At 41.0% G+C, this 144,179-nt stretch overlaps 3 protein-coding genes and 1 long non-coding RNA gene across 6 annotated transcripts; 1 reads left to right on the top strand and 3 right to left on the bottom strand.

Moving 5' to 3' along the window:
- Nucleotides 1-20,221: 20,221 nt before the first annotated feature.
- Nucleotides 20,222-32,320, bottom strand: LOC106611619 (fibroblast growth factor 18). The gene is made up of 5 exons (XM_014212015.2): nt 31,593-32,320; nt 31,384-31,420; nt 26,920-27,097; nt 24,872-24,978; nt 20,222-22,070 (listed from the first exon to the last, which is right to left on the bottom strand). Exons 1-5 carry the CDS (start codon nt 31,622-31,624, stop codon nt 21,792-21,794), a joined length of 633 nt encoding a protein of 210 aa, XP_014067490.1. The 5' UTR covers nt 31,625-32,320; the 3' UTR covers nt 20,222-21,791.
- A 17,547-nt stretch (nt 32,321-49,867) lies between these two features.
- On the bottom strand, nt 49,868-76,089 carry LOC106611620 (nucleophosmin). Its single transcript, XM_014212017.1, has 11 exons — nt 75,973-76,089; nt 75,579-75,658; nt 74,420-74,539; nt 73,266-73,359; nt 73,038-73,129; nt 71,449-71,516; nt 71,252-71,330; nt 69,507-69,605; nt 55,137-55,247; nt 51,919-51,993; nt 49,868-50,654 (listed from the first exon to the last, which is right to left on the bottom strand). The coding sequence occupies exons 1-11, from the start codon at nt 76,067-76,069 to the stop codon at nt 50,601-50,603; spliced, it is 969 nt and encodes a 322-aa protein (XP_014067492.1). The 5' UTR covers nt 76,070-76,089; the 3' UTR covers nt 49,868-50,600.
- Nucleotides 76,090-79,036: 2,947 nt separating this feature from the next.
- On the bottom strand, nt 79,037-95,329 carry LOC106611621 (T-cell leukemia homeobox protein 1). Of its 3 annotated transcripts, none has more exons than XM_014212018.2 (5): nt 94,199-95,322; nt 87,929-88,147; nt 87,221-87,458; nt 79,955-80,135; nt 79,037-79,596 (listed from the first exon to the last, which is right to left on the bottom strand). In XM_014212018.2, the coding sequence occupies exons 1-5, from the start codon at nt 94,689-94,691 to the stop codon at nt 79,528-79,530; spliced, it is 1,200 nt and encodes a 399-aa protein (XP_014067493.1). In that variant the 5' UTR covers nt 94,692-95,322; the 3' UTR covers nt 79,037-79,527. The 3 variants fall into 3 exon arrangements, with proteins under 3 accessions (XP_014067493.1, XP_014067494.1, XP_014067495.1); XM_014212019.2 differs by having other exon boundaries at nt 79,037-79,451; nt 94,199-95,320; XM_014212020.2 differs by lacking the exon at nt 87,929-88,147 and having other exon boundaries at nt 94,199-95,329.
- Nucleotides 95,330-98,352: 3,023 nt separating this feature from the next.
- Nucleotides 98,353-107,632, top strand: LOC123744638 (uncharacterized). The gene is made up of 3 exons (XR_006771040.1): nt 98,353-98,841; nt 101,420-101,465; nt 107,603-107,632. It is a non-coding gene; the product is annotated as an uncharacterized lncRNA (long non-coding RNA).
- The last annotated feature ends 36,547 nt before the right edge of the window (nt 107,633-144,179 follow it).

The raw sequence follows: 144,179 nt of genomic DNA on the forward strand, positions 1-144,179 counted from the left end.
CCCTGGAAAAATTCCTTATGATGTCAACAAAATTACGTAAAAAAATGTTTATGACGTTAATTCAGGTGTTGGGCTACCTTTACATGTATTAGGTTTTTCAAGTTTTGAGTGGGAAATGTAGCTCTATACCAGAGATAGGCAACTGGCGGCCCCGCAGATCCATTTCCATAACAAAAGAATAAGTGGGGGCGGTCGGGGTCTCAACTTACTGTTGAGAGTTAGAATAGTAGAATACACATTTTGAAATTTGGCTGTGCATTAGCAGTTCTTCACTTATGTCAGTCACTGACAATCACTCAATTATCCCATGTCAGCTAAAATGTTTTAGATTGGTAAGGCCATCTATCTAAACTTGTAGTAACCATGGTCGAAATATCGACCGGGGGGCCCCCATTGATTTTGTTAGTCACTCTCACTCAGATATCATATTAAAAACGGCAAATATTGCTCTCCACCCTATGGCAAAATGAGTAGAATTGCATGAAATATGTTATAAAGTTGCAAATTCTTCTGTCCGTCAAAATGTGTAGAATTGCAGGAAATTAGCTCTTAAACTTCTTCTTCTTTTTCTTTTTTTGCTGTCACGAGGGGAACCGTAAAAATGGTGCTTAGCCCCAAAAGGCTAGGGTAAAAAAAGAATAGTGGCCCCCACGCACAAAGTTGCCCATCCCTGCTCTAAATCATTTTGACCCTCTGTGTATCTACATTTGAGTAGCATAACCATCAGTCACACCCTAAATTCCTACCATTCCAGTCAGAATCTTTTTGCTAATGTATCATCAAGTTAGCTTTTAACTCTTTGGGTGAATTTAATAGCATGAATTTACGTCATGTGAAGCTGATTAAATGCACAAGAGATACTGTGGTACCCAGGGCAACTGGGTCGTTACACCATTTCGGTGCTTTTTGAGATGTTTTCCCATAACAAGAGGTTAAATAAAAAAAATACTATAGTATGTGCCTATTAAGTGCCAAATAAAGTAACAGGGTTGACCGTAACAGGGTTGCCCCAAGTGACAGGTGGAATGGAAGCTTGTTGTGTGCAACAGGGGGTGGCAATTGACCTTTCGCTAAGCCCCGCCGTATAATTTTGGGCAACCGATCGCAGCACTCCGTTGGATAGCAAGAATCTCGAACCAAGCTCATGTTGGACGTCATAGGACAAGCGCTTGTTTCAAAAGCATGGAAGCCAATGGCAAAAACTATGTTTTTTAATGTATTTGTATGGCTAAATAATTTAACAGTGTGATTCCTGAAATGCAGGCTGTCATATTTTTTTTAATCCGAAATTATACTTTTGTTTTATTGCTTGCTAGCTGGTTAGCTAGTTTTGTGTCATTGGCCAACTTTGAAAACACTGCTAACGCTAGCTAGCTAGCCGGTTAATATAACTTATTTTCTCCAAATGTATTTTAGCTAGCTAAGTGAGTTATGTAATGAATATAACTCTCACCTGCTGTCAACATCAGAATATTATTTGAGAGCACCAATTAGGTCCGAAAATGGTTTGTAGTTTTGACTGAAAGCTGACAGTGCATAACCAGAGCCATCCTAGCCTATTCATAGAGGCTAACTATCTTTAGTGCAGGTAAGACTATGGCGGACTGAAGATGGCAGTGCAAAATGTCTCATGAAAAAGCTTAGAAATAAATGTCCGTAAAACTGATCAAATAATAGTACTTTTATGCTGATATGTTCACTCTTGGGCAACAACATCCAAACGCACATAATAACTCAAAACAACTTGTAAGGCTAAAGAATATTATAGAAAAATAATACCAAAGCAGTCAACACCAAAACATGGCAGAGAGTAAACATGGAAAGAATAGAGAACCGAACACTTAAAGAAAATGAAGAGACTCTTCGCCTAACACAGATTAGCTTTTTTCATCACCTTTTACAGTAAGCGTGGAAACCAAACTGCTAAAATCTATAAATGATGAATTAGGAGTGCTTGAGTTAGTCCTTAAAGATGTACAAGAGGTGAAGGCAAGCCTTGTAATGAGTGATGAGAAAGCCACGACACTGAAAAAACAAACTAAAAAGCTGAAGGGTACAGTCAATGTTATCGAAGATGACATTAATGAACTTTAAAAAAGACACAAGACGTTAAGAGAATCCCTACTTGATATACAGACTAGTTCAATGGAAATCTGGTGTTTACGGAATTAAAGAGGATGAAGGTGAAGATCCAGAGTTTGGTGAAAGAATTCATGGTTAAAGCGCTGCAGATCCCAGGCGATACTATCGACCAAATTAAACTCGAACACATGCATCGTTTCGGACTGAGAGGACAGCAATACCAGCAGCCAATCATTGCCAAATTTGCACCCTTTAAAGATAAAATAAGGGTAAAAAGCCTGGGCAAAAGACTCGCCGGCTATGAAATAGGCATGAGCGATCAGGAAATTGCAAAACGATGTAAAGTACTGTATCCACTCTTCAAAGACCATATACTAAAAGGGAGACGTGTAGCTCTTGTAGTCGACAAGTTATACATTGATAATTATCTGTTCTGAGACACCGACACCCCTCCATGGCTATTCTAAATAAAATGGAACATCCAACACTATTAATGATAGGGATAGTAATAATAAATAATAAAAAACTGAAATAATAAAATACAACAATTAATAAAGAAACTATAAATACACTATACTATTCAAGTTACGGAATGTTGTAAAATTATTTGTATACAATTTTTTATGTATAGTATTGATAAATAAATAAAGAAAGGACAATTTATGAAATAATAAATCACAAAATACAAGGAACCGAATGCAAAAGTAAGAACCCAAAGCCCGAAATTAGGCAGGAATCAACAAGGTAGAAATAAAAACATGACAAATAGATGACATAAAAGGTGCAGTGTGTGGGTATATACGGGTGTATACAGTATGTGAGGGGAGTATGGGTATGTTGGACGATGGTGTGCCTGTGTGTTTTGTGTGTTTGGAAAAATGTGATGAGTTAAAAGTCAGTGAGTAAGGAAAATGGTTGCAAATGCCGAGTCCATGTGTGTCTGCAAGCAGGAGTTGTGACAGAGTGAGAGTCTTCACTTTTGCGCAGATATGGGATGTACATTTTAAAATTAAAATATATAGTTTGTTTATTTTTGTCCTATCATGGTGGAACTGTGCCAACCCTATATCCTAGACACCCACCTGAGTGACCCACCCACTAAGAGGAAGTCTTTAACCATTTTATAGGTCTACAGCAAGTAGCCATACTAGAAAGGTGAACGGGGTCAGAGACACTCTAAAGCAGCACTGCCTCTCAAGAGTCTGAGTTTGCCTGCCAGGGTAAGTCCAAAAGCAAAAGCCACTGGATTTTCTCAAAGCTGCTAATGAGAACCTTGATGACCTCGTACCTAGCCGGTGGGAATTACGGTGTAATACTCCCACCCAGGTAGTGGCAGTGCTGGCAACACTGGCTGCAGTAACCCATGGGGAAAGGAGTCACACTCGGACAATCAGAGAGGGGGCATATTATTGTGGCCCTGGCGGTACAGAATAATCAAATGGTCTGACTGCACAGAGGTGCTAGGAAAGATGGGTCTCAGTGGGGGACCAGCGTGTGTGGGTGTTGAGGGTAAGGGGGGTATCCGAGCTACATCAGCTGGAACTAGATACTGATCAATCAAATTTTCCCATTCCTGCTCAATTTGGCAATCTGGCATGCCTTTTTCAACAGCCAAACAGCATACATATTCACATATCAAGTTTTTTCTTGAGTTGGGGATGGAACAACTGTTGAACATTTGAGCTTGCGGTTGTGTGTGTGTGTGTGTGTGGGGGGGGGGGGGTCAATCTATGGGTGGAAGGGAAAAGAGGGGCATAAATGTTTGTTTAGGATGGGTGGAGTGAGTGAGTGCATGCATCCCACATCTGTTGACAAAAATGAAGAATTCCTACTGCCCGCCCTTGTTATAGGTAACAATCCTTCGTAGAAGTGCTTATATTATTACACATATTATTTGTCAATTGTTTGAATAAATTTAGATATGCAAGTTTTTTTCGATATACACTACTGGTCAAAAGTTTTAGAACACCTACTCATTCAAGGGTTTTTCTTTAATTGTACTATTTTCTACATTGTAGAATAATAGGGAAGATAACAAAACTATGAATTAACACATATGGAATCATGTAGTAATCAAAGCAAGCAAATCAAAATATATTTAATATTTCAGATTCTTCAAATAGCCACCTTTTGCCTTGATGACAGCTTTGCACACTCTTGGCATTCATCCCAAACCATCTCAATTTGGTTAGGGTCACATATCAAGTTTTTAGGGTCGGGGGATTGCGGAGACCAGTTAATCAGCACTCCATCACTCTCCTTCTTGGTAAAAAATATTTATACACTACCGTCAAAAGTTTTATACTCATTCAAGGGTTTTTCTTTATTTTACTATTTTCTACATTGTAGATCTCTCTGTTCTTTGTGTCGTTCATCTTTCCCTTGATCCTGACTAGTCTCCCAGTCCCTGTCACTGAAAAACATCCCCACAGCTTGATGATGCTACCACCATGCTGCACCATAAGGATGGTGCCAGGTTTCCTCCAGATGTGATGCTTGGCATTCAGGCAAAGAGTTCAGTCTTTGTTTCATCAGACCAGATAATCTTGTTTCTCATGGTCTGAGAGTCTTTAGGTGCCTTTTGGCAAACTACAAGCAGGCTGTCATGTGCCTTTACTGAGGAGTGGCTTCCGTCTGGCCACTCTACCATAAAGGCCTGATTGATCGAGTGCTGCAGAGATTGTTGTCCTTCTGGAAGTTTCTCCCATCTCCACAGAGGAACTCTTGAGCTCTGTCAGACTGACCATCGGGTTCTTGGTCACCTCCCTGACCAAGGCCCTTCTCCTCGATTGCTCAGTTTGGCTGGGGGGCCAGCTCTAGGAACAGTCTTGGTGGTTCCAAACTTCTTCCATTTAAGAATGATGGAGGCCACTGTGTTCTTGGGGACCTTCAATGCTGCAGACATTTTTTGTTACCCTTCCCCAGATCTGTGCCTCAGCGCAATCTTGTCTCGGAGCTCTACGTACAATTCCTTCGACCTCATGGCTTGGTTTTTGCTCTGACATGCACTGTCAACTGAGGGACCTTATATAGATAGGTGAGTGCCTTTCCAAATCATGTCCAATCAATTGAATTTACCACAGGTGGATTCCAATCAAGTTGGAGAGACATGTCAAGGATGATCAATGGAAACAGGATGCACCTGAGCTCAATTTCGAGTCTCATAGTAAAGGTTCTGAATACTTTTGTAAATAAGGTTTTTCAGTTTTTTCTTAAAACCTTATTTTCGCTTTGTCATTATGTGGTTTTGTGTGTAGCTTGATGAGGGAAAAAATATTGAATCCATTTTAGAATAAGGCTGTAATGTAACAAAATGGGGAAAAAGTCAACGGGTCTGAATACTTTCTGAATGCACTGTATCTATTTGGCCTTCTTTCGGTCAATTTGCAGTCAACAAATTATTTGTAATTATCTTCTGTCCCCCTGACCATCCATCTAGTACATGATCCCTGGTGTACAGTAAGTGTGTGTTTTGCATTTGTGAAATTATTTTGATGTGATATGAAAGTAGAGGTCTTCATGTTTCTAGAACCGTACCGCAATTGAGAATCAATTTACGTTTAGATGGAATATTTGGCTGTTTTGGCTGTCGGAGTCAATTTACTTTTAAACAACACTTAAGGTCCTTGGACCATAAGGAGGCTCCTTTAGTCCATTTATTGGGCTAGACCCATCCATGCTAACAACATTACAAACTTGATCTTACCAGGTTCCCTTGAAGCAAATGTAATGGCAGCCCACCACAACATACCCGAGAGTAAAAACACAGTTTGAGATCATTGTGAGGGGTTTTCTCCAGTGTTCTGAATGAGGAATTGGGCTTCACAGGAAAATGTTGTCCAAGAGGGCATTTGAGGGTCAATTGAATGCAAGCTTTACAAAAATGTCAATTGTTAAAACATTCTAGCCTGTCTATCTATGGGTAAGAGTTATGCTCAACCCACTCAGTTTTCCACCACAAAACACCAGAAAATGACCAAAAAGAGTATGATAAGAGATGCTGTTTTGACTAGAAGTTCAATGTTTGAACAAAAAAATATTAAAAAATGAATAGTTTCACCTTATTAAAATCGCAGTTAAGTTTACATATCAAAGTTGACCTTAAAATGAGGGACTGATGTAAATTAATTACTAATCACATGAAATATAAAATAATCTTCGGAAATGACTTTGTCAGAGCAATAAAATAACTAATAAAATTACAATGATGGTGAAAACTTGGAGAAATGTTTGGGTTAAGTGGGTTAAAATCTTCCTAGAAGTCACAGAGGGTGCACAGAGGAATTTAATTCTCCATGTGTTCTATATTAAAGGAACCTTCATTGAAAATAACAGCCTTTTCATTTCAAATATTTCATATTTAAATTCGATATTGGTGCACAATTTCTACTTAAAATATCAAAGGGAACATCAAAGGCACTCACTTCGTGGAACGACCCAACTACCAAACTTGGCCCCCAACCCAGAGATCTGAAGAGGCTTGTTTTATTGCTTACTACTGATTGTTGATGCAGAGTTCATCTACTGTATAATCAACACAGTGAACAATACATGAAGTCAAATTTCCCCTTAGATCTTTAAAGCGGAAGTCTAGAAAGGCTACCTGCTGGGGCGGCAGGTAGCCTAGTGGTTAGAGCGTTGGACTAGTAACTGAAAGGTTGCAAGATCAAATCCCTGAGCTGACAATGTAAGACTCTGATGTTCTGCCTCTGAACAAGGCAGTTAACCCACTGTTGCTAGGCTGTCATTGAAAATAAGAATTTGCTCTTAACTGACTTGCCTAGTTAAATTTAAAAATGTTTAGGGTGTGACTGATCATATACTCCACCTTCACTGGCTGGTAAGATTAAAAGATGGGTCTCATCATGCCTGGTATTGTTATCGAAATTGACCTGATGGGTAAGATAAAACCCTTAGCTCTGCCTAAGTGCCTATACAGATCTCTGTCTACACAGGAAAAAGATAAGTGTGGCTCTGCCCAGCTCCAACCGAAGCTTCTAATTTGGTGGCTGGATCACAAAGGACACCCTGGTGGGGTGCGTGGGAAGTCTGGAGATGGATAAAGACTGAGCTCATCCAAATGATGCCTTACTGCCTTCCTGTACACTTCTGAAACAGGATACCATTCTCTGTTCTATTGGTCAAAGGGTAAACAAACCTCCTATTCTCAACACACAGATGGATGTGTGAGATCCTACATAGGGCCAACTCACATCACTTACTAATGTGTAGCACCCACCGGGGTGACACCATGGTGGCCATTTTGTGCTGTAAATCTCCCCTGTTCGCCACCCATCAGGTATTATGATGGAAGTCTTGTAAGACAACATTGTTCCTGTACTGTGAGAAAGCCTGTGAATTTCTTGTTGATCCACTCCGTAATCCTTGTTTGGCAACTAATTGTTCTGCCGCATATGGTATCATGGCTCTCCCGATCAGCCCAGTGAAAGCTCTTCTCTGTCCTGGCACCACAATGGTGGGATGAGCACTCCCTGCCCATCTTCCGAAAAATGTCTGAAACCCTACCTCCTCATGTAGTATCTTGACTAATCCCACAGCGACCCCCCTCCCCCACATAAAAATGTAAAATAAACGAGCACCCTTCCGTGAACTAATACTTACTAGCACTGACTTTGCTAGTGCTTGACTGAGATACAGGTAACTGCCAAAATAAAGTCAACACCAACATAGTGTCTTATTAGGGCATTGAGCCACCATAAACCAGAACAGCTTCAATGCACCTTGGGTTGGCTGTGCTACCCGGACCTGCTGTTTTCGACTCTCTCTCTCTACCACACCTGCTGTCTCTAACTCTGAATGCTCGGCTATGAAAAGCACACTGACATTTACTCCTGAGGTGCTGACCTGTTGCACCCTCTACAACCATTGTGATTATTATTATTTGACCCTGCTGGTCATCTATGAACGTTTGAACATCTTGGCCATGTACTGCTATAATCTCCACCCGGCACAGCCAGAAGAGGACTGGCCACCCCTCAGAGCCTGGTTCCCCTCTAGGTTTCTTACTAGGTTCATGCCATTCTAGCGAGTTTTTCCTAGCCACCATGCTTCTACATCTGCATTGCTTGCTGTTTGGGGTTTTAGGCTGGGTTTCTGTATAGCACTTTGTGACATCGGCTGATGTAAAAAGGGCTTTATAAATACATTTGATTGAATTTGATTGATAGATTCTGCAAGTGTCTGGCACTCTATTGGAGGGATAGAACTCCATTTTTCCAGGGGAAATTCCATAATTTTGTATTTTGTTGATGGTGGTGGTAAACGCTGTCTCAGGTGCCGCTCCAGAATCTCTCACAAGTGTTCATTTGGGTTGAGAGCTGGTGACTGAGATGGCCATGGCATAAGATTTACATAGTTTTGATGCTCTTTAAATCATTCAGTGACCACTCGTGCCTTGTGGATGGGGGCATTATCATCCTATGGGGGCATAGCCATAGTAGCCAAGCATTTTCATACATGACCCTAAGCATGATGGGATGTTAATTGCTTAATTAACTCAGTAACCACACCTGTGTGGAAGCACCTGCTTTCAATATACATTGTATCCCTCATTTACTCAAGTGTTTCCATTATTTTGTCAGTTACATGTACAGTATGTGGTTGTCTCACCTAGCTATCTAAGATGTATGCACAAACTGTGCATACAGTGGATAAGAGCGCCTGCTAAATTACTAAAACGTAAACATAAAAATGTAAATGGGCCTATAAGGAAGCTATAAGGGTAAGTATAGGGAAATGGCTTATGTAATTACCTTGCAGCAGGAATGTTAGTACAGGCAGTTACATAGCACTTACCATTGTTCATTCTGTTTTCCAAGAAGATCACAAGCGAGTGTGAAAGTACCCATAGCTGCATGTATTTACTAGTCCGCTACTATGGTAATTACGTAGATTGTTCTGCTTGTACTTGCTGTAGTATACGACCTGCATAATGTTAGCGTGACTCACTTCTTTATTGAGTAAATAAATCAAAACATATATTCTTAAAACACAATAGATGTGACAATCCTTTCATTTCATCCTTATACATATGTATTGCTACTCATCTTCAGGAATGCATGTCTCAGGTAGACAGTCGGTGGTGAATCAAGTAACCGGTGAGGTAAAAGAAAATGGACATTAACATGAGTGGGTTCTCTAGCTGGGGGACTCAGTACTCCATTTTACTGAAAATAAAAAGAAAGACACTTGATAAAAATACCATTCAAATCGAGACTTGAAGGCAGTCAAGCTCTGTTTCCAGCACACATCATCCAGAAGACATCTGCCAGAGCTGTACATGATGGAGCAGTGTGGATGCAGCAGGGTACTCTATATTCAGTACGCTTTAGTCATTCATTAGATAGAGGGAATTCCCCCTGACTCTGATAGTTGACACTGATGCCAACAAGAATTATTGCCAATAGGTTATACACTACTGTATGTAAGGTATCATTGTCTTAAAGATAAATCAGAAGGCTTTAGTAAATCTTGCCGTAGCCTTTTCCTGCAATCAATGACAAAAAAGTGCCCTCTTTGGCCTCATGGGTGGAATGTTATTAATATTTATAATTTCATAATTAATAAAGGTATATTCTTTTACAATGAAAATCCGGTGTTTCTATGCGAAACAGTTTTGTTATAGTTCAGTCTTCTGTGATGTATATAAAATGTAATATTGGAATACAAACTCAAAATTGAATACATTTTAACAAAAAGATGTTTACGCCTGTAACCATGTGTTTGAGGTGTATACTTTTGTTTAAAAGTAAATGGGTTTAAGACTACCAAGAATCACTCCATGTGATCCTGATTTAGCCCACTGCAGTAAAAGGTTATTAAGTGAGTGGGGGGGGGTAAGATTTATTGATGCCCAACTGTGGTCACAACAATACAATAGGCATAAAAGTCTGATCAACAACATTGGTTGACGTTAATTTCCTAATTCTGTTTGCAAGTGATCAGCCATCAACATTTCTCCAAACATTTTGTCAACTTGCATGATCATAGTTTGAAGAGACATGGAGGTCTATGAGAGTGACCAATTTGCTGTCTTTCTTTTCCAAAGGTGCCACGGCGTCGACAAAAGGCAGTTGCATAATCTGTCAGGTTCTCAGGTGACGTCCCTCGGTCATGGCTGCGTGCCCACAATCGGCTGTTTTGTTGTGATTGGGCTATGCTGATCCGTTTCATTAAGAGGTAACCCAAGACCTCGTATCTCAGTTTCACCGCCTTGAGGGAGTCCCCTGGGTGTGCAAACAAATCCAGTGGGGTCCTACGTGAGGTACACCTTAGGAGTGGGGTTGAAAAGAGAAGGCTGGTTCAGTTTACTGTAAACACAGACAGGCAGGGGTACTGAGGAGGTCACATGCATGTGTGGGCCCTTTTTATGTTCCCTACAGGACATGTTGGGTTAAAAGAGATTGTTCTTCACAATGGAACATCTCAGCCATGTTCAACAGCCAACATAGAGTTGTCGTGTTTTTACTGACCTGTATTTCTCGGTCTTTCTATCTCATACAGTACAATAAACACAGGTTCCGCATTGATTGAAAGAACAAGCTCACATGGAAAAAATCTCGACTGTTTCTTCTTTTCTAAAACATTTATCTTATGGAAAAACAGACTTCAGCTAATATAGCAAAGTATTTGTAGTGGCAATTCCATGACCTATCCAAACATGTAACTCATCTACCAAAGGTTTTTTCAGCATGACACTTCAAGAAATCTTTAAATTAGCCTGTGCAGGCGTCCATGGGTCATTAGTCGGCGTTCACCTGAGAAAAGATTGATTTGGTGTGTCGTTTCTCACCTTGACCCCGGACACTGTCCAAACACTTGCAGTGACGTGCGTGTCTGTGTGTGTGTGCGGGTGCGCATGAGTGCACGCGTGTGTGTTTGCGTGGGGTCAACTATGTGTTGAGAGAAGGGTTCCTATGTGTGTGAGTGCTTTGGTTTGCACATGAGTAAGTAAGCAAATATGCTTTCAAAGTCCAGTAGTCTGTGATCCACGGAGACCACCACACAGCCACTAATCCCGTTCACAGCCAAGGCAAACACATTAGGCACACAACATCAACACCCAGGCGAAGAGCCCCATTGACAAATCCTTCAGTCTTTCACAATGGACCCAGGAGGATAAGCCAGTGTTATGCCTTAAACAGGTTGGAAAATCTATTTGATAGAGGATCCTCGTTGCGTTCTAAATAAATGGTCACGCGTTTTTTTTTAGATAAATTGTATTCTTGTCTTTTGTTGTTAGAGTGGTTTGGGTCCCTAAGTGATCATGCTTAGGAAACTATACACTACTCTGATGAATCAAGCACTTAACGATGTTGATGACGTCATGGATACAGGTCAATGATAGGACCTAAACCGTTCTCTTCTTCCCTTGACACTTCCCTTTTTTTTCCTGTCATTGGCTCATTTTCACGACATAAGTATATCACCTGAATAACAAGGAAGCAGGCATAATGAAAGAGTTTCATTTCAAACCGCTATGTGTTGATTTTCTGAAATGTTGGTAAATTAGCTTTTGTTGTTTAAGGAAATGATGAAAGAGTCATGGTATGGGGTTGTTCAATTCCAGAAATGTATTTGTTTAAAAACTATCACTTGATGGTTTCATTTCAGAGAGACAAATAATCATGTTGGTTTTTTTTGTTGCTAAATGCTACATATTCACCTCCCTCTCAATGAGGTAGTACTGGTGGGATTTACAGTCAAATGTAACAAATAACTACAGGTTTTATAAAGAACTGTACAAATGATACATTTGTGACATCAATATTTAAAACATTGAAATAATTCAAAACAGTAATATGAGATCTGTATGTAAAACATTTACATTTGACATTTAAGTCATTTAGCAGATGCTCTTATCCAGAGTGATTTACAGTAAGTGCATTCATCTTAAGAGAGCTAGGTGAGACAACCACGTATCACAGTCAAATATACAGGATACAAACATTCCATTCCAATGGATATATAGAGTTTTGCAACAAACAAAAAACATTTTCATAAACATCTATTTTACATACGCATGAAGGTACCGATAAGCAATCATTTCTGATTTTTAAAAAAACAAATGTGAAGAAAAAAATGTTTTGGAAATAAACTCTTAAATTGTTTATAATGTGTATTTGTGTTTGTTCTAGAAGCAATACAGTTTATAAGATTTCAATTTAAACACAATACCATCTCTAAACAAACACTCCCTGTATGGATTGACACAACAGGATAACAAACCTCAGTGCTCCCTACAACAACTGTTGGCCTATAGAACTTGAAAGGCTATCCCATGCACAATGGGACTAGACAAGAAGCCTCGGGCCCCATGGCCGCTTGCTCCGAGCAAAAGCCTGTGGGCTCCCTGCTGTTCTATGCAACATGCTGAACAGTAGGGGGTCGCTCTCTGTTTGTTTAAAACTCACAGGAGTCCCATTAAATCCCTGATTCCCCTCATTTAGGACTTCCACGGGGACACAAAGGACAACCCTGGGAAGCGGCACGTTGCAAGGGATACCAATTATCAGGGCGAAGACACAGGCCAGCTTGTTCGTGCTCAGGGACATGTCAAGTCGTTGGACGACCCCCTTCGTCAAACCCATTGACCACAGCGCACGGAGAGGCATCTTAATTGGTGTTGGGTAAACAGATTTTGTCACAAAGTAGCAAAGGAAGCTAAGTAGCTGAATGTTCACATTGTCCAACCCCTGACCTGGGCTTCGGGGCCATTCCCAGACATCATTATGCTCCGTTACTTTGATTAATCGTCTCTGACTCCCCTTTACGGTAGCGGGAAATCCAGGACAGCAATTAAAAGCAATATTCTGGCAATAACCACCAGAGTAAATAAAAAGTGAGCCCTTTTCTCTGTGTACAATGATATGATAGTGGCGAGAGGCTTGGCAGACAAAATCATCAAGTTAGTTTGTGTTTGGCTTTTTGTCTCAATGTTTGTGCATCTTCTTTGCCCCCCCAACCTGTCCCCCTCCCTGGTCACCCCACTACCCTAACCGGCCTCCCCCTCTTGGGTCTTTCATTCCTTTTAAAAAGGGGATTTTGTTAGGGAATCACTTGACATCATTAGTTTTGGAGAGCGGCCACAATGACAGAGTGCTTGTCTTGTATTACGAAAACATATGTCAGATCAGCAGTCGAGGACCAGAGTTTCGACCTCAGGTGAAAGGTCTGGGAATATTTTTTTTCTTGCCAGTTGCTTCTGTTCCCTATATCTCTGGGCCTTTCCTCTGTCTTGGTTTGGGAGGTGTCCATCTTCTCCAGGCAGAACCCAGTCCCATGATTCATTATTACAGGGACTGACCAGTCACAATAGGCCAGTGTTGTCCCACGGGGCCTGAAGTGCAGAGTGTGAAGTTCAGTGACCGATGATGGGCTTTTATGCCAGGTGACAGTGCGGAAATTAGCAAGAGGATATTGACTTGATCTCATCTGCTTCACACACTTTATTATTGTGATAATGCGAGTGAGCCAGATGGGTACTGGAACTCACAATGTAGAGGGTCCCAGGTCCACGTCCTACTGTATGTTGGGAAGGCAGGGATGGACCCTACTTTGTTACATTTAAAAACAAATACCGCCACTATCATTGTCTTTAGAAAGACAAAACCTATACTCTGTCAGATATTTATGAGTATCAAATGTAAATGTTCTATAACTCATAAAAAAACACAGCACATATTTTCTAGGATGTGTAAAATTGAAATGATCTTGCTATAACTGCTCAATAAAGACAGCTACACATTTTTATGCCACTACCTGAAAACAAGAGTTGTTTATCTGATATACTGTATAACATTATGTAGATCAGGCTAACAGGACAAGCTTGTCTCTAAGTAGATTAACAAACAACCATGTGGCCCCCTCTCATTCACCCCCAACATTTGAGGGGCCACAAATATACTGTAAGTAACCTCAAATTAGTAGTGCTGAGTAATTAACCACGTTTTCGGTTTTTAAACAACTAATTTACTGACATCGGTTCAATTATTTGAATTCCATTTTGTTCTTTTTTTCTGTGAGGTCAATTCACACATTGCACAGTTTTTCTAGAGATAAATCAAATCAAGCCCAAACTGTGAGATGTAGTAGAGTGTTGTAGTTTCCAACAGGTCAATACTCTACATACTTTTGCGCAGAAAACGTGGCAGTTAACTACAATGACCATAATCCATTGCACGTCTACTTGTCCGGTCTGTTTATTTTAAGCCTGCTATGTAAAAGAGACAAGAATGTGTGAACAAGAGAGATAGAGAGCAGTTCTCTCACAAGGTATCTCTAGCTGAAAATACATCTAAGTGATTGATAGTTGGTATTCAGCAGTCACAGATGTATGCCTTATTTACTTTGATGAACTACTAAAATACTGATTTTGTCAGACAGCATAGGCATCAGCTCTATAATATAAAATATAATATTCACAACAACTGAAATATTTTATTAAACTAAAGTAATATGAATAAATGATAGTTAATAAGTGGTCATCAGTAATGGGCAATCAATACCATCATGTGACTTTTATTCATTGTTTTAATTTTGTATTGTTACAGCATTCAATATATATATATATTATTTTTTATCATATTTTTGTATTTGTTGTTTGTGTACTGTATGTTTGTTAGTTTGTTTCTCTGGCCATGTTTGGAGTTATGCCTGCATCCTAATGATTAATATCTTTTTTTTAGCACTAAAACAAAACACGTGGAGATAAAATAAAATCTGACACTATATTTAGTGAGATAAAATGAGTTATCAAATAAGAGGACCAGTAGCGGTACTTTATCGGACATTTTGTTTCAAGTTGTAAATATATCCAGTTAGACTTACTCTTGTGAACCTCGCTCAAAATCTCGGTTCACTTGCTCTAGTGGTGTTTAGATGATCTGATGGCCAAAAAGCATCGCTCCTTTGAAGAGGCTTAGATTTGGCCTTGAAAGAGTCAAGGGGCTTTTACCCATTGGTGGGAAAATACTGATTAATTGTGTCGTAGCCCTGTGAGAAAGTACGCCCAGCGCAAAGCACTAATTATGGGCCCTCCACTGCCCGCGGAAAAAAGGGCAAAAACTCCCAACAAAGGCTCATCTCATATCTCAAGACAATGAAGGCCGAAGAGAATAGGAGAAAGGGGAAGTTAATGAGGTGTGTCACCTGGCAGCTGCTGATAGTGGGAGGGGAGGAGGGGGGAGTATTGGGGGGACAAGGGGTATTCAGGACTATGGACTATGGAAGTCCTTCTGGAGGTCCCTTTTTTCATCAGGGGGGGTACCCAGCAGGTTGTGTCTGCCAAGGATGTGAAGAGATACGCATGAAGGGCCAAAGCCTGGAGAGTGACTAAAAGAGATCATTGCGGAAATAATAAAATCCCAGTTTTAAAATAAAATCCCGTGAAATATAAACACCAAGACTAGGATCAGTTGCCTTCTGAAAGTATTCACACCCCTTGACTTTTTTCACATTTTGTTATGTTAAAAAGTGGGATTAAAATTGATTTATTTGTCGTTTTTGGTGGATGATCTACACAAAATACTCTAATGTCAAAGTGGAAAAAGAAATTCTAACATTTATGAAAATGTATGAAAAATAAAACACAAATATATCTTGATGAAATAAGTTTTCACCCCACAGATTATAGATGTTAGAAACCCCTTTGGTAGTGATTACAGCTGTGAGAATTTTTGACTACGTCTCTAAGAGCTTTGCAACCTGAATTGTACAATATTTGCCACATTATTCTTTAAAAAATTCTTAAAGCTCTGTCAAGTTGGTTGTTGATCATTGCTAGAAAGCTATTTTCAAGTCTTGCCATAGATTTTCAAACCGATTTAAGTCAAAGCTCTAACTAGGCCACTCAGGAGCATTCAATGTCATCTTGGTAATCAACTCCAGTGTATATTTGGCCTTGTGTTTTAGTTTATTGTCCTGCTGAAAGGTGAATTTGTGTCCCAGTATATGTTGGAAAACAGACTGAACCAAGTTTTCTTTTAGGATTTTGCCTGTGCTTAGCTCTATTCCATTTCTTTTTATCCTAAAAAACTCCATTGTCCTTGCCGATGACAATCGTACTCATAACATGATGCAGCCACCGCAATACTTGAAAAGATGGAGAGTGGTACTCAGTAATATGTTGTATTGGATTTCCCCTAAACAACACTTTGTATTCAGGACGTAAAGTTAATTTCTTTGACATATTTTTTGTAGTATTACTTTAGTGCCTTGTTGCAAACAGGATGCATGTTTTGGAATAGTTTTATTCTCTACAGGCTTCCTTCTTTTCACTCTGTCATTTTAGGTTAGTATTGTGGAGTAACTACAATGTTGTTGATCCATCCAAAGTTTTCTCATATCACAACCATTAAACTCTGTAACTATTTTAAAATCACCATTGGCCTCATGGTGAAATCCCTGAGCAGTGTCTTTCCTCTACAGAAAGTCAGGAAGCCTGTATCTTTATAGTGACTGGGTGTATTGATGCACCATCCAATGGCTAATCACCATGGTCAAAGGGATATTCAGCTTTCTTTGTTTTAACACATCTACCAATCAGTGCCATTCTTTGCGAGGCATTGAAAAATGTCCCTGGTCTTTGTGGTTGAATCTGGGCTTGAAATTCACTTCTCGATTGAGGGACCTTACAGACATTTGTATGTGTGGGGTACAGAGATGAGGTACTCATTCAAAATTATGTTAACCACTATTATTGAACAAAGAATGAGTCCAAGCAACTTATGTGATTTGTTAAGCACATTTTTACTCCTGAACTTATTTCGGCTTGCCATTACAAAGGGGTTGAATACTTATTGACTCAAGACATTTCAGCTTTTAATTTTTTATACATTTTGAAAATGTTCTACAACTAATATTCCACTTCAACATTATGGAGTATTGTGTGTAGATCAGTGACACAGCATCTCAATTTATACATTTAAAATTCAGGCTGTAATACAACAAAATGTGGAAAAAGTAAAGGGGGTGATTTCTTTCTGAAGGCAATGTATATGTAGGTCCTTATAAAAATTGGGTAATACATCAAATTAACACTTTTTCATGTACTCAATATCATCTATCATAAAAAAAATCTATCAATAGAATAATATTTCTCAAACGAACCACTTAGTCAACGGCTAAAGCAACTACCCATCAAGAAGACCCCAAAACATCAGTATGTAACTTGCTCATTTTTCCATTATTTTCCATTTTAGTAGATGCTCTTATCCAGAGCAACTAGGGATAAGTGCCTTTCTCAAGGGCACATCGACAGATTCTTCACCTAGTCTGCTTGGGATTCAAACACAGAGACATTTCGGTTACTGGCCCAATGCTCTTAACCACTAGGCTACCTGCTGCCTAGGCGCAAAAGACTACACGAAAATCTATTATTCAAAGAAAACAGACGGTTTTCAACAAAAAAATCGAATATAAGCAGATTTATAATCCTGTAAAAACACTGCTCAGCTGTATATTCAAAGACAAACATTAAAAACATTGAGAATCACAAAATGTTCTCCCAGTGGATTTTTCAGTCATAAAAGAAGACCAGTCAAGTGCGGTTGAACGTTTAGCTAGAATAAGAAAGACTGCGGTGTCTTGATGGTAAATGACGTGACATAGATCTACAGTAAATGGCATATGTAAAATGACTATATTAGAGCTTGGGTACCATTTTGGTTTTGTCTTTGTTTTTCTCTAACCTGAGGGCAAGTTAAGTAGTCTTCGGGAGACAAAGGTGGTTCTATGTCTCAAATAGTGTGCCACCAAATTTCTGTTGACAGGGCTTATTAAGTTTGTGGTTGCTGATGCTTGAATTCTGAGGAACACTTTGGTTGTTCCACTGACATTTGTTTAACTTATGTGCCACCACAAATACAAAAAAATTCTCAAGACAGTGACAGAGGCCGTTGTAATGCCATTCTTAATATGCTGTTATATGTTGATGGATGATGTTAGGAGCTGCATTGAGTTAATAAAGAATCATTTCGACATTTTTTTCACTATGAAAAGAAAATATCTGATAATAGAACAAACTCTTTTGCCGCTACTGCATTTAGAGTTTCAGCGCCCTGCAGAAGACATTTGGAAAGAGGATTTCATGTTTCATTTGAAAGTTATCGGTTCAGCTCCAAGTCTATCCTACAGTGATCAATGGTTAACTCAAATAAAGGATTGGCAGGAGGTTTATACAAAATGTCTTCCTATCATTCCGAAAGGTTCAATACATTTGTTACCATTGGTGTTCATTTAGACAACCCTCAACCTCTATTTCTTAGGATTACGTCTCTCTTCTTTCTCTATCATAACAAGTTGTTGAGGGACATTATTAATATGCATATCATTCTTTCATCATTACTATACTGTAAGTAATTTGCACAGGCACAATATCTGTATTCAGATATATTAAATTGACAAATTTCTCACCCTGGTCTGTATGAACCTGTTAGGGGATTCCATAATTAAATTGTATGAGTATTGCACGAGAATCGCACATGAAAACAATTGGCCATGAGACATTGCAATGCATGACTGAACATCCCTAAAAACCATACTCTAAGTGAATGGAATACTAGTTTCTTTGAGTTCTGGTTTGAGTAATGAGATATTTTGCCTAGACATGGTGTTAAAGGAGAAACTTCATGTAAAATAGTACTTTTAAAAGCAGACAGAGCATGAGACATGTATGAGACCTCTAAATCCAGTGACGGAATAGCGTCTTCATCTGGTATAGCTAGGTGGCTAGCCAGACTGCTGTGTGTCTGATAACATCAGTAGGAAGTTAAACAAAATACGTTTTTTTCTTCAAAACTGACATCTTTCAGTCTGACGGTTACTGTAAACACCATTCCAGCGCACAACATTATAAGACATACTATTCCACATTCCTTCACCCTGTTTTTTTTGTGGGAGAAATGTCTCAAACGCTTTTGCCAAGAGAAAGCTCACAACATGATATAAAAGTGGCATCATTTGTAGTAGAGTAACACAAGGTTCAGTTATAGCATTTCTAATAAAACGCTTGTGTGAAACTACAGAATAGCAGAAAGTTCACAGCAGAGAGCTTTCTGCTATTCTCTCAACACTCCTTGTCTTTCAACCTCATGGCAAAATATCCTCTTTCTTGATAGACAGTAGTTGTGACAGTAAGGTGGCAATTGGAACACTCGCTACAGAAAATACCTCTTTATATTTCCACATTTTGAATTATGACTAACTTCTTAGGAGATGTAAAACAAACTCCTTTCAGGCTGGTTTAAGGCCTTGATTTTGATGTCTGCATAACATCCCATGGAAGTTAAGGACATCCCAGCTATGATAGCAATTTGCGTAATGGGAAAGGTTGTGCAAGCCCACATCTAAACCCAGTTGTTAGACGAATCAAAAATTATATTCGTATCAAGTGGACCAAATTTAAATCACTTTTGTTCCTTGTACACAACATTGCCTTACAGTCCCAATACGATTTAGCAGTTGTACACAGTGCACATACAAGCACTGTTCCTAAAAGATAAACTCGATCAAAATATTAAAGAGGTGATGAGAGGTACCCACTGGGCAAAAGCTGGTTGACTCAATGTTGTTTCCACGTCGTTTCACCTCAAAATGTAAATGTGTTGACGTTGAATAAAGGTGGACTTGCAAAAAGTAATCAACGTAAGGGAACTTCGTCTTTTTTTTCAACCAACTTTTAACCTAAATATAATGACGTGGTGAAATGAGTGGTTGACTTCACGTTGAAGTCACGTTACTTGACAACTCAACCAAATGTAAATCAAAACTATACATTGAACTGACATCTGTACCACTGCCCAGTGAGTAACTACAAATATCTAAGTTCTGTTGGATGTCGTCTTGGCACAGACACAGCAAATGTACTATCAAAGTTCATGGTTAGGTTATAGTAAACATGCCAGCCTTTACAACACATTTCCAATCCTTAGAATAGCTCTCACAATGATTCCGCAATGCAACATTTTTCAACCTAGAAATCTACTGCTGTTAAAAGCAGCCTTCACACGTTTAGGTTTGTATAGTATATGAAAATGCATTTAGTGAATTTATATAACCCCAGTGTGTAGGAGAGAAAAGGCATGCATTTGCCCCTCAACTATAATACCAGCACAAGTAAACGCATTGAATTTTTTTTTTTTAAATATAGTCCTCATTTTATTAACAGAGGCCAAATAAATTCATCACATTGTATTTACAAAGAAAGGCAATAAATATCTTATAATAGTCATAAAATTGTTTTTGCATACATTTAAAAATAAAAATAAAAAAAAACATGGTGTTAAATGTGTCATGTTGTTAGTAGCATCTCAATCAAAACCTGTCAGGTGGTAGACAAATATATAGGCTACTACAGCTGTACCCAGGAATAGAGGCTGAACTTTGTCATCAATGGTAATGATCTATAATGTTCTGTAGGGATCACAACTCCCCTGGTTGTCATGTCTCGTCATGGCTGCAGTCTGTTTCCCGAATCCAAAATAAGCATATTTCTGGTTGTACGGTTTTCAGGGTTTGAGAGTTAGGTCTTACAATATAGAGATAGTGGGTGGAAAGGATGAATCTATACCTGTCTTAGTACACATTTGAACAATTCAGTGCTCTCGACATTATAACCGGCTTGATTGAACACATTGTTAAAGATTAACAGTTTTTGGGATCTCTCTTTGAACATGGGCGCTTGGGTGCACCATGAACAACCAGTAATACAATCCACCTTTTGGTTGTAGGCGTATGAAAAGCAGGGCAAAATTGGTGGATGCAGATGTTAATAATAACAGAACGCTTGCTCTGTGTCAGAAATGATTCTGAAGGATATCAGATAACATCATGTAAGGTAATGTTTAAAAAGCTGTCCAGTATTCATTAGGCTTTTTTCAACTTTCTACCACAGTAAGACAAGTAAGGCTAAAGGTGTGATATTACATTTCCCATTGTAATAGTCAGTTAACTTCTGAGCCACATCAACTCAGGTTAAACAAAACTACAACCCCGTCTGTCTGATGCCTGGCTAGTCAAAGCATGTTGAATCATCAGTTGTACGAAAAATGTCAAGGAAATCACACTGTGCACAATGTGTTCAGCGCATTCCATCCAGAGTAGCCAACGATTCAGGCAGAAGGTATCAACACAGATGGAGAGTTGGGGGAGAGAGAGTGGGCACTGTCAAATATTGCACTCAAAGCTACACAGTTATCTAGGTAGACTGTGTCACCTGCCACCGTCACCTCTTTCCGTTTCGTCTCCTTGGTGTCTGATTCCAGTAGAAATACGGGATCCATGTTGTCGGGGGGGGTGACGGGGGGACGACACAAACAAAACTGACAGGTATTCCAATAAAATCTAGAGCTTTTTTTTTATAACATTTATAAACTCATGCTTCCACCCTCATTGTCAGAAATATGCCTTCAGTATTCAATTCAAAGGAGCAGAAGATAAGCAATAAGGGTCCTTTGTCATCCTTAGTTTATCCGATATAAATAAAATAAGACACATTATAATAATTATAACAACCCAGAAACATCCAACATTTTGGAGATGTTCAATGTTCCTGAAATATAAAAATAAAACATCTTTGAATGTTTGTTCTTTTTTTGTCGTCGTTCTTTTTACAAAAGTCTTTAAGGTGTTTTAAGGCAAGAATCTTGTGATTTCCTTGGAAAACAGTGTGTCTGATGTCCATCGGACCATCAGTTAGTTTCGGGGTTCTGTTTTAAGCGACGCGCCCTTCGTGTCCGCTTAGTTACTGTAGTGAAACGGAACTCTTCCAGTGGGTCCACCTTGCCCTTTGGATGGCGTTTCATGAAATGCACTTCCTGTTGTGTTTGTGTGGTCCGCGATCCTTTTTTGGGCCTCCCCTTCCTGTTGAAGCCTAGGTACCACCCTTTGTACTTGGCCGACACGAGAGCTGTGTAATTGTTCTCCAAGAATTCTTCCACGAAGACGCACTCCTGATTCCTTCCATTGAGCTGCAAAGAAAACAACATGGTTTTAGACACTTAGCACCTGGTTTCCAACACTGTGAAAAGATTACTTCCGCCTTCCACAATGGCAAACCATCAAGGAAACCTATTTTACCTAATGCCAAAGAAACATTTCTGTATGTCATATAATCCAGAAAGAGATGGAACTACTACAGTTGCATAAAGTTGTTATTCATTCATTCATTTTTAAATTGTGTTAATGGTATGGATCTTGTAAGGACCCAAACTTTACTAGACATTTCAAACTTTGCTTTTCTCAGTTTTAAACTATGTGTGTATTTAAAAAGAATTATACATTTTTGTGATATACACTTCCATACTTATGTATTTGGACAGTTAAGCTGTATTTGGACGGTGAAGCAACAAACATCACACCTCCCAAAAAATGCTAACCTCCCCTGTTATTGGTAATGGTGAGAGGTTAGCATTTTTGGAGGGTATGATCTTTGTTCCTCTAACTTTCTCACACATCATTATTCAGGATGTATTCATGATTATCCATAATCATGGTAGCATCTACATGAACGTAGAAGTGTTCAGAAACATCTTCTATTCTTATTTACAATAAAAGTGACTCCAAAATTACACAATACATTATTCACTATTCAGTTCCTCCTGGGGAAAAAACTATCCGAAACACAACCAAAAACTGCAAATGTATCCAACAAGTTTGTAGTCACAAGCTTGATGTAGTCATTGTGTGCTAGAAATTGGGGACCAAATACTAAACTTTTAACTAGACATGTATAAAAACACCCTCAAATAAAAGGTGACATTCTATACTGTCGCCTTAAATGAAACATTTGAGCTCAAATCCAAAATGCTGAAGTAAAGAGCCAAATATTTAAATGTTAGCTTCACTATCCAAATAAATACGGAGGGGAGTGTACATGCTGCTATTCAGTGGTGTAACGTACTTAAGTAAAAATACTTTGAAGTACTACTTCAGTAGTTTTTTTCTGTATCTGTACTTTACTATTTATATTTTTTACAATTTTTACTTCACTACATTCCTAAATAAAATGATGTACTTTTTACTCCATTCATTTTCCCTGACACCCAAAAGTACTCGTTACATTTTGAATGCTTAGCAGGACAGGAAAATGGTCTTCAATTCACACTCTTATCAAAAGAACATCCCTGGTCATCCATACTGCCTCTGATCTGACAGACTTACTAAACACATGCTTCGTTTGTAAATTATGTCTGAGTGTTGGAGCATGCCCCTGGCTATCCATAAATTAAAAGAACAAGAAAATGATGTGGTCAGGTTTCATTAATATAAGGAATTTTAAATTATTTATACTTGTACTTTTGCTTTTGATACTTAAGTATATTTTAGCAATTACATTTACTTTTGATACGTAAGTATATTTAAAACCAAATACTTTTAGACTTTTACTCAAGTTAAATTTTACTGGGTGACTTTCAAATTTACTTGAGTCGTTTTCTATTCAGGTATTTTTTACTTTTACTCAAGTATGACAATTGGGTACTTTTTCCTTCGCTGCTGCTATTTTACATGGCGCCACCTGGTGAACAAGAGGTATAATTGCAATGGCAATGCTGCTATGAGGCCATTAGCCTGTCAAAGCATTGTGATGATTGCAGTCTATAATTGACTGGTGGAGGATCAAAAGGAAAGCACAGGTTACGTAACAGGATGCCAGTGAGTTATCAAAAGGTTTCTGTCAGGGGTACCTTGATTTAACTAGGCAAGTGAGTTAAGAACAAATTCTTATTTTCAATGACGGCCTAAATCCACCAGGCTCTGAGAAATAAGTACTGCTGCTTGGTTTTACACAGTTAAATGTAGAAGAAAAAATGTTTTAACTGTACAAATGATACATTTGTGACATCAATATTGAAATATAAAAATAAATAAATACAGTAATATGAGGTCGGTATGTAAAACATTTACATTTGATATTTTTGTCATTTACCAGATGCTCTTTTCCAGAGCAACTTATAGTAAGTGCATTACTTTTAAGATAGCTAGTTGAGACAACCACATATCACAGTCAAATATATAGGATACAAACATTCCATTCCAGCTAAACAATGGATATATAGGGGTTTTGCTAATAAAAAATAACGAAAGTCTATTAATAGAAAATCTGATAAGAGTAATATTTTACACACATATGAAGGAACTCATAAGCAATCATTTCTGATGAAAAAAACACAAATGTGAAACATTTGTGGATATAGCGTTTTGGAAATAAATATTTTTCATATATTTATGTCTTATTATTGCACAGCGATGGATGTCCTAGTCTTGCTGAAATATCCTTAAAGGGTAAATCCACAGCTGAAAACATAACCGCCACGGGTTCGGTAAAAAGCTAAGGAACAGGGGATGGAGAAATGTAACCACTCTTAAATTCATAGACAGAGCTATGGATGCAAGGACTGACCCTCCACGATATCAACATTCTAATTGTAACCATGTCTTGAGACTATACCGTGTCAAGTTGAACTAAGCCCATGAAGCATTTATAAGCTATACTCTTCAAGAATCAATGTGTACCTCTCATTCATTTAGAAGTGCAACAGTGGATGTAGCAACTGTAGATTTCCCCTTTAAAGTGGAACTTTAGCACACGTAATAATAAAAAAAAAACGTATTGTGTAAAAGTATTTTTTCTAATGTTAGTTATAGTAATGTCTTCTTCCACTGGAATCGCTCAAAGAATCTGTTATTGGCACTAGGCAAAACATGTATTTCCTTGAGTTAGATTTGCCCCATTCTCTAGCAAGAGAGTAACAACCAAGGATATGCTTACCTTTCCAACTATTTTGCCATTCTTGTTCATACAGATGTAATACTCACTCTCCTTCCCTTTTATTCGAATATGGCTCCCAAAGGTTTCCGTCTCGACAACAAGAAGAGCTACAAGGTGAAGGAGAAACACATTTACTTGATGAATACGTTCAACCACTTACAGTACATTCATTAAGTTGATACAGACCATTTGAAACAGATAATAACTATTGGTTCATGAAATATACCCTATAATTGACTTCGCCATCTCCACAGAATAACAAATGTACAACTTTAGCCTCATAAACGTTTGAAACGACCCATTCTAAACAAGCACGCCGGCGGCTTCTTTTGCTCTGGCACAACCTTAACCCCTGTGGGTTCACCTTTGTTTCTGTTCGCTCCTCGCGGGCAAGAGATCTGCCAAACATTTTGGAGCGGTTACGCTCCCTCAGGATTAGGTTTCAGGTTCTCTTTAGTCTGTGCTCACTCAATCAAAAAGTTAAAGATGATCCATTTGTTTAACACACTGGCCTATTCAGTGGCACTCAAGGGAACGGAGGCGGGCGGGGGGGGGGGTCCTCCAAAATAGTCCTGTTAAACAATCTTGTAGGTGAGTGGGAAACTCATCTCAGAACTGACGTTGAGAGAGAGAGGGAAGAAGACATCCCGCTCTTTCAACCAGGGAGCAAAGAGGATAAAATGACTGTGGTGACTTCTCTGAATGCACAGGTTTGAGAAACACATTGGAGCTCCTGAGAGGAGTTGGAGGAGCTGGGACAGAGACAGCCACAAGCCCCACTTAGTTGCCCCTCTTCCATCCCTTTCGTACTACAATGGGAAAAAAGCAAGCCGTACCGTGATATCCCGGGTTGAAGAGGGTTTTAGTGTAGTGTCGCTCACTGCGGCCAAGCTTAAGAAACCCCACAGCATTCTCAGCGCTGAACCTGCAAACAACTGTGCCTCGGACTTGTGCATGTACCACTGGAGACTCCAATTGCAACCGGAAACTACAGGTGCAACAACCGCCGTTAAGACAAAAAACTGCTTCTGCCTGTTTTACAAATGTGACTATGCATTTAGATACATAAGATGCTATCGGACAAACGGTGACATCAATTATGTGGGATTGCATGTGACACATTCTCTAGCCGAGCTCTACTGCCCGGGGAGAATTATAACTCCGTCTTATCCGCGTGTATATGTGGGGTAGCTGACCTTGTAGTAGCTGGTGCTCCATTTCTCAGCCGTGCTTTCTGACCCTCCATTGTGAGGTTGCTGTTATGACTGAGTGAGGATTAGTGCAGAGAGGAGAGAAGAGTGTCTTCCCGAGCCTCCTGTTAAATCAGTGTCAGGGAGTTCACAGGTGCCAGGTACTGGGGCTGAGGGGAGGGGGCAGGGTTGGCAATTCCTCATGGGGAACATTGAATCTGCTTCCACTCAAGCTCTAACAAGCAACGAGAGGAAACCTCGCCTCAGTGCATCTGTGACTGAACACAGTCGACCGGCGGTGCTTGTTGGCGACTCATACATGTGAGTGCAAACAGGCAAGCACTCCCATACAAACACGTCTAGACCGCAGCCCAACTTTTAATAGAAAATGGGCCATGTCCACAGTGACAAGTAGTGAATATAGCAACTGATAAACCCTCACAGAGTTGAAAAGAACTATGCCAGGCATCACGCAGAATTACTTTCCATGACAACAATCAGATGTATTTCCACCTCAATATGATCACTGACCAGAACAGTGTAAGGAACACAGCTGAGACACAATGAATAAAGACAATATATACAGTACGTCTAGATGTGCTTTATCTGTGGCTGGACACGCTCATAGCCTCAAATTCCCACACATAATCTTAATGGCTTAACCAAGCAATCAGTAAGGAGCTGAGTTAGGGTCAAAGTTCACTCATTAAAAATGTAAACCCAACTCTGACCAGTAGGGGTCCAAAATAGGTTGAATGAATCCTGTTCCACATGGGATAATTCCCACAATAAAGACCATTGATGAGGGGAACTGGCTTGAAGCGTCTGTAAGTGAAGTGCACAGGAATTCTCCCGTACCGTACTTGCCCCCATCGTCTCCGTTGGCGTTGACCTTCTTGCCCAGGATCTGGACGTGCTTGCCCGTGGTGTGGCTGTACAGCTGGTAGATACGGATCTGCTTCCGGCTCAGGTCGTCCGGGTTCCGCGTGTGGTTCTCGATATAGATCCTGAAATCGGCTGAGCTCTGATGAGATTCCTGGAGGAGAAAGACATGACACAGGTGGTCATAGACCAGCTTTTACCAGGGCCTCTGTCGTGAAGCTCTGCTTAAAGGCCAGAAACTGAGGGAACACCTTGGAAGTTGTAAACTGACATTTTAAGTTCCGTATGCACATTAAAACTGACAGGTTTCTTCCACACGACATGTTTACAAGGTAATGAAACTGTGCGGCATTGTACAAATCCAAAGGGCACACACTGTAGAAGTTCACCGAGAACAAAAGCACAGCATGGTACATGCTTCATTATTATTGCATGTCTTTGTATTGAGGCAGCTGTCTATGCGCCCGGGGATATCTTGAAAACAGTATTCCATTTCCACCAGCAAGCAAGCCACTAGCAATTATACACCTGAAGCATCCAGCCCTGTTACACTATCATCAAACAAATATCTGCCTGAGGGCCCAGTAAGGCCTATAAATCACAGTGGAGATGTGGATGTGATGGTGAGAGGCAGCTTGTACCACAAAAACACACTCGGAGGGAGCCTCTTGTAACATAAATTTGCCATTCAAATATTTCACACTGTTAGCCTGAATGCAAAGGTCTGTTCCGCACTTACATGTCAGGGCCCCCCCCCAAAAAAAAACGGAAGAAATCGCTGACTTCGACAACACGTCAAAATGAACGCAGCCCGTGTGCCCTGTCACCCAACCCCATACGTGGATGGGAAGGACAACGTATACTTTCAAAACCCCTGGAATCTCGATTTGCGCCAAGATCCCATTCCCCAGCTGTATCATGTGGTAATTATATAGTAACTGCCTTTTTATGTGGCTTCTCTCAGGTGGCTAATTATATACACATTACATACTCCAACTCCTTGTTGTTTTAACCTCAGAAAATTAATTACATTTAGTGAATGAGAGGGGAAATATGCTCATGGTAGAACAAATCTTTAACACAGGGGGGAAAACAAACCACTGATCTGAATACAAATCCCAGTAGTGTCAGCGAGGTGTCAGAAAAAATTTAAGCAACTAAGAAGCGTAGTCACTTTTGGATGGTCTAGAAACAACGGCAAATACATGAATTGAAAATATGAAACAATTGTACATCATGTTCAATGTAAGGGATAATCAACAAGGGGCTATGCTTTCTATGATAATTAACGAATGACGTGGTAGTTGTGTTCCACGACGCGCTAGCGGAGTGGAACTGACCTTCCACTGAGTTACATTACTTTCCAGAGAACACATAGAGCCCCAAGCTGACTATCCCTTTATACCGTGGCTATAATTTAACACATTTGCTGCTAAAAATGTGTTCATTTGCCGGTAGAAATGTGCTCAACATCCACTGAAGTATCTAGCAAGTTCACAAGATAGCAACAGTAGTTGACGTGGTAACCAAACAAACAGACTTGCTGGTTTAGCTAACCAAACCATCAGTCGTAGCTTGCTATTATGAAATTCAAATTCAACAACGCCAATGATGTTTTCAATTCGACTTTTGCATTCAAAAGCAGCTCAAACATAGAACATGCAACAGTGAACTATAGCCATTGAATTCAACCATGCAAATATACTGTGCGTTATAGGGAAATAATACACGCTCTATAGTCCCCTTCAAGCCAATCAGAAACATTTCTTCAACAATGCCGTGGTACAACACTAAAATTAAATTGTTTGCCTAAAACAAAGATGCATCTTAATCAATAAGCAAATCTTATTGAAATCTCTATATCAAACTTCCTTTAAATTTAGTCAACGCTTAGGCGGAGGAACATGAAGAAAGTTATTATGACACAAGTCATACTTCCGTACCTAAGAAACAGTGCATCCAATAGAGAATCCAGAACTCCATTAAAGCTTCCACAACTCTAAAAGAGCATTCAAAACTATCATAGAGCATCCAAATCCAATAGAGCATCAACATCTCCATTAAAGCTTCCACAACTCTAAAAGAGCATTCAAAACTATCATAGAGCAACCAAATCCAATAGAGCATCTACAACTCCATTAAAGCTTCCACAACTCTAAAAGAGCATTCAAAACTAATATAGAGCATCCGAATCCAATACAGCATCTTAATAGAGCTTCCAAAACTCATCACGACCCTAGAATGAAATTGTCTGTCTATTATACTACCCCACAAAGTTCACCACCAAGACAGCACTCACTAAAAATACTTTTAGAATAACTACTGCTTTGGGATTTGTAAAAAATCTCTCCATCTCTAAACAAACATAAAGGTGTGTTTTGTAGACAGTTGCATTTCACATGGAGGAAACAAAGGCAAGCCTCTGCAGAGGGCCGAAGGTAAACGCAATCGACAAAGAAAAATATTGCGCCGTCTCCCTCTTCAAAGACGGGACGAAAATGGGTATGGTTGAAACTTCAAAGGTCTGGCACCATCTTTGCTGGGAAGCTTAGCCCCCTTGCATCTCAGATACACCTTACCATCTGCGTAACCCACACATGGGTCTACAAAACACTCTACATGCCATCAAGGTTGTGCTACGCAATTGTATTGGTCTATCTAAAGTGTATTTCCTTCAAGAAAGCCTCTATGAGACTTCCTTCTGACCTACCTCTTCTTTGCAGAAGCAATTAGTCATGCAAAGCATGAAGCATATCGATATATATCACCACAGATATGGGAAGCAATTAAAACTATAGTATTGCGATTACTGTCTAGGTTGGGGGAGATATCACACAGTTGACACGGGTGTTGTTTTTGCCAATTCCTTTGGAACAAGAGCACATACATACCCTTACATAACCCAGTTGTCTCCTCTTCTTTTTTTTTAAACCACCAGCTTTTTTCCTCGCTGAGGGGTTGTCTTTGTAAGATGCCCCCTTTATTATGAAATGGTAATGCCAGGTTTTATAATCGTGATGCCTTGACCCATTTGTTTAGAACATCTCCGACAGAGATGTGATGTCCAAGAGGTAGAATGAGGGATTGTACTCTATGTCTTCATCTATTGCAGCATCATTGGATGGATTGGGCTTCTCCATTAATAATTTGTTTGGCATGAGTGGTTTGTTGACAATCTTAATCCTCATCTTCAATGCAAAGGATTACTTGTTGAAGCAACTCTGGGTATGTTAAGATTTTAAACTAGGTGATAGCTTATCACCCCAATCAAGGGGAAGGGATTGGGATCATTGTATGTAATTACTTATCCCTGTATAAATAGCCAGCAATCTTTCTGACTTTTAATAAGCATTACATTGGAGATAGGGGAATTTTTTTTTGTAATTCTCTGTAATCCCTGAGAGATTTGATTGGCATCAACCCTGGTATATGATACTGACTAGACTACAAAACTAACCCCAACAACAGAGGCATGGAAGCATTTCAGGATGTGGGCTAACCGCTGCCTCTCACTGTATCCAACAGTATAACATGCTGGTTTCCAAACTACCCTTTGTATCTGCTATTCATTTACACCAAATACATAATGACAAATAAACTGAACTAAAAATAACTAACACATTCATGCCCAAACGCATTCATTTTTTATATTAGGCAACAGTTAAATCTCACTCCATGCAGCATGTTACACTCCATAATAAGGAATGTAGATTTTTACTGACGTTTGCTATAGACAACCAAGTTAACAAATAAATCGCATGCGTAAAAGATGCGGGGTTAGTGCGGTTTATACTATTATTACAAAATAGATCCACGAGGCTGAAATTGATCAAAATAGCAAATTATCCTTATCTAAATGTCCTTCAAATGTATTTTCATCTCAGTTTTTTCTCTGTCTCAATGCTGGCTGCCTGGCTCAATTGTACGCTGTGAGTTTATCTGGTGCACTCGAGGACACCTCGTTCATTAACGAGATGCAAAAGGATCGTTTCCTCTACATTCCAAACCTATTTCCTTACAATAAAACATACTATATTTTAACAAGGGCAGAGTTACTTTGCTTGTATTTTTGTTTGATGAACAACAAACATCGATCTTTAATTAGGGAATTGTGTTGATCTTATCTAATTAAAGTAACATTAAAAAGTAACTGAAATCTGAGAAAAAGAACCAGCTCGTCTAACCAAGGCATGTTCAAGGTTGCCAAGTGCCCACAAGCTAAAATAGTGTATAGTTACTGTATCCAATTGTATGAGTATTTGTTCATAATAAATCCAGAATGGGTCTAGCAAAATCACACACACACACACACACACACACACACACACACACACACACACACACACACACACACACACACACACACACACACACACACACACACACACACACACACACACACACACAGTGTTCAAAACCAGAACAATCAAATCAACCTACCTGGAGCTGGAAATAGAGGACCAGAAAATGTAAACACCTGGAGAGAGAAAAGGGAGGAGGGGGTTAATCACAAGCAATTACATAAAATATAAACGGCTATATCCATACCTGAATGTCAACGGTAGCAACTATGTAGCTTTTAGCGACTTCTATTGGTAAGAATGTACGTGTTTTGAGAAACGAAAGTAATAGAAAGATGGAATCCTTACAGGTATATGAACCTCGAAGGCACAACAGACATCTTGACTTGCTGAAATACACCTGTTTCCACAGTTTTAAAGCCCCGAGAGAAGTTGAGGATAGACCCGCCAGCGTCCTTACGCACACAATCCCGGAGGTGTCTTTGAATCCCAGTGTAATGATAAATAACTGGAGTGCAAAAATGTCACTGCATGCAACATTAGGTGCTTCCTTGTTGTAAGAAAATGATCCAGAGGGAAAAGGTAGCGTATTGTTTCTTGTCCGCCTCCAAATCTCCTAGCTCCGCTCTCACGGTCCGTTTAGACAGCGGTATCTTGCCAGGCGCGGAAATATTCAACTTGCAACCATTGCATAGTAGATTTCCCCTTGTTTAAAAATCCATTGCGCGCACCCTCTTTCCTCCCAAAGGTGCTCCTCCAAAGATCAGAGGTACTTCAGTTCCGTCCGTACCTGCGGGGGATATCTACACATTGCAAGGATCATTTTAAATCTTCCGACTCCACGGTGGGAAAATGGCAAAAGGGGACAAGTGCGTAAAATCGAATATGAAAAAAAAATGATGTTTTATGTGGAATACCTCGCGTTCTGATAAAACGTTAGTGTTATCCAGAGGGCAGCTATAAATATGAAACCTGAATCTAATGCAGCGGCAGATCTTCGTAGCAGGGGCGATGGTGTAATGCCTGTCAGTGGAGTATCTGCGGCTAAGGATTTGGGCACAGTGAGGTTTTTCTGTTGGTGGTGGGTGGAAACTTGTCAGCGGTTTGCACCTGATAGGGTAATCTTTGAGAGGCCATCAGTTTGGAGAATGTTTTCCTCGAGTCAGAAATGATAGTGATTGGGAGGGAGTTGGTACAAGGAGGAACACACGAATTGATGGACTTGTTTTTACCTTTTTTAGAGACTTTTGTATATAGGCTACATTTTATTTGGAGCAATTCTATATTACCTTAAAAGCAGGTGTAAGCTTATTTCAAGTTCAAAATAGCTTACTTGGGCGAATAGTGGATTCTCATTTGAAGCTTAAATCATATTTTGTCTTTTTCATAAATGCCTATCTGTTTTTTTAATATATATATTTGATATTCATTGTTAGTATTATTAATATTTAATTAATATTAGTTTATTATTGCAGCAATTTTTGTTGTATTACCTTTGTAATGATAAACAATGTGTAATGTATTTTCAGAACACAATATTACAAAATTGTGTGCCGAGTTGCTTAGGCTCTTTCTCGGCTTCTCTTGTTTTCAGGTTATGTTGGAGGCCACTTCGTTTTGTGGATTGGGCTTTACTCTTCCAGACAGCATTGAAATGCAGGTTGTTGTGGAACTCGATTTTTCAATAATGTGCTATAACTTATCCCGCATTTAAATGAAAGAGAGGTGTGAATGTGTTTACGAGGCCCTCTGAACTCGCAGTGGAAAGATCGATCATCCCTCCCGCCACTTAGGACCATTGTGTGATTCCCCTTTAGTGTCCTATTCCAACGGGAATTACAGCATTCCATCCTCATTGCATTTAAAATGAAAATTCATAATTTTCCCATAGGGTTAGTGGTACCTATTTAAACTATAGTTGATTGCACTTTGAAAAGCCGGCGAGAATGAGGGTGGCTGTGTGAATCAATATAATGACAAAATATTATCCCCAGAATTGTGAAATTCTGTACCTATGTAAAATACATATGTATTACCAGAATTCAAAACTCCTAGGTCCTCCATTGACAAAATTCAAAAAAATCCTAATTGCACAAAATCTAATAATTTATGTTAGGAACAGTTGAATAAACACAAGGTGTGAATGTCTGATGATTAGATTGACCTGGGGCTTCCATTTGGTGTACATCCAAAATACTTTCAATCAACAAAAGACAATATGTTTGAAGCCTTGGCTGGCAGTCCAAAATGAAGCTTTTTGAAAAGTGATTAAAACCACAGGCATAATAAACTATAATTATGATACTGACAAAAGGAGCCAGCATTGGGTAGATACTCATCACCTCCAAAGCACAGGGTTGTGCCAATGCCTTGAAAGTATAAACCAGGAGCTGTGGCACAGAGTGAACAGAGCTGTGTCTTTGATGTGCTGCTCAACTGTGTGACACTTGTGGCAAGCTTCAAAAGAAGAAGCTCCTGCATACTGCCTACCTGCTAATTTTCACTTTTTTATTTGAAGTCAACGTTTTTTCTACTGCCTCGGCCAGATGTTGAAAAAGCTTGGTGGCAATTTTGAAATAAATGATGAAGACTCGTGAAAAGTCCTTGTTCACTGTTTTGTGGCACTTCTATGGTATCTACCCCTCTGGTAGAACCACGTTACAGCAGGTATGACACATGGAGAAACTTTTCCATTCCATAGTTTATTCTAGGATGGAGGATATATTGCATTGACCGTGGACTCTAATCCGTCACATTAAGTGACACGAACTATGGCGTATGTCAGATTTGTTCTTAGAAACATTTAGAATTTAGGCTAAGTGGCTATGAAGGTTGGTCAGAATTGTGATCAACAATTGAGAATTTTCTTGGGTGGAAGGTTGAGCCTACTGGTTGACAATGACTAGAGTTGAGGTTTATGAATGGGGAGCTGTCTCAGTGCTTCTGGGGAGAGGAGGGGGAGGTGGGCAGGCAAGCCAGCAACTCAAGAGTTAGGATTAGGTTACCCACAAAGCTTACCCACAGCAACTGACTTAGTGAAGAAAAGAACAAGCAAGTAAGCTAATGGTCTTGGGATAAACCCCACAGCCGCAAAAGAGAGTTTGTTACAAAATGCACCGTGGCTTTGCACCATCATCGCTACCGGTAGATGTCTGAGACTGTGTCGTGACGGTCATCAGGAATGTGGAGAATATCTCATTGACGCTAGAAAAAAAAGGCAGATTGAAAAAAAAGCTATCCGAGGGCGGTCAGCCAAGGGTTCAAAGGGCCTAGCAGGCCTTTAAGCTTGACAAAAGAACTTGGAAGTTCTGTAAGTGAATTCCAATGTACTATATTAGTGTCAGGACCCCCCTGCCACCCCCTTTCCTCCCCTCACTTCCCACTTTCATCTCCGACACGAACATATCGACTGGGGGGGTCGGGTGGGGGGTTTTGGGGGCATCTGCATCCTATTGAATTCTCAAGGTGAGGGGACGGCCGAGAAGGACCTAGTGGCTCGTATAAGCCGTCCAGACCCTTTTCACTCCAAGTCACAGCCCAACGAGCGTGTGAAGAGGCGGGGATAGCCTCTTCCTCTCATCTCCCAGGAATCAACCCAACCCCATTAGTATATTGGCGGCCCCTTTCACACTGTTGGCTTAGCTCTTTGGCTCTGGGCCCCCGGAGTCCCGTGGCGTAAGGTGGGCTAGTCAGGAGCAGGTCACCGCGGGGTCGCAACACCTCGGTGTGCAATAGGGTGATGGAGAGAGTGCCCAGAAGAGTGTCGCTGAGAGAGAGGGCGAGCCTTGAAGAAAAGCCGGGATGCATTTTGTAATTTGTCCCCCATCACATGTTGTTTGCTTGGAGTCATTTAGGGCATCTTTGCCTTGAAGTTTGGGGCCACAGTGTGTGTGGGTGTGTGTGCCTTGAAGTTGGGGGCCACAGTATGTGTATGTGTGAGACAGAGAAAGAGACCATGTGAGTGTGGGTTCATAATTAAACTATTGCTCCTCAACAAAAAATCTCAGAGCACCGCGATACATGCAGAACCAATTGACAAATCCATTAGCTTCAGTACCCAACATGACACTAATGATGATATTTCCCCCTCTCAGTTCAACAGAGGTCTTACGTACACGCATAAAAAACAAACACACAGTATGGATCCCTCACCACTAGTTGCTAACATATGATATCATTTTCATGATGTATTTGCACGCCTCACTAAACTCCTCATACAATTACTCTCAGGCTCCAGGTTAATGGATGGTGAAAAACGCAACTGCCAAAAACTGTCATGATGTAGTAAAAACAATTGTTTCATAACACTGATCAATGAGCCACATACCTCTACTTTTCTGGTCCATTTTGTATCTTTGGCATAATATGAAGATTCACTTGGATAGCAGAGGCTAATGTCGGGGGCTCATTTAACCTTTAAAACCAATGCTGAATTCTATGAATTATGCGCTAACGACATAATAACTGCTAAAAATTGGGTGAACTGGTGAAAGACATTTCAGGGAGCAAAATGACGTAAGTAATTTGTTGTCAGCTCTTGAAGTTTTTCTGCATCGAAATGACCCCCTAATTGTTTGTTGGATTGCTGTAATTACCAATTTAAGGAGCTGGTTGTTGGTAATGTGGCATAAAATTGCTGCAAGACTTGGAGAACCTGGTTAGAATGGTTGTCTCAATCCATACTCTCAGCCTTCAGTTTTGAAGACTGGAAAGTGTCAAAAAAAGTTATACAGCTGTACATACATAACCATGTATTTGAAAGAAGTGTGTGTCTAAATGCGTAGCCATTTTGTAACTTCAACAACAAATTAAAAACACCTCCAAAAAGAGGCTTCCATGAGATTATACCCGTGTCAACACCATGCCACTGGCCTCCAACCTCATGACCTAGTCAACCCACCTAAGGCGGTAAACACTTTGATTTGAAGTCATTACCTTCAAGTCAGTGGGCGAGAAGTATTTAGTGAGTGTTTAAAGGTCAAAACCTGTTAACAGAATGGATCAACCCATCTAATTGCTATTAAACTGTGGGGCGGGCGAGTATACTTCTTCAGGTAGTGGTGGGCCTTGAGAATGTAGTCCCATTTCACACCTAGAGGTCAACTGTATGGTTAGGATTGGAAAAACATGGCACCGGAGAACAAGGCTGACATTTTACGTATTCCTAACCAATTGTGTTTTTTGGTTTGTTTCTTTGCGTAACTTGTTTTTTTTAACTTATTTTGTACATAATGTTGCTGCTACTGTCTCTTATGACCGAAAATAACTTCTGGACATCAGAACTGCGATTACTCACCACGGACTGGCAGAATCCTTTTTTTCCTTTAACGTGTCTGACGGAATGATATACTGCTTTCCAGGGAACAGGCCCAGATCCCCGTCATTTGCGTGAAGAGAAAGAGGAGAAAAAGGGGCCAGAGGGAGGGCTGCCTTCTGAGAATTTGTAGGCGATTGAATAAACCCTCACTTCTTCCATTCTGCCAGCAAACGTGCAATCTTTGAAAAATTAAATCGATGACCTACGCGGAAGATTAAACTACCAACGGGACATTCAAAACTGTAATATCTTATGCTTCACGGAGTCGTGGCTGAACGATGACATTATCAACATACAGCTGGCAGGTTATACGCTGTATCGGCAGGATAGAACAGTGGTGTCTGGTAAGAGAAGGGGCGGCGGACTATGTATTTTTGTAAATAACAGCTGGTGCACGATATCTAAGGAAGTCTCAAGGTTTTGCTCGCCTGAGGTAGAGTATGTCATGATAAGCTGTAGACCACACTATCTACCTAGAGTGTTTTCATCTGTATTTTTCATAGCTGTCTACATACCACCACAGACTGATGCTGGCACTGAGACTGCACTGAATGAGCTGTATTCCGCCATAAGCAAAAAGGAAAACGCTCACCCAGAGGCGGCGCTCCTAGTAGCCAGGGACTTTAATGCAGGGAAACATAAATCTGTCTTACCAAATTTCTATCAGCATGTTAAATGTGCAACTGGAGGGAAAAAAACTCTGGCCACCTTTACTCCACACACAGAGACGCATACAAAGCTCTCCCTCGCCCTCCATTTGGCAAATCTGACCATAATTCTACCCTCCTGATTCCTGCTTACAAGCAAAAATTAAGCAGGAAGCATCAGTGAATCGATCAATAAAAAAGTGGTCAGATGAAGCAGATGCTAAGCACAGACTGGAAAATGTTCCGGGATTCCTTCGATGGCATTGAGGAGTACACCACATCAGTTATTGGCTTCATCAATAAGTGCATCGATAACGTCGTCCCCACAGTGAGCGTACGTACATACCCCAACCAGAAGCCATGGATTACAGGCAACATCCACACTGCGCTAAATGTTGGAGCTGCTGCTTTCGAGGAGTGGGACTCTAACCTGGAAGCTTATAAGAAATCTCGCTATGCTCTCCGACGAACCATCAAACAGGCAAAGTGTCAATACAGGACTAAGATTGAATCGTACTACACCGGCTCTGATGCTCATCGGATGTGGCAGAGCTTGCAAGCTATTACAGACTACAAAGGGAAGCACAGCCGAGAGCTGTTCAGTGACACGAGCCTACCAGACGAGCTAAACTACTTCTATGCTCACTTCGAGGAAAATAACACTGAAACATGCATGAGAGCACCAGCTGTTCTGGAAGACTGTGTGATCCCGCACTCCGCAGCCGATGTAAGTAAGATCTTTAAACAGGTCAACATTTACAAGGCCGCAGGGCCAGACGGATTACCAGGACATGTACTGCAAGCATGCGCTGACCAACTGGCAAGTGTCTTCATTGACATTTTCAACCTTTCCCTGTCCGAGTCTGTAATGCCAACATGTTTTAAGCAGACCACCATAGTCCCTGTGCCCAAGAACACTAATGTAATCTGCCTAAATGACTACCGACCCGTAGCACTCAAGTGCTTTGAAAGGCTGGTCATGGCTCACATCCACACCATTATCCCAGAAACCCTAGACCCACACCAATTTGCATACCGCCCTAACAGATCACAAATAATGCAATCTCTATTGCAGTCCACACTGCCTTTCCCACCTGGACAAAATGAACACCAAATGTGAGAATGTTATTCATTGACTACAGCTCAACGTTCAACACCATAGATACTTCAAAGCTCATCAATAAGCTAAGGACCCTGGGACTAAACACCTCCCTCCGCAACTGGATCCTGGACTTCCTGACGGGCCGCCCCCAGGTGGTAAGGGTAGGTAACAACACATCCGCCACGTTGATCCTCAACACTGGGGCCCCTCAGGGGTGCGTGCTCAGTCCCCTCCCTGTTCACTCATGACTGCATGGCCAGGCACAACTCCAATACCATCATTAAGTTTGCCGATGACACAACAGTGGTAAGCCTGATCACCAACAACGACGAGACAGCCTATAGGGAGGAGGTCAGAGACCTGGCCGTGTGGTGCCAGGACAACAACCTCTCTCTCAACGTGATCAAGACCAAGGAGATGATTGAGCAGGTTGAGAGCTTCAAGTGTCCTTGGTGTCCACATCACCAACAAACTAACATGGTCCAAGCACACCAAGACAGTCGTGAAGAGGGCACGACAAAACCTATTCCCTCTCAGGAGACTGAAAAGATTTGGCATGGGTCCTCAGATCCTCAAAAGGTTCTACAGCTGCACCATCGAGAGCATCCTGACTGGTTGCATCACTGCCTGGTATGGCAACTGCTCCGCCTCTGACCGCAAGGCACCACAGAGGGTAGTGAGTACGGCCCAGTACATCACTGGGACCAAGCTTCCTGCCACCCAGGACCTCTATACCAGGCGGTGTCAAAGGAACGCCCTAAAAATTGTCAAAGACTCCAGCCACCTTAGTCACGGACTGTTCTCTCTGCTACCGCACGACAAGCGGTACTGGAGCGCCAAGTCTAGGTCCAAGAGGCTTCTAAACAGCTTCTACCCCCAACCCATAAGACTCCTGAAGATCTAATCAAATGGCCACCCAGAATATTTGCATTGCCCCCTCTTTTACGCTGCTGCTACTCTCTGTTATTATCTATGCATAGTCACTTTAATAACTCTACCTACATGTACATATTACCTCAACTAACCGGTGCCCCCGCACATTGACTCTGTACCGGTACCCCCCTGTATATAGTCTCGTTATTTTACTGCTGCTCTTTAATTACTTGTCACTTTTACTTCTTATTCATATTTTTAAATGCATTGCTGGTTAGGGGCTTGTAAGTAAGCATTTCACTGTAAGGTCTACTACTCCTGTTGTATTCGGCACATGTGACTAATACAATTTTATTTCATTTGATACAATGCCCCTTCTGATGGACCGCCAGTAAGCCATGTAGCTTCTTAGCGATAGCAGTAACCGCATTAGGTAGGAGGAGTCCCCTCAGTGCAGGAGGGTGCCCCTGCAGCTAGCCTCAACCTGCAACTCCACTCAGCCTAATGGTTGAGCCCAATCCATTCCCCTGTCTAGCACCTCTTTAGAGCCTCCTCACCCCTTTGTTCTGACAATACACAAACGGCCATTCAAATGGGGGGACTCTGTAATCAGTGAAATACTAGCCTCTGGGCTTTGTAGAGAGGAAAAAAATAGAGAAGAAGAGAGAGAGAGAACGAGAAGGAGAGAGAGAGAGGGGGGGGGGAATCCATCCATGACCAATCAGCTCTAACTACCTGTCTGGGCTTTTAGCTGCAGATGTTATTTGCAGAAGGAAAAAATGTGCTTTTCCAGATGTAGATTTGAAGATTAAAAAGGCGAGCAAACTGATACCTCCACCCACTGTAAAACACTGAATTAGTCGACACCCTTGGAGTTTCTGTTGTTGTTGCTTGAGTGTCTTCATTTTTGAGGAGGGGAAACACTATGTTATAGACTACATTTTGCTGTGAAATCTGCATCAACGGATTTCCTTTATGACAACTCACTAAACACTAGTTAGTACATCATCATATTAACTGCGAGGATGGATAAAGTGATGCATGTCTAGATTCATGCACAACAGTGTTGCAAAAAAAATATAAATTCTCTTTGCTCAAATAGGCCGAGCCGAATAACACCTGGGTGTTTTGCATTGTCAGTTATAAATCAATCCTCCACCCCTTGAGTAAAATGGTCCATTTTCTTTGCAAGAAGACCTGTATATTCTCCAACCTTAGCAGAATGTGCAGAGGCGGACGTTAAGTGGGGCCAAACAGTAACTGATCCTTCCACTAGATGAGTTATCTGGGAACATTGTTTTATGAGTGTTCAGAGTACATTTTCTTTTGTTACAGAAAATGCTACACGTGCGCTACAATTTATTCATGTTCTGTCCAAAAATCGCTTTTGAAGCCGGGTGTGTGTCTTCCGTGCAAAATAAATAGATATTAAATCAGTTCTATTGAAGTGCATGTTGACGATTAAGCTTATCGACGAGTGTAAACTGTGTGTCTACAACAATACAATATGTTGTTTAACATGCAAAACTAAACATAATACTATGAATATGTAGCAATTTAGATAAAACGTTTATCCCAAAATAGATATCAGACGAATAATTTTAAAAGCATTATATTATACATAAATGATCAGCCCAACACGTTCATGTGATTCTGCTAACTTGAAACATGATATGGTGTAAAGTAACTAAGTAAAAATATTTAAAGTACTACTTAAGTATTTTTTGTGGGGGTAGTAGAAATCCTATTTATATTTTTGACAACTTTTACTTTTATTCCTCTACATTTCTAAAGAAAATATGTACTTTTTACTCCAACATATTTTCCCTGACTCACAAAAGTACTTTTTACATTTTGAATGCTTAGCAGGACAGGAAAACGATCCAATTCACGTACTTACTGTATCAAGAGAACATCCCTGGTCATCTCTACTGCCTCTGATCTGGCAAAGGCACCAAACACAAATGCTTTGTGTGTAAATTATGTTGGAGTGTGCCCCTGGCTAGCCATAAAATAAACCAAAAAATTATGCCGTCTGATTTGCTTAATATAACGAATTTGAAAGGATTTCGAGTATATCCTTTTAGACTTTAATTCAAGTAGTATTTTCCTGGTTGAGTTTCACTTTTACTTGAGTCATTTCCTATTAAGGCATCTTTACTTTTACTCAAGTATGACAATTGAGTACTTTTCCCACCACTGTAAACTACAAAGGTTGTGCGTTGACAGACAGATGTACGTTAGACAACATATGCAGAACCAATCACATTGGCACAGAGTGAGGCAGCAAATCATAGCGCTTGTCACACACCATTTAGCTGTAAATGGGTTCAACTCATCTTGATAAGACCTTCCAGAACAGATACGCTTTAGCTGAAAAAAAGCTACCATCATTCTTTGAATACTGAAGGTTCCCCCATTACGGTTAAGTGAGAGTACTAAATACCCTCACACCTCGGGGGCTACACTCATCACAGATACAATCATATTTTTGGAAGTGTTTGGGGACTGACAAATTGCTTTATTCAACTCCACTGTTGTGAGTGAGACATGTTAGCCAAATGTCTGCTTAAATAACCTACAGCCCAAGGCTTGTGCTGGGGTTGGACTCAAATGGAGGGAAGCAACAGGGGACCTTTATGAGGAAAATGAGGGCTCTCAATTGGAAGTATTTTCGAGGTAGCATATCTCACCTTTGCCTGTGATCACTCCAATTGGAGTTATTAGCATTAGAAAACAGTGACACTCTAAATAACCACATGACGAGTGCGGTTACAATAAAATGTCCTCAAATGGGCTGTTGTAGGGTACTTCTGAACACTCACAACATGATATTACTTATTATGGGTTCAATAATAGCTTTTGTTGTCCAACTCAAACAATTTGCATGAATTCACAAAATGACCAATCGAAGGGTCACTCATTCAAGGGCCAAAGTCTACAGAGGCAGACATGGTGGGTTATGTGTCACTACTTATGGTGAATCACAACACTAATTGATTGTTTAAAAGCCCAATGCATCTGTTTTATATCAATATCAAAGCATTTCTATGTAACAATTAAATTAAGTACCTTACTGTAAATAAAAATAGGCAAAAATAGCTTTTTAGCCAAAAACTATTTCAAATTCCTTGCTTGAGAAATTGATCTTTGCTAAGAAGCCATTATAATTGAAAACAATCACAGTAAAGTACTTAATTGTTACCCAGAAAATGATTTGATATTGAGATGAAAATGGCTGGATTGTACCTTTATGTCACGCCCTGATCTGTTTCACCTGTCTCGTTATTGTCTCCAACCTCTCCAGGTGTTGCTTGTTTTCTCCTGTGTATTTATCCCTGTGTTTCCTGTCTCTCTGTGCCAGTTTGTCCTGTATGTTTTCAAGTCTACCAGTGTCGTCCCCCCCCTTGCTCCTGTTGTCTATTTCTCTTTGCTAGTCCTGCCGGTTTTGACCCTTGCCTGTTTTCTGGACTCTGTGCCCGCCTACTTGATCACTCTGCCTGCCCGCTGACCTGTACCTCTGCCTTCCTCTGGATTACCAGCCTCTGCCTGCCTTGACCTGTCTTCTGCTTGTCCCTGTTGGAACATTAAATATTGTTACTTCGACAGTCTGCATCTGGGTCTTACTTTGATTCCTGATACTTTAACCAATTTACCACATGGTGATGTCACCATGGAAAGCTGAAACTCCCGCCCATGCAAACCTGCTGATTAGAAGGTCCTGTGTGTCTTGTATTTTCAACCAGCAATTATTAGGAAATAACACTGATCTAATGTTTTTCACACTTGTACAGTTTAAATTTCATCAGCGGTTGTACAATATATAAAACACAGGAAAAACTGAATATTGACTGCACTGGGCCTTTAATACAGGGGTGGCCAAGTCTCCTCCTGTAACCCTGCTGGGTGTGCAGGCTTTTGTTCCAGCCCTACTCTATCACACCTGATTCAGGACCTTTATGAGCAGAATAAGGTGTGTTAGAGCAGCAGGGCTGGAGCAAAAGCTGATGAAAGACAGAGGGTGCATGCTAAAAGTTAACGTGTCCATCACACACATGCACTTCTATCCAAGCTTCAAAGAGGTGAAACACAAACTTGCAACACAGACACTACTGAACAAGTCCACAACAAATCCACATGAACTCACTATCTTGCTAAAGTGAGACATCTCCCAACTACTGTTACTGCCTCTGCTCTGTTGGTTAGAAAAAAGCCTGGGTTTGTGGGCAGAGGAATGCAGCTCACATCTTTGCCATAGCCAGCCGTGGAGGTAATGCTCTCGCGTGTTGGCGCTTGTCGAGCAAAGCACACCTCCCCTCTTATTAATAACCGCGGCCTATTGCTGTACCCAACACTGTATTTTACTGGTCCGGGACGCTTATGGGAATAGATGATGAACCCCCTCACGTCCTCTATCCCACCCTCCTCCTCCAGACGATCCTTTCCTAACGTCTGTTTTTGGAAGTTGTTCTAGCAAAGTCCCCCATCCTTGGATAACCCCTACTCCCCAAAACCTCCTCGCAATGTAATTGGCCTAGAAGTAACCGTCTAAAAGAAGAGTTGAAATGATTGTTGCCTGCTTTCTGCCTATAAAGATGTACATATGTGTGGAAGTAACAAGTATATCCATGGAATTGTTGTCAAGAGACAGTAGACTGTCAAAGTGGTTCCTGTGAAAATAAATCCCTTACAATGACGGCTTCCTTTCTGTCTAATATAAACATACCAGCATGATCACTTTTTCCCCCCGAGGCCAACTCATTGTTCCAGTTCCATTTTGAAAGCTCTCCATGAATGCTTAAAATGTTCCCTCTTTTTTTTCTTCTCCTTGTTCATTTAATTGGCTGTATCTAGGTGGTGTCAGCCTGTCACTTACTGGCATATAGATCAGTGTTTCCTCAAAAGAAAGGTCACAACATTTGAAAGGGGGGTGGGAGGGAGGTAGACCCCACACTCAGCCCATTGATATGCCCCTAACGTGAGGAAAGATCTATGGTCAACAACATCTACACCTTGGCTATATGCCTGACACCAGAGCTATAAGACTCTATGTACCCCTAATGCTACACTAACATTGTTGCATCACTGGACATGTTTGAAGTGATGTTGTCAGAGCGCTGTGATTATAGTTATGTCCAATTCGATATCAGCTGTGAGAGGAGAAGGTTACTGCTAGAATGTCTCTGAGAGCGAGTCAGCCTGAGTAGAATATGCAGCCATTGCGAATTGGTAAGGGCTGAAATGTAAGCTATGACGGTCGGTCCGGGTACAGTTGTCTGCTAAGTACGGAAATAACAATACTTCTAAAAGAGATCTCGGGGGGGGATTTGACACGGTCAAGACACCAGTCGACCTCAGCTATTCTAAGGGCCCTCGGCTGTCGTACGTGTCTCTGTAGTCAGCCAGAGGTGAGGTCAATTTGATTCCATTTCTATTACAGTTTAACTAGGTGTAAGCATTTGTACTAACACACAATTCAACTAATCTAATCATCAAACAAGCCCTTGATTGACTGAAGGAGCATTAGTACAAGGCTGGAACTGGGTTGTAGGTCCAAAGGATCAAGATGTAAAAACATTGGTAAAACAATGAGATCTGAGATCAGTCTAAGGACAGGTGGCTGAGGTCCACTCAGGACTGTAAAATTCTGCAGAATCTACACATCTTCTGCATCCATACTCGACCACAACCAGTCCATCCAGTAGTGTAGGAGAACACACTGACCAACAGCACAAAGAACACATCTTAGATGTAAACAGTGATGTTCAGTGCTGTTCAGATGCCCACGATAACCCTTCATAGGTTGTCACGAATGTGGCCAGTAATGTCACGCTCCACAACGTGCAGGGAGAGAGTGAGCATAAAGGGCGACATTTCCCTATGCGTTGTCTAGTCTCACTGGCATGGGCCGACAAACCTCGGACCTGACGCATGTCTCCTAGCCTTCCGCTCAATCTTTTCCTCCCATCGTCTATCTCCCGTACCTCCAGGCTGCATTTAAGTCAAACCCTGGCCAGGAATTCAAGTCAAGCACAGCAGGGGGCTTTCCACGTGCCTGCCAGTCGTCTCCAAGGACCATAAAGTGATGTGTCATCGTGCTGCTTACATCCTCTAGCGTGTCTCACTTCCTACGAGCTACAGGGCAAACTCACTGACTTGGGGGAACGATTCTCATAGCTCACGAATGGAAGATCTGAGCTATATTACAGTTGGGGGACAATCAATTCATACTGAGGTGAAGCTTGCTTTGAAGTAAGCCATGGACATTACTGCCACCAAGTGGTGACTGGTCCTAAGTGATTAATTGGAGTCATAATTCATAACTAATGTGCGTCATATTTATGGATGTTAAGAATGTGTAAGACCATGTCTCAGGTCAGGTGAGCTCACTTTTTGAGTTTGTTCTCTAATCTAGATAAGTGGTCCATAAATGTCATATTTTTGTGTAAACAATGTCATTTTTAAATCAGCTTCTGATGAGGCAATGGCAATGTAACCTCGTCCCCTGAGAGACAGACTTCTCCCTTTGAAAGGACTGGGCTTCCCGCTGTTGCCAGAGTTGGTGTGATCCCAGCATTATACATTACCCATGGCTAAAAGGGTAATATATTCAATGTAATGTGAAGTAGTCAAACATGAAACATGATGTATTAGCTTTACTTGAATGATGCAATGTAGTGTGCATTCAGTTATGCAACTTACAGCAATTAGAAAGCAATCCACCCTTCAATTAGGATCCATCATAATGTCACCTAAAATAAGTCATTCAACCACTAGACTACAGTATTTATTTAGTGAAAGGAACCAGTGTGAGAGCCAGGTGTTGACGGCTATCTGATTACACTACTAAAAGTGAAGCTGTTTTACAAATGCCTCAGGGTTAGATTTTGTTTATTCTGATAAAAGGGGGAAAAAACAGACACTTTTTTTTACGGATATGTTGATCTCAACAAGCCATAAATAAACAACCACTCACTATGAACCGTCATGTGTCATACGTATCAAGAAAATTTGAAATATCAGATGAAATTACAAGTAGTGTTTTGAACTTGCCCAATGCCTGCCTTCCTTCCTCCAGTCGACTTTCCCGCCATGCAACTGTAAAACGGGTGTACAAAACATTAAGAACACCTGCTCTTTCCATGACAGAGACTGACCATGTGCCAAGAAGTGCAACGCTGCTGGGTTTTTCACACTCAATAGTTTCCCATGTGTATCAAAAATTGTCCCCCAGCCAAAGGACATCCAGCCAACTTCACACAAATGTGGGAAGCATTGGAGTCAACATGGGCCAGCATCCCAGTGGAACGCTTTCGACACCTTGTAGAGTCCATGCCCCGACAAATTGAGGCTGTTCTATTAGGAAGGTGTTCTTAATGTTTTGTACACTCAGCACACACACACACACACACACACACACACACACACACACACACACACACACACACACACACACACACACACACACACACACACACACACACACACACACACACACACACACACACACACACTACTGTTCAAAAGTTTGGGGTCACTTAGAAACATCCTTGTTTTTGAAAGAAAAACACATTTTTTTGTCCATTAAAATAACATCAAATTGATCAGAAATATAGTGTAGACATTGTTAATGTTGTAAATGACTATTGTAGCTGGAAACGGCAGATCTTTTATGGAATATCTACACAGACGTACAGAGGCCCATTATCAGCAACCATCACTCCTGTGCTCCAATGGCACGTTGTGTTAGCTAATCCAAGTTTATCATTTTAAAAGGCTAATTGATCATTAGAAAACCCTTTTGCAATTATGTTAGCACAGCTGTAAACGGTTGTGCTGATTAAAGAACTGGCCTTCTTTAGACGAGTTGAGTATCTGGAGCGTCAGCATTTGTGGGTTCGATTACAGGCTCAAAATGGCCAGAAAAAAATTACTTTCTTCCGAAATTCATCAGTCTTTTCTTGTTCTGAGAAATGAAGGCTACTCCATGCGAGAAATTGCCAAGAAACTGAAGATCTCACACAACGCTGTGTACTACTCCCTTCACAGAACAGCGCAAACTGGCTCTAACCAGAATAGAAAGAGGAGTGGGAGGCCCAGGTGCACAACTGAGCAAGAGGACAAGTACATTAGAGTGTCTAGTTTGAGAAACAGACACCTCGCAAGTCCTCAACTGGCAGCTTCATTAAAAAGTACCCGCAAAACACCAGTCTCAACGTCAACAGTGAAAGGCAACTTCGGGATGCTGGCCTTCTAGGCAGAGTTCCTCTGTCCAGTGTCTATGTTCTTTTGCCAATATTAATCTTTTCCTTTTATTGGCCAGTCTGAGATATGGCTTTTTCTATGCAACTCTGCCTAGAAGGTCAGCATCCCGGAGTCGCATCTACACTGTTGACATTGAGACTGGTGTTTTGCGGGTACTATTTAATGAAGCTGCCAGTTCAGGACTTGTGAGGCGTCTGTTTCTCAAACTAGACACTCTAATGTACTGGTCCTCTTGCTAACCCAACGTGCCATTAGAACACAGGAGTGATGGTTTCTGATAATGGGCCTCTGTACGCCTGTGTAGATATTCCATACAAAATCTGCCGTTTCCAGCTACAATAGTAATTTACAACATTAAAAATGTCTACACTGTATTTCTGAACATTTTGATGTTATTTTAATGGACAAAAAAAATATTTATTTCAAAAACATGGACATTTCTAAGTGACCCCAAACTTTTGAACGGTAGGGTATATATTCTGGTTATATATATAAATACAGTTGAAGTTGGGAAGTTTACATACTTACATACACTTAGGTTGGAGTCATTAAAACTCGTTTTTCAACCACTCCACAAATTTCTTGTTAACAAACAATAGTTTTGGCAAGTCGGTTAGGACATCTAATTTGTGCATGACTCAAGTAATTTTCCCAACAATTGTTTACAGACAGATTATTTCACTTACAATTCACTGTATCACAATTCCAGTGGATCAGAAGTTTACATACACTAAGTTGGCTGTGCCTTTAAACAGCTTGGAAAATTCCAGAAAAGTATGTCATGGCTTTAGAAGCTTCTGACAGGCTAATTGACATCATTTGAGTCAATTGGAGGTGTACCTGTGGATGTATTTCAAGGCCTACCTTCAAACTCAGTGCCTCTTTGCTTGACATCATGGGAAAATCAAAAGAAATCAGCCAAGACATCAGAAAAAAAATTGTAGACCTCCACAAGTCTGGTTCATCCTTGGGAGAAATTTCCAAACGCCTGAAGGTACCACAATCATCTGTACAAACAATAGTACGCAAGTATAAACAGCCGTCGTACCGCTCAGGAAGGAGATGCATTATGTCTCCTAGAGATGTACGTACTTTGGTGTGAAAAATGCAAATCAATTCCAGAATAACAGCAAAGTACCTTGTGAAGATCCTGAAGGAAACAGGTACAAAAGTATCTATATCCACAGTAAAACAAGTCCTATATCGACATAACCTGAAAGGCCGCTCAGCAAGGAAGAAGCCACTGCTCCAAAACCACCATAAAAAAGTCAGACTACGGTTTGCAACTGCACATGGGAACAAAGATCATACTTTATGAAGAAATGTCCTCTGGTCTGATGAAACAAAAATAGAACTGTTTGGCCATAATGACCATCGTTATGTTTGGAGGAAAAAGGGGGAGGCTTGCAAGCCGAAGAACACCATTCCAACCGTGAAGCACGGGGGTGGCAGCATCATGTTGTGGGGGTGCTTTGCTGCAGGAGGGACTGGTGCACTTCACAAAATTGATGGCATCATTAGGACGGAAAGTTATGTGGATATATTGAAGCAACATCTCAAGACATCAGTCAGAAAGTTAAAGCTTCTTCGCAAATGGGTCTTCCAAATGGACAATGACCACAAGCATACTTCCAAAGTTGTGGCAAAATGGCTTAAGGACAACAAAGTCAAGGTACTGGAGTGGCCATCACAAAGCCCTGACCTCAATCCTACAGAACATTTGTGGGCGGAACAGAAAAAGAGTGTGTGAGCAAGGAGGCCTACAAACCTGACTCAGTTACACCAGCTCTGTCAGGAGGAATGGGACAAAATTCACCCAACTTATTGTGGGAAGCTTGTGGAAGGCTACCCGAAACGTTTGACCCAAGTTAAACAATTTAAAGGCAATGCTACCAAATACTAATTGAATGTATGTAATCTTCTGACCCACTGGGAATGTGATGAAAGAAATAAACGCTGAAATGAATCATTCTCTCTACTATTATTCTGACATTTCACATTCTTAAAATAAAGTGGTGATTGAGCAAAACTAACTGACCTAAGACAGGGAATTTGTACTAGGATTAAATGTCAGAAATTGTGAAAAACTGAGTTTAAATGTATTTGGCTAAGGTGTATGTAAACTTTTGACTTCAACTGTATATCTTAGCCAATTGGAGCTCTTGTCACCTACTACATTCATGCTCTGAATGGCACACATACACAATCCATGTCTCAATTGTCTCAAAGCTTAAAAATCCTTCTTTAACTGTAATGTAAGCTTCAATTGGCTAAGACCCTAAATCCAATTGTGGTCAATGGAGTGTGGTTCATTGATAGTTTTGCTCAATGAGTGATGCAATCTCTTCAATAAACATTTGCCATTCTCCTCCATAATGTGTTACAGTATATAAAAGTGTAAATAAAACAAAACTCAATGCATAATTAGAGAGCAATGTTAAAACGAACATTAAAACCAAAAATACACAAGCCAGAACCAGAGGAGTTTGTTTCGATAACCGATCTACAGTATTTTGAAGCTGCCATAACAGCGCATTAAATTGTACGGACTATTTACAAATAACAATGTCATCATTAAAGGTACAGTTAACAAAGTACATGATAAAAACACATCATTTCCCACTTACCTAGGCTTTCGTCGAGCAACCCAGTTATTTTTACAAAGCGACGGTAATGAAATCATTCCCTCAATTACTAATGATCATCTCTGGAGTGATATGGTAATTTTGGTATTTTTATTCTAGCATTGCCACAATTGATGCCAATGGACATGCTAAGAATACTAACATTCTGAGCTAACCAGATGCTGGTGAAAATGACTAAATAACCCACATATGTGCCTAAAACTGGGTCGATCGACAACAACCTACGTAATTAGAAAATCATGTATGAACTATTCCTTTAATAAGCAGGGACTTGATTGAACATATGAAACAGTTTGCAAAACATCACCATAGTGCAAAGGCCTATGGCTCCCCGATGGACACCAACAGTAGGCTAACACTGTTTCTTTAGCAGGGGGGGACATTGTTACACACGTATTCACTGATGCTCTAAGTAATGGGTTAAAACATTAAGAGCTTCAATGTTCTTGGGGAAAGCATAGAGGAGAAAACCAAAAAATCAAACATAACTGTAAGAAATGCAATTACTTATTTCTTCTCTGTTTTCAATGTTTGTACAAAGTTCCAGAGGTCTTTAACCACCTGTATGAGAAAGAGAGAAATGGAGAGAAACTAATTATAATGCATGCAAATTACATGCTGCATAGCAGAGAGCTATGATTTTTACTAAAGAATGTATTTTGTGCGCCTTGCCTTGCCTTGCCATGCCTGGGGAACAATGAATTGAGACAGCATGTAGGGGTACAAGGGGTTGGGTGGGGGGCAATAGTACATACCAGAAAGAATGACTAGGTGCTCGAGTCTGACACATCCCAGAGTCTTTGGCTTCGGAACCAAATCACTTCCACAGATGTTTTCTACACATTGGGATCAAGCCTCCCCTGACCGCACCTTGCAGTCTAAAGACTTTTCACCTGCACAACAACTGCCGATGATGACAGCATGTTCTTAATGGAGGCCTTAATATGTCAGGCTGTTGGATTCATCTCAAAGGATTCCTCATCAATAAAAAGACAGCCTGGTCTGTGACCTGACCCATCCTAGTGCACACACACTCTTGCGAGCGTGCGCACGCGCGCGCACACACGCACGCACACACGCACATTTGAATGCTCACATTTGCAAATACAACCGCAAACATGCACGCACACACACTCTCAAGCGCACACACCCAACCATTTAAGAGGGCTTTTTCTTGTTTGACAAAAACATTCCAATTTCAGTTGTAATAGTTTCCCAGAAACTAAACTGGAATAAAATGGTGATTAGTGAATGTAGTGTCATCACCATCTTGGCCCCATGTGGTCAAGATAAAAGGACTCTTTACTTAAATACTCCAAGTAAAATACTGCTAGGGTGCTGCATCGACATGAGTAAAAACAATCTTCAATGTACATAAAGTCCCTGCATTTCTGCATCACGTAGAGTAGCCCTAGATTCATCTAGAGGAATATTCCTTCAGTTGGTCAAAGACCTTGAACATGACAGAGTCTGGTACCATTCACAAACCTCAAGTCCCTTAATTAGGGCTACAAAAGACACACTTGTGAGAGAACTACGACATTAAATCAATGGGGAAGACTTTGCCTTGGCAGGTCTACTACTCCCATTCCATCCCAAAAGAGAGCGCGGACCCAAGATGAACATATTTCACTGCACACACTTTGCAACAAAACTATCTGAAATAACTGGGACATTTTTGGTTTCTAACTTGTGTGTTATACATTTCAATGTTTCAGATTTTTTATTCAGCAATTCATGTCAATACTCTATAATAACTACATACATACTACAATGCTGATGCTACAGCAAATGCTTTCACTATCAAGACAACAAGAATACTTACGTTTTTATCTGACATCCTGAAAGAACTTTTGGCAAAGTTTTCAAACTTCGCCTCGGTCTTCGGAAGAGGTTTTCCCTGATTGGAAAAGAGCCAGTAAATATGTTTTTAATCTGGGTGAGACATTTAATCAAACTAATGTTTAATCACACTAGAGGGAAAAACAACATTATTATAGTGTAATAACATGTACAACCTACAATTCTGTATTATTCACAAGGCAAATATGAGGTGGGCCTTGTACAGCTGATTCTGCCAATACAGTTGGAAGAGGTTACTGTAAGAGAGAAGCTAATGCCTCTCTATGATGTCATGGCTGTGTGTGCGCCAGTGGTCAGTCACCCCCCACCTCAAGCCTGGTGGCAATTGGCGAGGTCAGAGGTTATTCCCACACAACTATGGAGGATGTGTTTCATGTGTTCCACTGAGGCTTTGCTGCAGCCCTTTTTGAATGGAATCAGTGGGAAAAACAAGACATCAATGTGAATTATCTTCAGAGAACATCTTTGATGCCAAGCAGACTTTGGCGTTTATGGCATGTTATGTATGGAAGCATGCAGAGGGAGAGATCACCACAAGATAACCTGTGGACTTTTGCTAAAGACTTGGCGCTCTAAGCTTTAACTGTGAAGCATGAAAATTACTTATGGCTGGTCGATAAGACCAAAATATGATATCACAATACACTGCCTTGCAAAAGTATTCATCCCCCTTGGCGTTTTTTCCTATTTTGTTGCATTACAACCTGTAATTTAAATTGATTTTTATTTGGATTTCATGTAATGGAAATACACAAAATAGTCCAAATTGGTGACGTGAAATGAAAAAAACTACTTGTTTAAAAAAAATGTCAAACGGAAAAGTGGTGCATGCATATGTATTCACCCCCTTTGCTATGAACCCCCTAAATAAGATCTGTTGCAACCTATTACCTTCAGAAGTCTCATAGTTAGTTAAATAAAGTCCAACTGTGTGCAATATAAGTGTCACATGATCTGTCACATGATCTCAGTATATATACACCTGTTCTGAAAGGCCCCAGAGTCTGCAACACCACTAAGCAAGGGGCACCACCAAGCAAGCAGCACCATGAAGACCAAGGAGCTCTCCAAACAGGACAGGGACAAAGTTGTAGAGAAGTACAGATCAGGGTTGGGTTATAAAAAAATATCCAAAACTTTGAACATCCCACGGATGTTTGTCTTATTTCTTGTTTGTTTCACAATAAAAAATATTTAGCATTTTCAAAGTGGTAGGCATGTTGTGTAAATCAAATGATAAAACCCCCCCAAAAAAATATATTTTCATTCCAGGTTGTAATGCCAGGGGGGGTCAAAATAGGAAAAATTCCATGGGGGTGAATACTTCCACAAGCCACTGTATTTTTCACATTTTTGTTTTTTAATAATACGTTCTAAATTGACTTTATGAGTTGTGCATGACCCTAGGATGTCAACACATACATTCTAACTGATTTCAATGGGGCTTTCTCCATTCTGTATGTTTTATATTGTTCAATCAAACTTCAACCAAAAGTTGATCTCATTTCAGATCATTTCCACACTGCTACTTTGGGCTGCACAATATGGGCAAAGTCTATATATTTTTTTAACCAGAAATTGCGATTTGACTTGCGATTTAGATCTAAACCCTTTTTTTTCAAATTCTTGAAAATAGAATGATTATTCTAATTCTATTGTTAGAATGTAATTGCGGGCACTTTGAATACAGTGTTTGACATGACAACGAATGAAAAAGCCAGGGAGCTGTTCATAGAATTAGGAATTAGAATACTAATAGGACCTCTATGGAGGTGTTATTGTGACAGGGTAGGAAGTAGTATTGGTCAGTGTTTCCCAGGAGAGTGGGACCCTATAGTCTTTGGCTACATTAAATCTTTTATCTTACTTCATAGCTAACATAGTCCTCTGATTTAGAAGATACTGTTGCACAAACAACATGCTAATTTACGCCTACTCCGGCACTGGTATTAGGCTGTATTAGCGAGCTACGTTTGCTCTGACTGAGTACATTTATTAGCTAGCTAGCTAGCTAACTAGCGATTAGCATTTTATTTTAGCCACAACCTGCTAAGAAAAGACAAACTGGCGGTTTGTAGACAGTAAGATACACAAACTAATAGTGTAAATATATAAAACTCTTCATATAAAACAGATTTATATTAACTCAATGAGGCCCACCATATGGCTGGCACGTTTTGGACTTCTAACCCCTTTTAAACATAGTGTGTTTGAGCTAAAGACTTCCGAGTTGTACCATTGTATTCGTCGATTTCTTTTGCATCCATAGATACCAACAATTTGTCTGTGTGATTAACGGGGGCTGAGCTTGAGCAGTGTTTGTGAGACAAGGGTGAATCCCGAAGGGGCCTGGGGCCGGGTCTTTTGTACAAAAATGTCTGTAGAGTCCGAATGGTTTGAGCTACAAACTATTAAAAGCTATTTATGAAAAGCTGAGACTGTCACAAACCCGCAAATGTTTTGCTCTGTTTCGCTCACAAGACACACAAGAGTCATTTGAAGGTCAGGGTCTATAATACTGTAATAAGCTCACATAGTTGCTTTCACAAACTCCACACAGTTGTCACTGACTCGTTGGATATTAATTTCCCAGTGAGCAAAAAAAGTAATAAAAAATAAATACTATTCTGTACTTACAGCATTCATATACATTCATTTTAATCAGGTTTTTGCTTTGGCTGACCTTATTTTTTTATTGACATTTATTGACTGTTTATGTCAAATTGTTTTGTGTTCTACCTGTAGCCCTGGTTGTCCTGAAAAGAAAATGGTAAAACACTTCATTGTGAGGCTAAATATAAGGGCTGGACATGCAGATAAATGAAAGTCAGATAAATGAAAAGCAGATGTTTCCTGGGGTCTCGGGGCGGATAGGGTTAAGAAGCAAAGTAGAAAGCAGCATTGTTGTCATCAACATATTGTTGCATTGACCAAGAGTGAACGGTCGCCAAGTGACCTTGTGGTCGAGGTCACTTGGGGCGGGGGGGGGTGTTGAGAGAGAGAAAGACAATTCAAGTAGAGGAATAAACTATACAAACAGTGTGATGTATTACATTTAACAAACCAAACATTGAAATACAGTTATAGAAGGTAAGGTAAAAAACCAAAACCAGTCCCTGCATCAATACCGGTCTATAGTAAAATACATTATACCGCCCAACCCTAAAATGAATGTGTTACCTCTTTGGCTAACGATGCTAGCTTGCTCTTGATTTCAGGCACGGTGAGAACATTGGATGGGCCAGCTCCAGACTTTCCCTTCTGACTCTTGTCTTTTCCTCCCACTGGTGTCTGCAAGTCAAACAAGATCAACATCATTCAAAGTATCATTCAGTGGTGTGCTTGTTCCAGTAACTAACTAGCCTAACTGAAAAGTTGAAACTTAGGCTTAGATTGGTGTCAATATTCACTAGTTTCTACATAGGCTACATACAGTACCAGTCAAAAGTTTGGACACACCTACTCATTAAAGGGTTTTTCTTTATTTTTACTATTTTCTCCATTGTATGGATTATATAATGGTTGTATAACGGTGAAGACATCAAAACTATGAAATAACACATGGAATCATGTAGTAACCCAAAAAGTTTTAAACAAATCAAAATATATTTTAAATTCTTCAAAGTAGCCACCCTTTCCCTTGATGACAGCTTTGCACATTCTTGGCATTCTCTCAACCAGCTTCATGAGGTAGTCACCTGGAATGCATTTCAATTAACAGGTGTGGCTTGTTAATTTGTGGAATTTCTTTCCTTAATGCGTTTGAGCCAATCAGTTGTGTTGTGAAAAGGTAGGTGTGGTATTCAGAAGATAGCCCTATTTGGTAAAATACCAAGTCCATATTATGGCAAGAACAGCTCAAATAAGCAGAGAAATGACAGTCCATCATTACTTTAAGACAAGGTCAGTCAATCTGGAAAATCTCAAGAACTTTGAAAGTTTCTTCAAGTGCAATCGCAAAAACCATCAAGCACTATGATGAAACTGGCTCTCATGAGGACCACCACAGGAAAGGAAGACCCAGAGTTACATCTGCTGCAGAGGATAAGTTCATTAGTTACCAGATTCAGAAATTGCAGCCCAAATAAATGCTTCACAGAGTTCAAGTAATAGACACATCTCAACATCAACTGTTCAGAGGAGACTGCATGAATCAGGCCTTCATGGTCGAATTGCTGCAAAGAAACCACGACTAAAGGACACCAATAATAAGAAGAGACTTGCTTGGGCCAAGAAACACGAGCAATGGACATTAGACCGGTGGAAATCTGTCTTTTGGTCTGTTGAGTCCAAATTTTAGATTTTTGGTTCCAACCGCCGTGTCTTTGTGAGACGCAGAGTAGGTGAACGGATGATCTCTGCATGTGTAGTTCCCACCGTAAAGCATGGCGGAAGACGTGTGATGGTGTGTCAGTGCTTTGCTGGTGACACTGTATGTGATTTATTTTGAATTCAAGGCACACTTTACCAGCATGGCTACCACAGCATTCTGCAGCGATACTCCATCCCATCTGGTTTGCTCTTAGTAGGACTATCATTTGTTTTTCAACAGGACAATGACCCAACACACCTCCAGGATGTGAAAGGGCTATTTGACCAAGAAGGAGAGTGATGGGAGTGTTGCATCAGATTACCTGGCATCAACACTCACTTGACCTCAACCCAATTGAGATGGTTTGGGATGAGCTGGACCGTAGGGTGAAGGAAAAGCAGCCAACATGTGCAGTGGGAACTCCTTCAAGACTGTTGGAAAAGCATTACAGGTGAAGATGGTTGAGAGAATGCCAAGAGTGTGCAAAGCTGTCATCAAGGCAAAGGGTGGCTACTTGAAGAATCTAAAATCTAAAATAGATTTTGATTTGTTTAACACTTTTTTGGTTACTACATGATTCCATATGTGTTATTTAATAGTTTTGATGTCTTTCATTATTCTACAATGTAGAAAATAGTACAAATAAAGAAAAATCCTTGAATGAGTAGGTGTGTCCACACTTTTGACTGGTACTGTAGGTCTTTCGTGTGTTCCTCTTCCCACCATGACAACATAAGAAAATCACTGTCTACTGGCCAAAACACTTCATGTACATCCAATCAATGTATCTGTGAGTGGCATCTATGCCATTCGCCCATTTTCAACTGTCCCATAACTATGTGATTGGTGGTAGCTTGTGAATTGGCCTTGTGAGCCCAAGACCAGCCTGTGCTTAGTATGCTGGCTACAGCCCCTATCCTGACCTATTTAGTGTGACTGAGAGAGGTTCCTCTATTAGGGACAGCTTGAGCAACCAGCTGGAAGGGGATTAAAGCAAACGGACACCAAATTCTACCCTATTTACAGCACCTTTTGACAAATATGGTGGGTAAAAATGATCCTTTTGTTGCTTCCAAGCAGAAGAGGGCAAACCCAGACTTTAGTGTTGAGCAACAGAGCAACATAAAAAACTAAAATATTAGTTTTTCAGTGGCGGGTTAACTCCCCTAGACTGACACTATGAAAGGGGTCATTCTACAATGGGAAACGCAGCAGCCGCTTGCTCACGTTTCGCTAAACGCTTTGCGCTATGGCTAAGAGTGAAAAGCTACCAACGAACACTTCGAGAAGTAATATTGAGTAATATTACGAACCCAGAGGCTCTATATAGTGGTGAGAGACTTTTCCCCCTCATAGCAGTTATGTAAACTGACAACGTTTGAGTTCCATCGTCATTGTTTTCCTTTACAACACAAAGAGGCCCTTTGTTTGTTTGTCTGTGCGTGTATGTAGGCATGCATACAGTGTGTGTGAGCCTCAGAGAGTCCTCTGCGAACATGGCGTTAACAGGGCTACAGGTGTGTCCAGAGCTGGGCGGACAAGGCCCCAGAAGTCATCAATTAGGAGTGTGTGAGTGTGATACAATTTGACAAGCCATACGCCGTGGCTGCGCGTTATACAAGCAGGGAGCCTGTTGCTACATGCAGGCCCGGCTAGAATCCACTGTGATTGCAGGGTTTCATTGATGGACGGAGCTGTGTTAAAACTAGGGGAGAGGGACCTTCTTGGAAAGACATTCTGTCATACGACTAAGGAACTAACAATAAGAAAGCATTCTGTTTTTTATGACCAAGGAGTGATATTTTTGCTCCTAGCGAACACTTGACACTTGCCTTAAAAACTTTTACCCGTACCAGCACCATAGTACAGTGAAAATAATGACCCGCACGCAATCCAAAGCCGCCTGTCAAAAATACTTCTGTGCAACATTTGTGAAAAGTATCATATTTATTCTCCGATTGTGCGTATTAGTGTTTTGACGTTAGTGTTAATGATGGTGCGTGACGTCAAAAGGTTTTTAGACAATCTTTGCTATTTTGAATGTTAAATATCAACATACAATAACGGATGTAAAGATAGCGGCATCTACACTAAAGAGGTGATGGGAGCAAATGAGGATAGTATATTCAAAGTTGGCACATTCAAATGGCATGTCACTCAGAATCACCACGGAAACATCAGGCTGTGTGCGTCCACAACAAGCGTGTGGACCCGGACAGTGAGAATAGAATAGGCTTGTCGCTAATTCAAACCATTGCATTTGAAACATATTGAAAGTAGATGCGTTCCATTGTATTTGGAACATATTAAAAGTTGTGTAAACTGATCATTACCCAAAATAATAACAGACCAGATATCTTGATTGTGGGATGGACAAAGGCACCTCTTTTTTTGGCCTCCATCGTACAGATGAAAGGTATCAAATAAGAGGGCAAACACGCACACGCGTACACACACAAACACACAAACACACATATGCACACACACCCTCACACCTTCGACTTGAAAAAACCACATGCCACTGGCTCCTGGCCAAGAAATGGCCGGCGTATTTATTATTTGGGGGGCGGCTCTCCACTTCCAAAGGACAGCTGTGGAACCGAAACAGCTGATAAACAGACAGAGCTGAGCAAGCTGTTTAATCTGCGCCAGACACTGATTACAGATGCCACGGGACATGTGACTTAATCACTTGCACACTATCATTTGATGTAATCGCTCTCCCCCGATTCGCTCGTCTTCGCAACAAATACATGGTCATGATGACACTTCTGCCGGCTAAGTCTGAATGTCTGAGGTAGTAATTGTTCCTTTGGTGTCTTGTAGGAGGGCTTTGGGGCCAGGTAAGGAGACAAAAGACATTTCGCTGAGAAACTTCCACTCTCAAGACCAGGCCAAAAAAAGTCCTGTTTTTATTGATAAAACAATAGAGCTCAACTTAATTAAAATAGAACAATGCAGAACCATTGAAAAACCTGCCAAATTTGTGATGGGATTAAAACAATCGTGAACAGGTAGGCAAGACACAGGTGCACATTAGGGATGTGTGAAATGGACAATGTTCAAACAACACATTTTTTCCCCCGGTTTTCAGTAAAAACCTTTTCTTTCTTTTTTTATCATAAAATTCCATGTGAATTCACAATGCTGCTGCCAGAAACGGTTTGGGTCTCATGGTGCGTCCCTTTCAGATTGTTAAACATTGCACCTGCACTACCATTACTGTACCTCCAACTCCCCCTCACAAAGTTAGCATTTCCTTCTCATTTAACTTCTCAAAGTATTGTCATACAGGACTTCACTGCGGTTGCTTGCCTTTCCCTGACATTTTTCCAACTGTTAATGACAATGAAGTAGTGATTGAGAGTCGACTCAAAAATAATTGGTTCCTCGACTGCATTTCAATGTTTAGTTTGTTAAATGTGATATGCCGTGTGTAACGTCCATTTTTATTGTTTACTTGGTAACACTTTTATTGACACCCAGCGTCATAACACGCTATGACACAATCATAATCATGTCATTATATGTCATAACAGCAGACATAACTTGTCATAACCTGTTATAATATGCTCATAACACTGTCATGACATATATATTTAGACCTGTTGTGACATTATTTTATAGCTGGTTATGATACATCCATAGGAGTGTAAAAACCCACAAAACCTAGCATGGTAGTTATTTTATGGCTGGTGATGACACCTACATAAGAGTGTCAAAACCCACAAAACCTACCACACAAGGCAAAACATTCCATTGAACCATTACACATTAAATTATCATTGTAATTGCGCACACATTGATGTCAGACATGCACCTACCCCAATGCTCTGCTGCTGATGACTGGGATGAAAGCAGGAGCAGATTTCAGAAACAGGACAAGACACCCTCTTTTTGACTGATGACTGATATATGGGCATGTATGTGATAGGTCTATCTGGCTTATATGATTATGATGGTCATAATGCTTCTTGACAGTGTCATAAAGTGTATTTACTACAAGTTATATATTTTAATTTTAATAAACATGGGTTTTGACACTGTTATGTAGGTGTCATAACCAGCCATAAAATAATGCAATATATGTCACAACAGGTGTAAATATATGGGTCATGACAGTGTTATGACCATATTAAGACATGTTATATCAGCTGTTATAACATTATGACATGGTTATGACCATTTCATAACGTGTTATGACACTGAGTGTCAAGTAAAGTGTTACCGTTTACTTCGCTACTTGAGTAATCTCTCTCCGCTCTCTCTCTCTCTCTCTCCATGCTACTTCCCACACAGACTTAGACCTGCCCCCTGTCACTTAAGGAGCGCATTTGTTGTCCCTCGACCACTAGACATCTGCAGTACAGTCTGCATGGTCAATGCAGCAATGTTGATGACAACGATGCTGTTTTCACTTTGCTACTTAATATAAATCCACTAGTGTTCTATAGTTACACTATTTGTTTGTGATTCTTACATCTGCAAACAGCTAGCTCGCATTTTCTTAGCAAGTTCAGACTAAATCTTGTTAGCCGCTAATGCTAATCACTAGTTAGCTGGCTAATAAATGTACTGAGTCAGAGCAATGTAATTAGCAATACAGCCTGACAATACCAGTGATGGTGTAGACCTAAATCAGCATGTTGTATATTCCAAATCAAATAGGAATACGCGATTCATGAATATGTTAGCTACATTAAGCAGCTAAGAGAAAACATTAAAGGTAGCCAAAGATTATAGGGTCCCCTAGGAAACACTTAACAACACTTTTTGTTCCTACCCTGTCACACTAACTCCTCCCTGGCATTTTCATTCATTGTCATGTCAAACAACACTGTACTCAAAGTGCCCACTATTATATTATAACTTTAGAATTAGAATAATCATTCTATTTTCATGATTACAACACCAAAGTGTGTTGCTCTAAATCACAATTGCAACATTTGGAGGAAAGGCAGAAACGTATGAGTCAGGACCATGCACTAGGCCTATCTTTTTTATTTATTTTTATTTCATCTTTATTTATCCAGGTAGGCCAGTTGAGAACAAGTTCTCATTTACAACTGCGACCTGGCCAAGATAAAGCAAAGCAGTGTGACAAAAACAACAACACAGAGTTACACATAAACAAACGTACAGTTAATAACACAATAGAAAAATCTATGTACAGGGTGTACAAATGTAGAAGAGTAGGGAGGTAAGGCAATAAATAGGCCATGGAGGCGAAATAATTACAATTTAGCATTAACACTGGAGTGATATATGTGCAGATGATGATGTGCAAGTAGAGGTACTGGGGTGCAAAAGAGCAAGAGGATAAATAACAATATGGGGATGAGGTAGTTGGGTGTGCTATTTACAGATGGGCTGTGTACAGGTACAGTGATCGGTTAGCTTCACTGACAGCTGATGCTTAAAGTTAGAGAGGGAGATATAAGACTCCAGCTTCAGTGATTTTTGCAATTCGTTCCAGTCATTGGCAGCAGAGAACTGGAAGGAAAGGCAGCCAAAGGAAGTGTTGGCTTTGGGGATGACCAGTGAAATATACCTGCTGGAGCGCATGCTACGGGTGGGTGTTGCTATGGTGACCAGGGAGCTGAGGTAAAGCGGGGCTTTACCTAGCAAAGACTTATAGATGACCTGTGATAGACTACATCCAGTTTGCTGAGTAGAGTGTTGGAGGTTATTTTGTAAATGACATCGCTGAAGTCAAGGATCGGTAGGATTCCCATGGGGGACCAGTATGAAAAATGTATGCACTCACTACTGTAAGTCGCTCTGGATAAGAGCGTCTGCTAAATGACTAAAATGTAATGTAAAATGTAGTCAGTTTTACGAGGGTATGTTTGGCAGCATGAGTGAAGGAGGTTTTGTGGCGAAATAGGAAGCCAATTCTAGATGTAATTTTGGATTTGAGATGCTTAATGTGAGTCTGGAAGGAGAGTTTACAGTCCAACCAGACACCTAGGTATTTGTAGTTGTCCACATGTTCTAAGTCAGAACCGTCCAGAGTAGTGATGCTAGTCAGGCGGGCAACAATCGGTTGAAGAGCATGCATTTAGTTTTACTAGCATTTAAAAGCAGTTGGAGGCCACAGAAGGAGTGTTCTATGGCATTGAAGTTCGTTTGGAGGTTTGTCAACTCAGTGTAAAAAGAAGGGCCAGATGCATACAGAATGGTGTCGTCTGCGTAGAGGTGGATCAGCGAATCACCAGCAACAAGAGCAACATCATTGATGTATAAAGAGAAAAGAGTCAGCCCGAGAACTGAACCCTGTGGCACCCCCATAGAGACTGCCAGATGTCCGGACAACAGGCCCTCCGATTTGACACACTGAACTCTATCTGAGAAGTAGCTGGTGAACCAGGCGAGGCAGTCATTTGAGAAACCAAGGCTATTGAGTCTGCCGATAAGAATGCGGTGATTGACAGAGTCGAAAGCCTTGGCCAGGTCGATGAAGACGGCTGCACAGTACTGTCTTTTATCGATGGCGGTTATGATATAGTTTAGGACCTTGAGTGTGGCTGAGGTGCACCCATGACCAGCTCGGAAACCAGATTGCATAGTGGAGAAGGTACGGTGGGATTCGAAATGGTCGGTGATCTGTTTGTTAACTCGGCTTTCGAAGATTTTAGAAAGGCAGGGCAGGATGGATATAGGTCTGTAACATTTTATAGGCAATCAAAAGCTGTATCTCACAATGGAATGCTACAGTTGAATTCGGAAGTTAACATACTGTCACGGCTTTCTTCGTCGGAGGACGATATAGCGAAATCGTCGTCTGAAAAGGTGGACCAATATGCAGCAGAGTTGGTATTCATTTTCTTAATTTATTAACGAACGTTGAACACGAAAAACAAGAAAACAATAAGCACGACCAATGACAGTTTTGCAGGCTCACAAAAACACGCAATGCAAAAACAATCTCCCACAAATACAAGACAAACACACCCAACTAATATAGGACTTCCAATCAAAGGCAACACCAAACCGCTGCCTTCAATTGGAAGTCCACCCCAATTAACTCAACATAGAAACACACTCACTAGACTACACATAGAAATACATAAACATAGACCATAACTCAAAACCCGGAAATAATAAATCAAACGCCCTCCTAACTAACACACCACCCTGAACCACATAAAACAAATACCCTCTGCCACGTCCTGACCAAACTACAATAACAATTAACCCTTATACTGGCCAGGACGTGACAGTAACCCCCCTTAAAGGTGCTAACCCCGGAAGCACCTTAATTATTATTATTTTATTTTTTTTAAACACAACCCCAAACAACAAAACAAAAATTCCCCTCTACTAAAAGGGAGGGAAGGGAGGGTGGCTGCCGTCAACGACGGCACTGTGCTACACCCCCCCTCCCCAACCCACCTATATCAGGAGGTGGCTCCGGTTCTGGCCGTTCCAGGCAGTCGGGCCACTCTGGCAGCTCGGGACAGTCTGGCAGCTCAGGACAGTCTGGGCAGTCTGGCAGCTCGGGGCAGTCTGGCCAGTCTGGCGGCTCGGGGCAGTCTGGCGGCTCGGGGCAGTCTGGCCAGTCTGGCGGCTCGGGGCAGTCTGGCCAGTCCGGCGGCTCGGGGCAGTCTGGCCACTCCGGCGGCTCGGGGCAGTCTGGCCACTCCGGCGGCTCGGGGCAGTCTGGCCACTCCGGCGGCTCGGGGCAGTCTGGCCACTCCGGCGGCTCGGGGCAGTCTGGCCACTCCGGCGGCTCGGGGCAGTCTGGCCACTCCGGCGGTTCGGGGCAGTCTGGCCACTCCGGCGGTTCAGGGCAGTCTGGCCACTCCGGCGGTTCAGGGCAGTCTGGCCACTCTGGCGGTTCAGGGCAGCCTGGTGACTGTTGACTGGTGGGCAGCTCTGGTGACTGTTGACTGGCGGGCAGCTCTGGTGACTGTTGACTGGCGGGCAGCTCTGGTGACTGTTGACTGGCGGGCAGCTCTGGTGACTGTTGACTGGCAGGCAGCTCTGGTGACTGTTGACTGGCGAGGCTGGGTTTACGCACTTGAAGCCTGGTGCGTGGTGCTGGTACTGGGCGTACCAGATTGGGAACACGCACCTCCAGGCTAGTGCGGGGAGCGGGAACAGGACGAGTCGGACTGGGTTGACGCACTTCCGGGTCCGCACGAGAGACAGGAGCTGGAAACCCAGGGCTATGGAGGCGCACAGGCGGTCTTGATCTTACCTCCTGCACAACCCGTCCTGGATGGATGGAACTAGTAGCCCTGCACAAGCGGGGTGCTTGTACAGGGCGGACTGGGTTGTGCAGGGGCCTGATGGTAGCCGTGCGTAGAGCGGGAGTTGGGTAGCCTGGTCCTCGGAGGCGTACCGGCGACCAGATGCGCGGCGCAGGCATCCTCCTACCAGGCTGGATGCCCGCTCTAGCACGGCACCTGCGAGGGGCTGGAATAACGCGCACCGGACTGTGCGTGCGTATGGGTGAGATAGTGCGCTCCTCAGCGAAACATGGCGCTCTCCACCTCATACGCTCCTCCATATAACCACGGGTAGCTGGCTTCCGGCTCTTCCTAGGCCTAGCCAAACTACCCGTGTGCCCCCCCAAAAAAAATTATTGGGGGTGCCTCTCGTGCTTATACGCCAGTCGTGTCCCTCGGAAACGTTCCCGGTCCATACCAGCCTTACTCCATGGGCCTTCTCCGGCCATCACCTGCTCCCATGTCCATCTCTCCCGATTGTCCAAATCACAATTCTTCTGCTCCTTCCTCTGCTGCTTGGTCCTGGTTTGGTGGGAGATTCTGTCACGGCTTTCTTTGTCGGAGGACAATATAGCGAAATCGTCGTCTGAAAAGGTGGACCAATATGCAGCAGAGTTGGTATTCATTTTCTTAATTTATTAACGAACGTTGAACACGAAAAACAAGAAAACAATAAGCACGACCAATGACAGTTTTGCAGGCTCACAAAAACACGCAATGCAAAAACAATCTCCCACAAATACAAGACAAACACACCCAACTAATATAGGACTTCCAATCAAAGGCAACACCAAACCGCTGCCTTCAATTGGAAGTCCACCCCAATTAACTCAACATAGAAACACACTCACTAGACTACACATAGAAATACATAAACATAGACCATAACTCAAAACCCGGAAATAATAAATCAAACGCCCTCCTAACTAACACACCACCCTGAAGCACATAAAACAAATACCCTCTGCCACGTCCTGACCAAACTACAATAACAATTAACCCTTATACTGGCCAGGACGTGACACATACACCTTAGCCAAATATATTTAAACTCAGTTTTTCACAATTCCTGACATTTAACCCTAGTAAAAATTCCCTGTCTCAGGTCAGTTAGGATCACCACTTTATTTTAAGAACGTGAAATGTCAGAATAATAGTAGAGAATGATTCATTTCAGCTTTTATTTCTTTCATCACATTCCCAGTGGGTCAGAAGTTTACATATACTCAATTAGTATTTGGTAGCATTGCCTTTAAATTGTTTAACTTGGGTCAAACATTTCAGGTAGCCTTCCACAAGCTTCCCACAATAAGTTGGGTGAATTTTGGCCCATTCCTTCTGACAGAGCTGGTGTAACAGAGTCAGGTTTGTAGGCCTCCTTGCTCACACGCGCTTTTTCAGTTCTGCCCACAAATTTTCTATGGGATTGAGGTCAGGGTTTTGTGATGGCCACTCCAATACCTTGACTTTGTTGTCCTTAAGCCATTTTGACACAACTTTGGAAATACGCTTCGGGTCATTCTCTATTTGGAAGACCCATTTGCGACCAAGCTTCAGCTTCCTGACTGATTTTGTGAAGTGCACCAGTCCCTCCTGCAGCAATGCACCCCCACAACATGATGCTGCCACCCCCGTACTTCACGGTTGGGATGGTGTTCTTTGTCTTGCAGGCCTCCCCCTTTTTCCTCCAAACATAACGATGGTCATTATGGCCAAACAGTTCTATTTTTATTTCATCAGACCACAGGACATTTCTCCAAAAAGCACAATCTTTGTCCCCATGTGCAGTTGCAAACCGTAGTCTGGCTTTTTTACGCTGGTTTTGGAGCAGTGGCTTCTTCCTTGCTGAGCGGCCTTTCAGGTTATGTCGATATAGGACTTGTTTTACTGTGGATATAGATACTTTTGTGCCCGTTTTCTCCAGCATCTTCACAAGGTCCTTTGCTGTTGTTCTGACATTGATTTGCACTTTTCGCACCAAAGTACGTTCATCTCTAGGAGACAGAACGCGTCTCCTTCCTGAGCGGTATGACAGCTGCGTGGTCCCATGGTGTTTATACTTGCGTACTATTGTTTGTACAGATGAACATGGTACCTTCAGGCATTTGGAAATTGCTCCCAAGGATGAACCAGACTTGTGGAGGTCTACACATTTTTTTCTGAGGTCTTGGCTGATTTCTTTTGATTTTCCCATGATGTCAAGCAAAGAGGCACTGAGTTTGAAGGTAGGCCTTGAAATACATCCACAGGTACACCTCCAATTGACTCAAATGATGTCAATTAGCCTATCAGAAGCTTCTAAAGCCATGACATACTTTTCTGGAATTTTACAAGCTGTTTAAAGGCACAGTCAACTTAGTGTATGTACACTTCTGACCCACTGGAATTGTAATAGAGTGAATTATAAGTGAAATAATCTGTCTGTAAACAATTGTTGGAAAAATTACTTGTCATGCACAAAGTAGAAGTCCTAACCGACTTGCCAAAACTATAGTTTCTTAACAAGAAATTTGTGGAGTGGTTGAAAAACAAGTTTTAATGACTCCCACATAAGTGTATGTAAACTTCCGACTTCAACTGTATATCTCGCAATTTCTTGGCTTGCAATGTCTCGCAACTTCAGTAAAGCAGGGCCTACTATCAATGGATAGGATAGGATATTGATGAGATGAGTGAGATGCAACACTTGAGACTCACACAGTATCGGTGCATGTGCATGGGTTCGCTTCATGCTGTTCACAGCGTGGTAGCCAGGGCACCAAAACAGCGGAGATGTTCAGCCTCACTAGCCGGCTACCTTTACACAACTTTCCCCAGGCCTTTATAGCCTATTGTCTAGTTAGGCTCTAACACAGAAAATTATAGGTTTTGTGCTAACTGCACTGTGATAATTGTTTTTGTGAAAACATAAAATAAAACATTTGGTTAGGGATTTTTCTTAATCTTAAGGTTAACACCACTAGTACACATTGAACTGGGTGTCCGTGTTTTGCCAATAGTGAAGATTTACTTCTTCTAAGGAGGATCACAGGCAGAGCATCTTACAGCTTTACGACCGTGGCGCATGCTCGGAGGCATCACCACAGAACAGGCAGCCTGCTTCCACTTCCATCAGTCAAAAAGTACTAACACACTACCGACTATAAAATTCAGACCGACAAACTTGAACGGCAGTCATATCGACCCATTTCGCTCCACCAAAAACCGTAGATGACGGGGCAAAGAGTTTAGAAATATGGTGAGAGAGGCACTGGCAAAGGATCTGACGAGCCACCCTAATGACCAGTCACCTGCACTAAGAAAACGCCTGCTTCCTCCAACCTCAGGGGCATCTGGGAGCAACCTGCCTGCTGCCCCAGACATCAAACACCCGTAATGAGAGCAATTGGGAGAAGGTGTGTACAGGAAGCGAGGGGTGTGAGGAGGCTGTTTGAGAGGGAGGGAGGGAGGGGTGGCTGAGGGAGGGGGGTCGGGGTTAGGATTAGGTAGGGTGGAACTGGGGAGTTAAACTGGCAGGTTTCAGCGGTTAGCCTGCTGGTTAATCCCCGCTAGCACTTTAACAACGGCTGTCGTAACGTGCTGAACAGCGGCCATTACAGAATTAAATAGATTAGCCAGCGCGCTCTACCACACACCGCACGCTGCCCTGAGGGCTACGCAATGCCCCGGGTGATTAGCATAGCAAGTCTCACCTCATTGTGCATTAGCGTCTGACATCACACACAAAGGGTACAGTTTTCAGTCCGAAACAATGTTCTAGGAGGATTTTGATCATTTCTTGTCATGACAGGAAGTGTTTTAGGCATTTTACCTTACATATTGTTTGAGAGAAAAGGAGATTTTAACTTTTTGAGACACTGCTATGAAGTTTTGAAAAAACGAAATAAGAGGTTCTCACATGGTTCATTTCTTTCTTGATTAATGCTCATCAAAGGCTAGAATATGTTATGTCAATACAAGAGACAAATGACAGGTCACTGGTAATGTTTAAAATCAAGCTAGAGTCATTTTGGGGGCTACGGGGTTGGGGGCTGATTAGGGCATTCTTAAGGACGGGTGGAAAATGAGAAGGTTGCAAAGGTGGGAGGTGGGGGAGGGACATTTTAGCATCAAAGTGGTCTTCAACCCAAAACAGTAGGTCAGGCCGAGGGGTCGTGGTCTTAAACCCCGTCCTGGGAAACGTGTTCAGGGGTCAGATGTGTTTGTTTAACACAGAGAGAGTTCAATCCTTGGGTTTGTAAGGCTGCCGTCCAAGACATTCCACCTGAGAAATGAAGTACTGGTCTAGAGCTAATTGCTATTTGGATTCATCACATTCTTTGCTGTGCTTTGATTCCATGCAGCTTGCTGAGAGTCTGGCAAGTACCGCTGGGACAGTGGTCTTATAAGCAGACAAGTCTTATAAATATTTGTCTTGACATGAACATTCAGATGTAACTACTATGAAAATGTACAGCTTTTAATAAACTTTATTTCCATTGAAAAATGTAATCTAGTCTCTTGTGACAAGACTGGCAACAGAAATGTCTCTAGTGCACGCAGGATTTTCTACATAGTCCCGCATGAACAATTTCATGGAAGGAAACAGCTGATGCGTCTGTTCGCTACACATCACAACTCCTATATGGCGAAAGATGTCTGCAATTCTTCATGTTCAGCAGCATAACGCCGACCTTAAGAATCGTCTTTCTAAATTGGCTGGCAGAGAACATGTGTTTTCCAGGAGTTTGTTTTGAAGCCCAGACCACAAATTCCCCCTTAAACTGTCTGCTTTGGGATTGCCTAACCACAAACAACTCCTTGGAAACTCTCATTGCCTCCTCAGCTCTAGGCCTATTTTGGAATCACATTACCTTTTCCCATAGATTGAAAACTCTACGTTTTATCTGGCAAATGAAAATACCACTTTTGGGAGCAGCCAACAGTGCCTCATGTGGATGTGAGTAATTACTCTGGCTTCATGTTGGACTAAAGAGGCCTAAACAGGTGAAAAACTTTACCTACCTTGGTTTGAGGTTTAGCCAATGGTCCCCCTTGATTCCCTGGTGAGCCATTCTGCGCCAATGTCACACTTTTAGGCTTCTGCCCCAAAGGCTCCGGGCTCTGAGAGACAACAGCATTAGTTGGGAGAGATGCAGGAAGCACTATACACAATCGAAAGCCCAATTACAGTAATCGTTTCATTTGGGAGGACATATTGACACTGCAAAAAAAGTGTTGCTTTTGTCAAAATAGACCATAGCACTTTTAATACTTTTCAGTTTGAACAGCATTTATCTCACTGTCCGTCTGTCTGTACACTACTTTAGTCAGATCAGTAAAGGAGGTCGTTGGGGAGTAAAGGAGGGCAATTAGTATGCTCTCTGTCCTCTGTGTTTCAACCCAGGAAGCATATTAATATCCATGCTGCCACTTCTCATCACTATAATACAGTATGAGCATGACAAAGAGACAGAGAGCAAAGAAAAGAAGAGGAAGTAGAAGAAAAGACAAATAAATATTTAATGAAGGCGAGGAGCTGTGTGTGTAGCAGAATAAATCAACAGGTGACCGAAATGCTCAGCTGTCGTCTGGCTCTGGGGCTAGAATCAGTGCTCATGTCGCAGGTATGTGCATCTGCCCCGCTTTGATCTCTCGCGGTCTGGCACAGTTAAGACTTGGACGCTGCCTTTCAAATCACAAACAGACACACGCACACAATGATATACACACACACACACAGGCACATGCGAACATGCACACTGTTCAAAGACAAAGGCCAGGTGCAATGACGGACTGTTGAACAAGAGAAGGGGGTATCAGACAGAAAGAGTGGATAAACAGAGCAACGAAAGAGAAATGTGGGAGGACTGAGGGACAGGACATGTAGACCTAGGTGCCTTATCGAGGAGACGGGGTGGGGGGGTGGAGGAAATAGGAATTCCCAATGCCTAGACTTGTAGGCTGTGTTTGTCGAGTTGTCTTTACTGCGATAGTACGTCTCGCTCTGCACAGTGCTGGTGAAACACAGAGTGCTCAGGTAGATTACAGAGGAGAAATCCCATCATTATACCCGGCAGACCCTGTGCTTTAGTCTCGAAAAAACAGATGGGTGCAAGAGGGAACAAGGTGAAAAAGTTTCCTCCACTCCGTCTCGAGCAAAATGGCCGCAGGTCAACGGGTGCAGAAATGAAAGAGCTAAAAACATGTCTAATTTACAGAACATGCAATAACAATGAAACATTTACAAAATTGTCTTTGACACTGATATGCACTACACAAATAAGACCTGATGTTAGACAAAAATATATATATATATATATATATAATATGCCTACAATATGTCACAATCCTAACTTTCTAAGAAGGTCCCGTGTGGCTCAGTTGGTAGAGCATAGCGCTTACAACACCAGGGTTGTGGGTTCGATTCCCATGGGGCAAAATATCAATATAATAGTACTTCTTGGATCTAAGGCTGCGTTTAGACAGAATTCAAATGTTTCCCCCCCCCCACTAATTTGTCTTTTGACCAGATCAGATCAGATTGATCAGATCAGCCCTGAAAAAGATCTGATATGAAAATACCTGATGTGATTGGTTTAAGACCAATACGTGGGAAAAATATCAGAAATGGGCTGCCTATGTGAACGTGGTCTATTGGCATGCTCTGCTACATGGACAAGTCCTTGTCTAGCATGACACCTAGTGGACATACAAGATACATCATCTATGCCCAGTGTCATGTTTTTAGTTGAACAGAGAATACTTACTTTCTTTATGGTTGGTTTGACTGGGACCTTCTGTACTTTCACATCACTCTCATCTTCATCACTATCGTCATCATCATCACTACAAAAGAATAGAACACGAAAATGTACGTCACGTTATCTAATGGTAGTCCGACAGACACATGACGCAAGAAACCTAAAATACAACAAACCTAAAATACAAAAAAGAAGATTCATACTCATCATCGTCGTCGTCGTCATCTCCATCGCTATCATCATCATCATTTAACTCCATTTTCATTTTCTTCTGCAAAGGGATACAATATTTTCTAACTATTGGTAATAAATAAGGCCTGCTGAGGAATATGGTATGTACAGTCAGGATAAAAATTATTGGCACCCTTGATAAAGATTAGCAAAAAAAGACTACAAAATAAAGAATACAAATACTGAGCTATTATTGTATGCTCCAAAAAAAATGGGAAATTATATTTTTTTATACAATTGCTCAGAGAAAGAGATTAAAGTAATATTCTTTCTCTCAAAAAGATAGTGTTCAAAATTATCGGCACCTCTGTTTTCTATACCTTTCAATACCTCACCTTGAGAGGATAACGGCACTGAGCCTTTTTCTAACATGTTTTTTGAGATTGGAGAACATATTGGATCACTAGCCAGCCTCCACCCAGTACCCTGCCCTGAACTTAGTCACTGTCACTAGCCGGCTACCACCCGGTTACTCATCCCTGCCCATTAGAGGCTGCTGCCCAACGTACATAGTCATGGAACACTGGTCACTTTAATAATGTTTACATACTGTTTTACCCATTTCATATGTATATACTGTATTCTAGTCAAGTCCATCCTATTCAACTATTGCTGTATACTATTATATCCACGTATTCTACAGATATACTATATATCCTATCCACACTGTCCATAATGTCTATACATCCCATCGCATATATACTGTATATATTTATACTCCGGACTCAGACATTGCTCGTCCTAATATTTTTAAATGTCTCAATTCCATTGTTTTACTTTTAGATTTGTGAGTATTGTTGTGTATTGTTAGATATTACTGCACTGTTGGAGCTAGGAACACAAGCATTACGCTACACCCACAATAACATCTGCTAAACATGTGTATGCGAAAAAGTTTATTGATTTGATGTAAATGTATGGAGTTTGCTAAATGGCATTGACACTTGGATTGGAACTGGTGCTATGGTCAGATAACATGAAAATAGTGCTCTTTGGCCACGCACATCATTGGTGGATTTGACATTGAAAAAAACGATGCATATGCAGAAAAGCACCCCATACTTACTGTAAAATATGGTGGTGGATCTTTGATGTTATGGGGCTATTTTTCTTCCACTGGTCCTGGGGCCCTTGTTAAGGTTAACGGCATCATGAACTTGATCAAGGATCTGGAAAGATTCTGTGTGGAGGAATGCTCTACAATTGTTCCCAATATGTTCTCCAATCTCATAAAACATTTTACAAAAAGGCTCAGTGATATTATCCTCGCAATGTGAAGTATTGAAAGGTATTGAAAATAAAGGTGCAAATCATTTTGACCCCTATAATATTTTTTATTTATTATTATTTGTTGTCTTTCTCAGAGAATTAGAATAAAATAACATAATTTCCAATCGTTTTTTTTTAAGAATACAGTATTTGTATAGCTCAGTATTTGTATTCTTTATTTTTGAGTCTATTTTCGCTCATCTTTATCAAGGGTGCCAATCATTTTGGACCTAAATGTATGCAGTTGAATCCAATCCAATAATGAGCTAAGTAAACAGCAGGAGGAACATACCGGAGCTGGACGCTTCCCTGAGGTCAAGCTTGACGGCCTCGTCACAGGTGACGAGCTGTTTTCCTCTTCTTCGTCATCAGAGTCCTTCACATCTACAAATTGAGATTAGGTTACACCTAATCTCAATGCTGCTGCTGCTGTCTTGTACTGTCAAAATGTCACCTTATATCTAACCCAAAGAGAGTATACAAACAACTAAATCAGCAGACTGCAAATGAAGTCACTCACTGATAAAATGCTGTCCACTGATGTACACTGGTCCACAGCCAGACTGGAGGCGGAAGGTTACTGGAGGGGTGATCCCAAACCCTCCTAAACTCATCTGCCAAAATTAGGAATAAAATAAGCAAGTCGATTCAACAAAAAACCCATAGATGTTCAACGTCACAAATTACATTTATTACAGAATGTACATTCAACCTGAGGAAGGGAGGGAGGATCCCACACACCTGCAAGAAAAGGTGTCTTATCAAATGATCTATTACTACATTATCTTATCAAAATCAAAACATCTATTCAGATGTATCTGCTTGCTAAACATTAAAGAAGTGGGTGCTGCCAGACAGTTGTGAATGTGAATTCCAAACTGCCAGGCCATTGTTCTGGTTGCGATAGCAACCAAACAAAACACAGATGTATGTGTTAAAATAACTACTGTAAAAGTGTGCAGGTAGTGATAACTTCCATAAATAACATAATTATCCACTCACAGCTAGTGTTTTCAAGCCCTGAACCAGAACCAAAATACACACTAGCTTGTAACATTGGCCCGAGCTATGCAGAAGGCGACAAGCCAAGCATGTTTAAACAATGGAGGTCATAAACAGAGACAATCAATCACATGTATTTTATAAAGCCCTTTTTACATCAGCAGTTGTCACAAAATTGCTTATACTGATACCCAGCCTAAATCCCCAAAGATCAAGCAATGGTGACAGTGTTCTCTGGATCTCTGGATCAGGGAGGCAGTCATATTTTCCATTTAATAGGTGGAAACTGGATTACTTTAGGAGCAACAAGCCTGACATCATGGAGACATAGCCGCTCATGGTCTGCTTCAGAGTCATTAACGAGCGTAAGTAGCTGTCTCTAGAGCCACCAATATAGCGTGTGCAAAACCATGTGCAATACACTGGAAATGGGTTGTGTGGCTCAGTGTTGTGGCTTGGATCATGGCCAAACATACCTGTAGCATCTGTGTAGACCTATGTCGTAGTAACACTGTACTTACTACAGTAACAACACATTATTTTAGTAATTGCATGGTAATGGAGTTGAGTGTTTTTCACTATTATAAAAGTGGAATAACGGACAGGGTTAAAAGGAGCTTCAGGTAAGTAACAGAGCAGAACTACGGTGATTCATCATTCTAAAACACTCACAGAGGGCAGAACAGACGGCTTCAGCACAGCCAGTGGAATTTTGGTGGTCTTTCCGTCGTATGCGACGCCCTCGATCTCCACCGTGTGAAACTTATCCTCTGCCTCAGCACCCAGGCACACCTGCAACACCAACACACACACACAGCTGTTTCACAGATATGATACTGTATGTTTCGACCACGTTGGAACACATTACATTACATTTACATTTTAGTCATTTAGCAGACGCTCTTATCCAGAGCGACTTACAAATTGGTGCATTCACCTATAATATCCAGTGGAACAACCACTTTACATTTGAAACACGCCAACAACCTACAGTCTCCCACATTTCTCTGTCAACCATCATCTCTTGCTTGGTTGCAAAAAGGGAGAGTGACTGAAAGAACATTACGATGATGATATCCATTTAGAGGATAGGGACTGAGTCATTTGCAATGGGTGGAAAATGTACGCTAAGTATAAGAAAACACATTTTTGATTAAAATGTTATTCCTTTAAATACACATCAAAGAACTATGACTAGATATTGTATTCAGTGTATTATTATTCACGTTTTCTGACATTTCTAATATTGACAAAGGTGAACTTGGTGTTGTGGCGTGGCGGTACACAAAACAGGAAACAGGTGAAATATTGACTGGATATGCAATGACATAAAATAAAAGTTGTCATTGTATATCTTACATTTTTCTATAACAGGTGCAAAGATAAATATACTGCAGAAAGTGTACAAATAAAAGGAATTGATGAAGAATATATAAAAACATTCCAATTACAGAAAATCTCTCAGTGTAGTACAATTGAAATGTGTCAGTTCTCAAGACCTAATTCCGATGGACCTTTTTAATGCATGCATCGTTTGTCAGGACATTTTTTTATTGTTTTAAAACGAAATAATTCACCTTTGGCCAAGTACAATGTTATGATATTCTCTAGTCCAGGGTTTCTCAAACTCGGTCTTCGGGACCCCACGGGGTGCACGTTTAGTTTGTTTTTTTGCCCTAGCACTACACAGCTGATTCAAATAATCAACTAAGCATTAAGCTTTGATCATTTGAATCAGCTGTGTAGTGTTAGGGCAAAAAACGTGCACCGAGTTTGGAAAATGCTGCTCTCGTCTAACACAAGCTCAGAATTGGCATAGTGATGATCTTACTGCTTTGAGTGACAGCTGATGATCCGCATCATCGTCCTCCTCAACTTTGAACTCCTTTTTGTCCGATTTGAGTGTACAACCTTAAGTTGACAACACATAGGTTAGCAAACTCGAAACAAATAGCTGTTGGCGTACTACAATTGAAAACGGAAATGTAACATTATCATTGATAACAAATTCATCTAGTTAGCCTGTTAGCTTGCTAAAACGCAAACAAAGAGCGGTTTGTTGAATTAGCGCGAGAAGCGCATTACCTAGCTTAATAACGTTAACTAGCTAGATACATTTGGTGTGTTTGGGACAGCTATAGCTAGCTAGCTATATAACAAAAGACACATGTCTGTTATTACTAGAAGTTCACTAAAATTCAACTTGGCAGTGCAGACGTGCTCACCAAATAAATACATTTGAAATCTGGTTATATCTGGAACGCTATCATCAGCCATTTCCCCCTGAATGTTATTGTTCTGTTCCGTAAAAGCAAGTGACATTCAGTAAGCCAATGGGATAGCTGAAAAGGAAGTTGTGGAAATCATACGTCCAATCGAATCAAAGGCTGGGGTGGGATAAAAGGGAGAAACCTACACTTTGGTTTACGTCCGCTAGATGGAGTCATTGCCAATAACCTAGAAATAAGTCTGCGTGTGACACTTGCAGAGACTGGAACATCTACTGTATGTATGATACTGCTGTTTTGTAATGGTATGTAACACTTTACATGACATACAATTGCGTTTATACTTGTGTTGTAACACTATCTACTACAATAGCATTACTACTTTTGTTATTGCACAGTAATGAAGTAGTGTTTGCAATAAGGATCTGTGCATATTTCTCTAATTACAGAAATCACTCAACGCCATTGCTATGCAAAACAAAAATACTATCTACAACATGTTAATTCAGTGTTGTTGTGTAAAAATAACAATGTCACTACTAGGTACAAGACCAAGTTAATGTAAAGTGTTGCCGTGGGTCAAAAGAACAGGACCACTTTTAAGGGTTCACATTAATGTATTCTTCATTCCTATTAAGGATTTGACATTTTTGTTTCTTCTACATCAATTACATGTTATTGTTGGTTTGTCAGCTGTCCTTCTCTTTTAAAAGTGACGGTGATGGTGATAATTGGCGTTGCAACCTTATGCTGGTTCAAGTATTTTGCTAAGACTCCATACGAACAGAGCAGTCATTAAGGTGACTGACCCGTATCAAGGAATGGCGGCTTTTCATGCATGTGGTTTGAAGTCTTGTTTGTGCAGCAAAGTCTGCTCTGGCTTGTCTCAAAAGCCCTTTATACAGGCGATACATGGCCGCTGCACTCAATCAACACTTTTTCTTCCAGGTGCCCTCTGAATCATAAGAGTACTTGTGTCAGCACGATCAGGTAACTCTGGACTGATGCCACAAAAAACTACTGTCCCTACCACAAGGTGGCTCCTCCATTCCACATGTCAGATTCTATTTTACGTAAAATATCATATGATGCAGTAGGCTAGCTTGTCTTTGTGTGTTAAAAAAAACACTGAAAACTAATGCTACTTATTTCTCTGGGTTGGTGACAACATGCTCACTGTACATATTCCCTTGGTAAATAGCTACATAAACCTTCAGGAGAGCCCAAACTTGTAATACTACAATAAATCCATTTTGTTTGATAAACATAAATACATTTGGATTTAGTATTATTGTGATCCTATTCTTAATCATTTAGATCAGGACAAGATAAAAGCCTAAAACATTTTTTCACAGATTATATCTGTTGAAAAGAAAACAATAAAGATCCCAATCTCCTGTGAGACCTATGGATTGGTTTGTCGTTGATGTGTGTTGACTTCTTCCCACCGAAGCAAATCTTCAGTGCAAAACATTTGTGAGTCATTCATAAGTATTTTGAATTCATACATGCTACTAAAGACGCCGGATCCCGTTGAGGGTTGAGGCAGAGGACAAAGGAACTCAACCGTAACATAAGGTTTTGGGTTTCCTCACACGCTCAACAGATTGAGTGTTGGAACAAATTCGACAATTAAACGAGGTCTTCGATACTTCTCTCAGTGTGAACCACTTGTTTATGTGTTTATCTATTAACAGGTTTCATTTACACAAAGGCAGCTAAAGAGGTTGGGTGAATGCTGGTATAGTATCCAAAACGTGTATTTTATATAGGCCTTTTATTCTGTAAATGGATCCAAAATCACAACTGACCATGTTGTTTTTTGCTTTTCAATACACTTTACGAAACTGGAAAATGAATGAATAGAAAATGGTAGAGTGAAACTTATAACATGTGACATATTGCAGAGTAATATTTTGGTGCCCTGTTCCAAAACTTGTTTTTGTGTGAAGACATTTTATTGGAAATGGATGAGGCTATTTTTGGCGGAGAGGTATAAAAAAAAAACACACTCAGCCTCTTTAAGCACCTGTAGCAAAACACAGTGCATGGTTCTGAAAACAGTAAGGATGAGGAATTTTTGTAAAATGGGCCAAGTCACGTCTTCATGGCATTGGAGACAGCAGGATGAAAGAGGCCCAAGGTCTGGGCAGAGGAAATGGGGGTTGAGTAGGCGTCACCTGGACAACTGCCTGCTGTTGACAGGATCTCAACCAGGTGAGACGCTCTCGAAACTGAAAAAACATGCCATCTCTGCGCAGAAAGGATGGCTGACAGTTGTTTTGAACTAGGAAGGTTCTCCAGATTCTCTTGATATCAATGACTGATGCGTTGTATGGACTTTTTGTAAACAGTACAACATGGGAACACTGAACAGTGGAAAAGTACTACTTCCTGGGTGTGGAAAACCATCTGTGATCTATGTGAAGTAGAGAGAGTGAAGCTCCTTTACATACAAGAGAAATGCAGTTATATATGCCCCACCCAAGAGATCTATCTAGATTAGCAGTGTTTTGTGCCTTCAGATAGGACCTTTTTGTTTTGACTTGACATGGACGTTATTGGATGTTGACGACTGTCCAGTTTATGGGTGGACATGGTTCACAGACATCACCGACACTTCTACCGACAAGGTCTAGCGTTTTAGAACAAACTGTTCAGAAAACCTCCCACCTAGGCCTCGTTTCACAGAAAATGTGTTGAGTTAGGCTAATCATTACATCAATAGCATCCAAGCAGTCTCACAAAAACCATTGTTGCACTAAATTGTATATGCGGTAGTAACTCTCACTTTACTGATAAAAGCAGGCTGTGTAAAACTTTATACAGCCTTTCTGGTGTTATATGAAACATGCCCTGCTGGTTTGGCTATGGAGAGGAAGTTGTCATAAAGGATGGAATATTGAAATGAAAGAATAACACTGAAAGATGCAAATAAGTGTGTAATAATCAACAACATTAGGTTGTTAGAGTAAAGGACACTTAGTTTGGGAGGTGTGATTTTGTGAAATGATGCAGTTGTCCTCTCTGGTGAAAGAAACCACAAGACACAACAACAAAAGAGGCTTTCAATTTTGATCATCTTTTCAAAAAGTCACAATATCATTTAATATAAAACACCTTTAAATGTAGTAAGTTATGAGGAATCCTCGAAGAGATATTCCACAATACCACTTGCAAACTGCAGTCAGGGAAGGGATCCACCTGGAAAGCTGGTGACTTCAACGGCAATTCCAAGTGCACACAGAAATATCGGAAACATGCATTACTACATTGTACAAAGCCAAACGCAAAGGAATTAGATCCAGTTAGAGGAATCCGATCCAGTTAAAGGAATCAGATCCAGGTTTGTTGCCATATGGCTGAGAGTCAGTGCTTCCCTGTTGGCAACAGGACAGTCTTGATGGTAGGCATCTACTGATGTGTCCGTTAGATTTCTGGTAGGATTTAGCTCCGTCCTCTGTTTAGACCGACAGCTGAAGGGAGAGTGAAAATCTAGTGTAAGGTAGGAAAATTACTTGACAGAATCAGGTCTGAAAAAACTTAGAAGACTCATTGATCATTGTCCATTTCAGTGGAACTAAATGTATGTCTGTCCACGCCAAGAAGTCCACATATGATCTATAAAAGAGAATACGTGGTTTATAAAGAAATACATAGAGAAAACGTCATATACTATAGGTTTCCTCCTTGTCCTTATTGTCGGTTGTTATGCACGTTAAATAACAAAACATATTACTGTACAATTCCACAATGCAACAGTGCATAAAATGCATTTTAATGTGTATCCGTCTACTGTAGATATGTGGTCCCTCCCCAACAAATGGCCCACCCACATTTAGAAAAATCCTCAACATTACTATTATATTCTTATTATGAATTACACAGATGCACACACACCATTCCCCCCGACACACACACATGCACGCACACACACGGTCAGTCAGACCACAGATGCCAGGGAGGTGACGGAGGTCACCTTGTTGTCCTCCGCCCAGGGCTGTAGGTTCTGTAGGGCGTACAAGGAGGAGTTGTGCAGGCACAAGGGGTCCTGCTGCAGGGGCTGGCTCAGGGTCTTCTGAAAGGCCTCCTGTTGGAGCTGCAGCATCAGACGGTTGGCCTGCTGTCTCTCTGCCTCGCGCTCCTCGGCTGTCTGTCTCCTGGTTCCACAGTGGGAAGAAGATATTTTTGTTGTTGTTGTCAAAACAGTGCCTAAATATTCATATTGTAAATTCATTAAAGATGAAATATGAAATGTTTTGAGTCAATAAGTATTCAACCCCTTTGTTATGGCAAGCCTACATAAGTTCAGGTGTAAACATTGGCTTTACAAGTCACATAATGAGTTGCATGGACTACATGATTTTTGAATGACTATCTCATCTCTGTACCCTACTCATACAATTATCTGTAAGGTCCCTCAGTCGAGCAATGAATTTCAAACACAGATTCAACCACAAAGACCAGGGAGGTGTTCCAATGCCACACAAAGAAGGGCACCTCTAGGCCTGGTCTCATAGACTAGACGTAACATAGTAAAAGTAAACCTGGGACACTCAAATTAGTATGATATGTTACGTTTGGTATGGCTACATAATACAGATAACGTGAACGTCTAGCAACCTAAAGGTTGCGAGTTCGCATCTCATCACGGACAACTTTAGCATTTTAATTAATTAGCAACTTTTTAACTACTTTTTAGCTACTTTGCAACTACTTACGTTGTGAGTTTGAATCTCATCACTGACAACTTTAGCATTTTAACTAATTAGCAACTATACAACTACTTACTAATTTTTAACTACTTTGCAACTACTTAACCCTTCCCCTAATCCTAAACCTAACCTTAACCCTTTCAGGTAATCCTTCCCCAAGCCCTAACCTTAATGTGTCTAGCTAACTCTTCCCCTAACCCTAACCTTAACCCTTTAACATAACTCCTAAACTTAACCCTAACCCCTAACACCTAGCCTAGCTAACGTTAGCCACCTAGCTATAATTTGTAACATACATTGCATTCGGAAAGTAATCAGTACTCTTGACTTTTTCCACATTTTGTTACATTACAGCCTTATTCTAAAATGTATTAAATTCAAAAAAAAATCCCCATCAATTTACACACAATACGCTATGATGACAAAAATGAAAACAATTTTGATTTTTGATTTTTGCAAATGTATTTAACATAAAATACATAAATACCTTATTTACATAACTATTCAGACCTTTTGCTATGAGACTCAAAATTGAGCTCATGTGCATCCTCTTTCCATTGATCATCCTTGACATGTTTCTACAACTTGATTGGAGTCCACCTGTGGTAAATTCAATTGATTGGATATGATTTGCAAAGGCACACACCTGTCTATCTAAGGTCCCACAGTTGACAGTACATGTCAGAGCAAAAACCAAGCCATGAGGTTTAAGGAATTGTCCGTAGAGCTCCGAGACAGGAATGTATTGAGGCAACAGATCTGTGGAAGATAGCAAAAATGTCTGCAGCATTGAAGGTCCCCAAAAATACAGTTGTCTCCATTATTGTTAAATTGAAGAAGTTTGGAACAACCAAAATTCTTCCTAGAGCTGGCTGCCCGGCCAAACTGAGCAAAATCGGGGGAGAAGGGCCTTAGTCAGGGAGGTGACCAAGAACCCAATGGTCACTCTGACAGAGTTCCTCTGTGGAGATGGGAGAACCTTCCAGAAAGACAACCATCTCTGCCGCATTCCACCAATCAGGCCTTGATGGTGAAGTGGCCAGATGGAAGCCACTCCTCAGTTAAAGGCACATGACAGCCCACTTGGAGTTGGCCAAAAGGCACCTAAAAACTTTCAGACCATGAGAAACAAGATTCTTGAGTCTGATGAAACCAAGATTGAACTTTTTGGTCTGAATGCCAATCGTCATATCTGGAGGCAACCTGGCACCATCCCTACAGTGAAGGGAGGTGGCAGCATTATGCTGTGGGGATGTTTTTCAGCGGCAGGGACTGGGAGACTAGTTAGAATCGAGGGAAAGATGAACGGAGCAAATTACAGAGAGGTCCTTGATGAAAATCTGCTCCAGAGTGTTCAGGACCTCAGACTGGGGAAAAGGTTCACCTTCCAACAGGACAACAACCCTAAGCACACAACCAAGACACCGCAGGAGTGGCTTCGGGACAAGTCTCTCAATGTCCTGGAGTGGCTTAGCCAGAGCCTGGATTTGAACCCTATTGAACATCTTTGGAGAGACCTGAAAATAGCTGTGCAGCAACGCTCCCCATCCAACCTGAGAGAATTTGAGAGGATGTGCAGAGAAGAATGGAATAAACTCCCCAAATACAGATGTACTCAATTCTGTAATCACTGCTAAATGTGGTTCAACAAGGTACTGAGAAAAGGCTCTGAATACTTATGTAAATGTGATCATTTGAAAAAATCTTTAAAACCTGTTTTTGCTTTGTCATTATGGGGTAAATTAATACATTCCATACGAAACGTTACATATAATACTAAAGGAGTTTCTCGGATTTACATACAGAATAATACGAAATGCACTGAGACCAGGTTGCACCTATTGGTAAAAAAAATAACAGACATTGAATATCCCTTTGAGCATGGTGAAGCTATTAATTACACTTTCGATGGTGTATCAATACACCCAGTCACTACAAAGATACAGGCATCCTTCCTAACTCAGTTGTCGGAGAGGAAGGAAACCGCTCAGGGATTTCACCATGAGGCCAATGGTGACTTTCAAACCGTTACAGATATTAATAGCTGTAATAGGAGAAAACTGAGGATGGATCAACAACATTGTGGTTACCCCACAATACTAACATAATTGATAGAGTGAAAAGAAGGAAGCCTGTACAGAATTTAAAAAAAATCTAAAACATGCATTCTATTTGCAACAAGGCACTAAAATAGTAAATGTGTCAAAGCAGGTTTGTCCTGAATATAAAGTGTTACGTTTGGGGCAAATCCAATACAACACATTACTGAGTACCACTCTCCATATTTTCAAGCATATAGATGGCTGCATCATGTTATGGATATATTTGTAATCGTTAAGGACTGGGAAGTTTTTCAGGATAAAAAATCAATGGAATGGAGCTAAGCAAAGGAAAAATCTTAGAGGAAAACCTTGTTCAGTCTGCTTCCCACCAAACACTGGAAGATTAATTCACCTTTCAGCAGGACAATAACATAAAACACAAGGCCAAATCTGCATTGGAGTTGCCTACCAAGAAGACAGTGAATGTTCCTGAGTAGCTGAGTTACAGTTTTGACTTAAATTTACTTGGAAATCTATGGCAAGACCTGAAAATGGTTGTCTATCAACGATCAACAACCAATTTGACAGAGCTTGAAGAATTTTGAAAATAATAATGGACAAATGTTGGAAACGTACCCAGAAAGACTCACAGCTGTAATTGCTGCCAAAGGTGCTTCTAGTAAATACTTATGTAAATGACATTTCTCAAAACATGTTTTCACTTTGTCATTATGGGGTATTGTGTGTAGATAAGTGGAATTATCTTTTTTTTAATCCATTTTGAATTCAGGCTGTAACAGAACAAAATTTGGAACAAGTCAAGGGGTATGAATACTTTCCGAAGGAATGGCAAAATGTACAGAATTGCAGGAAAATAGCTTTAAAATTGCAACAACAACAAAAATCTGTAAAGCAAACTCATTTGTTTACTTTTTGTTAAGAAAATACTTTTTCTGTTAACAGATCCCTCTGTACATATTAAATTATACTTTTAATCCCGGTGCTGAATTTATGTTAGTTAATATGTAGTGGCTAATTGTATAGCTAATAGGCTATAGCTGTGTTCGAATACCCATACAAACCTACTGTATACTACATACTTAATGAGTATATACTACATACTATATACTATTAGTTAATTCTAGTATACTGTAAATGAACGGTATCCTTTCAATTGTGCATACTAGCGCTACGCCTGGAAGTTGATGCTGTTGCTATGCCCCCTCTTGCTAGCTGGTTACTGACACCGGCCATATTCAACAGGCATTTGTAAATTCATCAGTTATTCTGCACTCTGGGAGAGTGCTCTGAAATCGGAGTAAATAGCCAGAGTGAACTCATGTCCATTGAGAACACACAACGACTCTACCACTTAGCTAAGAATGACGCGAATTATCAAGTCAATAAACTTTGGGTAGTTAGTTAGATAGCATATAGTGAATATATTGGCAAGTTCAATGTATTAGTAGCCAACTAACGTTAGGTAGCTAGCTAACATACCGGTACCTACTGCTGTAATGATATGCCCTGCAGTTCATAAGGACAGCGTAGCCAACAAATTGTCAGCCAACATAACGTGTAGCGTAATTTATTTGAAAAGTCATTACTTTATTACATTGCTCAACATTTTCTTTAGATTTGTCATAATTAGTTAAAGCAATGAATTTGTATCCGCTCTCGTCGGACTTCGGCTGCATATTTTCCGCCATTTTCTTCAAATCTGAAAACAATGTGATGCCAAGCCCATTTTCTGAAAAATTGCATTACGGGCCCTAAAATCACGGAAATAGTGTCCACTGCTTGTGTACTTCGTATTTTGGCGAATGTAGTACGACATCCGGGAACTTATGGCATACTAACTCTATCCATGCTATGACCAATAAGCATACTACATACTCAATTTACATCACAAATAGTATGGTTAGTGTGGTTAGTATGAGTATTCGAACACAGCTTATGTGTTTGTAGATCGACTGAGGTGGATAAAGCTACAGAAACCAATGTGATAATGGATGGGGTACTTTTTGCTTGTTCTCTAAATATAATTTTAGGACCTCACTAAAACTCAGACACTGGTTACGGCCCTGGATGTATGTCAATCTTAAATGGATATTATGCTGTATGTACACTACATGACCAAAAGTATGTGGATGGACACCTGCTCATCGAACATCTCATTCCAAAATCATGGGCATTAATATGGAGTTGGTCTCCCCTTTGCTGCTATAACAGCCTCCACTCTTCTGGGAAGGCTTTCCACTAGATGTTGGAACATTGCTGCGGAGACTTGCTACAAGAGCATTAGTGAGGTCAGGCACTGATGTTGGGCGATTAGGCCTGGCTCGCAGTCGGTGTTCCAATTCATCCCAAAGGTGTTCGATGGGGTTGAGGTCCAGGCTCTGTGCAGGCCAGTCAAGTTCTTCCACACCAATCTCAACAAACCATTTCTGTATGGACCTCGCTTTGAGGGCATTGTCATGCTGAAACAGGAAAGGCCCTTCCCCAAACTGTTGCCACAAAGTTGGAAGCACAGAATCATCTAGAATGTTATTGTATGCTGTAGTGTTAAGATTTCACTTCACTGGAATTAAGGGGCCTAGCCCGAACCATGAAAAACAGCCCCAGACCATTATTCCTCCTCCACCATACTTTACAGTTGCTCCAGAGTCCAATGACGGCAAGCTTTACACCACTCCAGCCAAAGCTTGGCATTGCACATGGTGATCTTAGGCTGCTCGGTCATGGAAACCCATTTAATAAAGCTCCCGACGAACAGTTCTTGTGCTGACATTGCTTCCAGAGGCAGTTTGGAACTCGGTAGTGAGTGTTGCAACCGAGGACAGACGATTTTTATACACCTCGGTCATGTTCTTTGAGCTTGTGTGGCCTACCACTTCGCTGACGTTTCCTCTTCATGATAACAGCACTTACAATTGACCGGGACAGCACTAGCAGAGCAGAAATTTGACGAACTGACTTGTTGGAAAGGTGGAATCCTATGACGGTGCCACATTGAAAGTCATTGAGCTCTTCAGTAAGGCCATTCAACTGCCAATGTTTGTCTATAGAGATTGCATGGCTGTGTGCTAGATTTTATACACCTGTCAGCAACGGGTGTGGCTGAAATATATGATTCCACTCATTTGAAGGAGTGTCCACATACTTTTGTATATATAGTGTATTTCCATGTGATGGTTAGGCCTGCATGTGCAGCACAGTCAGAAAAACACCTCTAAAATATTGTTTTATACACATCATCCTCCTTCCATTAGCCACACATTATTGTTAACTACATTATCGTAATCCGATTTCGCTGCTGTTCATTTGATCATTTGCTTGTTACTAGCGTAGCTGTGACACAAATACATCTTTCATGCACATCCTATCAACACACTATGGGGAAATATAAAAAAATCACACCAAAACTAGCTTGGAAATTAGGAAAGTGAGTTAGCCAATTCCCTGGTTATTCATGATGTGTCATTTAGACATTCTTTTTTTCATGTTTCTGTAGAAAACATGGCCCTGTGTTGACACCTGGCACATGAATACCTATTGAAATAGGATCCCAGGCTTTACTTTTCCACCTGGTATTGAAATGCATAATTTGCCAGCTTTTCAAAGGTGAGTCACATCACGAATCCAATTATTGCTATTGGATTTCGTACGGCATTTAATGACCTACAACCCCATGCGCTGTACACAATATGGACAACAACAAGACATCCTTGTCCACATCAGGTGAAGGTCAGCCAGATCAGTTGGATCTCAGTGAATGACCACTATCTGATCACAGAGTCTATGATTCAAGATGACTCAGATGTACAGGAATGACTACTACAGTACATGCATTCCCTTTAGTTCCTTGTTTACGTCAAAGGTTCAATAAAGGTAAGGCATATAATTTCAATGTCCACTCATTCATTTCAAACGACCATAAACAACCGTTTGAGTGAATTAGGGGGAAGAGTTTCGGCCATGGACAATGCAATCAATTATTCAGACTAGTGTTTCAATATTGCTTTGGACAGCAACTTTCCAGAGAGCCTTTTAAGAACAGGGCTAATTTCGCTTGGTCAAGGGAATTGGCCTCCAAAAACAAGTAGGAGCTCAGCTAAGCAAAAAAGGTGTTTCCCTGTGACAACAAAATGCCTTGGGTGCATAGAATATTCCTTTAAAACATCACAAAAGCTTGCTCACCTCAAGCAAAGCAATTCACATACTATACCATACTCTAATTTAAACAGCTGCCTAGTTGTTACTTTGTGACACTTCCTGCATTAATCTGATGTATCAAAATGCATAAAACATAAGGCAGCACGAACAATGGAAAGCAGATTTGGGGGAAAAAACATCTCCTCCCTTGAAATAAAAAATGTCCAAAAGCGACAATTAAAAAAACGTTAACACTGAGAGTGTTGATACAGACAGTGTTTAAGAATGTCTAGAAGTGTGTTGCTGTAATGCATTGCTGTAATGGGCCCCTACCGCCATTTTGTCCTCCTGTTCTGGAACCAGGTTTTGACCTGTGCGTCCGTCATCTTCAGGGCCTTGGCCAGGGTGGCGCGCTCCGCCGATGCCAGGTACTTCTGTCGGTGAAAGCGTTTCTCAAGTTCGCAGATCTGCACACGGCTGAATGAGGTGCGGGGCTTTTTTCTTTTGGGTGGCGTCCGGTTCTGATAGGGGTGGCCGATGCGCCGGGTCACCGAGAAGGGAGAAAGGGCCGCTGAGAGAGAGCGAGAGAGAGAGAGAGAGAGAGAGAGAGAGAGAGAGAGAGAGAGAGAGACTAAGTTTGTTTTTCCAGAGATGAACCTTGGTCAAGTGAGAACCTTCTCTGACATATACCATTCTTTGCCATATATTTAGCTTGCATGATTACTCATCTTATAATTGTGATTATGTTGTCCATCCCTAACTCAATTAAATATTTCATCATCTATGTTTTTATTTATTTTTTACCATGAATTAGCCAACATTTAATGATTCATCACTGGCTATTGACCCTTGTAATATGATTACAAGTTGAAAACAGTCCTTTCTCATAACAAATGCATACAGTTTTTCAGTACATACAGTGTTGTCCTATGGACCTAGCTATGCATTTTGGTATTTTAACACCCCTGATGGAAACCAGGAGAAGACAAACCAGGGCAAGATAAAGGACACATGTAAAAGAAGACCAGAGAAGTGACTCACCTGGACAAGTACCCTTTCGAAAGGGATAGTCTGCAAATGGGCCAGTGTCTCGCAGGTGAGCGAGTTCGGGGTAATAGTGTTTGGCTAATGTCTCCATAGAGCTCCAGGTAGGGACCCTGCCGATGTCCCCCTTGGGGAGAGGGCAGAGGCCTGGCAGGGCCGGGGGGGCTCCTGGCCTCCCACTGGGGTCTCCTGCTTGTCTGTCCTCTGCCTGCTCCGCTAAAGAAAGGGAGACACAGTCAGGGACCCACATGGAGCTGTGGGGGTCGGGTGGGGGGACTCTGGAAGTACCTCTCATTGCTATTTTGTCAAGATGGGGATTTGTTACGTTTGTCTTTTTTGTCATTTAGTATTGAACCCACAACGCTGGCATTGCTAATTACATGCTTTACTAACTGAACCATACAGGACCATTGAACTGATTGGTTAGGCCAAAAGTATCACATTTTGTTTGATGCCGAATCATTACAGTTAGCTTTTTAACCTATCCAGCCAAACATAGTAATTTAGGCGATATGTACACGCTACATTTGTTAACTTTTTTACCAATTAAAACATGACACAAAGGAAAAGTACCAATCTCAAGCACTTTGCCAAGGTAAATTATTTGTGCATGTTGTCTATTCGTCAGGCAGCAGCGTAACTTTGGTTTTAGAAGTGGAGTTTTGTATCACATTTCAATGATATAACTGGCATTGGGACAAAAATGCAATTTCAGAATGTGTGTGTGTGTGGGGGGGGGGGGGGCATGAGTAAACATTCATAAACGCAATATAATATGTTTGGATATAAATCCCTTCTAAAGCCTTATTGTCATACATACATAACCTGTAAAACAGATGTTTCTGTCGAAGGGATCGGAAGCAGGCTTCCCTGTTCCTCACAAGCTGTTGTCTTACAGTATGTTTATGTGTCTAGTTCTGTCAGAGAGCTCACCAGGAGCCAAAATGCATATGAAAACATCTCCATATGTGTCCTGGGGGACCAATGTTACTGTGTTGAGAATTTAGTAACCGGAATTCAGTGTGAGCAATCAAAATGTATTTTCCACAGAGGCACTCTGGAGATGAGATAAAACACAAATGATAATGCACTCAACACATAATGCACTCAACAATAATTTTGAATCACTCCCAACCTCTCTGATTGGTTATAAACCTTAATGGCATAATAAATAAATAAATACACAATATATATATTTTTTTTAAATACTTACAAAATGTAAATTGGGTACATTTGCAATACAATTGCAGTGACTCAAAGTGTTGAGTGTTGAAAAAGTGTTTTAAAAAGTATTTTTAATCTAGAGAGAGTCCAACCCTTTATTGGCTGAGGATAGAAATGAATAGGTCACACATTTGGAGCAAGCATGTCTGCTCCAGGCTCAACATGCAGGTCTGGGTACAGATAATACCACATTAGACTTCTATTTCAGGCCATCTGTGGACCAGCTAATGGACCAGGCACATACAGTACAAGCACGTTCATATGCAACCCAAGAGTAACAAGCTTACAGACTGCCATCCAGTTGAACATGCTAAAGGTTCCCTTCAACCTAACTTTAATTCTGACATAAGGTATTCCAAATAAACAGTTGAAACGTAACAATATTCATATTGATGATGATTGACTAATTCATGTGGAAATAGAACAAAAGACAAAAGGTCTAGACGTTGTGAAATAGGTTTTAATTTGACTTTGTCTGTGATGTTGCTAGTTTTGACCAGCTTCCAAAATAAAGAGCCAAGTGTGTCGTAGTATTCCACTAAATGCAGCAGTGTGCCAAGAGCCCAGAACACACCTGTCTGTCATCAAAACCTGCAGACATTTATGGAACGAGACAGTTAGTTAAATTTAGCCCTCAGCCTCTTTACAGTGACAGGCTTTATAATTTGATGTGATTGCTTTTAATTACAGCCCATATTGCAAGAAGTTGTCAGAGTGTTTACCACAATAATTGTATTCATTGAAGAAAATACTGTTTCCCATAACTAAGAAAGACCAAATATGGCCACAGAGGCTATAGGACATTTCACTTGACTACCACATCACCATTAAATTCCCAAGATCAATGTATTTCATAAAGGAGAGAAAATTGAATGTGGTCAAAAGTGTTAAGTGTTATACATTTGATTTCATTCAATGATCTTATTTAGTTTTTAGTTGAAAGGTGGGTATCTTGTTTTGAAGAAAACATTGCAAGAATTGTTCTGTGAGAACTTATTTTTTTCCAACGGACGACAAAGGAAATGGTGGAGAATACTAAATCTGATGCCTGGGTAATATGATTTAGCATAAGGATATCAAAAAATTAAATGCTACCGTGGAGATATAATAAAGCCAAATATACTTAATAACACCTTTCTGTGACAGCGCCTCTCTTCCCCACTGCGGATATTACATACGTAGCAATCTAATAAATATGTCCGTAAAGGATTCTAACCGGGGTATTGAAATATAACAGGAACATATATTGCTATTTATTTCACTGTGAGGCAAAACAGAGCCACTTGCCCCTGTCACACTAGTCGAGAATCGAAGCAACTTCCAGAAAAAACAGTACGGCTTTCCCCATTAATATCCAATTACTGCAGCCATCATTAAATTGATATATTTGTGAGGAAGGTCGGTCTTTTTTTAACTAAGATAGAACACTACTACAGGAATACAATTGGATTTACTCTATGCATTAACATAAGGCATGCTCTAATTTCACTGGCCATTATGGGACATTGCACAGGTACAACAAGCAGGTGCAATGTAATCGCAGTACACATTACATAGTATTTACAACTGTTATAGCTGTTCGCGGTTTGTGTAACTATATGTCATCAAGTTATTTTAAGGTATTTATAGTTCTCTAAAGAGTGATAACCACTTACCTCTCCTAATGCTGAAATCTCATCAAAAGACATTGATTATAGGGGTATAGATTGGTATTCTTTGTTACCTCACTTCAAGACTATAGTGTATTACAGTATGGATATATATTTTTTTGTGGTAATATATGCAGATATTGTAAAAGTTTAAATGGCTTTGGTGGTAAGCCTGTGTTGCTATGAAACTAACAACAGACCAAGGGCCTACATTTTTATCTGAAGTAGTACATTTCCACAGAACCTATAGAGCCATAAGAACAACTATGTTTGTTGACTTGAGGGGGACACGTCTGTTTATGCACTTCTCTGCTTTTTCAAACTTGCAAACTGCCAAGAAGTCAATTAACATAAAAGCATGTGTTATTCCCTTTCAGCGCCTCCCAATCTGTCCGGTCTGTTGCAAATCTCGCATCTCCAATTCTAGGCCTGTTCGCTGTTTCACTTGCTTTGACGCTTGCGGTGAAATGCAGCGCTGCAATTCAATTTGAAAGGGAATAATTTATTTTTAAAAGGAGAGGTCTATTTCAAGTATCCAGAGAAACGCTTTACGATTTGAGATATTAATTTAAGTTGGGTCAACCAAAAAGACTGGTGCTGAATGCTGAACTAAGTCCATCCAGCAACTAAAACTAATGTCCTATCTTTTGTAGCCTAGTAGGCCTATCAGGGTTCCCGAAAGGAATTTATTTGTGATTATTTTTAAAGGTGGAAATACAATTTGGCCCCTATAATATTAAACTCAAATGAAATCGATGGCAAAAATATTAGCCTACGATGTGTGATTTAAAAAAGAAATGTCTCAAACAATGTTGACAAATGGCTATACCGTAAATACTTCAAGCACATTCAAGATAGGCCTTTTTCTCAAATGTTGATCACAAATATTAACAAAAAGTGCTCACTTAAAATAAAGTTTTGTTGGTGGGTAATAATGAGGCTACATAACCAACACCAAAGATAAACCAAATTAAACGAGAGGCCCTTTGTGACTATGAATCCAATAGGTACGCATATTTACACAATATATTTTATAGTTCACATATCTGTTCTGGTTTAAATAATTAATGAGGAAAGCACTGTGCTATAGCATTGTTAATATTTAATGAGGGCTAATACATGATGATCCTAATTTTCGTCTTCAATGTGGTGACGTCATGCCAGAAAAACTAATATCTCGGCCGAGTGGTAGCTGAGGTTATGGTCATTGTAAAATGTACAGGCCAAAAGCTGGCCATCGAATTATGATTTAATTTACCACGTTCTTCTCTTCCCTTAATCGTTCAAATAAATGTTCCTCGAATTAGAAAATGTTAAACATTAGGCCTATATAGGTCTATCATGGCCCATGCAACCCTTAGTGTTGTGCCTTTTTCTATGCTAATCGAAAACACCAGACACCTAGAGCCTACGTGAAAAATGATTTTGAACCAAATGCCACTTTCCAATTTCCCAAAATGCGAGAAAAACGTTGGTCAAATGATTCAGGACCTGCAGGCATTGATACACAGTACGGCCTAAGTCCTATTCACAATTACAGACACAATACTTTCATTTATTCATTCTTCTTCTACAGATTAAACGCCTGAATTGTACAGGCCTATTATACGCAATAATAGGGTCTTATGATAGCTTAAACTAAAAGCGCGTGAAGATAAGAGAAATCTGAACTTGAGTGAGATAAATGAGGCCATTACATTTGTGCTTAGGCCTACAGCAAAAATAATTTGTTTATGTGAATGATAGTAGATAAATAATGCATTACACCTGCCAATGTCACATATATAGGCCAACACATTTGGCGAAACCTGAAGCGTTCGCAATGTCATCTCATTTACCTTGACACCCCAATGGTGAAGATAAACGTAAATTCAAAGGTTTATGGATGAAATAAACAATTCGGGCCGTACGCTACATGTTTAAATGCCATGCTTCAAAGTTTGTATAGAATTTGTCACAATTATGTTCCCTTTTTATTTTATTTCAATGGTTCAATTAGGCTGGACGTAACTGGATAGTTGTTCAACAGTGTGTTGAAGACGGTTATATTCAAATAAGACAGCATTTATTCAAGACCTACACGAATAGATTATTTGTATTTACTGTCGTGACGTTCAACGTGGAAAGGGAAATGTCAAAAACGCCTAACAAGTGTGTCCTTTGATAGTGACAGTGTTGCTATCTTCTCTCATAGTCGTTTGTATACACAACTATAGGCCTAAATGGGCCAGTAGAGCCCAGACGCAATTATTTACGTACCTGCATCATCAATGCCTACCTTGCCGTAAACTGACTCGCTAGTTTTGGGCCCATTTTGTATTGGAAGGAGCTATAGAAGTAGGCCTAATTGCCACAACTGCAAAGCTTAGCTACTATATGCCTCTAAAAGTAAATGTATCATAGGCCTGATAATGATAATAATAAGCTAGAAAACGGTTGTTTTTTTATTGTTGTTATTATAGCAAATTGTCATATTGTTATTAGGCTGCTACAATAAGCAATACTACTACTACTACTACTAATAATAATAATAGCCTAATAACAGCAATACTCTATTCTATTATTATTATGATATTATTATTATGATTGTTAGAATTATTGGCGTCAACCTATTAATTGTATTATAGGTATATTGATATTGATGTTGTTATTATTAAAATTCTTCGGACGGTGTTGGACGGTGTTATTTTATGTTCAGAAATATATCTGTTCTATTGCATTTTGAAAGGGAGAAATCTCTTCAAATCATGTCGTACATTTTGTAGGCTATGGAGAGCTATCATTTTGTAGGCTATGGAGAGCTATCATTTTGTAGGCTATGGAGAGCTATCATTTTGATTAGGGTGCCAGTGATTTATCACATGTATTCCCTCCTATTAAACGGAAAGCCAATCTTAACGGTTGACATTATACCATATAATTATACAAATGTACACAACATCTATTCTTAACAATACCTGCAAGTATTTATTTGCCTTTTAAATGAACTAATATGATACATATAGTAGACAGGCCTTGATGTAAAATCGAATTCCTCATGCCATATGCCCAGTCGCACATCATGCCATATGCCCAGTCGCCCATATGATTTGATAAATGAGTCTGTCACAGAATTGCCTACCCTGCCTTCTTAATTGACAGCGTCAAGATGCTAAAATGTTTTGCTTAGGCATACGCCCTCCTTGCAAGGATGTGGCTTAAACTGAAAAACAACAAATAAATGTGAACTTTTAAACGAATTATATTGAAGTTTGAACCTCTTTTCAACTGGAAATGATATATCAGATATGATAGGCCTATGGGGAAATCCACGAAGCAATGTTCCCATTTTGTGCCATGTTTTTTGTTGTTGTCTACAGAAACATACATTTTCAGAAGTTTAGATGAATCTTACCAGTGAGTCTGTCCTTTGCGAACCTTCGACTGCTCTCCATCCACGGGAAGGTAAAGTTTGCCGCATTTCCCATACTTGGCATTGAAGTCACTGAGGTGATGCCGCCCGCGAGGCCAGGTGGATGGGTAGGCGGGGGCTGATGTGGATTCGGTGGCATGGGTCTGTGAGCTGGCACCCTGATAACACCACCGGCGTTCCCACCGTTAACGTTAACGTTCATGTTCATGCTGACATTCATGTTCATATTCACGTTATAGGAACCTGCGAGTCCAGCCGCCATAGAGCAGGCCGGGTTATAGACGCTGTTATAGCCATTGGTGTAAACGTTTGGGGCAAGCGTGTAATCCGTGTCGCTGGTTCGGTTGGGCAGCATACAGCTGCTAGACTGGTCCGTGCTGTTCAGAATCTGGTCTATTCCAAAGCTGATGGGCTCGTGCTGCTGGTGCGTCTGGTTTACCTCTTCAATTCCAGTGTGCTCCATTGTTGTATTCATATTAGCGTCTCAAAACGTCTCATGTGTTGATGAAAAGTATGCTATTTGTTTTCCTTATCGTCGCAGTATCGGATGCAGAAATGATGCCCCCGTCTGTGTTCAGATTTTTTAGCTTAAATATACTTCCTTGAGCAGTGCGCGAGCAACACCGTCCGAAGCGTTTCCATTATCTGTCCAGAAGATATAGAACTGGAGTAGTCTAAAATGCACTGTTAATAATCCATCGGGATAGATTCTGGGGGAGTCTTAAAATGCATATCCATCACCTTGTAGCATGATCTTTAACATATTTACTTGCACATTAATCGATAGAGATGAGTAGGCTATTGGTCATGTAAAAAATAGTTAGCCAGACTACTTACAGCCAAGTCTTCAATTTGAGGAGTTCCCAAGTTCCCGTGAAGCGGATACCGGCTCTCTTCTCTGGCATTGTTATTGCAACATCTACAAAGGCAGAGGCCATTGCCGACTCAACATCATCGTATCAAAATATGTAACAAAATGAAGTGTTGACTGTGCTAAACATGAATATTAATTGGGAAAGATAGCTCCGTTGCAGTGAGTCTGGAGTGATTTTAGCAGCTGTCGAGACACCCCTTCTGCCTAACTCTTGCCATTCGGTCATCCATTGGCCCACGCATTTCAATCTATCGCAGCCTGCTCCCTTCTCTTAAAGAACCCGCAGCCCCAGTTTTATTGTGCTGTATAATATGACATGCGGTGTATATCAGAATAGAACTGAGTTTAAGCACATAGGCTATCACCAACCTTAAACCCACTATAAAACGATATGACATGAACAACTAGCTAATAGATATGGACTATCATGCCTGAAACTATGTTTAATTGCTATGTAACTATGGGTTTTATTTGATATTATTCATCCCTTTTTATTGCCCTTTCATTGTAAGGCCTGGTAGCAGCCAACTAGTCTAACTAGACAATCGAGCCACGAGAATTTAAACTAATTTACAATTAAGCCTATGTGGTCCTTTTTACGCACCATTAACATTATACATGCAAGAAGACAACCGTTAGCGAGGAGTAGGCATATAGGGCAGGCTATATAGCCTAATCATGATTATGACAAGATGGTCTTCAATTAGTAACATCGCGGAAGAAGACAACAACTATGTTGCAAAGCAAACTGTGAATGTTGCACTTGTCCAACAACACTTGTGCATTAACAACTCAGAAAGACATCAACACACTCTCCGATAGGCCTACACAAAATAAGGTTTCATAAAATAAATTAAAGCTGCAATCTGCAGTTGCTACATCCATTTTTTTTTATCATTCATGCCTTATAAATGAATGATATGTACCCATTGATTCGTCAAAAATAGAACTTAAATTGCCTCATGAGCTTAGTTCAACTGTCGAGGGGTGCTACCCCATCAGAACCCAAAATATAAGCTTGTTTTGTAAACAAAGCAAACGTAAACAAACACTATATAGCCTCAGCATATGTTTAAAACTATTATTTTGGGATTAGTACAGATTATTAGACCAGCCTATGACTATGCCAATAAGGTCCATAAGAGAATCCTGGCTTGCCCTTGACAATGCAAAACACAGTGTTGATTGGCACAAATTATTTAACCTTTCTCTGCCTGAAGCAAGAGTGCGGATTTCCCAGGTCTAAATTTAATAAAAATGAAAAATGACTCATAATAAAACTGCAACACGGGGAAAACGAATTTAATATATCTTCGTTTTATTACGCACTTATTCAGGCCAGGCTTATTTCAGCTTCCGTGTGAATAAAGATATCGCTCAACTGCTCAAACCGGCTATAGGGAAGCATAAAAATCAATTGTATGAATTTAAAGCTATATCAATAATGGACGTTGATACGTGAGGCGACGAGAATGGGGGTACTGTAAACCTAAGATGTGTTTGTTTTTAAACATGATCGAATAAAATAAAAGAGGGAACGAATATGTTGGAGAGCCATCCTGGGAAGCGCGTAAAATGTAACTCAATTGCTGTTAAACTGCCTAGCCTACCTATTGATGTCACGTTGGGGATGACAGGCTATGCCACTGGACATTTGGACGATGAATGCGTCATTATGGCAAAATGAATGTATAAACGACCATGATGTATCACACATCATCTCCAATTGGTGACATAATGGTTATCGGAGAGGCTATCTCTTTGGTTCTTCACAATGAAGCCTTGAGAGCAAAAGGAAGATGTCACACTGTTATCTGCGCGCGCCCTAAGGTCATACGCAAGGTGTGGGCGCAGTTGAGAGTTATTTAAGATACTCATGTGGCACATTGAGAATTAGCCGAATGAGAGTAATGTATAGGCCTATACCATATAGGACTATCGCTTGGCAGCGAGTTTAATTGACCAAAACACAGGCATATTTTATGGGTATGGGATACATCATTGCCTATAGGCCTGCGAGTTACTTTCACCAACACATATAGACTTATGCTAAACTCAAAACCAATTCAAAGAAGAGGCAAAATGGTGGCTTTAATTCGTTTATGTCTTTCTAATTATTTTGAACAGTAAGAATCTCTCATTATGGAACCTGACAACTTGACCCTACCTAACCCGTGTTTCATTTCACAACCTGTTTTTATTAACGCCTCACACTGAAATTAAATTAATCAGCCAGGTACAACAGTTAAAAACTATTTTGATGCACTATATTTTTTTAACACAATTGAATATGATAAGCCATCAATAACATCAAATCCAATAAAAATCCAAGCCAACATATATAGGCCTAAGCAATAGGCCTAAACCGTATTAATACATGTGAAACTAGAATGGATTTGACATGAAACATTTGCCATCAGAAAATCACAGATTTCTCTGTCCAACTTTGACAACGATTGCATCCATATTAAGATTTAAACCAATTTAATCAACCCCCCCCCCCTCAATCCCCTTCTCAAATGGAATATGAAAGCCTTTAGCTGGTTGCCCAGAGGCGATGTCTATGGTGACTTCAATGCAGCCGGTGATGAATCGTTATCTCCAGGCAGTGTTGCGCGTCTGGGTAATAAAGTAGCGGCAAAGCACAGACAAAAGGAATTTGTCACAGTTGGATCCCCGAAATATTATAGTGACCCCCCCCCCATTGCAACGTTTCTGCGGAAGGCTTCGAGAGATTTGCCAGCAACTGCGATAGTTTGGAGCCATTTCAAATCAGTCCTCTAAGAACTTGTCAAATTAACAATTCAATGCTGCAGTTAAGGGGCGATAGGCTGTGACATGTGAAACAAACCGTCAAATTGGAACACAAACAGGCTGTTTGTGATCATTGTAGGGCACAGGCACCTGTTGGCTCGTTTTAAGCTATAGGCCTATATTCTGTGCCTTGCAGTTACTGATGCCGTATATGCAGTTGATATTCTATGATATTGGTTATCCACCTTAACTGATTGAATTCGTGACTATCATCAAAAGGCAGACAGCACTGTATTCATAATTAGTACAAAGGTTTCTCTCAAGGTTCTGTGAAAAATAATAATAGGTAAATAGCAGCCTGCGCAGACTGGATAACAACAACAATAATAATAATAATAACAATGCAGCCTAATAGCCTATCACTCAGTCATCATGATTATGACGTTGTTGCAGGCTAATTGTTATTATAATTTTGCTGTTATGTCTATTTGTGTTTTTATAGGCCTAAAGGAGCCTTTATTTTCGATAATGACAAGAAAGAGAATATGTTTTCTGCGATGCATTGACTCCCGTCACTCAGGCAGGCTCGCGCTCTTTGGTGAGTCTTTTCCAAAGCGCTCCACTCGAGGATGTTGGGCATTAAGCTGATGGGCCTGTCATCCCGACCCATTTGCAGTCGCTAGCCTCTCTGCCTGTTTTGCTTTCTGCTGTAATTAGGTTGAATTCAGACCAGATAGAATTACATTATTCTGCATTTCGAGCTACAGTCCTTGACTCTCCAGCTCCCCCGGGATAACCTGGCGCCTCCTGCCCAGATCAGACGACTGTAACTGGACTGAGTCGACGGACCACTCGGGGGGAAAAAGAAAAACGCTGAGATGCAGGCTATTCGGGAGTATTGAGAGACGTCATCTTGTATGGAGGATGAACCGTACAGAAGCAGCATCGCTCAAGAAGAGCATCTTGAATAACGTAAATTGACAAGGCACTGGAAAAGGTGACTGTTGCTTTACTAATTTGTAGAAGATATATTATGCCCTTTTGTTATTGTCACCATAGCAATATTGGGATGTAAGATTTTTTTGTGCAAATTATATTCACTCATCAAATTGCATGAAGACTGCTGTAGGGGCTCTATAGTGATTATATTGGCTGGCTTTAACGTGTCTTGCTTTAATTAAAAACGTATTACATGATTATGGAGGCAATTTATTATTGTTATTATTAGACGTGTTATTATTAGCGTTCATAAGCTATTATTAATATTATATTATTAATATCATCATTATTGCTACTGATGTTTTCTAATACAGCTATACAGCAATGCTGTTTTGCACTGTTCTGCCTCATCAGAACATTTAATCATTATAAAGTAAACAATGTCCCACGTTTGCATTTTCCATGGATTGTGTTTCTGAAAAGTGTTTACGTTGGGTTGTTGATCATCTTTGTCAAATCAAATAAATGTCTTCGGAATGTAATTGCAGAGGCTGCTAGCCTACTCAATCAATCACATCGGTTTATATAGCTGACTTTTTCACGCTGACAACTTGATATTGAAATTGAAGTGTTTTGTTCTGAAAACTGGAACCATTATCCAATTTACAAAATACACGAAATGACCAATTTCAGCATTTCAGCATTGTGTCTAAAATATTGTCCTCCAATATCGATTAGACATCAGTTTCACTCCCAACCCCAACTTTTTCGTTCCAAAGTGAATTCTCGAGAATCGGCTACTTTAAGTTCTCGTGACAATTAGATGAATGTAATTTACCCATGATATAATCAATCATTTTTTTATTTCATCATTCTCCTCTGGGGTTCGTCAAATATATTATTGTGAAAGAAGTTGGAGCTGGGTAATTTACAAACAAGTGTGCAGATACATGGTAAATATTCTCCACCCCAAATCCTTACTGTCTGACTGGTGGTAAGCAATTCAACTCATTTCGACGTGATCAAATGATTAAGGTTATGACTTCAACTAAAATAAAATTACCCCAAAGAAGAATTCCATGATTTCAATGTAAAATCTTATTGAACAAGATGTTTGCAATACATTTCGGCTCATATAAACATAAACAAATAAGAAGACAGAAAAGGATTAGAAATGAATAATCAGCTTAACAGTAACCAAATAGGCCTTGTAATAATGATGCAATACAGATCATAAATGAATTGCAGATAGTTTTTAAGTTCCATTCTGTAACAAGCACCACAACAAGGACATGGTGAAAATGTATGTTGTGGCTCAATAACATATAATAACAAGTGAGCTGTTAAACCTGGTTTTGTGAGAGAAAAAAAAACAACATAACTTGTATATCAGAAAATAGTTCCACAATACCGGTACCCATCATTTGTCAGAACAAGTGAGTTGTTAGAGCACGTTGACATATCATCTTTTCATTCATTTTATCCCAAACTTTTTCTGTGTGTAGGGCTGTGGCTGCTTTTTGGGATTCAGGACACTCCATGGTTGTTAACATGCATCGCATTGAAGTGTAATTGGGCGTATCATTGTCTTTGTGTTGTTTACAAACTGAGCAGCACGAGCAGTAATTTAATTTCCTTCGACGCATTGAGGAGCCACCAGCCGGCTGTCAGCTCGCCACCCCGGGCTCTGTCGCAGTAGTGTGGCCAGGAGGCATGATGTAGAGAGGGACCTTCTGTTAGCCACTGTTGGCAATGATACCCAATACCCCAAACCCTATGAAAACCCATTAAACGAGGGAACTCATCCATGTCTTGAGAACATACTGGACCAACGTTCATAGGCCTATACAGATCGGATGAACATGCAAGATGTAATAGGATTTCAACCAAGTTAGAGGTAGAATATCTCTTTAAGATGAGGGGTGGCGGAATCCAACAATGACCTTTGTTGCATTGTAGTGAGCTGGTGGTTTGGGAAATTCAATTGCTTAAAACCTTCAGAAATCTGGTCAAATTTCCTCAATTTACAGTCTGTGTGCATTTCTCGTTTCAAAGAGAGAGAGAGAGTGAGAGAGAGAGAGAGGGAGGGAGAAGGGAAGTGGGCGGGATGGAGCAGAGTGATAGACAGCACAGCCACACAGGCCTGAGGGCACATCATTATTACAAATCCTGCATGGCTTCTCTCTCTCTCTCTCTCTCTCTCTCTCTCTCTCTCTCTCTCTCTCTCTACCACTTTTCTAATCCTGCACTGTCTGTGCAAAGGAAGAGGCTATTGAGGTCCAAAGGAAACTTTGCATGGGTCCATATAAAGAAGTCCTTACTTCAAAATAAAAGTATTTATTGAAACCAGGCCAAAACAACTGAATGGAAAGATGAGAATGTAATTTAGACTGTGGGGATGAGTGCTAAAAGTGTTACCCGTCAGCTAACAGCTGAATTTAGGTAATTTGTGTACTTCTAATGATAAGTAAGCATGTTGTTCATGTGGTGAGAGCAATGTTTTTGTATTTGGCACGGTGATCTTAAACATTTATTAGTCCTAAATGCTTTCTGAAAATGAAATGTTTACTGCTTGTAAAATAAGATACATTGAAGGTGCCATACCCGAGCCTCACTCTTTTACTTTCACTATACAGAACCAGAAGGAAAACTAAGGAAGCACTAACCAAGCAGTGTTGTAAGGTAAATATAAAAATAACATGTCACCTTACAAAGCATTTTTCCTGAAATGTGTCACTAAAAGGTGGAATGCCAGGTAAACCAAATCAAGTCAAAACATTGATGTACAGTGAGTCTGTGACATAACATGGTGTACCCAAAACACTGTTGGCCTGCCCTCCCTCGCCTTTTTAAGTTCAGTTGGATCTTACAACAGCGAGCAGTCATTTTTCATAAAGAACCTTCAACTGTGAGGCTGGATCAATGATAACAGTATGTTTGGCTGGAAAAACAAGGGGAAAATGAAAGGCAAAATGTAGCACGATCCAGTTAGTCAGTGTGACCATTGTTGCTGTGAGGATATCGCCTACACAACATTTATCATTAGTAATATCCACTTCACAGGTGCGTGACGCAGGTGCACCAACAGACCGATGAGAACGCACTCTGCCTCCATTTCTCTCAGTCTCTCTCTACCTCCCAACCTCAATGCCCTCTCTGTCACCGGGAAAGGGCCTTTTCTGCCGTCGTCGTTCATAAAAAGCGAAAGGACCTCTGTTGCACAACAATATTTATTTGCTCAATAGAGCTTTTAATAAAACCTCAGGCGGGAGAGGAAATCTGAAATAAATAGGATTTCGCTGTCAGGAAACAGAATGCATTACCGGTACACTTTATACGGTGGATGCTGCCTCCATGTTCTCTGCTATAGCTGCCTGGGTGTTTTAATGTGAGAGCTCAGCCAAGACGAGGCCCTGCCTTAGCGCCAACCGGTCGGGCTAATTACGTTTTCCATCTCGACGAGAAGAGCGGAGGATCCTTCCGATGTTATTAATCATAATGAAGGCAATGTAATAACCCATCCTGCATCATGCCTCTGACAGTCGTAGTTTGCTATTTGCAAGCTCCAGCATAATTTTTTCCTTCTTTTAATAATGGCTTTTAAACCAAATGAATGTGCTCTGTGCTCCGTCAAATGAGTGTGCTCTGTGCTCCGTGTTCCATGTCTACAATCAATTGTGGATGAGTTGCCCCTTTTAGCATCATTCCCCTTTGTTTTTTCAGGGAGATGTTTTGGCAGGTGTCTCTGAGGTGATGACTTAACATAAAACAATGTATGAATCATGATGTCACCTTTGGTTGTAGTTAATTGGGGAGGAGTTGATGTATTGGGCCGTGCTCTATGATTTGATGCCAACCCAGTGGTGTGACTATGTTGTGACTTGAGACGAGCTGTGTCTTGAGGTGATGATGGATAACTATAGCTTGTGTCGTCAAGTCTGACCCCTTGATAGAACCTTGAGTGACGGACAAGAGACAAAATGAATTGACAACTTATAGATAAACTGAGGTTGGAAGGAATGTCTTGGTAGACCTCTGTGAGTTTCATCTTTGGGTTTAATAACACAGAGAAAAATGAAAAGATCCTTAAGGAAACTGTACTACCAAATGTTGTTATCCGGAGAGACACTGCCATAAATGTAATTTATTGTGGTTCAGTCTACCACCTCAGGCTTCCTTTAATAAATCCCAAAACTACCAAACAGGTGAAGAACATTAACTCATCATCTTCTTTTTCTGTGGTTCAACAAAAAGATCCAATATAATAACTTCATCACAACACTATGAAATTGGGTCAAATTGATCTGGTCAGTCTTTTACTAACTTCATCAATCTTGGAAATACAATTGCCCGCTGTCCACCCCTAAGTTATTTTTGCCCTTTAGGAGTTGGAAATAGAGATTCGTTTTCGAAAGGGGGAACCCATTCTCCCATTTGTAATTAAGAGTATCCAAATAAACTAGATGTTAGCCCTGAAGACGAACACTTGGAAACAAATAAAGGACTAATGAAGAAATGATTGCACTTTCAGTAGAGGGGAGAAAAGAATCTTAAGGCAGTGGAACTCTCTTATGGACAGCTCCACTGTTTTTCTCATTCATTCAAATCATCTGTGGGCAACTAACAAATCTCAACATAAGCATTTCCCTTCATGAAGCTTGAAAAAACACACACAGAATGTCATTGCTAAGAGTTTTACCACTGAAGCAACTGGGGTTGTATTAAAATAAAACATCTAAATTAATCCACTAGGGCACAGACGTCATTTCAACATCTAGTTCTGATTTACATTTGGTTGAGTCGTCAACTAACGTGAATTCAACTTATAGTCAACAAGAAATGCCACCAAGTCATTGGATTTAGGATAAAGGTTGGGTGAAAAAAATACAAAATTCCCTTACGTTGATGACTTATCGCAAATTAAAACAGTTTTCCACATTGATTCAATGTCCTCACATGGAAGTTTTTGTTGTTGAAATGATATGGAAACAACGTTGATACAACCAGATTTTTTTTGCACAGTGGGAAGTTGGTACAAACAAAGATTAACAATGTAATCTTAACACAAATAAATTCCCCTTCTAGCCGATGAGTTTGAGTTTCCTGTTTCTCTGTATTTAACCACACACATACATTTTCATTACTTAATACTGGCCTGTACAAAACAGATTGAAGAAGGACACAACAGCTAATTTGTGGCAAGCATACATCCTGACCTGAACACTACACTCATTCGTTCTCTATTCCATTCATTTACTTTTAGATTTATGTGTATTGTTATATATTACTCTACTGTTAGAAGCATTTTGCAATAACATCTGCTAAATATGTGTATGCGACCAATAACATTTGATTTGAAATTGGATTTGATTTGATTCTACAGGGTAGTATCTACAGCAGATTTTAGATCAACAACTTTTCATTATAACAGGATGAAATCTTTACCCTTCCCTTATATTCGATTCGGCTGTACACAAGTTATGTTCCAGGTCAATTTGACAAAGTACAGCAAACACAGTAAGTACATTGTTCCTTATCTAAATGTTGCTGAGAATGGCCTCTTTTCCATGGGTTGATTGCCCAACCGTTCAAAAGTTAGAGCCAAATGTGTGATGCATGTTTTCAAATTTTGTTACAGTACAGCCTTACTCTAAAATGGATTAAATATATAAAAAAAACATCAATACCGTATTTACATAAGTATTCAGACCATTTGCTGTGAGACTCGAAATTGAGTTCAGGTGCATCCTGTTTCCATTGATTATCCTTGAGATGTTTCTACAACTTGATTGGAGTCCACCTGAGGTAAATTCAATTGATTGGACATGATTTGGAAAGGCACATACAGTTGAAGTCGGAAGCTTACATACACTTAGGTTGGAATCATTAAAACTCGTTTTTCAACCACTCCACAAATTTCTTGTTAACAAACTATAGTTTTGGCAAGTCGGTTAGGACATCTACTTTGTGCATGACACAAGTAATTTTTCCAACAATTGTTTACAAACAGATTATTTCACTTATAATTCACTGTATCACAATTCCAGTGGGTCAGAAGTTTACATACACTAAGTTGACTGTGCCTTTAAACAGCTTGGAAAATTCCAGAAAATGATGTCATGGCTTTAGAAGCTTCTGATAGGCTAATTGACATCATTTGAGTCAATTGGAGGTGTACCTGTGGATGTATTTCAAGGCCTACCTTCAAACTCAGTGCCTCTTTGCTTGACATCATGGGAAAATCAAAAGCAATCAGCCAAGACCTCAGAAAATAAATTGTAGATCTCCACAAGTCTGGTTCATCCTTGGGAGCAATCTCAAAACGCCTGAAGGTACCACGTTCATCTGTACAAACAATAGTATGCACGTGTAAACATCATGGGACCACGCAGCCGGCATACCGCTCAGGAAGGAGACGCGTTCTGTCTCCTACAGATGAACGACTTTGGTGCGAAAAGTGCAAATCAATCCCAGAACAACAGCAAAGGACCTTGCCAATATGCTGTAGGAAACAGGTACAAAAGTATCTATATCCACAGTAAAACGAGTCCTATATCGACATAACCTGAAAGGCCGCTCAGCAAGGAAGAAGCCACTGCTCCAAAACCACCATTAAAAAGCCAGACTACGGTTTGCAACATGGGGACAAAGATCAAATTATTTGGAGAAATGTCCTCTGGTATGATGAAACAAAAATAGAACTGTTTTTCCGTAATGACCATCATTATGTTTGGAGGAAAAAGGGGGACGCTTGCAAGCCGAAAAACACCATCCCAAACGCGAAGCACGGGGGTAGCAGCATCATGTTGTGGGGGTGTTTTGCTGCAGGAGGGACTGGTGAACTTCACAAAATAGATAGCATCATGAGGCAGGAAAATGATGTGGATATATTGAAGCAACATCTCAAGACATCAGTCAGGAAGTTAAAGCTTCTTCACAAATGGGTCTTCCAAATGGACAATGGCCCCAAGCATACTTCCAAAGTCAAGGTATTGGAGTGGCCATCACAAAGCCCTGACCTCAATCCTATAGAAAATTTGTGGGCAGAACTGAAAAAGTGTGTGCGAGCAAGGAGGCCTACAAACCTGACTCAGTTACACCAGCTCTGTCAGGAGGAATGGGCCAAAATTCACCCAACTTATTGTGGGAAGCTTGTGGAAGGCTAATTGAGTGTTTCCGACTTCAACTGTACCTGTTGACAGTGCACGTCAGAGCAAAAACCAAGCCCTAAGGTTGAAGGATTGGTCGGTAGAGCTCCGAGACAGGATTGTGTCTAGGCACAGTTCTGGAGAAGTGTACAAAAACATTTCTGCAGCATTGAAGGTCCCCAAGAACACAGTGCCCTCCATCATTCCTAAATGGAAGAAGTTTGGAACCACCAAGCCTCTTCCTAGAACTGATCAGTCAGGGGAGGAGGGCCTTGGTCAGGGAGATGACCAAGAACCTGATAGTCACTCTGACAGAGCTGCAGAGTTCCTCTGTGGAGATGGGAGAACCTTCCAGAAGGACAACCATCTCTGCAGCACTCCACCAATCAGGCCTTTATGGTAGAGTGGCCAGACGGAAGCCACTCCTCAGTAAAAGGGACATGACAGCCCGCTTGGATTTTGCCAAAAGGCACCTAAAGATTCTCTGTCCTGATGAAACCAAGATTGAAGTCTTTGGCCTTGAATGCCAAGCGTCACGTCTGGAGGCAACCTGGCACCATCCCTACGGTGAAGCATGGTGGTGGCGGCATCATTCTGTGGGGATGCTTTTCAGCGGCAGGGACTGGGAGATTAGTCAGGATCGAGGCAAAGGTTAACAGAGCAAAGTACAGAGAGATCCTTAATGAAAACCTGATCTGGAGCGCTCAGGACCTCAGACTGGGGCAAAGGTTCACCTTCCAACAGGACAACGACCTTAAGCACAGCCAAGACAACGCAGGAGTGGCTTTGAGACAAGTCTCTGAATGTCATTGAATGGCCCAGTCAGAGCCCGGACTTGAACACGATCGAACATCTCTGGAGAGACCTGAAAATGGCTATGCAGCAAAGCTCCCCATCGAACCTGACAGAGATTGAGAAGATCTGCAGAGAAGAATGGGAGAAACTCCCCAAATACAGGTGTGCCAAGCTAGTAACGCCATACCCATTACAGTCTTTTATTTTTAATACATTTGTCTAAAAACAATGTCTAAAAAACAATTTTACAATTTGTCATTATGGGGTTGATGAGGGGGAAAAAAACGTTTTAATCCAGTTGAGAATAAGGCTGTAATGTAACAATTTTTTTTTAAAGTCAAGCGGTCTGAATACTTTCCGAATGCACTGTCAGAATACAAAAGTATGTGGACACCCCTTCAAATGAGTGGATTCTGCTATTTCAGCCACACCCGTTGCTGATAGATGTATAAAATGGAGCACACAGCCATGCAATCTCCATTTACACATATTGGCAGTAGAATGGCCTTACTGAATATCTCAGTGACTTTAAACGTGGCACAGTGATTGGATGCCACCTATCCAACAAGTCAGTTCATCACATTTCTGCCCTGCTAGAGCTGCCCGGTCAACTGTAAGTGTTGTTATTGTGAAGTGGAAATGTCTAGGAGCAACAACGGCTCAGCCGCTAAGTGGTAGGCCACACAAGCTCACAGAACTGGACCGCCGAGTGCTGAAGCGTGCAAAAGGAATAATGGGCTGGTGCTGTTTTCATGGTTCGGGCTAGGCCCTTTAGTTTCATTGAAGGAAAATCTTAACGCTACAGTGTACAATGACATTCTAGACGATTCTGTGCTTCCAACTTTGTGGCAACAGTTTGGCTCTCTCCTGTTTCAGCATGACTATGCCCCCATGCACAAAGCGAGGTCCATACAGAAATGGTTTGTCGAGATCGGTGTGGAAGAACTTCACTGGCCTGCACAGAGATTAAACATTGAGGTAAACCTATAGCCTACTTGATATTTATCTGCCAAGCTGTCATGACCTTGTGAAGGCTGCTTCATAACACTTGTTATAGTTAACTTACACAAAGTATACACAGAAGTGTTTTTTTTCTCACAATTGAAATGGATCTCTGTTCACATATTCCTAAAAAAGTGTTATGTTTCTCCAAACGGTATGCCTTTTTCAGAGTGTTTACTTTTACTCGAGATAACTGACGGCAGATCAACCCTTTAAGCTGTTTGCGGTGAAAGGTTTTGACTATAGAGATGAAAGTTTGTAAATTCCACAGTACAACTAAGTCTCAAATTTCAAAGGGGGTCAATCCACTTGCGGTGACTAGGAGGTGCATGATCATAGTGCCAAAAGATGCCTGTCAGCTATTTCATGATCAGCTGTCATGCTATGTACATTTTGTTTAATGGCCAAACATTTACTGATTCTTAAATGTGTAAATGTGATATGTATATCACAGCAAAATTCGCCAATGTGTCATCTCGTACTAGCTTTGTGGCCTACGGAAAGTGTCGTGCATATCTCCTCAGTGAGCTGTTGCAGAGGCTTCTTGGCTATCGGTGTGTCAGCACACATTTGAAACTTAATCTTTCATATCTGCTTCTTTCCACCATGGACAAATTCTTAGCTACTGTAGCCAAGAGATTGTTTTGTTCCACTGTAATGCAAGTTCCACGCTCTTTTTCCTATCCTTCCATAAAAGTGTCAAGATTTAGATATCTGGATTAAGAGTGAGTAAGGTGGACACCCTTTTCAACATGTCATGTGAAATGTATCTGTTGGTCAAACTTAGCCTTTTTCCAGGAGGAAAATGCATTAGCCAATGGAAATGAGTAAAAAATAACCCCATGGAAACCAGATATGATGCTTCCTTGAGTAGAATATAAGTCAATTTATGCCATGTTGGTTGACTAAGTCTCGTCTTATTTTTGTTTCATGCCATCAATGATAAGAGCTTTGTGTGCCTTGCAGGTGTTCTTTGAGTTAAGTCCTAGTCTTGGCTGGGGGCCATAAACGGTTCACAACTCTTTTTTACAGGTACCTTCACCACTGACTATACTGAATGACCTATAATGACCTCTCTGTGTGTCTGGAGTCTTTTGGTTTCTTAGCGGCTTTTGCTGTCGCATCAGGAGTCAAGCATTTACTTTGGCCGAAATAACATGGTTTCTAAACCTTTAAACCACCACAACAAGTTGACATGGTGAATCCTCATCATTGAAACTCTCTTTAAAGTGGCGGAAGCAAGCTACCTTAAAACAGCAAGACAACAGTCAAAGAGGAGCCTGGCACTGTTGTACTTTGCGCTACGTGTCCGTGCAGGTTGAGGCTTCCCGCTAATATTGATGCATTCCCATCTGCCATTGACTCGGCGAAGCAGAGCGAGATCATAGACAGGACAGTCAGCAGATGAACAGCTACTTGTGCTCGGCTCCTTACAACACTCTTCCACCCAGTGACTCGTGGAATGAACACTTACAGTGAGAGAGTCTGGACAGCATCTCTTTTCTCAGGCTTGTCTGGCCACTCGTAGCTATTAAGGCTCTTGAAACATTTTGTCGCCATGCAGTCCGGGCTGTGCCATTTTCATTACGTCCCTCCTGGCCTATCTTCCACCTGTCATCCATCTCACAAGCCCCTTTCGGGGTGACCTGATGACAGCTGCTGAACGTGAGGGGATTCATAAACCACCATGTGGAAGTGTATCAGTTACCTTGATGTGTTTTAGTCACAAGTTTGCTGATCAATGACTATTTAGGGGTTCAAGCAGCGAAGCTGGGCGAAACCCTATTGTATACTGTATGTTGGCGTTCAATATCATTCTCCTTTCGGCGATTTGGTGAAAAAAATACAAAAGTCCCAGGAGGGGGCAACTTTGCAAGATGGTAAAGGGCCATGGGACTACGTATGCAATTCCAAAATGCTAAATTTGAAAGGGCACGCCCCTCACCCCGTGTAACCTAGAGTCTTGAAATTTGGTACATCGGTCCCTCTCCTCACAAGGAACAAATGTGCCTCAAGGACCCTTAAGTTCCGCAATGATGGATTTTCTGCCATTTCATTTTTTTTTTTTACACTTTAAATGCTACTTCTCTGGTACCGAATGACCAAGCTCTCACAAATGATGTTTTCCCAAGCTAGCATCTCAAACAACATGTCAGCTACAGACCAATAAACATTCACGTGGGCGTAGTCTGGCACATAAATGCATATAAATCAGACACGGTCATTTGGTACACATGTTCCAAACACTGTCAAGACTCAACATATACAAGAACAATCAGATCCACTACACGGTGGTGCTATAAAGAGCACATGTTTATACCTCTTGATCGGTTTGACTCAGTTATGGAATTTGGCACACATGCTCAGCGATGTGAGTCTAGCTAACCTGTAGAGTATTGAACTGTTTGGCCTCCTGGAGGTGCTGTTGGACAGGAAAAAACATTAATGCCGGCTCATTGGCTTATTATTGTTTGAACTAGAGTCTTGAGTTCTGATATTTGGCAAGCGTGGACATGAGTACAGAAGTTGCTCATCCTACTGTAGGTCAACGTGTCCAATTTGTCCTTATGGTGGCCCACTGGGTCCATAGCTTCAACCCCGGTATTGCTGCTTGCAACTATGCTATAGTGTTGGCAATTTACCACCGGTTTTCCACTTCAAATCTATGAATGGCAATCTCAGCGCTGAATTTTTAGAAGGCTACTTTTCTGCAGAAAATATAAAAAAACGAATAGAGAAACAAAGTACCCTTTGTTTTAACAAGCAAAAAACAGACAACATTCTTAATTTTTCTGACAATTAAGTCTGAGAACTTTAATATTTCCGACCTAGATTTTCAATCATTTCACACGAGCTCTAATAACCGATGAACCCTATGTAGTTATCTCATTTGTTACTTGGCTAAGGGCTTGATATGGATCTGCAGATTAAGACACCACTTCTTCCTCCCAGGATGTGAGAAAGCCCTCAGCCACCATGATGGGCTGGATGATATATGAGGCTGCGCCATTGAAGTCAATCCATAATAATCCAGGGACAAAGCTGAGGGTGTTTGGGGAAACAGAAATAGTACCATCATGGCTCTATTTCAATAAACTGGCCCCCAGTCCTTCGGGCTGTATCTCCCAGCCATATTCTGCTTGATTTGTATTACCTTGTGTGATGTTACAGAGATCGTGTTAATGGCTAAAACAGTGAAAAGGGCTTTCTTGATGAAATATTTCATCTTTCATTACACAGGAGAACCTTTGTGCTTCCTATTTATCTTTGGCACCTGACATCCTTTCTACAAAGGCTGAGAAATCATGCATACAGTGTAAGACTATTGTAAAAGTGTGAATGTAGGAAAAAAAGGGTATATACACTGTAAATTGTTATTCAGACTACCTTTCAAAACAATGACTATCATGCTGGAAAGTTTGCCTGTCTTTTCACTATATCACCTCAGCTTGAAAACCATAAATAATGGCAGTTAATGAAGTGTAGTCACAAGTTCCTTACTAGGTACCATCACTACATTTCAAGCCATGGTGACTCTGATTCAATTATCAGAAATTAAATAAAAAATGACAGCTGAATAAGATGATTGAAATAATTGTATTTGTATTCTTTGATTATCTAGATACATCATACGACTATTCAAATATGATTATATTGATTCCACAAGGCATTTTAGACAAATTTACACATTCCCCAAGCTCCTCAAGCACCCCAACCTCCATAAAAACAAACAAACAACAAATGAAGAACTACATTTTTTGCTTATGCAAGCAACATTTCACTCAAAACCAATCACGACCAATCAGCCTAATTCGCTGCGGGTGTGACGGCATCACGCTGTTCGCAGCATCTCGCTCGGTGCCTGTTTAAAATTAGCTCCAATAAAAAAAATACAAAATAAACTCTTGCCCCACTATGTGGTGCTGCCTAAGCAGGAGGAGTTATTTAATGAGCCAGCAGGTATCTGCAGCTGGGCCTAAAGTAATTTCCCCCCAGCTAAAGAGCAGATCCTTTGGAGCATAAGTGGTTGTGATGGATGAGTACTACAGCTCATCGTCCCCCTGTCATCTTCATCATAACCCCCCCCCACCCCCCCCCCACCCCCGCCGTAGCCCCTTGAAAGTTCCCCCCCTAACCGAACGGTGGGGCGACTGTCTGGTGCTGGCCCCCTGCTCACCTCTCCTCTGTGACATCACCACCATCGGCGGAGTGCTTGTGTTTTTGTTGCCTGTGAGTGCTAAGCATGTCTCCAGCATCAATAATGCAGCGCTCCAGTTGTTGGGGCTTGGGGTTTCAGTTAGCTAAGCATGAGTGCAGCACTTAAGCTGGTATGGCATCCAGTTGTCTGGGGTGTCGATCCCCCACTCATGTCCAAGGAGGGTGACTGGTGTCCCCCCTCTCAAGGGCAAGGAGATGTCGTCGTCCTGGGTCAAGGGACCATGTGGTGGGATATCCATACAGGGTAACTTGAGTAAACACTGGGTAAAGTGGGTATGCGTTGCTGCTCACTGTTGACTGTTTACACTAGCATGTTTTCAGAAAGCAGCCAAGTACATTATCAGGGATTTCCTAATCATGGATCAGTTGACCGTATCCATCTCCAGTTGATCCTATCAGATTCAGAATAACTTTATTATCCCACCAGGGGGAAATTCATTTGGTCAGGTACTTAAAAAGACGGTACATAAAGCATGAAAACACTAATTTCTAAGTGCTATAGCTACACATTTACAGTGAAAGTGCAAGATGCTGTATACTCGAGGGACCAACAGACTATCCATTATACAGCCTCAAACTTCTGGATCTCGTATCCATCCACCTTCATTATAGTTGCTGTAGTTCATTGCAGCTTTAACTTTTGTTTTTCCTTCACTTTACAAGTCATTACCGTCACAATATAAAATGGTAGGCTAATGAATTACCCAAGTGGTTTAATCAACATTAAAATAGCTCTGTCATTAGAATACAAACAAGCTGAATCTGCTATGAGAGTAGGGTGGTGAACTTGTAAAACCTGATGTAACATGCTTTATTTGAGTGACACAAAATAAATAAATCAAATCGTTAGGTTTAATAGCACTTGTTGACATAAATGAATGAATCATGTACTAATTGAGCTATCAGGAGCCTCATAATAAAGGTGGTGGAAGTGACAAAGTGAATTGGTCCGAAGCTTAAGGATCCTTAGATTATATTTAAGTGAGTGGTGAATACGTGATATTTGGAGACCGTTTTGCCGACGTTTTGACCTTAGCTTCTCATTTTGAAGAGGATTGTGATATGAGAGGGCCTGATGGTTAATAAAAAAGCGCACCGGCCAACTAAAAGTGATCTCCATGCTCCTTCTCCATGAGTTTAGAATGACAGACTGGACTGTGACACCATCTGTTAGAAGTCTTCCTAAACTTGACCCTGTCGCTCTGGGGTTTGACCTCTAGGATTGCGCCGTGACCTATGGAACATGGAGTCGTTAAAAAGAGTAAAGGCCTCAATATGAATCACGTCGACATCTGTGGGATTAATCTTGAGTCTGGAGACCTTTTGCTATTACCGTTTCAAAACAACAACTACAACAGCCAATAGTAGCAGACTGTATGGAGACAGAATTAACATTTTACTGCAGTGGGCTAAATCAGGCTCACACAGAGTGTTTCTTGGTAGTCTTAAACAAATTTACTTTGAAACAAAAGTATACACCTCACACACATAGTTATGGGCTTAAAACAAACAAAACACCTGTACCATGTCAGATATAGAGTTGAAATGTATTACATTTTGAGTCCCAATATTACACTTTACATACATCACAGAAGAGTGAAATATAACAAAAACCATTTGACATAGAAGCACCAAATTTTCTGTGTTAAATTTTTTTATGTTTATTAATTACGAAATTATGAAAATATTAATAATATGAATAATATTCCACCCATGAGGCCACTAGAGGGCGATTTGATCATTTGACTGCAGGAAAGAGGTCTACATGCCTGTAAATCCAGAGAAGGTCCGCTTGTCTTCTGTCTTTGGCAGTATTTAACATGATGGACATGAAGATTAGACAACACTTTACCCAGGATGCATTCCAGAGCAGCCTGAGTAAGCTGCACTTTCACCAGCTTGGGAAAAGTGCTGTCGTTTTCCATGGCTCTGTTTTTCATCCTTTTCCACCGTTTGAGATGGTGTCTGAGATACCCAGAGGCAGCAGACTAGCATTTAATTTTTGTTGTTGTTGTTGTATGAAAATAATTTCTCGTTATGATATTGTTTAAGAAGAGGCAAACAATACCATTAAATCGTAAATTATTTGCATAATCCTCTGGGAAACCCTAGGGCAGCATTTTCATGCAATATTACACATAATATTACTTTTTTGGTTCTAATATGACTTAAGACATATTTCCCTTTACAATGCCTTTTTCGTGGGTAAATGATTGCTATAAAAGTGCTGACTCGGTCATGAGATTGTGCATAAAGGTTATCGATGAGGACTGCCGAACACCCTGCAAGAAAGGTTATTAACAAAAACAAATCTCATTAATATGTTATTACCACCTATCACCGACTACAAAGGCAAACAATCCACCACAATCAGCATGAAGCAATGCACTTCCAAGTGTGTAACACTTACAAAAGGCCAGGCTCATCTTACTCCCCTCCCCAGAGGGCAGCACCTCAGTGGTATTGGGACCTGTAGCCACCATCCTGGCTTCAAGCTGTTTAGTGCATAGCCTGACCCTGGCTCACCTCTGGTGGTACAATCCTCACTGCCCTAATGCCTACATCAATATCCATAAATGTAGTGTGCATTATGAACTCTTACCAGTGAACGCTGCTCAGGGTAAGACGGCTCATAATAATGTCTGGAACGACGCTAATGGAATGGCATCAAACACATGAAAACCATGTGTTTGATGTATTTGATACCATTCCATCATTCCGCTCCAGCCATTACCATGAGCACTTCCTCCAGAATTACGGTGCCAACAACCTCCTGTGACTTGCACCATCACATTCCAAACTGGCATTAGATAGATTGATAATCAAGGCTTCACTTGGATGTGGCACATGCGTTTTGAGAACTGCTGTGACAACAACATTTGGTTATGCTGTCCAAATACCTTTTTCTGGTATTTAACTGTGTCATGTTAGTGTTGCGACACTTTTAACACAAGGTAATGAATGTGTTATGACAGCTCACATGAACTTACAGCTGCAATATGTAACTTATTGGGCAACCTTACCAAATTCACATAGAAATGTTGGTTATAGATCTGTCATTTTTATTGAAAGCAAGTCTAAGAAATGTTAGATAAGTTCTATGTGCGCTATTTCTATGCTTCCTGTTCTTTAAGTTTCGTTTTTGCTTCTTTTTCTTTTGTTTTTGTACACCAGCTTCAAACAGCTGAAAATACAATATTTTTGGTTATGGAAAATATATTTGACAGCGGTTTAGATGGTACAATCCTTCCCTAATATATACTTGCTTGTTATGTCACATAAAATTATTTGAATTTTAGCAACCAGGAAATGGCAGAGCGATTTCAGAGTAGTGAATCTTTAAGTGGTATAGATATTTCATTATATCATGGTCCATAACATTGTGCTAGTTGTCACCAGTGGCAATGGATTTGTCATTTATGTATCATTAAAATGTAATGCATGTTTTTCACTGTGAGGAAGAAAATGATTTGTGTGCGTGTTTGTGTGTGGGCGACAAGCGCGTGCGTGTGATTGGATGTGTGCATGTTTTATTATAAAACTGGAGATCTTAAAACTTGATTACCATAACTCAGATTAGCCATCTCCAGCACAAGGCCAAAGAGGCAAATAAAGAAGGATAAGATGGCTTTGTTTGCTTGGCTTCTGTCTGCCATCGGGTGATGTGACGTATGTGATTGGGGTGTCTGTTTGACTGGGTCCTAGGGCTCCGCTTCACTGGTCTGGTCAATTGATACATGCTGCAGCTATTGATCTAAGCTGGTATTTTAAGTTTGCTGAAGTGTGCTCGAGTTTCCATGCACAACTACTCAGTCTGTTGCCTACCCCATCCCTAGAAACCTCTCTGACATTATGGGTCTCTAAAGGCGAGGGGGATGGGGGCTAGGTTAACCCAGGACTCTAACGGACAGAAGTGGAAAGTAGGGAAAACATTTACAACATATTTTACTTACTCATAGAAACACACTTTATATAGAGTAAGGGGAAAATGTAGGACATAAAGACCACAATGCAAGTCAAAATTACACTAATGATTACTATGCCACACACATTACTGAAAACAATGTATCTTATCTTAAATTTGAAAATAATAAATGTAACTGCATTAGTAAATTCAACGGAGGTGAAATTGAACATGTTATAATTTAACATGGTAAAGCAACACCTCTCCATATGTACCCTTCAAACAGTAATAGACATACAGTATTCCTCAACACTCAAATGGCAACAAAAACACACGACTCACGTGGGAAATAAGCACCAACTAGCCTAATGATGGAAATGGCTTAATGCGCCGGCAACATTACCCAGTCCTCCTCCCCGACAATGGCTGCAGCGGTGTGTTATGTCCATTTGGGACAGCCAGCTAATTTACTGCAGCGAGCACTATACCTCTCAGCCATAATGATCACTAAGCCATCAAAGTCTCCCCCTATCACAATCAAACGCTCTCCAGTCACAACTTCAGCACGAGAGAGCTGGATTAATTTGAAACCAAAGCCGAGGATTGAAAAATGACCTTCCCTGTTGTGGCACGTCAGGCTCTCAGGAAATATGTGGATGGTGAGGAGTCCTGACATTAATGAGACACCTTGCAGCTGTGGGGACAGCAGTACAACACAACACCGATCAACCGACTTGGCCTCTCTCAGTAGAAACTGTCTATCACGGTCTCATTAACAACAGACCAGCAGCCCGATAAGGGTCCATTTGACTTACTGAAGCTAAAGTAACGCATATTTCTAATTGACAACAAAAATAGGGAAAATACTGTAGGCCTACATGAAAGGCTGTTCTCCAGTTACAGTGAAACTGCAGTGTATTTTGCGTAAAATAAACTTATTATGTTAAAAAATGCCATAAACACAACAAAAAGGGTGTCTCAGAACTGGGAACAAACTTAATGAATCAATAATGATGCTAGTGATGGATATGTGCTACTTACAGTTGTGGCCAAAAATATTGTCACCCTTGCACATTTTAAAATAACTCACAATTTTCCATGAAAATAAGTTGAAATTGACCAAAGTATATGCTCTCCACAATTCTTTATTTCATTGTTAATATTACAGAACCTTTGTTTTTGATTCAGTACTTAATATATCCATTTAAATCAGAAAATAAACAGATGGCATTGACAAAATTATTGACACCCTAGACTTAATATTTGGTAGCATAGCCTTTAGTTAAAATAACTGCAGTCAAGCGCGTCCAATAGCCATTGATGAGCTTCCTGCATCTCTGTACTAGCAGTTTGGCCCACTCCTCTTGTGCAAACTGCTCCAGTTCTCCCAGATTTGAAGGGTGCCTTCTCTCAACTGCTGTTTACAGATCTCTCCACAAATGTTCAATGGGATTTACATCTGGACTCATTGCTGGCCATTTCAGAACAGTCAAGTGTTTTGTCTTGAACCATTCCTGGGTGCTTTTTGAAGTGATCTTTTGAAGAACCATGACCTCCGATGGAGACCTAGCTCTCTGACACTGGGTCTGACTTTGCACTCCAAAATGCCTTTGTATTCTCTTGATTTTATGATGCCATGCACACGTTCAAAGGCACTCAGTGCCAGAGGCAGCAAAGCAACCCCAAAAACATCACTGAACCTCCTCCATGTTTGACTGTAGGGAAGGTGTTATTTTCTCTGAAGGCTTCATTTTGTTTTCTATAAAAATAGAGATGTGCTTTACCAAAAAGCTCTAAGTTCGTCTCATCTGTCCACAGGACATTCTCCTGGAAGGATTTTGGCAAATTGCAGTCAGGCCTTCTTACATTTGAAGTCGGAAGTTTACATACACTTAGGTTGGAGTCATTAAAACTAGTTTTTCAAGCACTCCACAAATGTCTTGTTAACAAACTATAGTTTTGGCAAGTCGGTTAGGACATCTACTTTGTGCATGACACAAGTAATTTTTCCAACAATTGTTTACAGACAGATTATTTCACTTATAATTCACTGTATCACAATTCCAGTGGGTCAGAAGTTTACATACACTAAGTTGACTGTGCCTTTAAACAGCTTGGAAAATTCCAGAAAATGATGTAATGGATTTAGAAGCTTCTGATAGGCTAATTGACATAATTTGAATCAATTGGAGGTGTACCTGTGGATGTATTTCAAAGGTTACCTTCAAACTCAGTGCCTCTTTGCTTGACATCATGGGAAAATCAAAAGAAATCAACCAAGACCTCAGAAAAGAAATTGTAAACCTCCACAAGTCTGTTTCATCCTTAGGAGCAATTTCCAAACACCTGAAGGTACCACGTTCATCTGTACAAACAATAGTACACAAGTATAAACACCATGGGACCACGCAGCCATCATACCACTCAGGAAGGAGACACGTTCTGTCTCCTAGAGATGAACGCTCTTTGGTGCGAATAGTGCAAATCAATCCCAGAACAACAGCAAAGGACAAAAGTACAAAAGTATCTATTTCCACAGTAAAACGAGTCCTATATCGACATAACCTGAAAGGCCGCTCAGCAAGGAAGAAGCCACTGCTCCAAAACCGCCATAAAAAAGCCAGACTATGGTTTGCAACTGCACGTGGGGACAAAGATCGTGCTTTTTGGAGAAATGTTCACTGGTCTGATGAAAGAAAAATAGAACTGTTTGGCCGAAGCACGGAGGGACTGCAGGAGGGACTGCAGCACTTCACAAAATAAATGGCATCATGGGGATGGAAAATTATGTGGATATATTGAAGCAACATCTCAAGACATCAGTCAGGAAGTTAAAGCTTGGTTGCAAATGGGTCTTCCAAATGGACAATGACCCCAAGCATACTTCCAATTGTGGCAAAATGGCTTAAGGACAACAAAGTCAAGGTATTGGAGTGGCCATCACAAAGCCCTGACCTCAATCCTATAGAAAATTTGTGGGCAGAACTGAAAAAGTGTGTGCGAGCAAGGAGGCCTACAAACCTGACTCAGTTACACCAGCTCTGTCAGGAGGAATGGGCCAAAATTCACCCAACTTATTGTGGGAAGGCTACCCGAAATGTTTGACCCAAGTTAAACAATTTAATGGCAATGCTACCAAATACTAATTGAGTGTATGTAAACTTCTGACCCACTGGGAATGTGATGAAAGAAATAAAAGCTGAAATAAATAATTCTCTCTACTATTATTCTGACATTTCACATTCTTAAAATAAAGTAACCTAACTGACCCAAGACAGCGAATTTTTACTATGATTAAATGTCAGGAATTGTGAAACACTGAGTTTAAATGTATTTGGCTAAAGTGTATGTATACTTCTGACTACAACTGTATGTCTTTCTCTCAGCAGTGGGGTCCTCCTGGGTTTCCTACCATATAACCCCCCTTCATTGAGTTGGTGACGGTTGGTGCGAGTTCACATGCGCAGAATACAACAGGTGTAGACCTTACAGGGAAATGCTTACTTACAATACCCTTAAACAACAGTTCAGTTTAAAGAAGATACCTAAAAAAAAAATTGCGATAAGAAAAACAAATAAATGAGGAGCAGCAGTAAATAACAGTAGCGGGGCTATATACAGGGGGTACCGGTTCAGAGTCAATGCGTCAATGTGCAGGGGCACCGGTGTCGAGGTGATTGAGGTAATTATGTACATACAGGTAGGGTTATTAAAGTGGCTATGCATAGATAATAACAGAGAGTAGCAGCAGCGTTTCGGGAGGGGGGGTGCAAATAGTCTGGGACTCCATTTGATTAGATTTTCAGGAGTCTTATGGCTTGGGGGTAGAAGCTGTGTAGAAGCCTCTTGGACCTAGACTTGGCGCTCCGGTACCGCTTGCCGTGTGGTAGCAGAGGGAACAGTCTATGACTAGGGTGGCTGGAGTCTTTGGCAATTAGGGCCTTCCTCTGACACCGCCTGCTATGGAGGTCTTGGATGGCAGGAAGCTTGGCCCTGGTGATGTGCTGGGCTGTACGCATTACCCTCTGTAGTGCCTTGCGGTCGAAGGCCAAGCAGTTGCCATACCAGGCAGTGATGCAACCCATCAGTATCCTCTCGATGGTATAGCTGTAAAACCTTTTGAGGATCTGAGGACCCATGCCAAATCTTTTCAGTCTCTTGAGGGGGATTAGGTTTTGTCGTGCCCTCTTCACAAATGTCTTGTTGTACTTGGACCATGTTAGTTTGTTGGTGATGTGGATTCCAAGGAATGTGAAGCTCTCAACCTGCTCCACTACAGCCCCGTCGATGAGAATGGGGGCATGCTTGATCCACCTTTTCATGTTGTCCACAATCATCTCCATTGTCTTGATCACGTTGAGGGAGAGGTTGTTATCCTGGCACCACACGGCCAGGTCTCTGACCTCCTCCCTACAGGCTGTCTCATCGTTGTTGGTGATCAGGTTTACCTATGTTGTGTCATCAGCAAACTTTATGATGGTGTTGGAGTTGTGCCTGGCCGTGCAGTCATGAATGAACAGGGAGAACAGGATGGGACTGAGCACGCACCCGTGGGGGGGCCCTGTGTTGAGGATCAGCGTGGCAGATGTGTTGTTACCTACCCTTACCACCTGGGGGCGGCCCGTCAGGAAGTCTAGGATCCAGTTGCAGATGGAGGTGTTTAGTCCCAGGGTCCTTAGCTTAGTGATGAGCTTTGTGGGCACTATGGCGTTGAATGCTGAGTTGTAGTCAATGATTAGCATTCTCACATAGGTGTTCCTTTTGTCCAGGTGAGAAAAGACAATGTGGAGTCCAATAGAGATTGCATCATCTGTGGATCTGTTGGTACGTTGTGCAAATTGGTGTGGGTCTAGGGATTCTGGGATAATGGTGTTGATGTGAGCCATGACCAGCCTTTCAAAGCATTTCATGGCTACAGTTGTGAGTGCTACTGGTCGGTAGTCATTTAGGCAGGTTACCTTAGTGTTCTTGGGCATTGGGACTATGGTGGTCTGCTTGAAACATGTTGGTATTACAGACTCAGACAGGGAGAGGTTGAAAACATCAGTGAAGGCACTTGTCAGTTGGTCAGCGCATGCTTTTGGAGTACACGTCCTGGTAATCCGTCTGGCCCAGTGGCCTTGTGAATGTTGACCTGTTTAAAGGTCTTACATCGGCTGTGGAGAGCGTGATCACACTGTCATCCGGACCATGCATGTTTCAGTGTTACTTGCCTCGAAGCGAGCATAGAAGGATTCTGGAGATGGACTTGTAGCCTTGAGATTGTCCGTGCTTGGCAACATTCTTGTGTCGGACCTCCTCAGATAATTCTCAGGTTTTCTTTCTTTTCTCCATGCTCATTGCGGTACACACAGTGACACCAAACAGGAGAATGAGTCCTTTTCTCTATTCAAACTGGTTGAATGAGTGAATTTTATATTGCAGGCACCTGCAACTCACCACAGGTGATTTCAATTCCAAAGTAAAGGAGAATAACCTGCTTAAAGTCTAATTATTTCTAACTACTTTTCAAAGGTGGCAATAATATTGTCCGGGCCAATTTAGGATTTCTTTGAGGAATAAGCTAACATTTAGTAAATTATAACGTTTTTTTTTATTTGTTCAACTGCAAACCAAAGACATACATACAGTATGTGGATACCAAAATGTTTTTTAATTTCAACAGTTTTCTCGAAGAAATGGTGCCTTATTTGAAAAAAAGTACAAGGGTGCCAATATTTTTGGCCACGACTGTAAATCAATAAGACAAATATTAAGACGAATGTGGATCTGACTGTGAAACCAAACCGTTGTAAAGGGAAGATAATAGATACATATGAATCTAAACGACTGCCTTGCTAAGAAGGTGTAATTGATCATGTGAATGGCTAAACCAGAATAATGGGGCATCGGGTGGGTCTCCCGAAGGCCACCCTGGGGAAACATCATCTCCACCTCGCCGCTATTGGCCTTCTCCGTAACGCTATCCACATCAGAGACACTGCTGCATTGATTTAGCACTTAGCCCCACCGTCCCATATGAACGCTTATCATTTTTTACTCCCAGCCAATGTCCAGGTGTCAAAGTTACCAATCAATGCTTGGAACTTTGAAGATGGGGGGAGGGAGGGGGGGGCAAAGTTGTTTTCCGTTTGATGGGACAGTAATGTGGGAAACAGGAGGTGGGTTATTTGAAAGAAATAAGGTAGCAGATGGTCAAGTCTCTACCAGTCAATCGTCTATTATGATGGTTCTTGGTTTGACACACCAGATACTCTTTCTGTAACATTGACCAGTCGCATTAGCATTTAGAAATGAAAAGGGTGCTGACATTACATAGGAGGCTGCTGGCACAGAACATTCCCACAAAGGTGACTGGGACGGTGACCATTTTTACTGAGCTTGATTGGTACGATTATAGACAACACCTTTTAGTTAACATGTTGGTAACATAGCAACAATGCCTAGAATCTATGGGAGAGTGAGATTAAAGTATATCAGTGGCAGAATAAAATGTTTCCCCACTAATGGATGTGACCACCAGATCGAGTTACATAAGTTATTAATAATACTACATTACTGTACATGTATTATTCAAACCCATTCCTTCAAATGGCAATTTGGGCATCATGGAATTTCAAAATATGGTTAATGCGGTATATCTGTTCACTGCATTGATGCATTTATGAAATGTACATGCAAAGTATAGTAAAGGGTTTCCTATTGCCTCAAATGGACAAACCAGAAGAGGCTCTTCTTTACCCTTTCTCACATACGAACAGATGTATCCGATAATCAAAGTTCAGAAGAACAATAGGTTACATTATTTGAACATAATATAGATCAGACTCTATTGTCCCCAAAGGAAATATGAAGTGATGTGACTAGAGATACTATTTGCAGACACGTTCGGTTCTGAGTAGGCTACCTTAATTAACTATCTTCCCACATTGTCTGTAATTATGTTATTATATCCCCATTAATTTGACATAATAGTTCATACTAACAAGATATCCTCTCCAGTTCCAGAGAGGAGTAGCCTACCTGTGTCTTTGTTGTGAACCACAAGCTATGACCTATGACCCCATTACTGTTCCCTAGACTTGGAGGCAAACTCATTCACCTGTGAAATTAAAGGAGAGAGGAATTTATTTACAGGTCTACCTGCCAAAAGACAGGCAGAAATCCCATTTATAATGTTGCATGTTAACTGAAACCCTGAGCTCTGGCTTTGTTGACTAACACTAAACACTCATTTGTCTCTGCATGAACAGTGTCGAGCTTTTAACTGAGAAGTTTCACTGTCATGCTTGATCAGACAATGAGAGTAAATGTTCAACATATCTCAAAAACATATAATCTGTGATCTTATTGGGGATTTGGCAACAAAACGTTACATCTGACATTGACAAACGAGGCCTGGTGCCAGGATAATAGCAAATGCATTACAGTACTTTAAAGCAAATGGCTCGATAGAATGAGCTCACAGACCGGTTTTCTTTTGAGTTTCATATTCAAGCCCATTATAACCCCTCCTTGTGAGTCGCATCCGTGTTTTATCGGAAAACGGGAGAGTTGTAGAATGTTTATTGCTTTTTGTTGCTCTGTGAGCCCAGCCACCTCCAGGCGTGAACCCACACCAGCAGGGGAGGAAAGTATTGTGTAATTACAGGAGCTGCAGCAGCTTGCAGGGCAATAATACGTTATGTGACTATTAATCATTTCTGTGACAAATAACAAAATAAAAGCTGGACGTGTAGTGGTGGAGACATGGATTTGATTGATGCTCTAGAGGCAATGCCGTAAGTCGCCACGACAACTGGAGGTAGATGTTGAAAGGACATCAGTATTAGTTACAATCGTTACGTTAATCTTCATAAGACAAATATCCTTTGATAACTCACTTCATTGTTTTATAATTCATTTTTGAATATAACTTTTTGCAAATTAGTAAATATGAGGTAATAGGAGAGGGTTCAGTGACCAATGCTCATGTGAGCAATGACCTTGCCTGCGACCTGAAGAACAGTGTTAGCTCCCAGGGTCAATGCCTCGGCTTTATCTCCGTAGGCTACTGTGGTCTTGAGGGGTGTGGACAGACAGCCTAAGTACAAAACAGAAATCCCCTTTCTAAGATTTCATGTTTCGACTCTTCCGCCTTCCCCACTGCCGTGGACTATTAAAGCACTCACGCTACACACTTTATCATTCTTATGACCCCCGTCTTTGACAACTGTGCTGAGGCGGGTCTCTGCCTCCACCTCTAATTCATCATCCTTTATAGAGACTAATAGGCTAGAGGTGACACTAGGGAGAGCCAACCATGATTCCGGGTTGCTGGAGTAGGCCTCAAATCCCGTCAGAGTGGGGGGTTTTTCATTAGCCACACGCAGCGGTATTTATTTGCTGTAATGCACCCAATTTTATCCTGGCTAGAATGACCTTCGAGGCCAGATAATCTTTACAGAATGTGGTCCTGTGGTATCATAGTGTCATTGGAGGTAGCCGTTGCCCCTGACCACAGATCTAGGATCAGATTAACAGTAGTTAAGAAGGGGCCATCTACATTGATAGAAAACTACAATTCTGCCAGAAACTAAAACTGTTGCTGGTTTGAAATATAGCAACTGTGGTAACATTAGCTAGAAAGTATAGTTAGCTAGCATCCGTGATATTGATACCTTGGCTGGCTTATCAAAGTAAAGAAGGCAAAATAACTTTCACCCATCAGTGTATTAACATCTGAATGTAAGACTGACTTATACTTGATTAATTCTCTACATACAGTGTCTAGAAAGTGAATTGTTGTCTTTGCAAAACACCCTTTTTTATCATCCCAAACTATATCTCACCAAGTGTACCCTGTACATCCTCCATCACTGGGTGATTAGAGATAGGGGATGACGAATGGAACCAGACACAAGCTCTCTCCGCAGCGGAGCATGCCTCTTCTCAGGCCTGCCTGGCGAAGTCACAGGCATCAGGCATGATCCCTGGCGCCCATCACTCCTGACTGAGCAGCGACTGCACAACCTCAGCCGAATAAGACGGGAATCACGGAGTAGGGGAAAAAACCTGTTCACACTGACAGCAAATATACCTCGGAGGGTCGTCAAGAGGAAGCGCTGAGCGAGTGGCACAGTTGATGAGCGCCTCCGGACAGGAAGTCAGCATGTGGTGGAGTGTGCCTATGTGTGTCTACTGTAGGAGTGGGTCTATGAGTGTGTCTATGTGTCAGAGTGTGTCTATGTGTCAGAGTGTGTCTATGTGTCAGAGTGTGTCTCTGTGTCAGAGTGTGTCTACGTGAGAGTGTGTCTACGTGAGAGTGTGTCTATGTGTCAGAGTGTGTCTATGTGTGTTTATCAGTGTGTCTATGTGTTAGAGTGTGTCTATGTGTCAGAGTGTGTCTATGTGTGTTTATAAGTGTGTCTATCTGTCAGAGTGTGTCTGTGTGTTTATCAGTGTGTCTATGTGTCAGAGGGTGTCTATGTGTGTCTATGAGTGTGTCTATGTGTCAGAGTGTGTCTATGTGTCAGAGTGTGTCTATGTATGTTTATCAGTGTGTCTATGTGTCAGAGTGTGTCTATGTGTGGGATAAGCCAGTGAGCAGTCCTTATCGCACTTGTTCGATAACAAAATCCATTACAATGCAAATACTATGCAAGTACTAGTTCTGGACTCAAATCAAATTAAATAAAATGTTATTTGCCACATGCGCCAAATACAACAGGTGTAGACCTTACAGTGAAATGCTTACTTACAAGTCCTTAACCAACAATGCTTTACGAAGTTAAGGAAAATAAGAAAAATAAGTGTTAAGTAAAAAATAGATCAGTAGAAAATAGGAAATAAAAGTAACAAATAATTAAACAGCAGCAGTAAAATAACAAGCGAGGCTATATACAGGGAGAGCTGTGTAATTTGACCAAACTCCAGTGAATGACTTTCCCTTTAACACTGTTTATGAAACTGAAATAAATAAAAGCCATCAGGGTTACCGACAGATAAGTCATTAATGCCACCAAGACTACCTACATGGAAATCCCCGTTACTTTCTCTTTCCCAGAGTGAAGAGGGATTTGATTCCACTGAAAGGCACAGTCTGTACTGGCGAGGCAGTGACACTCCAAGATGGAGAGCTAGGGAAAGTGAACTGTCAGGCCAGTGGCTTGATCACACACAATCAAACACTACATTAATCGCACACAAACTACCAAAACAACGTTTGTAGTGCACAACAAAAGGAAACTGAACTGCAAAAGAGGTACTTTTTCACTGCAGGGGAAGTACGCTGTCTGTGACTTACCACGGAAGCCCTGCAACCAGGTTTGATTGAATTGTTTAATGGCAGCAAAAATGCACTCTTTCTCCTTTTAATACCCCTACCTAACATATTAAGAGGTTTGTTGAGCTTTGGTAACCTAATTGATGGTGGGATGGGTTTTTATCTGATACTGTCTATTCTTTAAGCTTCAGTGTTTTCCTTCCTCTAGTCTTTCAGAGCCTCAACTGACAAAACAGCGTATAAGTCTATAGAATGAAGATGGATGACTATGTTGCTGCTGCTGTGTGTGCAGACACTGAGGGAAGCGATTCCTCTGTGCACAATCTTTCCTGTAAGGGCTTTTAAAACATACTGGTAACTGCCAAAATAAAGGAAACACCAACATAAAGTGTTTTAACAGGGCATTGGGCCACCATGAGCCAGAACAGCTTCAGTGCACCTTGGCATAGATTTTACAACTGTCTGGAATTCTAGGGACGCAACACCATTTTTTCACAAGAAATTCCATAATTTGGTGTTTTGTTGACAGTGGTGGAAAATGCTGTCTCAGGCCCTGCTCCAGAATCTCCCATAAGTGTACAATTGGGTTGAGATCTGGTGACTGAGACGGCCATGGCATATGGTTTACATCATTTTCATGCTCATCAAACCATTCAGTGACCACTCGTGCCCTGTGGACGGGGCCATTGTCATCCTATGGGGTCATTGTAATGGTAGCCAAAATAATGTTCAAAATAATGTCCTGCTCAGGATTTTTATACATTACCCTAAGGATGATTGGATGTAATTGATTAATACATTTAGGAACCACACCTGTGTGGAAACACCTGCTTTCAATATACTTTGTATCCTTCATTTACTCAAGTGTTTCCATTATTTTGACAGTTACGTGTATATCTAATGCTTAGCTAACCTTGGACTAGAGTGTCATAACAGTCCCAACACCAAAAGAGATATGTGCTCCGTCTCCGCTATGGGTGAGAGGCATGGCCCTGGCTTAAGCTCTCTTTCCTCGGGAACACCATCCATTAGTGATGACCTTTGACCTGACCCCTTGTGATCATGTGATAGTGGAACATAGAGGTCATAATAGCCCTGCCAAGCAAAAAGTGTTGAAGGGTGAAAATGGGATAAGCCCATGTTAGTTTAAAATATCTTATCATTTTGGGAACACAGATTGCTTGTTGAAGGTTAACACCTATGTCTCTTGATCAACCCATCTTTCTATAGGAAAAGGGGGAAAGGTTGTTTGTAAATCATGAAAAATTCAAAAGAGTTTCTTGTTAAATGCTCCATCGAAATACATTCTCTGAGAGCTATTAGCCCGAAAGCCTTGCATAGAACCATAACGGAACAGAAGTCATAAACACCTGATAGCTCCAATGAATCCTGCAATGAATCCAATGAGATGTCAGAGCTGCAGGTAATATTTAGTGATATTAATAAATATCAGTTTTATTTAGATATAATTGTGGTCACTGCAAATGTTATTGCTTTCATTATATGTAATATTTAAAACACTTACAATGCATATCGGAAAGTATTCAGACCCCTTCCCTTTTTCCAAATGTTGTTACGTTACAGCCTTATTCTAAAATATATTAAATAAAAACAAATCCTCATCAATCTACACACAATAACCCATAATGACAAAGTGAGAAAAAAGTATAACTTCTTTCAAAACGCAAATATCACATTTATACATAAGTATTCAAACCCTTTGCTATGACACTCAAAATGAGCTCAGGTGCATCTTGTTTCCAGTGATCATCATTGAGATGTTTCTATAACTTGATTGGAGTCTATCTGTGGTAAATTCAATTGATTGGACATGACTTGGAAAGGCACACACCGGTCTATATAAGGTCCCATAGTTGACAGTGCATGTCAGAGCAAAAACCATACCATGAGGTCGAGGGAATTGTATATAGAGCTCCGAGACAGGATTATGTTGAGGCACAGATCTGGGGAAGGGTACCAAAACATTTCTGCAGCACCAAAGGTCCCCAAGAACAGTGGCCTCCATCATTCTTAAATGGAAGAAAATTGGAACCAACAAGAGTCTTCCGAGAGCTGGCCGCCCTTTACAAACTGAGCAATAGGGAGAGAAGGTTCTTGGTCAGGGAGGTTCTTGGTCAGGTTCTTGGTGACTGAGCTCCAGAGTTCCTCTGTGGAAATGGGAAAACCTTCCAGAAGGACAACCATCTCTGCAGCACCACCAATCAAGCCTCTATGGTTGAGTGGCCAGACGGAAGCCACTCCTCAGTAAAAGGCACATGACAACCCGCTTGGAGTTTGCCAGAAGGCACCTAAAGGACTCAGACCATAAGAAACAAGATTCTCTGGTCTGATGAAACCAAGATTGAACTCTTTGGCCTGAATGCCAAGTGTCACATCCAGAGTAAATCTGGCACCATCCCTATGGTGAAGCATGGTTGTGGCAGCATCATGCTGTAGGGATGTTTTTCAGTGGCAGGGACTGGGAGACTAATCAGGATCGAGGGTAAGATGAACGGAGCAAAGTACAGAGAGATCCTTGATGAAAACCTGCTCTAGGGCGCTCAAGACCTCAGACTGGGGCGAAGGTTCACCTTCCAACAGGACATCGACCATAAGCACACAGCCAAGACAACGCAGGAGTGGCTTCCGGACAAGTCTCTGAATGTCCTTGAGTGGCCCAGCCAGATCCCAGACTTGAACCCAATCTAATATCTCTGGAGAGACCTGAAAATAGCTTTGCAGTGACACTCCCCATCCAACCTGACAGCTTGAGAGGATCTGCAGAGAAGAATGGAAGAAACTCCCAAAATACAGGTGTACCATGTTTGTAGCGTCATACCCAGTAAGACCTGAGGCTATAATCACTGCCAAAGGTGCTTCAACAAAGTACTGAGTAAAGAGTCTGAATACTTATGTAAATGTTATATTTCAGTTTATTATTTTTAATACATTTGCCAGAATTTGGGGTATTGTGTGTAGATTTATGGGGGGGGAGTACAATTTAATCCATATTAAAATAAGGCTGTAACGTAACAAAATGTGGAAATATTCAAGGGGTCTGAATACTTTCCGAATGCACTGTAAATCTCAGCTCACTGAAATTCAATCTGAGAATTATTTTCAGCACAGCCCATCATCGCATGTGTACAGTTCAAGAAGCTGCATTTTCGTGATTCAAGATCTGCACAATAATCAATCGCTTTGGTAAATTATGCCTAAAGGGTACAACAGTTCAGACCTGTTCAGAGTGGTTGGGCAGATGTTTATGAAGTTGGAGAGATTGGATTTGACTGTCAATGACCACGGTAGACAGAGAGACATGAACCCAACCCTAGGCAACAGCAGTGACTACAGTATGGTATATATGTTGGACTCTTTTGGCAATTTTGATGAGAAAAAAAAAAAAAATCCGGGTGGGTCCTCTTCAGACAGACAAGTCTCCCAACAAATCCCAAGGCAGAACCTTTGCAGTGGTTTTAGTGAAGGTAGCTGATGCAAACTAGGCAAGTTTGAAATGCACTCATTAAAAATAACCTCTTTGATCTTTGATGTTCAAATCAAATTGTATTTGTCTCCGGTACCGCTTGCCGTGCGGTAGCAGAGAGAACAGTCTATGGCTAGTGTGGCTGGAGTCTTTGGACATTTTTTGGGCCTTCCTCTGACACCGCCTGGTATAGAAGTCTTGGATGGCAGGAAGCTTGACTCCAGTGATGTACTGGGCCGTACACACTACCCTCTGTAGTGCCTCGAGGTTAGAGGCCAAGCATTTGCCATACCAGGCAGTGATGCAACCAGTTAGGATACTCTCGATGGTGCAGCTGTATAACTTTTTTTTGTTGCTAGCTACTATTTTGTGTCGGGGGGGATGTGGGCAAGAAGCAGATACAGCAGTGACGTAGATCCTCTATGCCACACTGACATTCCATTACGTGCAGACGTGTATGCTGCAACATTGGACACGTTGTGGGAGGCAACCAGTCTGGAGACTATGAATGACTTCACTCAAATTGTAAGAGCAAATCTAAGCAGCCACTCCAAGGTGGTTACTCCTCACCTGCCATTACAAAGCATTATATGTTTATTGTTGCTATAATATAAGAAGAGTTTATTTCATAGTGGTTCCCCCTGGAAGGAATCACTTTAATCCTGACTCACAATCTAATCAGGTACATATGACATATAGCATGGTATACGTGGCATACTGCTGCTATACTGAAAGGCTAGATAGGATATCAGGCTGCAAATGTTTCATTTGTTTGCTGATAGAGCCACTTGCGTACTTCTTACCTGAGGATTGTACGGTACTGGGACTTTACAGAACGTATTGTAACGATGATGGCGTCACAAATGACCAAAGTAACTCTCGTGATATTAGGAACAACCTGCAAGGAGAGGTTGATAGGGGAGAGAAGGATGTTGGCAATATATGAAAAAGAGAAAGATTGAAAGGAGAGGGAGAGAGAGTAGCTTTTAAAAGGACTTTGTCAGTTATTGACTGGTTGCACTCTTCTGCTAATAGGCATTTAAAGATTATGGGCCTGCTGGTGGAAATCAAGGCCTCCATTGTTCCCCTTATTGCGTTCTGGCAGATGGGGGCTGACACAACAACATACAGGCTCCCTCAGGCACACTCACTCGCTGCACGCCGACCTCCATCAGCAAATCTCCTATTGAACCGTCCCTAATAACTGCCCATGCATTATTAATCTACATGCGATATTGAAGGCGAAGAAAGCGGAGGGGCGAATGGGATCGTGGGCTGGCTGAACGAGGGAAGATTGGCGTTCAGGTGCCAGTTGGAGGGAAAAGGTCCATCCAAAGAGTCCCAGGGTGACCATTTCTCGGAACAGGGCGGACATTCCGATAACTGGCACAGGGAGATAAAATATATATTCATTAAATGTCAGACTGCTGATGAAATGAGTGCGATCCATTAGCGGGGAGCAGAACGACCGGCTAATGTTTCCTGGACGTTCTTGGGTGGCTTTTAGCGTAGCAGCCGCTGCTGCTTGTGGGAACAAACTTCTTGACCTGGAAAAGTTGATGGTGGTTACGTAAGAATGGTGATGAATAGGAAACAAAAATGGAAGCTGTGTGGTGATGCTGGGTGACTTGATAATTCATCAGCAAAACTATATTTTGGGAGTCCAAATTCCAAAGTTATAGTATAATACAGTCTCAGTCAGTTGAGTGACGGCCTACATCAGGTTCCACATTGAGAACCCATGAATCCTCTCAAACATGTCATTGTCTGCTGACAGAAGTGTGCATGACTAACAACAAGCTTCATAATGTTTTATAACGTGGTACAACACTTCGGCACATCCTAACATTCACGTGACTCGGGTGTTTTACCTGCAGGATAAGCGGTTAACATTTTGAATTGTTTTAGAAAAGCAGCTGAGGCTTCTCTGTGAGGAAAGGGCCTTTGGCGAAGCTCTTCTCCTTTCGGAGGATTCCGAATTAAGTATACGCAGCGTGCGATTAATTTAATTTCCTTTGTCAAAAGGCTCACATTTGAAAGAAAATAATGAACAGTGCCTGAAGAATGCCCTTTCAGATTTCATTATGAAAGAGGGCCTTTAATTGCAAATAAATTACATTCTTTCACTTCGATATGAGTTCTGGAGCAACCACACTGATGATCTGGTGTACTTTGGGGTGAAAATCACTGAGCTTGTATCAGGATTACCACACGCACAAGACTGTAGCATTGCAATTACTGGTCATCTGATGAATCTCTATAATCTCTAATGTGCAAGCGACGTCATCCTACGTCATACTTCCGGGGTCATGTCCCTGGTCTTTTGAATTGGCTTCAAAATTCGGCCTAGGCTATATCATCAAATCTGTGAAAACTAGGGCATTTATGATACATACAGTCCCTTCAGAAAGTATTCACACCCCTTGACTTATTCCACATTCGTTGTGTTACAGCCTGAATTCAAAATGGATTAAATAAAATAAAAATTTCACCCATCTACACACACAATACCCCATAATGACAAAGTGAAAACATGATTTTTGATGTATTTAAAATTAAATGCAGAAATATCTCATTTACTGTACATAACTATTCACACCTCTGAGTACCTTTGGCTACGTCTCTAAGTAGCTTTCCACACCTGGATTGTGCAACAATTTACCCATTATTCTTAAAAAAATTCTTCGAGCTCTGTCAAATTGGTTGTTGATCATTCCTTTAACTTTTCGTCCTCGTGCTTCCTCTTGGCTGTCAAATGCGTAGAAAACCGGCCTTTGGTTAGTTAATTCACTTGAAAACACGTATACAATTTAATATCTTAAATGACCGTGTTTACATGTCTTTGACGATGCAAATTTGAGCCTTATTCTTAGCCTACAAAACAAGGAATACGGAAGTAAAATTGATGCGTCACTTGCACATCACAGGAGGTTGGTGGCACCTTAATTGGGGAGGACGGGCTCGTGGTAATAGTTGGAGCCCAGTATGTGGAATGGTATCAAATACATCAAACACAAGGTTTCCATTATTATGAGCTGTCCTCCCCTCTGCAGCCTCCACTGTTGCACATAGTATTCTGATAGGCTAGCATAGACACTATATCTTCACTACATTGAAACAACCTGAACACGTATCAAGGGATAGTAGCAGTAAGGCTATGACTGCTTCCTCAAACCTCTCAGTGGGTGAACAAAGAGGGTGCAGGTAGTAAGTAGCCTATACCTCTCAGCATGCTTTAACAAAGCATTGCTCGCTGACAGCAGGGGCTGTGCTCAGACGTCCATGCCTTCCTCGTTTAAGAACCTGCCGTGATGAATGCTCACATTTCATCAGATGCAAAGACAGGAGAGGAAAGGTAAACTGTAATAACCTGTTGGCGGCGAGCCAAACTAAAGACAAATAGCCTTGGGATGTTTCCAGAAAAAACATGCCACCCCGCCCGCTTGCATAATCATCCTTTGCACTCCTCCGTCAGGTCGAAAGAAATAGGGGAATGAGAAAAGAGGAAAAGGAGGAAATGCCCTCTGCGTGCATGGAATTGGACATGGGTTGGGTGAGTGGTGCTTGAAGAGATTGAGGAGATGGATGATGCTGAAGTGATTTTCAAAGGGCTGGTTTCAGAAACGTTGTCTGAAACACTGACGCTGAGTGGTCCACAGTCTATAGGAGGGTGACAATAGAGAAAGGGAGCGAGAGAGAGCGAGGGTGATGGTGATGGAGGAAAGAGAGTGAGGGAGAGAGAGAGAGAGAGAGAGAGAGAGAGAGAGAGAGAGAGAGAGAGAGAGAGAGAGAGAGAGAATATATAGCTTGCTCTGTCTGATTTACTTCAATGGAATATTGCAAAAAATCTGCTCTTATTGCAACATGGCTGGTGCTAGTTTGCTTTCCCTCCCCTCAGCTCTGTCATCATCCAATCCTAAAAACGGAGAAGAACCAAATTAAGCATCCTGATTGCGTTCATACAGTTTGGTTATGATGCAGACTGAGTAACAGTAGAACTAGATTTAGATGTTTAGGGGTCCAAGCCTCTCAATGTTATCGACCAATGGATGCCATAGATATTGTACATAGTTCTGGTTAACAAGTGGCTATTTGCAGGGCTGCAGAGCACTTGACCACTGAACAATGATTAGGCTATAGGCTACTAAATATATAGTGGGACCACATCATATAATAGCAAAATATGAACACAAACGTCCAGCAGCAGCCAAGTCTAAGCATCCTGCAGCGGCAATTGAAAATGATCTCAAGAACATAGTGCCAAGAACCAATGAGGGGTGTTCATGGCGCAGCTTTGGATGTGCCAGAGAGAGAGAGAGAGCGAGAGAGAGAGAGAGAGAGAGAGAGAGGTTAGAGCCTGCAGGCTGAAAATGAATGGATGGGGTTAGTACAGCAGTGAAAGGTCAAAATGAACACCATCTGGGTACATGAAAGGGGGGGAGCGAAACAAACAAAAGCACCAGTGGTGCCAACATGTAGCCAGCAAGCCCCCCAACTCCACTCACCCCTGTCAACATCAGGTGGAGGCCAGGGTGTAGGCCGGCCATCACTCACTCACAGCCCCCCTTATTCCCCCGTGGGCACAGATCATTGCCAAAGGAGCTACAGGCCACTTGCCGACTGACAGTCATCTCCACTAATGGGCCTGGCTGTTTATTTTGTACTGCCTGGAAGTGGATTAGCAGGGGTAATTATGGTTAATGATCTGCCTGCATCACCCCAGTAATCTGTAGTCACCCATTGTTGGCTAGTTGTGTTGTAGCCACCGGTACATTAATATAGTATAATGTTACCCATTAGCTACTGGAGTGTGGTGGACAATTAGGCAGGTAAGAGAGCATTTCATCAAATTGAAAGGATTAGAATGGGAGTAGTTTAACTCAAAATCTGAATTTTGGTTTTACAAGGGACAGTTGGCAAAGGTCCACAATTTTCTTGGTTGATCATAGTTCGTGCTGGTCAATTGTAAGGTCTGTTTTCTTAGACTGTGCCATTTTTTAAGTTGCTGACATTGCTGTAACAACGCCTCCGTCAATCTATTAACTGCAAAAGGAAATGGTGGAAATAGATGCTAACAGGTTTATCAATAAGTCATTCTTGTTATAGTTGGCACACATTTTATATCCTATTAGCCTACAGTGGTGGTGGTTTACTGGGAAAAACAACTTAACGTGCCGACTTTGATTGATGACATAATTGTGTTGTTTTATGAACAAGCTATCAATCAAGCAAGTTGATTCTATTTTTTCTTCTTCTGTATGTACATTTACAGAGGAACACACCTTTTGTACGGAAAATCCACAGTAATGTTGAAGGTGGATATTTCCGAGACATTTTGAGAGTAAAATGAAAACAGGAAATGTTCCTGTAGCTGTAATGTTAAGCTTGAATGCGGCATTATTGGGAACACGAGACTATCACTTGAAAAGCAACATGCTAGTTCTCCCTCAGTAGAAATTGATCAATTGAAAGGGACATCCAAAAAATACATTTCAAAGAACCACTTTTTTTTCACATTCATCCATCTTCAAAATGTGCCAGTAATAGCAACAAAGTGGTTTCCCCCCCCAAAATGAAGTTTTGTGTGATCGAATCAGGGGTCAGAGAAACATATTTTCAAGTGAAAATGACAGGACACATGAGGTTTATACCCATTACAGCCTGTTAAACGGGTTTTAGTGTCTCCATTTCAGACACATTTTCCTGCCATTTCCAGTAATTTTTGAAAGCCTTCAAGCTGTAATAAAATATCACTTTTTGTGCATTTGTGCATTAAACGCTCATGGTCTCAATGCATTTTTCTCATGATAATCACATTTTCCTCGAACCCTACCTCCCATCTATTCCCATCTCCATTTAAAGCACTTTGTTCTGTTTCGGTGAAGATGACACTAGGGCTTGGTGTAGAACTGTTGAAAATGGAAAGCTTCGGCTGGGGACCCCTCTCTTCCGGATGGAGTCGCGTGTTGATTTGACTGCGCCAGAGAGGAACCGACCTCCTGGGGACCATTGCAAAGTGCTCTGATGCTTCATAATGCAGATCATTACCCATAATGCTGCAGGAGACCCCAGGCCCCCACTTAGACGTGGCGCTCTCGGAGTCCCCACAGTGTTATGTATCCCTGTAGATCTCTTGGATGCTCTGATTGTCCATTCCACCCCACCGTCGCAACGCCAATGTTGCTGTTTATGACGCAGAGTTGTCCCTGTAAGACTCTTCTAATGTGTTTGCCGAAGAGGTTTTTCCTTAATGCTTCAACCTGAAGGTGCTTATGTGCCTGCCGTTATTGTAACGCAGGGCTGTTAAGTCGTCAAAATATGCCTCAAAATGTGATTGCGTTGGGTGACCAACGGATGATCGCAATCAAAACATGGGCAATGACTTCAAAATAAGTATTACTGTCATAAAACGTAAGGGGGCATGTCGCCATGTCAAAACTGGCAGTCTGCTCCTATTCACACACTCATGTACGTGTCTGGCTGCCAACAGGTTTCTCATCCTGCAACCATCTCGAGTTCTCACTAGAAACCCTTTCCCTAGACGCCTCTGGTTGAACAGAGATGGTGCTCCAGGTGTTGGAGAGAGGGGCGGAGCTCGTTTAATGAAAGCCCTGGCATCTGGATCCGATTAATCATCAGTCAGCATCACGCCGCCCGCCGCCGTCTCTGCCTCTAACGAAACCCCAGCATGCCTTGCAACAAGGCACTTTAATTACTTTCCGTGGCGCTGAATGGCGGTGGAGGAGACACCCTGACCGTGACAGACAGGTGCAGCGATCCTGATTAATTAAAATAATAAAAACTGGGAATAAACTGGAGGACGGCCTTTGAGGCGGAGTCGATGAGATAGTGGCGATAGGAAGTCGGACAGGGGCGGAGGGGGTTGATTTGCTGCGTGACAGGGGTGGCTTTCCGCCTTCGGGGCCTGACAGAAATTTCAATAGAAAGGGGGGCGTGCTGCTTGTCCCATTCATGTCCTCAGGTCTTTCTTCTGGTCCCAGTGAGGGGACAGAATGCTCATGTCTCCGCAGCTGCACTGACTGACTGTCACATGCTAGACAGCCAGCCAGTGCACGGCTGTCTATAGAGAATTAACTTAATAAAGACACTCTCCAGGGATTCATCTGTCTAATGGTCATATACTGTATTTGATATTGATATATTTAATCATTTGTGGTAAGAAAACAAATAATTGACATAAAAAATGTCAATATTCCTAAATGCTGCAACGATGCAAATGGTCCAAATCTATAACTTCTTCCATTTAAATGTTAATCTTATACCTTATATTCATCCTAATCTTAAATAGCAAACTTTAAGAATGGTAATCACTAACATTCACCCCTTTGGCAGGATGAAATCTGAGGGCGGTAAATTTGTGTCTTTGAAAGTTGACCTGCAGTACCTACATCCTAAAGCTGCCGCTTTATAGTTGCCATATCTCAGCTGAGCATGTAAGAGCGACACATATGTGGAAAGGACCAGCATGTTTACTACTGTACCTCCATCTGAAATCAAATACTACAAGCTGCCAGAGGACGTTATGAAAACCCAGCATAAACTACAGTAAATGTATTACCTAATATTATTGGAGAAAATAAAGGTTAATTTAAACTAGATAAATTGTAGTTATTTTGTTATAAATTCATTCTTCCATAACAGAAGCGACATCTAGGTTTATTAGAGATCATCCACATATATAATTTCTTGAGAAACCTTTCCATAATTAAGAATAAAATATGAGATTTAGTATCATACTGACAAAACTGACCTCATGTTGTTTAATATTTAAACATTATCAGCATCTGACAACATGGTGGAAAGCTCAATGGCCTATTCGCTGCAATTAACAGTAGGGCAATCATTTCCAACAAGAGCTGAAAAGCCATCAGTCACAATATGAAAATGCATTTGCTTGGATTATTGAGGATATGATCGCTGGGTAATTATCAAATTGTGCGTTAATGACTTTTAATATATTAGCTATCTAATTAGGCTAAGCTGATGCATAGATCTGAGAGGTGTACCAATGGGTGGTTGAAATGTAATTTGACAGAAATTAGTATTTAAAGATTCAGTCAGTCATTATCATGCATGCGGAGAAGGAGAAGATGCACCCACAAGAAATCGCTCATAGAAAGGTTTGATTGACAGCTATGACCCTTAATTCTCTCATTTATCAATGAACAACAAATTAAAGGGACTTCTGCCAATGTGGTTTCTTTATGACTTTGCCACAGAGGCAGATAAGGCATAATATGAGATATTATCTCAGTCATTGCTGTCTTTATGAGGGTCCTTGAGAATCCATATTGTAAATGCCAAGATAATGCAGAAAGGAGAGTCTACTTTACCTAGCAGAAGGCTATACATGAGAAATGAGAGTGCTACACGCCACCTTATGGACACATTTCATTGTTCTCTCTAATTTTAATAAATGGCACATTAATTATTGTTTTACATTTACAGGCAGGTAGAGCATCCCCCCCTTATTTTAAGTTTGTAATTGAAATGTTTTAAAATTGCTAAAACTTTACTTGATTCAATTCATTTGCATCATACAACTTCCCAAGAAAAACACCTGGCATTTCTCGAATAGGGATAATTTTAAATGCTGCTTATTTTCTTCTGAATTGTAATTCTGTGTGTTTTTCGTCAACCACATAATCAAAAATGCTCGGACATAAAACTTTAATACAGAAGAAAGGCCAAAGTAACTTATCTACAAAAGTAAATAAAAATCACTCTCTCATGCAACAACATTTTATTTCTATGTACATTAGTTAGTGTGAGGAAAGTAAACAGTCCTGTAAAAGCTATGTGCCATTTGACGTTTTCACATCTGATGAACAGCGGCACGGAACAAACAGGTTTCTGTAGCCGTGATGGATTTGACAAGAGACAAAACAATTCGATTTTTGTTCAGTTATGAATCTGTGCCCATCCCAAAAAAGCAATTTGAAGACCCAGACTGCCTCGCCCATTGTCTTATATGAGACATTCCCTCTACTTGGGTCTAGTCAGGCTGGAGTGTCGGTAATATTAGCTCCCACTTTATTGAGAGATCCATTAATTGTAGCTTCTGCCGGTGAACCCTGACCTCCCAGACTGACCCTTTAACATCCTGCGGCCCAGATAGCTTCTGTGCCAGTCCCCTCGGCTCTCATGAGTGGCAGACGCTACTTTTGGAGCGAAATAATTAGGCGGCTATGGAAAAGAGGACCAGGGGAAAACTTTATACAAACACTGTAGTAATTTACAGCTTCCCTGCTCATATCCATGGGCAGAGTTTCACTGGAGCGAAAATGTATCAGGACATAATTGCATTGCTTTTTTTGCAGTTATGATAGAAAATAGTCAACAATTATGACACTTCTTTCATAGGTGATTTCATGAGACATTTATTTAAACTTTACAAGAGGTAATTTAGGAAGTATCAGGATACCTTCATCCGCCGTCAAGCACTGCCCAGAAAGAAGATTTTCTACAAGCCATTGTTAGATGGCTACAACAAACTGCACTCCGCCGTTTTAGACAGCCAACCAAGGCCTAGCTAGGACGAGTGTTGAAAGCAAATACCTGATTGTATTAGTGTCTCCCTTTAAGCTGTTGTCACCTAGCTGACCGATTATGGGCAATTACCTGCTCTGTCGGAATCCTAGCCGAATAGATTGAATTCGGATTGATTTCTGCCGAGGAAAGAGGTGGGAATTTAAAGCCTTTTTTAATTGGGTATTTGGTGTGTGCTGATCTGAACACCATGGCCTTCCCAGGGGATACTTTATGGGGCAATAATGGCATTGGGCTGCAGTCTCGTCTGCTGACTCCCTCCCAAGGCCATAACCCTGCATTTGCTCTGAGTGCTTTTCTATTATGCATTGATAGTTGAGCATCAATCAATAAGGGGAAACAAAAAACCCAGCGAAACCAACTTCTTAAGTGTAAAACGCCTCTTAATACTGGGCCTTTCAAACAACTTAACCTGGACACTCTCTCACTTCTGCTCCCTCAGCGCTTTGAGGACACTTACAGGTGCCTGGCGACAAGATGTTTTATTTAGAAGGCTGGGTCTGTGTTGGGGTAGAAGTGCAAAACCACAACTTCCTGTACTTTCATGAGTCATAACGCAAACTGTTAGGGTATAAATCTAACATACGTATGATGAAAACAGTAAGTGCCCTATTCGATGAAAACCTGACCATTGGGTTCTCAGTATGGGCCTCATTTTGTTGGTTCCCCATAATGGTCACGCTTAAATAACAATACATTTTTTTAATTGCTCTTAGTTAAATGATTGCATTTATATATTTGTACCCTTGTACCATGTTTTGAAATAAAAGCTTACACAAAATGATGCAATGATCATTCTAAACAGAGGGCATATGATGCCATTGGTGAAGAGAAAAGATATTATTCCACAACAGTCCTCTTTCACATTACCATTACCATTGCCATAGTTCACGAAATCGTGAGGATTCCGGGAAAGAAACTGTCGGAGAACTCCATCTGCCCTATATTATAGATAAGGAATACAGGAGGATCAGACCTCCCACTCAACCCAACCCCAGTGGAGGAGATAAGAGGGAGACGGTCACAGCTATGACCAGCCACATAATACACAAGCCCACCTCCACCCGTCTAAATCGCCCATCAGTCCCGGTCCCCACCGGCCTGCCTGTCACCACTAATGCACCTTTTCCTTTAGGACAAACCCCGAGATGCCCAGGACGCCGTAAGGTTATCTGGTGCTTTGTGGGAATTTCTCGGAATTGGCAAGTTCACCTTTCCCTGTGTCCAGATGATAGGAGACGATAGTCAGAGGGATCGATTGGCGATATTGTTGATACGTATACTCTAGGTCTTGGTCCGACATTTGCAACCACAGACTGTGAAAAAGAAATGAAATCGGCGAAATAGTAACGTGGGGATGGTGTAACCTGGTTAATGCGGTTTGTTGGGTTGCACCATGATATGATGATCACTGCTTAATAGCAGATAGGCCTATATCCTACAATAAATGTCCACCATTTCCCCCAATTTACTACACACTTTACCTTAATTGTTAAACCAAAATTAAACAACTTGTCTAACTAAGTTAAGGTCCCATTGTTAATAGTAAATAATACATCATGGTTATTGATTGGTGGGGTTGAGCTCATTCACTGGGCTCCACCTAAAGAGTGGATCTTATTGGAGTTAATTTACACAGGCCTCAGTGGACTGTAGTAGTGAAAGCGTCAGAGAGATCTTCAGGTAGAATTGTGGAGAAGGTCTGATCAGTGAGAGTGATAAGCTCTTAGATGGTCTCTAGTTTGACTCTACTGTATGCCTTAGAAGGCTGCCCAAGGAATAATCTAAGTCAGTTTTAACTTGTTTAACGTCACTGCTACAGTATAAACATTCTGAGTGCTCTTTTCCTTAATCTGCCATTGATTGAATTGGGGCCATGGTTCAGTTTGTGGGATGTAACATCATCACGTCCTAGTGGCCTGTTGTGAAATCACCCATCCGCTTGTCAATCTATAGAAATGGGTGAGGATTACAGCTTGCACAAAGAACTGTCGAAAATATAAACAAAGAACAAACCGTTTCTTTTATGCATCAACGTGTCAACCAATAGTTGAGGAAGTTGTATAATTCTACCATCAATACAAACAGAAATGTCCCCATCAACCCCGCTCCTGGAGAACTAAAGAAGTAGAGGGAGGTGCCCTGGTGAAGCAACAAGGCCCTCCAAACTACTTTGGTTACACAAACTTTGTTTACAGCCTCAATACATCAGAGCCCCGAGCCCTCTCCACTCCGTCTACCATCTGCTCGTGAAGAATCTGTTTCACTCGATGAGCCAAGCCCAGCCTTTATTGGTCCTAATGGCACTATCAGCTGAGCCGCCAAACCCAATTACTGCTTAAAAAGGGAGGCCACCCCAGCTAATCATGGCCGCCTAACCTGATTTCCCTGTGATGAAGAGAGGGGATAAAGAGCAGTTAATGGAGGGAGAATGATCTCACAAATACAAAAACTCAATTCATTTCTCCAGGAGAGCAATCTGTCCGATTCAGCCGTAATGGAGTGGAGTTTCATTAGACCTCAGGCCTTAGTAGTAACGCCGGCGTCCCCTTATCAACCAAATGACAAAAAGATTTTCGACATCAAACAAGCCCCTTTCATAAGTGCCATGTTGGAAGGATAATACAGAAAAATTTGCAAGATTCACATTCAATCCACCCCTAGATTTTTTATTTATTTATTTATTTTACCTTTATTTAACCAGGTAGGCAAGTTGAGAACAAGTTCTCATTTACAATTGCGACCTGGCCAAGATAAAGCAAAGCAGTTTGACACATACAACAACACAGAGTTACACATGGAGTAAAACAAACATACAGTCAATAATATAGTAGAAACATAAGTCTATGTACAAAGTGAGCAAATGAGGTGAGATAAGGGAGGTAAAGGCAAAAAAGGCCATGGTGGCGACGTAAATACAATATAGCAAGTAAAACACTGGAATAGTAGATTTGCAGTGGAAGAAAGTGCAAAGTAGAAATAGAAATAATTGGGTGCAAAGGAGCAAAATAAATAAATAAATAAATACAGTAAGGGAAGAGGTAGTTGTTTGGGCTAAATTATAGATGGGCTATGTACAGGTGCAGTAATCAGTGAGCTGCTCTGACAGCTGGTGGTTAAAGCTAGTGAGGGAGATAAGTGTTTCCAGTTTTAGAGATTTTTGTAGTTCGTTCCAGTCATTGGCAGCAGAAAACTGGAAGGAGAGGATTGGCTTTGGGGGTGACCAGAGAGATATACCTGCTGGAGCGCGTGCTACAGGTGGGTGCTGCTATGGTGACCAGCGAGCTGAGATAAGGGGGAACTTTACCTAGCAGGGTCTTGTAGATGACCTGGAGCCAGTGGGTTTGGTGACGAGTATGAAGCGAGGACCAGCCAACGAGAGCGTACAGGTCGCAGTGGTGGGTAGTATATGGGGCTTTGGTGACAAAACGGATGGCACTGTGATAGACTGCATCAAATTTGCTGAGTAGAGTGTTGGAGGCTATTTTGTAAACGACATCGCCGAAGTCAAGGATCGGTAGGATGGTCAGTTTTACGAGGGTATGTTTGGTAGCATGAGTGAAAGATGCTTTGTTGCGAAATAGGGAGCCAATTCTAGATTTAACTTTGGATTGGAGATGTTTGATGTGAGTCTGGAAGGAGAGTTTACAGTCTAACCAGACACCTAGGTATTTGTAGTTGTCCACATATTCTAAGTCAGAACCGTCCAGAGTAGTGATGCAGCAATCGGTTGAAGAGCATGCATTTAGTTTGACTTGCATTTAAGAGCAGTTGGAGGCCACGGAAGGAGAGTTGTATGCCATTGAAGCTCGTCTCGAGGGTAGTTAACACAGTGTCCAAAGAAGGGCCAGAAGTATACAGAATGGTGTCGTCTGCGTAGAGGTGGATCAGAGACTCACCAGCAGCAAGAGCGACATCATTGATGTATACAGAGAAAAGAGTTGGCCCAAGGGAGGGCCCGGACAACAGGCCCTCCGATTTGACACACTGAACTCTATCAGAGAAGTAGTTGGTGAACCAGGCGAGGCAATCATTTGAGAAACCAAGGCTATTGAGTCTACAGAGTCGAAAGCCTTGGGCAGGTCAATGAATACGGCTGCACAGTATTGTTTCTTATCGATGGTGGTTAAGATATCATTTAGGACCTTGAGCATGGCTGAGGTGCACCCATGACCAGCTCTGAAACCGGATTGCATAGCGCAGAAGGTGCGGTGGGATTCGAAATGGTCGGTAATCTGTTTGTTGACTTGGCTTTCGAAGGCTTTAGAAAGACAGGGTAGGATAGATATAGGTCTGTAGCAGTTTGGGTCAAGAGTGTCCCCCCCTTTGAAGAGGGGGATGACTGCAGCTGCTTTCCAATCTTTGGGAACCTCAGACGACATGAAAGAGAGGTTGAACAGGCTAGTAATAGGGGTTGCAACAATTTCGGCAGATAATTTTAGAAAGAAAGGGTCCAGATTGTCTAGCCCGGCTGATTTGTAGGGGTCCAGATTTTGCAGCTCTTTCAGAACATCAGCTGACTGGATTTGGGAGAAGGAGAAATGGGGAAGGCTTGGGCGAGTTGCTGTGGGGGGTGCAGTGCTGTTGACCAGGGTAGGTGGCCAATAAGAAACTGTTTTCAGCAACTATTGATAGGCTATTCCACAGAACCTTGAAGCACTTCAGGTTTCTCATTCTTCACACAAGGAATTTATACTTTTTGACACAATTCATGCTTACAATCAGCAACAAAGGAATCATATAATCTCAAGCGATATGTCATGGTCCTATCTGCTGGCTTACCTAATGTCATATCATTGCATCGTACTTAGAATGCATAATTGTTTCTTTAGCTACATTTCCTCCCCAGTGTAAGATGGTGAATTATGCCACATTTGTCGAAGCACCCTACATAACAACCTGTTATCTCATCATTTTAAGCAGAAAATAGATAATTTGCTTGCTTATACAGGATTTATAGAAGCATTATGAAGGCTTTACTCCATTCAAATTCAAAGTGCTTTTATCATTC

Source organism: Salmo salar, chromosome ssa09 (genome assembly GCF_905237065.1).
Source record: "Salmo salar chromosome ssa09, Ssal_v3.1, whole genome shotgun sequence".
Taxonomy (NCBI): Eukaryota; Metazoa; Chordata; class Actinopteri; order Salmoniformes; family Salmonidae; genus Salmo; species Salmo salar.

What these genes read in the sequence shown, in the direction of transcription:
- LOC106611620 (XM_014212017.1), bottom strand. Translation starts at nt 76,069, where the DNA reads ATGTCACTTGCTTTTACGGAACAGAACAATAACATTCAGGGGGAAATG. An exon ending in AGCCGTCTGTTCTGCCCTCT is followed by an intron (nt 73,360 to 74,419) that starts GTGAGTGTTTTA and finishes TAATTTTGGCAG; the next exon opens with ATGAGTTTAGGAGGGTTTGG. An exon ending in TGGCTAAACCTCAAACCAAG is followed by an intron (nt 55,248 to 69,506) that starts GTAGGTAAAGTT and finishes TTTGACTTGCAG; the next exon opens with ACACCAGTGGGAGGAAAAGA.
- LOC106611619 (XM_014212015.2), bottom strand. Translation starts at nt 31,624, where the DNA reads ATGTCTGTTGTGCCTTCGAGGTTCATATACCT. An exon ending in CCTTCGAGGTTCATATACCT is followed by an intron (nt 31,421 to 31,592) that starts GTAAGGATTCCA and finishes TTCTCTCTCCAG; the next exon opens with GTGTTTACATTTTCTGGTCC. An exon ending in ATGGCAAAATAGTTGGAAAG is followed by an intron (nt 22,071 to 24,871) that starts GTAAGCATATCC and finishes TTTTCTTTGCAG; the next exon opens with CTCAATGGAAGGAATCAGGA.
- LOC106611621 (XM_014212018.2), bottom strand. Translation starts at nt 94,691, where the DNA reads ATGAATACAACAATGGAGCACACTGGAATTGAAGAGGTAAACCAGACG. An exon ending in CGCAAAGGACAGACTCACTG is followed by an intron (nt 88,148 to 94,198) that starts GTAAGATTCATC and finishes CCCTTTCTTTAG; the next exon opens with CGGAGCAGGCAGAGGACAGA. An exon ending in TCGAAAGGGTACTTGTCCAG is followed by an intron (nt 87,459 to 87,928) that starts GTGAGTCACTTC and finishes GCTCTCTCTCAG; the next exon opens with CGGCCCTTTCTCCCTTCTCG.